Raw genomic sequence first — 141,870 nt, 5'->3', positions numbered from 1 at the left:
TGGAATTTTTTCTCTTTCTCTGTGTATTGTCAACATTGTCTTTGCCTTTTTCCACAAGCCTGGACCATGACCCCTGGCCCCTTGGAGCTCATATGTACCTAGTTGCTGGTACCACTAGAGTGGGTAAGGCCCCTCTTTTCTTCAGTTCCAATTTGAAAATTTCCAGGGAAGAACTCCTACTGGTCTGGCCAGGATGATGGGTCCATCCCTGGTCTAATGAATACTGCTGGGACGGGGAAGGGGAAACCATAATTACTGTACGTGTCCCTGGTTAGGGACCAAGAGCATGATGTACCATCAATATTGATGAAAATGGATGTCCTTAGATAATCTACCAAAGTTCTCTGATAATCTACCAAAGAAAACATGGTCCAAATAAGTTTCTTCCTGGCTGGCTAACCCCTAGCAGTATGGTACAGGAGTTAAGCCCTGATGCTCTGGAATAATATAGACGTAGGTTCAAATCCCAGCTCTCCCAGTTCCATTAGTTGTATGACCTTGGGCAATCCAGTGAATCTCAGTTTCCTTATCTGTAAAATGGGGAGGGACACATATATCAAGAGGCCCGTGTGAACATTTAAGGAGACAGGCATCGAGAGCACCTAGAACGGAACCTGGCTCACAGTGGGAACTAGGGGAGCTCTTCCTGCCCACAGGAGTGGACAGCCTTCGGAAGGCAGCAGGGCCTCAGGCCACTGCCTGCTGCCAGCAGAATGAGATCAGGGTTACTCAGAGGAACAGACTGACCTGATTCACAGCACTGCAGTGAAGGGACCCAGCTGACACCCCAGAGAAGACAGTGCCAGGAAGAGGAGTTGCTTGGCACACAATATTCTCAGAAGCAAGGATGAGGGGTCCTTTCAAAGCACCCCGTCTCCCTGCCAGAGGAGGACAACGTCTGAGGGGAGGCGCTTCTCCAGTGAGGTGCTTATGATGCCGCCAGCCTCGCGGGTTACAGCCTGGAATTATCTCTTTATTAAATAATAATTAAGAGGCCCCTGTAAAGGGAATCTGGGTATAATTACCTGACTCATTAAGCTGCTCGGTCGAAACTGGGAGGCCGTTTTACTTCAGTGGCCCCACTCTTAGGCAATTTTCGTGTTTCTGGAAGCTGCAAGTGGAGTCTCACTTTTGTGGGGGGCCTCAGGCTCAAGGTCGTGTGTCCTCATCCCTCAAGAAGGCTCCAGCCAAGCCTGATTCAAAGGGCGAGCCCTCCCCTTTCCTGTTCCGACAGATCTAAATTGGTCTTGGAACAGAACACAAGGAAGGGTGGAGGGACCAGCTGGGCAAGGAGTCAGCTCATTAGTAGCCACTATGGAGGTGCTGAAATGAAGCAAGTTAAAAGCATATTAGTTTAAGTGAGACTTTTCATCAATGAGGGGAGGCGTTTAGGTAGGAAGCAAATGTAATCATTTTGTGATGGGGCATAGTTTGGTAATTAATGGGGAGGTTGTCAGTATAATCTTGAGGGAGTCCCAGGAAATGAAGAAATCTATCTTATTAAGGAAAACCCAGGAGAAAAAGTTATTGGAATGCAGATAATTCACCAGCAAGGTGCTGGTAGCAGGTTTTTATTAGATGCATGAGTTGGGACAGTCTTTCTGCCCCAGCTGTGTTTTGTCTTTGCCCAGACCCACTACTTCTTCTTTTTTTTTTTTTTTTTAGTTGAAGTATAGTTGATTTACAATGTTGTGTTAGTTTCTGGTGTACAGCAAAGTGATTTAGTTTCTCATATATATAAGTTCTTTTTCATATTCTTTTCCATATTAATTTATTACAAGATATTGGCTATAGTTCCCTGGCTATAGTTCCTATACAGTAGGACCTTTGTTGTTGTTGTTTTCTATTTTATATATAGTAGTCTGTGTCTGTTAATCCCAAACTCCTAATTTATCCCTACCCACTTTTTCCCTATGGTAACGGTAAGTTTGTTTTCTATGTCTGTGAGTCTGTTTCTGTTTTGTAAATAAGTTCATTTGTATCATATTTTAGATTCCACATGTAAGTAATATCATATGATATTTGTCTTTCTCTGCCAGACGCACCACTTCTCCTAATGGAAATACAGAGAAGAATAGAGAAGGTTGCAGGGGTCGTGAAGCAAGCACAGGTTTCTTTCTGCTTCTCAGAAGGGCTGGCCAGTGCCTCGGCCATGCTCCTCAGGAACGGGTGGGAAAATGAGCCTACCTGGTGGGCCAGCCAGGTTCCTGCTACCTGAAGCCTTGCCAGGGCTGTGCAGACTCCCAGTGGCTGGAAAAGGAGTCTGAGGGAAAAGTCTTACAAAGGCACCCATAGCACAGTGGTTAAGGCAGGGCTCTGGGGCTTCCCTGGTGGCTCAGTGGCTAAGAATCCACCTGGCCAATGCAGGGGACACGGGTTCGAGCCCTGGTCCGGGAAGATCCCACATGCTGCGGAGCAACTAAGCCCGTGTGCCACAACTACTGAACCTGCGCTCTAGAGCCCGCGAGCCGCAACTACTGAGCACACGCTCCACAACTACTGAAGCCCACGTGCCTAGAACCCGTGCTCTGCAACAAGAGAAGCCACCGCATCGAAGAGTAGCCCCTGCTCGCCGCAACTAGAGAAAGCCCACACGCAGCAACAAAGACCCAACGCAGCCAAAAAAATAAAAATAAAGTCAGGGCTCTGGAACCAGAATGCCCGCGTTCAGCTTTCTACTCGGGGTCACAGTGGTGTGTGACCTCAGGCCAGTGACTCAAACTTTCTGAGCTTCAGTTTCCTCACGTGTAACGGGGACAATAATTGTGTCTGCCGCATAGGGCCGTTATGATGATTAAATGAGTCATTCCACAGGAAGCATTAACAGCAGTACCTGGCACTTAAGGTCTGCTCAACAAGTGTTAGCTATGATCTAGGACTTTGCCATCCAGTATGGTAACCACTAACCACATGTGGCTATCGAGTGCTAGAAATGTGGCTAGTCTGGCTTGATGGGTGCTGTCGGTACAAAGTACACACAGATTTCAAAGACTTTGTATGAGAAAAGGAATATAAAATATCTCATTGATAGTTGTTCTGTTGATTAATTGAAGTTGATATTTCAATTGTATGTTGAAATAATAGCATTTTGGAATATACTGGGTTAAATAAATACATCCTATAAAAATTAATTTTACTTTCTCCTTTTATTTTTTTAAAATTTTGGTAAAAAAACACATTAACACACGTTTATCATCTTAACTGTTTTTAAGTATACAGTTCAGTGTGTTAATTATATTCACAAATACAACTCTCAAGAACTTTTTCATCTGGCAAATCCGTAACTCCATGTCCATTAGATAGCAACTCCCCTTTTCCTTCTCTCCCCTAATCCTTGACAACCACCATTCTACTTTCTGTTTCTAAGACTCTGACTACTTTAGATACCTCATATAAGTGGAATCATATAGTATTTGTCTTTTTGTAACTGGCTTATTTCACTTAGCATAGTGTCCTCAAGGTTCACCCATGTTGTAGGATATGACGTGATTTCTTTCCTTTTGAAGGCTGCATAATATTCCATACTTTTAGTGTTTTTAAGATAGCTGCTAGAAAACTTAGAATTTAATTTGTGCCTTGTATTATATGTCTATAGGATGGTGCTAGTTTAGAACCAGTAGTTCTTAACTCCATTAGTCCCAACCCTGCCTTATAACAACTAATTTGTAACACCTCCTTCACTCTCCTGAAATGAAAGTTACAGATAAAATAACTCATCTATATGCATAATGTAAAAAAAAAGAAATCAATCTAATGACCTAACTATAATGTGAAGGATAAAAGAAAAGAATCTACAGGGAGAAAAATGTATTTCAACTTATGGCTAGACATGAGTACTTGAAGACAAAATAATCAGATGCTTGAATACCTATGCAGGATCGCCTTTAATGGGACCACTATTAATGCAGAGAACTAACTCAAATTCTAGCAACCATGTGGCCGTCAGAGATGTGATTTTCTGACATGGAACAACTCAGTCAAATGCCAGCAAAACAAAGTACAATTTTTTAATTTCCATTCTTGTGAAACTGAGTATACATTTAAATGGCACAAAAGGTATATGTATATATGGAAACCGTGGTTAGATTCTAAGCTCAGAGACCAAAAAATTACTCTGGATTCCTCTTGATTTCTAAATATTGCACTGGATATTCATTTAGGTGACAAATCTATGTACGAGTCCATATAAGTTGTGCAGAACTGTCTCGTGCAGGGTAGGACATCTTGTATCCCGGTATACCCTGTATGCCTATTGAAGACGGATGGCCTCGTCTGGTCACTGGAACAACCGAAAACATCCCTTCAGTTCGCCCATGCTCTGCCTCAGAGGCAGCAGAGGCCCCACCGCAGTGGTACTGTATCGTGAGAGACACAGGATGGTGGTCCCAAAGGTCCAGTGTCCAGCGGACTGGTCTGCTTCCTTGCCTGGAGGTCCCATCTATGATCTTCAGTACCTCAACGCAAGGCTAGTCCTCTGACCCAGCACCGACCACTCTTGAGCAAGGACCAGGAGCCTAGACTGCAGTCCTTCCAGAACCTCAGACACAACAGACTCAGCATCTTTCCCTTCTAAACCCGTGCCCCTACTTGACATCCAGGTTTCAGTGTCACCAAATGCTTTCTCAGGACCAGAAACTTCTTTTCCTCTCCCTCCAACATTACTCCTGACCCTCGCAGGTGGCAGAGTCACGAAAGCCTGTTCTTTCTTTGCCTGTGGTTCTCTCTCTTATGCCCCGTTTCCAGCTCACTGCCCCTCCCCTGTAGCCAGCTTTCTCGTGGTTCCTCATTGCTCTCCCTGACTCTAAGTTTCACTCCCCCGCAATCCATCCTAACCCTGTATTGCATCTCTATCCAAGCTCCACTCCTTATTAGCTGCCTATGGGCAAGTGTGTTAGCCTCTATGCAGCTCCTTCATCTATTAAATGGAATCACAACACCTGCCTTGCAGTGCTGTTACAGAGAATAGCTGAGTGTGCGCCTGTAAGACACCAAGCACTGGCCTGGAGCATAGGAGGAAATAGACAAATGCGGTGTCCCTAGACCCCATTTTCTCTTCTTTAGCCTGTTCGTTTTCTCTAGGCACCGAGCCAAGTACTTGCCTATTTCTCACATCATCCCAGCCAGGCAGTTGTCCCAGAAAAGACCGCAGGGGGCTAAAACCTCATTAGAAATGGAAGGAGATGAAGAAATTTATATTTACTAGAACACAGAAAGAGCACTTTGGATGGGTGGTAAGACTCCCAGGGCACATGAGAAGTTACGACTGAAGGTCACTGAGCGGGTGACCAGGTAACTGACTGCACGGCTTTGGGCTTGCTGGGTGGGGTGGGTGAATTTGGGTGGAGTGGAATTGAAGAGGCAATAGAGACCATGATCCCTGCCCCTCTTGGTCCTGGACACCCTCTGCAGTGAGTCCTCAGTCTCTCTTCCAGATACACATCAAGCAAATATTTTTAGCTCGTCAATTTGAAGGACCATCCAACTGATGCCAGCCCAGGGGGCCTTGTTTCTTCGTCTGGGTATGGCCACGTCCATACTCAGGCTCCTGTTCCTGGACTGAAGGGCCCACCTGCTCTGGGACGCTTTTCCTGCTCAGTCCGTCCATGAGCATCCTTCCTTTCTTGCAATACCCACCAAGCACACTTCTGATAAACTTCTCACTTGTGTTTTGTCTCCCAGTGAAATGATGACCGTCTCATAAGCAGAAGCAGTGCCTTCTCCTTCCTCCCAGTCTCAGGACACAGCTATGCTAAGAGATACACAATAAGTGTGATATGAATGAAAGATAAAGATAAATCTTGGCAAACTAAGGAAGAAATTTCGGCATGCAGGGCATGAGAGGGGTTATCAGGCTGTCCTGATGGATGGCTTAGGTGGTGGACAAGCCCAGTGATTCCATGACACCTCATTCATCAAGAGCTTTGTACTTTCTAACACACATGCTGGGGATCTCAGAAGGATACATCCTCCTCTGGGCAGATTTTGCCACATGCTATGAGGGAAGGATCAAAGTTAGGTGCAGCCTCTTCTAACTAAAAAGCCGAAGACCACTTCAGAGTACCTTAAGAAGATGGACTTCATCTATCTAATGGTGCTTATCAAGGGCTGAAGAGGAAGTCGTTTGGGCATGAAAATCCAAGCATCCATTTAGAGCCCCCCCCCACCCCGCCCCACACGCCTTAAAAAATTTAAAAGAGAAAGAGCTCATTCCTAAAGTTGTTTCTCCTGAATATAGAACCTGCTTGAAACGAAGTTGAACATTTCTGGGGTTCGAGTTCATTGATTCTTCGCATATACAAATTCAGCAGCCTTCTTTATTTCTAAGAACAAAGGCTTGTTGAAAAGAAAAAAATCTCTGAAGTGTTCTTGGACGTCAAATAATTCTTCAGAGGAAACACTTTGATGAGTTAAGTGTAAATGAGTAAGAAACATACGGATTAGATTTCTCATATAATACACATGGATTTCAGAATTAAGAGGAAAAATATTTTTGGAAAATGTGGTTTGGATTTTGATTCTGCCTACTCCACACTGATGAAGTTGCAGAATATGGATTTTCCCTGTGTCTAGCTCCTCACCTTCAGCCTCAGGCATTAGCCATCATTCTTTCTAAAGTTTGCAATCAGCTTTCATAAAGACCAGGAAGGATTTTTAAACAGGCAATTCACAGATTACTATATAAGAACCAAAGAGTTTTTGTAACAGATTCTCTTCCCATCAGATGGGTTCTAAAGCGTTTTTCAGAAATATCTCTCTGTTGGCCAGTGCAGCTCACTCACCAGGAGGGACTCTGAGCCCTGTGTTTTGGTGACCTGAAGACACCGCCCTCTGGAAACCAACATCTGTGGCCAGCAATCCCATTTCAAGGATGCCTCTTCCTAGCCTTGGGTAGATGATTTTACCAGTGGTGGCCTTGATTCAACATTGTGCATATACGACGAGTTGAGCCCGATGGAAAATGCTTCCTTTTAGTCAGCACAAACTTTCACACAGTGTAGATAAGAGATTAAGTGGCATTAGGGATGTGAAAGCAGTTGACACCGGATGTGGCACATCGAAGGTGTGCATTATATGCTCGTTCTGTCTGAGAAATCTGAAATATTCTCCTATGACCTCTGACGATGGGACCTGCTCATCCCACGCAGCCCCGCTAAGGGGTGGGCCTGGCTGTATGGACTAGGCAGCTCTGCTTCCCTGCCACTGACCCACCCTGGACAAATGAGTCTCCATCCAGGGGATCTGAAATGGGGTTACAGAGATTTCTATTGTCCGGGAGCTGGGCTGGATGGAATGGAGCGTAAGCCCTAGAACAGCCCCTTTTTTCCTTGTGCACGGAGAGGAAGGGAAATGAAACAAAGGCACAGAACGAATAGAGATGAGAGGCTTCTCCTCCTTTTCCAAACCAGAGTCAGGTCCTGTCGGCTTGCCTCCCAATATGGGTCTTTTTTTTCAAACAGCTTTATTGCGATATAATTCACATACCATATAATTCACACATTTAAAGTGTACAATCCAATGGCTTTTGGTATATTCCCAGATATGTGCAACCATCATCACAGTCAATTTTAGAATATTTTCATCATCCCCAAAAGAATACCCACAGTTGTTTCCTCTCTTCCTGTCATCCTCTCCCCCAGCCCTAGGCAACCCCTGATCCACTTTCTGTCTCTATAAATCTTCCTATTCTGGACTCTCATATGAATGGAGTCATATAATATGTGGCCTTTTGTGACTGGCTTCTTACGTTCAGCATAATGTTTTTTAACGTTTATCCACATCATATCAGGACTTCAATCCTTTTTATGGCTGACTAATATTCTACCATAGGGATATACCGTATTTGTTTATCCATCCATCAGTTGCTAGGCTTTTGGGCCATTTCCACCTTTTGGCTATTATGAAGAGTGCTCCTATGAACATTCCTGTGCCCCAAGTATGTCTTGACCCTGCCTTCTCTCCACCTCTCCTGTCTCCACCTTGGTCTAAACCATCATCTGCAGGAATCCCACCCAGTCTCACCACCACCACCCCCTTCTCCCTCTCCAATCCACTCTCCACCTGACCTCCGGAAGGATCTTCTAGAAATATAAATCAGCTGATGTCACTCCCTAGCCTAAAACTCCTCAATGGATTCCCATTGTGTTAGAAAAGAAATCCAAACCCCATTCCATGGTCAACAAGTTTCCATGTGGTCATGCCCACCATGACACACCTCTCTTTTCCAGCTGTTATTTCCACCTTGATCACCCTCCTCCAGGCTCATAGCCTTCTCTTCCTTCCTTAGCACACCCTTCCCTCTGCCTGGAATTTCATGTGGCTGATACTTCCTTATCCTTCAAGCTGTGGCTTCAGTGTCATTTCCTCAGAGAAGCGATCAATGATCAACAATGGCGAAGTTGGGCACCCCCCCACCACCCCCTCCATTATATTTTTTCCTACAGCACTTGCTTTTTCCTTCATACAATTTATAAACTTTGGAATTTCTTGTTTATTTGTTTATTACTCCTCTTCCCCAGTGTAAAGCCTATTTTATTTACAGTTGTATCATTAAGGCCTGGAACAGTGGTGCCTGCTGTTGAAAGAATAAATGTGGGTTCTGTAGAGATAAAGAGAAGAACTTTGATTAACTCCAGTTTCTGCATCCAGTATTTCCTGAGGCCCCATCTTGGGTACCATGAGACACCCCTGTGTTCTCAAAATAAGTTCCTCTTTTTTTGATCTAGTTTGAGTGACTTCTGTTCCTAACATCTCAACAATCCATGAGTAATGACTTTTTCTGTCATTGTTAGGCATGACTTGCTTCTTTGTTCCACACATTTATTTCCCCAAATCTCCCCAGCAAACTTTTCCAAACTCTTAACTTCTGCGTCCCTTTGAAAGCATTTCTGTATTTGTATACCCATGTTCAGAGCGGCATTATTCACAGTGGCCCAGAAGTGGAAGCAACCCAAGTGTCCATTGATAGATGAATAGATTAACAAAATGTGACTGTCTCACACACACACACACACAGAGGAATATTATTCATCCTTAAAAAGGAAGGGAATCCTGAGAATTCCCAGCAGGTCCAGTGGTTAGGACTCTGTGCTTTCACTGCCAAGGGCACAGGTTCGATCCCTGGTTGGGGAATTAAGATCCTGCATGGTATGTGGCACAGCCAAAAAAAAAAAAGAAGGAAATCCTGTCTCATGCTGCAACATGGATGAATCCTGAGCACATTATGCTAGTTGAATTAAGCCAGTCACATATGGTTCCATTTATATGAAGCATCTAAAGTAGTAAAATTCATAGAAACAGAAAGTAGAACGGTGGTTGCCAGGAGCTAGAGGGAGGGGGAAATGGGGACTTGTTCAATGAGAGTTTTAGTTTTGCAGGATGAAAAATATCTGTTGCACAAAACTGTGAGTATACTTAACATTACAAAACCGTACTCTTTAAAAAATTTTTAAAGAATTTATTTGACTGCGTCGGGTCTTAGCTGCAGCACGCGGGATCTTTCGTAGTGGTGCGCGGGCTCTTCATTGCGGCGTGCGGGCTCCAGAGTGCGCAGGCTCAGTAGTTGCAGCGCGTGGGCTTAGTTGCCCCGTGGCATGTGGGATATTAGTTCCCCGCCAGGGATTGAACCCGTGTCCCCGGCACAGGAAGGGGGATTCTTAACCACTGGACCACCAGGGAAGTCCTCAAAACTGCACTCTTAAAAATGGTTAAGATGGTAAATTTAATGCTATATATTTTTAACCACAATTTAAAAAAAAATTACAAAGTATCTTTACTTCATACTCCTTCCCTTCCTTCTTTTTCTCCCTCCCTTCGTGGTCGAGTATCTCCAAGTCTAGGCCACGGCCCATGATGGGCGAGACACTAACCAAAGTGCAAGCCCTGTCGGGGATGCTCTCGGGGGCTCAGGGCGTGTCTGACGGACACTTCCTGTTTGCAGAGCACAACAACAAGAGGCAGGGCCATTTCCCAAGTGGCCACAGCTGGAGGCTCATTGGGTCTCCAGTGTAGGCTGACTGCATGCCAGGGGTTCCCCATGAGGCTGTCTCAGACCAGCTCTGACTTTGTCATAGATTTTTTGGCCAAAGTTAATTTGCCTCCACTTCCGTGTCTTCACTTTTGCTTATTTCCAGTTGATTCCTCTTTCCCCCCATCATGAATATTGCAAAAACTAGGGTAATAGACTCAAGTAGGCTTTGGAGCATGATAACCAAGAACACTGTTTAGGAGAAAATATTTTTAAATAAGTATGTACAGGAAGAACCAATTCATCCCTAAGGCTCTTACTGTGTAGTCAGAAAACATCTATTTAAGTATTAAGTAGGTTTATGTTCACTCTGACAGCAACTACAAAAATAATATCTATTTATTATACACTTAACTGTTTTTCTAAAGAATTAGAATATTCTATTCATTCGCTCTCATAAAGCTATTATTACAAGAGAGTAACTTGCCCAAGGTCACATGGCCAAGAAGTAGAGCCAGGATTTGAACACATGCCTGTGTGAGTCCAAAGTGTGAGTGTGTGGTCATCAGACCATCATAGACCTCTCTTACTAGTTCATCAACATTTATTAAGTTCCCAATAAGGAAAAATCCCTGAGCTAGGCTGTAATGAGGCCACAAAATAAGAGAGAAAGAACCCATACATAGGGAATGGTCAAAGAAAATTTTTTTAATAGTACACATAGTATCTATTCAATATATACGAATGGGAGTTGAATATATATGAGTTGTCTACCTATGGAAGAGAACAATAAACAGACTAGCTGAGAATTTGAATCATGGAACCGCAGAGCTGGAAGGCATCTGGGAGTCATCCAATCTCATCTCACAAAGCAGACATCTCTTCTATAGAATCTATGGTAGTTCCATGGCCAACCTAAAGGTAGCCAAGCTAATATCTTTGTTTTCTAGCTTTTGATTATTATGAAGTTCCTACTTTTCTTCAGCCAATACCTCCCTTTGGGGAATTCTCCCATTGGTTCAGTTTTTCCGTTGGATCTATATCAAATGTCACCTTTCTAAATGCTATGATTGCCCTTCTTCACATGGAGAAAGAGAAGAGAAGCATGAATTGACCACCTACTCTGCTCCAGGACCACCACAAAAACCCCACTAAACGGAGAAGATGATTTCTTATCTAAGGGCTCTGAAGCTAAGGTGTTGAGAAACTTGTCCAAGGTCACACAGCCCAGAAGTACTAGAGCAGAGATTTGAGCACAGACTTATCTCTTTTATACTCTTATATACTTTTACTTATATACTTATATATACTTATATATATATATACTTATACTCTTTTATACTTTTATACTACACGGTCTCCTGAAGTCAGTTATCAACATGTCCCTTATGTTCTCTTCTACAGACCATCTAAATAGCCCTGGTTTCTGCAGAATTTCCTCCTCTGGGCACATGTTCTCCAGAATTCTCCTGATGTTCGTCATTCCTTGAACAATCTCCAATCTGTCAATGTACCTCTCAAAATGGAACATAAGACCAGAATACAATTTCCAGTGTGGCCAAACCACCTTGGCTGACTTGTTTGCCTTCCAGGCCATCGTACATGCCCAGGGTGACTTTGGAAGCATGGTAGCCCTATCACACATTTGGCTTGGGCTGGTCTTAATGTAGCTGCAACCCCAGGTCTTTATCATATGAGCCAGTTTCAAGTCAGAGTTCATCTATCCTTTATTTATACTAATGATTCTAACAAGTCTCAGTAAGATTCTGTTGGATTCCTTTCTTGGTTTTAAGACAATATTTCAGTGTGTTATATAGCATATTAACTGCCTCTCTCCCTTTAGGGTATCTGAAAAACTTAAAAGTAGGTCTTCCATGTTGTGATAAAATGTTGAACATTCCAGGAGACAGGGCAGAGCCTTGAGACATTACATTAGAGACCCCCCCCCCCATAGGTGACTATTAATCAGTTAATTAAATGCTCTTTAGGTACAGTTGTCTACCTAGCTCTGATTCCAACAACCTATTTTTTAAACCCACATTTCTCTACCTCCTTCACAGTTGATATGATAAAAAACTTAGCAAATTACCTTGCTGAAATTTGTCTAAAACCTTCTTTTCCAAGTGTGTTTTGTGGATCACTTGCTCATTGTGATAATGTTAAATATGTTCTTCAGTGCAGGACTTCTCAGAGCCTTTAATGAGTTAACGTTCACTGTAACTCTCAGAAAAGAACTATAATAGCATAACTGGGTTTCAAAAAGCTGAGGTGGGTATTTTTAAAATTTTTGATTCTTTTTTAGCTTAGGTGGGGTTTATGCTCTGAAATTTGCTCATTTGTGATATTCCCTGGATCTCCCACTCTGGTAATCCTGTGAAAAAAGGACACATTAGCCTTGCATGGCTTGTTTAGTGAACCTCTGCTAATACCCAGTGATCAATGCTTTCTTCTGTAAGTATGGACACAGACCACCTTTAATAACCTGTTCCGGAACTTTACCGTGCATTAATACCAAGCTTGTTGATCTGCAGTTTTCAAAAATCTACCTCTATCCTCCTGTTTTAATGATACTTTCTTGTTTCTCTGGGCTTAACACACCAGGCTGTGAAATTCAGCACCATGATATTTACATGACATTTACCTAGAGATGACATTTTTAACACAGGTGGCATCTTGGGCTTCAATTCCCTCCCACCAATACATATTCTGCCTTTTCCAAGTTGAATATCATTCTGTTGATGGAGACTATATAAATGAAATATAAATCACTCAGCCTCATGGTCAAGGCAGATTCTTAACTGACCCTACCTCAGACTTTCATGCTTCCCATTGACTTCCTGGATCTCAGCTAATTCATATCATTTCCTTCTAAACCTAGCTGGACCATCTATCACTTCATTCAAGCCTTTCCTGACTAACCACATCTCTCCCTCCCTTTATTTCTTTGTCATGCATGTATTGACTTGTCCTGTTTTCTCTATCATCTCTTCATTAAAGAATTCATGCATCCGGGGACTTCCCTGGCGGTCCAGTGGTTAAGACTTTGCCTTCCAATGCAGGGGGTGTGGGTTCGATCCCTGGTGGGGGAGCTAAGATCCCACATGCCTCAGGGCCAAAAGACCAAAACATAAAACAGAAGCAATATTGTAACAAATTCAATAACGACTTTAAAAAATGGTCCACATCAAAAAATCTTAAAAAAAAAATTCATTCATCCAAAAAACATTTGCCCAGTACCTGTTGTGCTAGGTGTTAGATATCTGAGAGTGGACAAACCAAAAACGGTCTGGAAGTTAATAACTTGGCGGGGAAGACAGCTGTTGAGCAGGAACTAACAGTTACAAACGGAGATGGATGGTGCTACGGAGGGGATAATCTAGGTTGGGTGTTAACGAAGGTCCTCGTATCGAAGTGATGTTCTAATTGAGAATGAAAGGACATGGATGAATTTACTAGAGGAATAGTCGGGGACGGGATGTGATGGGGAAAACCCTTGATGAATATGCAAGTAATGAAAATAGGTCAGAATGGCTGAAGTAAAGAGATTGGTGCCGGGGGTGGGGGGCCGGCAGTGCACAGGAGGGCCTGAACTTGACTTATGAGCCAAAATAAAGAGTAAAGAGAAATCACAGAAGGACCTGCAGCAGGAAGAATCATCAGATTGAACTTTTTCCAAACAGTGGACGCCATTCTTTTGCTTTCCCTTCTTGTCCTATGGGTGGCTTTCAAAAGCGCTCCCCGCCTTCATTTGAAAAATTGCTCTCAGAACATTCTAAACACCTCAGATCACCCCAGGCTTTGGCCACTCCGGATACTCTACTTTTACGGGGTGTTGTCACCCTTTTAGAAGCATCCTTGGCTACGAGCACTCTATTTTTGTATATGCCCTTTAAAATTCTGAACCTGTTAGTCAGTGATAGAAGGCATCAGAGAGTGAAGCTGGATTCTGAAGGTGAGAAACGTGCAGTGGCGGGGCAGGGAAAAAAAAGTTTGGTAGAAAGGACAAATCCCCTAAATGCATGAAGCCTGGGCAGCTGCACAAGCCACACTGGTTCGTCTTCTTCCTTGGTACTTGTGTACTGGGGCAGGAACGTCGCAGCAGGGATCTAGAGACAGCCTGATCCCTGGCTGTGGTACGGCCAGCTGTGTGACCCTAGCCAAGTTACTTCACTACTCTGGGCCTCGGTGTCTTTCTTTTTTCTCTATGTTTTTTTCTAAATTGTGGTAAAATACACATAAAATTTACCATCTGGATCATTATCTAAGCGTACAGTTCAGTGGTTTAAAATACATTCATTGGGATTTCCCTGGTGGTCCAGCGGTTAAGACTCCGTGCTTCCAGTGCAGGGGGCTTGGGTTCTACCTCTGGTCAGGGAACTAAGATCCCGCCTGCTGCGTGGTGCGGCCATAATGGATAAAGTACACTCAAAATGTTGTGTTACTTTCACCACCATTCGTTCACCTCCATAACTCTTTCCATCTTGTAAGACTGAATTTCTGCATTCATTAAACTCTCCATTTTCCCCTTTCCCTCAGCCCCTGGCAACCACTGTTCCACTCTCTGTCTCTGTGACTTCTTGTCTACTCTAAGTATCTCATGTAAGTGGAATCATACAGTATTTGTCCTTTTGTGACAGGCTTATTTCATTCAGCATAATGTCCTCAAGATTCATCCATGTTGAACATATGGACACCAAGGGGGGAAAGCGGCGGGCGGAGGTGGTGGTGGTGGGATGAACTGGGAGATTGGGACTGACATGCATACACTAATATGTATAAAATAGATAACTAATAAGAACCTGCTGTATAAAAAAATAAATAAAATTAAAAAAAAATTCATCCATGTTGTAGCATATTGCAGGACTCCTTTGTTTTAAGGCTGAATAATATTCCATTGTACGCATACCAAGATTTTGCTAATCCGTTCATCTGTCAGCGGACGCTTGTGTTGCTTCCGTGTTTTAGCTATTGTGAATAGTGCTGCTGTGAACATGGATGTGCAAATATCTCTTCGAGTCTGCTTTCCGTTCCTTTGGATGTATACCCAGAAGTGTAATTCCTGGATCGTGTGGTCATTCTATTTTCACTGTCTTGAGGATCCTCCGTACTGTTTTCCAGTAGCTGCACCATTTTACATTCCCACCAACAGTGCACGAGGGTTGCAATTTCTTCACTTCCCAGCAACACTTGTTAGTTTCTGTTCTGTTTTTATTTTGGGGATAGCAGCCATCCTGATGGGTGTGAGGGGGACCTTGGTACCTTGACCTGTGAACTGTAGGGGTACAACCATAGGCTGCCCCTGAGCCCCTTCTCCAAATGTCTGTTTCCTCTATCTGTGTGTGTGTGTTACAACATGAAAGTTATGTCATGCGGGCTCTGTGTCATCCAGCCCACAGCCTCCTTCTTGAACAGTTTGCGAGTCAGAAGCTGGACTGAAGAAACAACATCTGAGAGCAAATCTCTTTAGATTGGAGAGGAGGTGAAAATGTGCTATTCTGGGTCATTTCCTCAGCCATCTTTTAATACAGCCCAGTCTTTTGGTTTCCATTAGCAGAAGGGCTCTGCTGGCTGATCATGGGATTGTAGTTTTGCAGAATGAAGGTTGCCCTCTTCCTGCAGCTGGGTGAGTGATTCATTTTTGGCTCAGTTAACCCCAGAGAGAAGTCAGATTCACGTAGACACTTGCTCAGAGAAGGTGGATTCTCCACATGGGGGTGGCTTTCTTGAGGAAACATAGTTTCAAAAAACACATAAGTGCTTTATTCAGGGGATAAAACACTTTACTCAATGGTCTGTCATTGCCTGTTTGGAAAGCTTGTGGTGAGCAGATGCCAGAGGGAAGAACATTTGTGTTCAAAAGCAAAAATAATTCCCCAAACTAAACTGGTCCCAGCGGGATAAAGTTAGCTGGTTGAAAGATAATTATTTCAATTTGGGGAGAACCACCAATGGAAGTGCATGTTCTCTGGGGCTCTTTCTTCATTAAAGCAGTCACCAGGCCTTGCAAGATACAGAAGGAAGGACATCTTTCCTAGACCCACAGCAGATGCAGCTCCTGGCAGTCCAGACCCTGTGGCTCCGGAAAGAACCCCCGTGAACACCACTGTCACCATCTGAGAATCAGAGGGGCTGTCAGGAAGGAAGCAACATATATGGGAGCAGGAACTCCTCTGTATATTGGCAGATCTGACTAGGCAGATCCAGGCAGCTCCTTATGGGGAGAGAAGCACAGAGCTGGGATGGGGGCCTGCTTCTGCAACCTGGCAAGGCACCCACTTGCAATATGCTCTATTTGCAAGCTGTTCCCAGCAGGAGGGGACAGAGCTGCAGAGAGGGCAGGAGAAGGGCCGAGAGATCCACTCTTTCCTTTTGGGGCAATGCTCATGGGAATCTCCTGGATGGACTAAGTTGGCCCTGGCGGTGATAGATGCTGAGGTCCCAAAGGAAGACTCATCACGAGGGAAAGAGGAGCCTGGCTGGTGAACTGGGCTCCAGGGGGACAAGAGTTGGGTCTGGGGCAGGCTGTATTTGAGACCTAAATGTCTACTAGACTCCCTGTCCCTGGCATAGTCTCCTGCTCTGAGAGCGACTTTCAGGCATGGTGCCACCTGGCTGCCCAAGCAGGGACGCTGCTACTATGGGGTGGGGACTGACAAAGCGTCATGGCCGAGTGGACAATTGTTCACCACCGTGCGAGGCAGAGCACCTGAGTCAGAGTGCTCCAGGGTTGATAGGACTGCCCAGTTCTTGGACTCAGTTCATGGAACAAATCCGTAATGTTCTTGGAGAGTTTGGATGGGGTGGAAAAAAGCCTCGGGGGGAAAGGCTACGCTTCCTGCTGATAATGGCATCTTGCAGTTTGAGCAATGAATGGGAAGAATCCAAGATGTGGTTTTTTGAACCTGCAGCAGGTGAATGGCAATTCGTTCAGGTTCCAGTGGAGGCAGATTCACTGCAAAGTTAGTGACACTTAACGCTTTTGAGTCCCCTTTCACTTGGCCTCTTCCAAGCCTCTGGCAGGTAGCCTAGCACTGGGGCCATGTGGCATTTGCTTTTATAAAAATCAAATTTCAATAGTAAGAGCTTTTTATATTCTTTTTTCTCCAAAAGGACCTCTACAAGTTCGAACCCCAAATGGAGGGCCCCACAAAACTTGGATGAATCAAGAACCAAGGAAGAAAATCCGAGCATTTTTGAGAACCTTGCAATATCAAAATGGGTGCTGGGCGAGAGAGTGGATGCCTTTGGTACCTGTCCCAGCCCTTGTGCTGAGAATCAAGAAGTGGTCCCTAGTCATCGCCTTCAAAGGAAAGCTGTCCTAAGAAACTTGAAAACAAGGTATTTTCTGATTAACACTCCAAAGGGGCTCTGCCAATTTCCACTGCTGGTGGAAGTTTAAGAGCAAAAAAGAAGTAAGCAAGACAGCCCTCTGAAATGCCGGGGTGTGGGCCCAATGCACACAGGTAAAAAGCACAGGCTGAAGAAGTAGAGGCAGGTCTATCACACCTTCAGGGAAATGCAAATTTAAACAACAACGAGATACCACTAAACACCTATTAGAATGGCCAAAATCCAGAACACCGACACCACCAAATGCTGGCAAGGAGGTGGAGCAACAGGAACTCTCATCCTTTGTTGGTGGGAATGCAAAATGGTACAGCCACTTTGGGAGCCAGTTTGGTGGCTTCCTACAAAACTGAATACACTCTTACCATATGACCTAGCAACGCACTGCTTGGTATTTACCCAAAGGCGTTGAAAATGTATGCCTACACAAAAACCTGCACACAAATGTTTATAGCAGCTTTATTCATAACCACCAAAACTTGGAAGCAACCAAGATGTCCTCTGGTGAGTGCGTGGATAAACCAACTGGTCCATCGAGACAACGGAATATTATTCAGCACTAGAAATAAATAAGCATGAAGGGATCTTAAATGCATATTACCAAGTGAGAGGAGCCAATCTGAGAAGGATACATACTGAATGATTCCAACGATACGACATTCTGGAAAAGGCAAAACTATGGAGACGGTAGAAAGTTCAGTTGTTGCCTGAAATTCTGGGGTGGGGGGGGGCAGGGATGAATAGGCAGAACACAAAGGACCTTTAGGACAGTGAAAATACTCTGTATGATACTAAAATGGTAGATATTTGTCAATTATACATCTGTCTAAACCCATGCAGTGTACAATACCAAGCGTGAACTGTAAGGTAAACTGTGGACTCTGGGTGATAACGGTGCATCAGTGCAGGTCATCAACTGTAACAAACGTCCCACTCTGGTGGCGGATCTGATAACGGGGGAGGCTCTGCATGAGTAGGGGCAGGGGGTATGAGAGAACTCTCTGTATATTCTGCTCAATGTTTCAGTGAACCAAAAACTCCTCTTAAAAGAAAAAACTCTTTAAAGATAAAGAGGGGGAATTCCCTGGTGGTCCAGTGGTTAAGACTCCACGCTTCCACTGCAGGACTGCAGGGGACATGGGTTTGATCCCTGGTCGGGGAACTAAGATCCCACATGCTGCACAGCCTGGCTAAATAAATAAACAAGCAAATAGATAAATGTCATGAGATGGACAACGGTACCATTTAAAAAAATAAAAAAGAGTGGAGGCAGCAGGACTTAACTGCAGACCCAACTGCAGGCCAACATGCAGCTGGGCCGAAGGACTCCATGCAGGATTCCCGTGGAACCAGAGGGAAGTGGAACAGCCGCCCACACCTCGTGTCCATCCTGGAAGGGGTGGTCCTTGGCCTCTGTCCCACAGCCCCACTCATTCACGTGCTCATTCAGAGCATTTACTGAGCACCTGCTCTGGCCTGGGTGTTGGGGATGAACACTGCTAGGAACCTGGGCTGAGTCCAGGAGACCTGAGACAGAACTGCCGCTCAGAGGTGGACACAGCACACAGGGAAGGAGCACGTCCATGCACATCAGGGATCAGGGGACTTTCACAGAGCACAGTGTCCGAGCTGAGATTTTTCAGGACGATGAAACTTACCAGGCAGAATGCCAGGGGCAGACGTTCCAGGCGTGTCACAGATGCTGTGGAGCCTGAAAATGTGGTGTACTTGGTGGGCCATGGAGTTGGTGGGCGGGGGTCCCATAGTGCTATCAGTGCGGGGTGGAGGGCACGAGGGGGTGCAGGGGGTGAGCAGGAGCTGATGCTGGACACGTGGCTGAGTCGGACCTTGCTGATCCGTGAGATGCCAAGGAGTGTGGGTTCAAGCCCGCAACTCCTTGCTCATCAGGTACCAGCCCCGCTGCTTCTCTCTGTAAGGCCTCTCCAGTCTGTCCTCCAATAGGATCTCACGAGGGACGGATCAGATGATCCAGGGAGAGCACCACGCACGGTGTCCAGCACGTAGTTAGCGTTAGTTTTTACTATTGATTATTTTGCCACGTAGGGCAAAAACACTACCTGTGAGTCACATTAGAGTCTCAACAGAAGAGCAGTTGGGTGATGCCAACACACTAAATATCAAGAAATTTATTTGGAAAAACTAAACATTCTTTCCCCTTCTCTCAGTCTGAGCAGCTGCTCATTAAAGGATTTTTTTTTAAACAAGATACAACTGTTTGCAATGATTTTTTAGACGAGATCGGGTGCATTCAGGGTGGTATGGCTGTGGTGCAATGATTTTTTAAAAACCAAGGGTCAGAATAGGACAGGTGGGAAAGGTTGGGGCAATGAGTCCAGTGTATGATGTGGCCTTCTGTTTTTGTCCTTGGGCCACTCTATTATACCCATCTGGGGTAGATTTCATGGCACTGGCCATCTCTGCAGCAGCGTACCAGAAGGCATATGTATGCCCTTGTTCTAAACTAAAATGGCAATTCTGCTGTTCATGGCAATGTTATCTGAAAAACCAGTGGCAATACAAGTTGATTTACAGGCCAGCAATCACATTTCGGACCATTCATTACTCAAGGACTCCAATTCTCATTTCCCTTTATAATTTTAATTTACAAACCTTAGTCTAAATATAAGCCTGGCTGTATTAGTCAGGGTTCTCCAGAGAAACAGAACCAACAGGAGAGATACACACACACACACACACACACACACACACATCTATACATATGAGGAGAGCTATTATAGGAATTGTCTTTCACAGCTATGGAGGCCTAGAAGTCCCACAACCTGCTGTCTGCAAGCTAGAGAACCAAGAGAGCGGGCGCTGTGATTCAGTCCAAGTCCAAAGGCTTAACTGTGTGTGTGTAGTGGGGCAAAGGGGGAGTTTGAGTCCTAGTCTGAGTTTTGAAAGCTGAGAACCAGGGGCAACAACGTCCAAGAGGAGAAGAGGGATGTCTCAGATCAAGCAGAGAGAGAACAGATTCACCCTTCCTCTGCATTTTTGTTCTATTCAGGCCCTCAATAGATTGGATGAGGCCTGCCCACACTGGGGAGGGCAATCTGCTTTACTCTGTCTACTGACTCAAATGCCGATCTCCTTCGGAGACACCCTCACTGACACATCCGGAAATAATGCTTTACTAGCTGTTTGGACATCCCTTAGTCCAGTCAAGTTGACACATAAAATTACCCATCAGTTGTGTACATATTCTATGGCCATCACCGCCGGGCTTATCTTCACCTTCTCTTGAAATTCCTTAGATGTACATACACAGAACCTTCTGGCAGAGACACGATTTTGAGGAAGGGACCTGCAGCTGAGGTTATCCTGACAGTCAAAACGTACACAACATGCACTGAGAGATTTCTGAGAACCTTGGCCCTCTCCTCCACGCCCTCCGTGTGGTCTGGCTGGTCCCATGCTGAAGCCGAGCCTGGCATTTTGTGAATCAAATGTGGTCCAAAGAAAATGACAGGAAGACATGGAGGCGAGCGTGGGAGTGAATAGGTGCTTGTCAGCCTATATATTTCTATGGGTGGACACGCCTGTGATCTCAAGCATCATGTTCTCACGCACCCTCCTTTGCTGTCAGCACACTTCCTGACCACACGAAGAAAAACACAAACCCATCAATTTTAATAGATGCTCTGGCAGACTTGGGCCGTTCTCACAGTAGCTTGGGACCCTGGGTGTTTTTGCAGCTTTCAGCCATCATTCTGAACTGGGACGAGGTTGGGTTTAAGGGCAAAAATGCTGAAGACTGGCAGAATGATCTCAGGTACTGGATTCTGTGGTCAGAGAAGGGCAGCAGGAATTCACCTGGTGACCAGCGGCTCCTTCAAGCGTCAGAGGAGCAAGCAGCTGCTTCTGCCCTGCGTGTGAAGTCTAAGCCTGGCGCTGACCCACCCCACGAGTGAAAATTCAAACCCGGCCGCCGTTCGGTCTTCAGGACGAGTTTGCAGCTGTTTTCACGGTTTGCAGCAGCGGTGCAAGTAGAAGTAAGAAGTCTGTTCCCAGTGAGTGAGCAGACCTTGACTGCTAAGAGGGACAGGAAGAGAATTTCAAAACATCTTACAGAAAAAACCTCCGCCTGGAAAGTCAAAATTGGGGGTGGGGTTTGCTAAGTGACACCACCAGGGGTTGGTTTATAGCAGAGCGACCAGATCGGCAGGCTGATGACTGTGGAGGTGTCACTGTCATCTATCCCTCTCTGTGAAGAGAGGCATTTCAATCCTGGGCCAATGAGCCATCAGAAAATGCTATTTCTCATTTTGGAAAAAAACACTCTAACCCAGTGGGATATTTCACTGTTATCTGTTCTCCTTATAAATATGGTGATGGTGGCAGGGGGGAACGCAGGCCCCTTAGAAATTAGAGCCATATGGATACCATATTTAAAGAAAAAAACACAAAACACAACAACCCAGGCCGTTACATTATTGCTGACCATAGGAATTCAGTATTTATAATTTACATTCTTTCCCATACTTTGCTGTTTTTCAGAAGTGAAGAGCAGAGGTTTATGGCCTCGCCGGATCGTAAATCAGATTCCTGAGGGTAGAGGGAGCTGCTACGGGCAGGAGGAATTGCCCTCTGACAGTTTGCAGAACGCACGAAAACATCAGGAAAAGAACCCAAATGGAGAGAGATGGGACCCTGCTTCAAGGAGCGTGAGACACCGGTTATTCCTTCCACCGAGCGTGCAACCAGCTGAAATCACACCAAGGATCAACATCTGCGGTGGCCTGGAGGTTTGGCCATCGCTATAAAGCGAGCACCGGGGTAGGGGAGGCAAAGCCGTGGGCGCCCCCAGGGGCTCTTCATAAGCCATTTGTCGAGGCTGTCTGGGAGCAGGGCAGCGGGACAGATGGAGGCTCGGGTCCGGGAATGTGGCTGAAGACATGTGCCCAAGAATTAAGACAAGGAGCCTGGAGTCGGAGAAAGAGCGTAAGCCTCTGGGTTGATCTGACGCCCCCTAGTGGCTGTGTACTCTTGCGTCAAGTACTCAAGCCTCATGACCCAGGAGAACAGGGATTGACAGCAAACTCACAGGACTGAAGAACACACATACGTCACAGGGGTGGGTGTGTGGGGGGGTGTCACAGGGACCCCCTTCCCCTGGAATTAGAAGTGCTGCTCTGGCACACGGCTCTCCAGCAAAGCCAGCTGAGTGCTGCGGTGGCCACTAGGGAGACTCGAGGGAAGGAGGGGTTTCCAAGAGCCCCATCCAGAGGTCTCGCGAAGGATCCCAGTCCTTCAAATGCCTTTGGAAGATTTGTTAGCGGTGGCCCTAGTGAACGCATCCCCTTGCTCTTGGCCTGGATTTCACACAGTCTAAGAGAAGGTAGAGGATTCTCAACATTTTGAAACCTGGGGATCGTCATAAGCTTCTCCCAGGTTGCATCCATAAAATACCTAATCAGCCCGTGAATATGTAGTTGGATTTATGAGACCGAGTCAGGCAAGTGGGAACAAGAAGGTTAACAGTCCAGATTTTCCAGTATGGATTGGAACATAAATCCTGTCCGCAATTTGACACTGTAATCAAGGCTATAATATGTATACTTCAGACATGAGAATGCAATATTTTAGGTCTTTGGTCTCAGGTTTATCTGCTTTTCTTTTAAAGGCAAACAAACCTTATTTCCTGTGTTGTAGAGCCACACGAGTCCCCTTTACTCAGTGTCCAGAAAAGGGGTACACGGGAACACTGGTATCTGAGGCCCTGGGGAGACCGTGTGGAGGCCAGGCACATCGGAGCAAACCTTCCTGCCATTTGGGGCATATGGGCGCCCACAACTTGCAGGCCCTTGGAGAACGTTTTCAGAGCATTCCAGTAACAAAACAAGCAAACAAAATGAACACCTGGGGCACAGGAGGTTCAAGCATGAGCCCAGAATGGCTAAGTAGGTTGGGTAGTTGGTTGCCATCAGCTGGGAAAGCAAAACTCTCAGGCAAATTCTATTTTCTGAATGATGTTTCTGTCCTCACTGGGTTTACGCGAAGAGGATGGAAGAAAGGTAACGTCAAGGTAGACAAAATTGCAGATGAATTTCTCAAAGGGATTAAAGGCGATCTTTAGTAAACATAGGTGACAAGGAAAATTTTACATTTCAGCATTCCCACACACTAAAAAAACAAAAACCAAAAATATACACATCCAACTACTTTCCCCCTTCTTTGGTAGACATTAATAAATAATTCCTCTAAATTCACAGAAGACAGCAAAATAAAAAAGCTGTAGGTATTTATTGCATCAAAGGTAATACCAGAGTTAAATTAAAAAAATTTGTAACCTTCACCTGTGATAGTCCTAGCATCAGGTTTAGAATAAAATGTTATAAAGTGAAATGTTGTAAAAATCTATTATGGGCTAGCAACCAGACTCTGAAGCCCATCGGTCGTAGCCATTACTAATGCTGAAACTCACAAAGAACCAAATCTCAAATATAACCCTTGCAATGTACATGCACGATGAAGGCAAGAGATGCACCTGTAATGAAACACTGATGAACAGAAGTCTTGGTTCTCCTCACATCTTGATTTCAATCATAAAAGTGGGAAATACATTGAGGATTTGCAATTACCTACCTGGGGGATACCTGGTTTTCATAGCAATAAGAACACTGTAAGTGAAGCCCACCTGGTGAACACGCGGGTAACCCTACGCATAATTAAAAGAGCACAGAGCACACAAATTAATCCCCCCTGTTTAAAGTGCTCACCTCCTCTGGTTTCCAATGGTTAAATTTTTTCTTTTCCACCCTGCATTTAGCTCCCCCCGTAAGGGCCTGAGTAACTGCACTATTATCAACAAATAAGGCAACCCAAGGGTCCAATTCCACAAGGAGACCCCTGACAAAAAGAGGTATCACTTAGAGATGATGCAGAGCGGCTTCAGAGGGGAGACCAATAGGGCTGAACCTGATGTATTTGGTAAAGAATTTTATTTCTCCTAGGTGAGTACTTTACTCATGAGCTCACTACAGAAGCAGTCATGGTGAAAATAAGACTGGCATTTATAGGATGTCTTTTATCATCAAAATGCTTAAAACAGGTCAATGAAGTGTCCTAGCATTGCTATGGGAGCAGTTTGGCCAAGGCTTTTACAAATGGTGAAAACAGACACAAGCAAGGCAGGGAAAGGCCACGGAAAGACCAAGAATGACAAAAAAGAAAAAGTACTCAACACTCCATGCCATGCTACATACAGAGAAATATACGTAAAGAATTCTTCGCGTATTACGTCCTAAACAATGGTGCCTTTTAAGAGGGCAGTTTGTAAATGGCAAATGTGAGATCACTTGCATTCAAATCGTTTCTGATACTAAATGACAACTCTGATTAAAGGGATTAAAGGCGATCTTTAGTAAACATAGGTGACAAGGAAAATTTTACATTTCATCAACGTAAAGCCCATTTGCATAGAAATGAGTGGAAAAAGTAGACCAAACCCAGCAGCACAGTTTCCAGGAGGAAATGGCAGCCGTGAATCTGGCTGGTCAAGGAAAGCACTAGTTTTGGAAACGCTGTAGTCAAGAGCTCTTACTGAAAGGGAAAAAGAAAAGATTAAACTCAAAGAAAGAACACGGAAAGCAGCTGAGGACTTTCCCGGCCGTTCCGTACAAAGCCACTGAGGAGAGACTGTCTCACGTGCACTCTGCTCTCACGTGACCCAAGGAAATCCAAGTCATCGCAGGTGGGCGGGGGCCTCTCCTAGGCCGGCCTTGGAGAAGGAAACGTCTTCTTCAGCTGCACCCGGCTATTGATCAGAGGAGGGTTAAAGCGCCAGAAAACGAACTTGGAGACACTCAGGGAGGTGGCCCAGCACGAGGAAGTGGAGTTGAGGCCGACGACGTACACGATGTCCGTGATGCACAGACGTGCTCGGAGAAGCAAAACGAAACAAACTCACCTACTTTCAAAGTCAAACAAATTTTACATTGTACCCCTGTTTAAGAAAGGCCTCTCTGATGGGTGATAAAAGAGTGCGGGGGTCTATGGGACAAGCACCTCTGCCTCTCTTCAGGACTATCACGGGAAGCATGGGGCCGCTGTTGGGACCGCAGGGCCGGAACAACCCGGCGCACCAGCCCGGTGACTGGCGACACTTCTCTGCTGGCAATGAGCACAGCAGGTGATCCTCGCTTTGCGTGACTCACTTAACTCCTTCACCCTGGGATTCTTTTGCAGGAAAAGAAAAACATGACACTGCTATGGGTAAAGACTTCCTTAAAGGGGGGAAAAGACATCGAAACCTTTGTGCTCTGTGAAATGAGGGAACAAAAGGGTTGCTTGCAGCAAGTTTATATCTGTAGGAAAATCAACTGGGTACCGGCCACTTGCTAGAGAAAAAAAATCCAGCTTGGTTGATGTAACCATTACCCTAGTAAGAAAACAATGACTATCTTGTTCATTTCCTCTTGATCACTTGGGAAGGTTAGGAAAAGGGACATATGTGTCTGTAAGCCCTCTAAGTACACATTTTCTTCTCTTTTCTTCTCACTACGTGAAACACATACACATTCTTATTACCCTAAAGTCACTTGAAAAATACGGTGATTGCTTACAAATAGTGGAAAATACCAATAAGAGGCAAAGAAACGAGCACTTTACAGAGACAGAATTTGATGGGCTTTAACGTGAACCGTTTTATTTAAAACAGGGATCCATCAGAGGTGGTGAATATCAGGGTCAATGTTCTAGAGCATGGCACGGATGGATGAAAGGGAATACTCACCAGCACCTCACACGGGACTGAAAGACAATGTCAGCAACACACCACGGAAGGAAAACAAACAAAATGGAAAAGGCACCTGGGGGGGAGGGGCTGCGGTGAGCACTGCCTCTCGGCAGGTCCACGCCTGTGCACTGTGGATAAGTCTGGACAAGCGACATTGGAAAGGGAACAAAAAGGTTCCGATCTGAAGCCCAGGATCCTACGTGGGTAGCTAACCTTTCCTCAGCCTGGTTTCCACCCACCGCTGTGTAGTTTCAGGTCCTAAAAAGAGGAGAAGGCTGCTGAAGTGTAACACAAACTCTCCCCCCCTTTTTTTCTCTAGGAAAAAATAGAGAAACCTCCCCCAGTTCAACCTCAGAGGTGGCTTCTGAAGGCTTGTAAGCATCCTGACATAAAAAATAAGAAACAACAAAATAAAAGACAGGTAAGTGGCCTGGACTTAAACCAGTCAGTCAAACGGAAAGGCAGATTCAGAAAAATAAAACCTGGTGACCAGTCCATCAGCCGTCTGGTTGGCGCCCTGCCTGAGTGAAGATGTTTAAACTGCATCCACAACACACGCACGCAAGCACAGAACTGCTTCTGGCAACTGAGTAAATAGCTACCCTCTCCTTTGAGCACGGTCCTGCTACCGGTGACCACGTGCCAAGTGCTGAAGTTACAAGAGACACCCAAGTGGCGAAGGGCCCCCAGCAGTGGTCTGCCCCGTGTGGCCGGGTCTGTGGGCAACAAGACTTGTGCTCTCAAATAATGACCCCTCCCAGCCCCCACTCCTTCCCGTTCACGCTATGCGTTTTGACCTCCCCGCAGGGAGGTCCAGCCGATTCCGTCCCCTCCTGGTTTGAGGCACTCCCTGGAACATCTTTGATTAACCAGGGTCCTTCATTTCTTTCCAACTCCGTTGGTGACTTTTGACTTGGAATGTCGATTCCTTCTTCTGGAAGAATGGCTCTCGCTGTTGCCTGGATGCTTGGGTGGGCCATCTTCAGAACCTGGCCAAAGGAATCGGGACACACCGTCACCGTGCGCTGTGGGCTCCCGGCTCGGGGCTTCTGAAGCCTCTGATTCTGGTTCTCCCTGTCCGGGCCGCCCCACCGCTCCTCCACTGGTCCTTGTGCGCCATCTAGTGGCCTCGTTAATGAATCAAGGCACAGAAGCCCCGGCACTGAGCTAGCACAGCTGGGGCCAGGGTGTGCAAGCCATGGCTCCACAAAGACGGGAGCGTCCTGAGGACGTTTACGTTCACACCGTAGGGCGGATCGTGGTCATGGTGATGGGGACCAGAAGCGAGAGCACAAATAACATCGAAGCACAAAGGAGGGACAATGAAAACAAACCACATGGGTGTCGAGTCTACCTTAGCAATCAAAGGACGCATCAGCTAGGTGTCCACACCTTGACCTGCTACACACCATTGTTTCTAAATCCCTAAATGGGAATGGATTCTTGACTTGGCAAAGATCAAAGATATTACATGCCCTCAATGGTTGGATCTGGAAGCCACCTTTACAAATCTGCTGCTCATGACAGGCAGCCCCGGAGCCATAGACTGAAGATGCCACATGCCCTCAAGCAGCTCACGGTCTGCAGGGGCGGTGTCGTCTGTCACGCTCTATCATTTGTGTGGGAGCTTAGAGAAAGACGTCTACAGTGGCTGAGTGCTGGGCAATCATCAGGCATCAGCCAGGTGGAGGGTGGAGCCAGGGCAGTGGTGGGGTGAGGGTGGGCATTCCGGGTAGGGGTGTGTAAGGCCTGGAAGGTCATCGGAACTTTCTGGCATTAGGCTGGCTCTGCCCTCGGGCTGAGAACATGGCAAATCTCTGGCTTAGCAGCTAAGCCAAAAGGTTCTCTGCTCCAGGGCCCAGATTTTTTTTTTTTAAGCTGTCTGCCTTTCATTTAACTATATCTCTACCATTGCTTGTTTCTTTTAGTCTTTTCAGTGGAGAACCCGGAATTGCCATGGACTGATCTCTAGGATGGTTCTGGATAAGGGAGCCCAGGGGAACCCCTGTGCCTACCTCCATCAGCATTCCATAACAGGCTGCTGATTCAGGAGAAATCATCTCAGGGTGACCAGCACTCGGTAGTGCTGGGGACAGCTGTGATGAGCTTCACCCCAAAAGAACTCAGGAGAGCAACTGCCTCAGCAGTGTTTTCCCCTCCCTTGTCCCCGCTTCTCCGAGCAATTCTGTGGGTTAAAATTCACGGTCCCTGACATTCAGTTCTCTTCCTTCAGTCAAGCCCAAAATCAGCTCATAACTGACATGGAATTACTATCCAGTGGGTCATTGTTCTACGAGTCAAATTCTTTAAGATAACCAGGTGGCCCCAAATCTTTCCAAAATGCTCCTCGGAGAGAGGCCAGTGGGAGATCCCTGACTACACTGTTGAGATCCCCCTCGTGCTGGCCTATCTCTTGAATGAACACGATTAAGTCGATCCACCTCTTCGGAAAGCTTTCTCCTCCTGGCACACAGCTCTTCCTAACGCTTTTCACTCACGGTGAAAGCCAAGAGGAGGAACATCCCCATCAGGATGCTTGAGACAGTGGGATCTTGTTACGTTTTCCTGTCTCAGAAAAGGCAGAACCACGTGGCACCTCTTCCTATGAAGCAAGTTTCTTGGGCAGAACCTGTGAGCACTTTGCATGTTTCTTAATAAGTAACAGGAGACGCGCGATGAGTAGGTTTGAGACCCTTCAGGGCATATATTTATCAACATTCGGAAGATAAATACTGATGCTAAATCCCTTTACTGGGCTTTGGGAGGGAGAGGACCCAGGAGCGTTTTTAACAAAGAGCAAGAGAGAGATACCTTTTGTACCTTTCCCGTGAGGCCAGGAGATGTCAGGGCTGTAGGTACCATCTTCACACTCTGAGTAGGTCTAGGGAGAGAGGCAGGCTTAGTGGTGGAATTTCAAGTGCTCCCGGGAGGAGGGGGACCAGCAAACAAGCGAGGCTGCTCAACCCTGGCCTCTCCCAGGCTGGGGATCCCCGCCAGCAAGTGCAGGATCACCTCACGCTTATGCTCTCAGCTATAAGATCAAGGCTATATCCCAGGGGATGCAGATTACATCTTCTAGGAAGCGCCTTTAGCTCCTTAGACTAAAAGTATGAATAAAGGATGAAAGCGGTTATTTTTACTTAAAAATAATTACAGTTGACAAGACTGCTACAGCATTTTAAGCCCACTCACATCTATCCTCTACCTTAATCTTCATCTACTATGAAGTGGGCAGGGCAGGAGTTTCCGGATGGGAGCCCGAGGCTGGGATACAGGTAGAGGCCTGGACAGAGTGAAAGACCTAGCTTTTCAAAAACTGCTCTGGGGCTTGACATGCAATTTAAAAAAAAATATGTATATATAAACAAATAATTAAGCTTTAACCCCCTTAAGAAATGAGGATAAAAGTCCTGACCTATTGAACAGGGCAGTCACACGTAAGGATGGCAACTGACAGGAAGTGAATTCTGCACTGGCTACGTTTCTAAAGCAGGGAGGCTGACACCCGGCTCTCACTGTGCCGTACATGCTACATCCTCACGTGCATGTGCTCTGGGCTAAAGCGCTAAGCAGGACGTGGTTAGTTTAAATAAAAGGCCATCTCCACCTTCCATTCTATACCTTTTCTCGGTGACCATAGTGCTCTGCATACCAAACCATGCCGTACAGACACAGGAAGGTAGTGAACGCCTGGAAGAGAAAAACAAGCACAAAACCATTTTATAAGTGAGGGTGCACCAAAGAATTCCACTTCCCGGAACTTCAGGGTTTCAATGGGAATTCATACACGATGGCTCGACGCATTTCTGCCTTCTCTCCCGGGATGCCGGTTACAGAATGGCTGGATGCGACAGAGGTGAACCCCGGGGGGCAGCACCCCTAAAGCTTTCGGCAAGAAGAGTTCCGATGAGGCCACAGTTACCACTGTGACTCCACTGTCAGAGTGAAGATCATTTCTAGATGTGGGATCAGGTGGGATGCATTTTCTGAACAGCTTTGCAGGTTCTGCCTAAGAGGACGGATAGGACTCTACATTGTATTTCTTTTTTTTCTTTTTGGCCTGATTTTCACAGCCTATCCTCTGCACCCTGCCGCCCATCACTGGAAAGAGTTAAAAGGACTTAGCTTGGGCTTCCCTGGTGGCGCAGTGTTTTGAGAGTCCGCCTGCCGATGCAGGGGACACGGGTTCGTGTCCCGGTCCGGGAGGATCCCACATGTTGCGGAGCAGCTGGGCCCGTGAGCCATGGCCGCTGAGCCTGCGCGTCTGGAGCCTGTGCTCCGCAGCGGGAGAGGCCACAACAGTGAGAGGCCCGCGTACCACAAAAAAAAAAAAAAAAAAAAAAAAAGGACTTAGCTTGTCAGCTTCTGAGGGGAAGAGGATTTCTGAATGAAAACGCAGTTTCATTCAGTCTGGGGTCACAGTGGTGCCGGAGGGCATTGAGGACACACACCCACGTGTAGGTGGCAGACCCCAGCAGGACACCGCTGCCCTGGGCTTGGCGCTGCTTTTTAGTCTCAGTGGCCCGGCTCTGACCCCAGTTCTGGTTGCTTTTGTTTTTCTCAGTTAAGTAGATAGGAAAGTAAAGCGAAAATAAAAATGTCTTGTGAGCCCTGGTGTGAAAAGAGAAGGGCGTGGTCCACGGGTACCCAGAGGCCAGGATCACCTCCGCTTCCCCCCATGTGTGCCCCACTGGCCCCCTGCACCCTAAATTAAGGAAAAAAACAGCACCTAAGAATCCAAAGTTTAAAAATGTGTCAAAAAACTACAAGTTGGGGAAAACTTCCTGGCTGTCTGGACTAAGCAGTGTGTTGGGCCAGGTCCTCCAGCCAGGCCTCCCCTTCCCCTCGCGACTGTAAGTGGATCACCAAAACTCAACCAAACCAAACTGCCCGTCCTGCCATGACATTTCTTCAGAATTCCTTGATTTAGGAACCCATTGACAGTGAATCCTCTTCAAGGATTCCTAACCTCCATCTCTTCCACTGCATTTCCTCTTGGGGACCTGTCACCTTGACCCAGTCATGGGAACAGTTGTGAAATCATGATGGACTCTTCCCTTCTTGAATAATTTTAATTCTTTCTCAGAATCATAACTTTAGATCTAGAGGCATTGCCTCAGAGATCGTTATTTTCAATTCCCCTCATTTCACAGCAGGGGAATGAAGGCTCAGAGGCGACTGCCTTCTCAAAGACACACAGCTAGAGTGTGGCAAGACTGAAGCCAGAACACAGGTCTCTTTATATCCCTGGATCACATTTCAGGGATGGCCATCGAGATAAATACTGATTTTATGCCTACACATCTTTATATCTCTATTGATCTGTCCACTCATCCATTCCTGGAGGAAGCAAAGCATCATGGGAAAAGCCAGTCCCATCCCATCCCTCTGCACAGCCCACAGCCTGGAGGGTAGAGCCAGGACTGCAGGGAAGGCTGGGCTGTGCGTTCTCATCACCGCAGCTTGTGGTCCAGCCCTGGCCCAGTTCCTCAGGTCAGTGACGTTCACTGAGTGTCTGCTGGGCGCACAGAGTCACCTTAAGTCTCAAGAAAGAAAGGAGTCCAAGCGCTCCAGCTGGCCATTCTCCTTCTACATCAGTGAAGTGTGACTAGCGGCATGGTGGAGAGGTAACATGAAATATAAGAAGACCCACTAGTTCATTTTATATTAAATCCATATACAAACTGGTGTAAATTAGGAATTTTTTTTAAAAAGCTCATATCCCCCCCATCAAAAAATTAGGCAATGAATGAATATGTTCAAATTATAGAATGAAAACTACTTCTAATCTTTAACATATTCCAGTACTTGTTCAGATTTCTAATATACAACCACGATTAAATGTACGATTTTCACAGCATGGCAAGAGTGGGAAGACTAGAGCATCCGCAGTGTGTAAACCTATGTATATGTCAGCTCCTTGACAAAGAGCAGAACAGGTCGGCCTAGGTTTCACAGGGAGGGCAGGGAGGACAGGTTCCACCTCCGTGGACCAGTCGGTGGCTGTGCGGTGGCGGGGGTGGGGGGTGGGGGCAGCGCCGCGCCGCTAGACCATGGGAGCAGTCAGGGCTGGGCTGGCTGTCACTGTGCAACCCGCCCACCAGAGGGCAGGCGTGTGGGGCTCTTCCTCTTCGTCCCCCAGCTTCCTCCCTTCCCCTGGGAGGGCAGGCGGGCAGCTGGGGCTGCTCCAGCAGCAGACAGCTGAGCAGAGCTGGCTTTGCAGCGGGGCAGGCAAACACTGGCAGGTGCTGGGAGACAGATGCTTATCATCACGATCGCCAGGCAAAGGGCCTGCCGCAGCTGCCAAGTTTACCACTTCACCTGGGTACAAGAGGCCCCTTTTATACACTTGTCCCAGGAGACAAAAGCGTGTAATTTATGGGTTTGCAATCACACCTGTGGAAATCTAGGCAAGCACCCACTTAAAATGTCAAGGCCTGGATTTAAAATGACAGTTGTATGGATTCTGTTTAAATAAAAGGAAGAAAGAAAGAGAAACGTGAGGGCTGAGAGCCAAGGCAGCACACCCCCCCCCCCCACCCCCGGTGTGGCTTCCACGCTATGGTAAGGTGTGCTCAAATTCACCCCGACTGATCAGACAACTGGTGCGGGGGCAGCTTATTAACCAGCATCTGGGAGCTTTACTTCCACACTGATCTCAGATTCTGTGTACGTTCTCCTACCAGGCAAGGCAAATAATTGGGGGCTTTGTTTCTCTTAGTGTGGAGGCCTGGCGTAACTCAACGCTCTCTTACTCAATAATGTTTGCCTCACTCCTAAGATTGAGACCAATGTTGATCTCTAATAAAGGCCATGATTATAAAAATGTGCCAGGACCTTATTTCCACTCTTTTTCTCTAACTGGTAAATGTGCAAGGCAGTGGGGACCCCTAATCATCCCAGCCAAAGGCCTCTTTTCAGGCCAGGTCCCCCTCCATGGCGTTCATCACTGCTAACACCAACTGGGGGATTCTGCTTATCTTCAAAGTCCTCTTTCCTGTGGCCGTTTCTTGTCCTTGGCCTGGCCTCTAAAATGTGGCTGCTCCCCAGACGCCATTCTCAGCCAGCTTCTCCTTCCCACACTATGTCCCCCGACTCTTACCGACCCAACGGCTCCAACCGTACCCTACACACAGGTGCCTCCCACCTCTTTCACCTCCAGCGCCGACCGAGTCTTTCCAGTGCTACTGGACAGACCAGAATTTCCAATGACACAAGACACCTTCACCTGTAAAATCTAAGAGTCCCTCACACCTAACTCATCTCCTTTCGAGGGGCTTCTCTGATATCCTCCAACCTGTTACTAGCACCAAAAGCCACCAGTGGCACAAACAGGAAAGCCTGGAGTTGCCCTTCCCAGCTCTCAGAAGGGGACATCGTCTATCGAGTTGGGCTCTGTAGCTCTCAGATCCAGCCCTTTCTCTGCATCTTCAATGCCGCTGCCTTGGATAGGTTCTCACTGAGGTCCCTCCAACACCCTCAGGCTCAGCCCTTCTCCAATCCGCCCCCCCCCATACTCTCCCACCCTCCAGCTGCCCCGTGAGACAGTCTTTCCTCTGAAAAACCTTCGAATCTCCAACCAAGACACACAGAGCCCATCCTACGCAGACGACCCCCTCTGCCTCCAACTCGCTCTTCTTCTTGCTCCCCAAACAGGTCGCCGTCCTCTTGTGACGCTGGCACGGGCCTGGCTTTGAGTCTTGGGACGTGCTTGTCTCTCAACCTGCCTCTGTGTGTCCCGGTCTTTGTCCCTTGACCTCAGTCCTTTCTCCTCCCTGCGTGTGCCGAGTGTTTCCTGTGCTAGCGTCCGTGGGGACAAAAGGACAATGGAAACTTATTCTCTGTGAGCAGGAAGTACCATGTGGAGGAGACCGATATAAATACCCCAAGTTACATCACACTGGCGCTAGAACTAAAAGAAACACGTACCAAATGCGGCTGGTCCCCCGAGGAGGGGTCGTCTAGTCTGCCTCGCAGGTGAGAGCGTATTGCATGCAGGACACGGATTTAAGTTTGGTCTTGGCATTAAGATTCACCAGGTAGAGAACGCAGGGAAAAGCACGCAGATCGGGCAGAGGAAGCCTCCTGGGTGAAGGCAAGACGACTCTGGAAGGATGGTGGGTTGAGGTATCTAGGAATAGTTTGGCGGAGCCCGAGCACGGGGTACAGGCGGTGGGTGTGGTGAACGATCCAGAATGACGGCCCTAAACACACAAGCACGACTTCCTGTCTCAGCTGGTAGGTCTGTGGTGGGGATGCTGTTCCTTCTTGCTGTTTCTGTCTACACGGAGGGGGCTTCCCTGGTATAACACTCCTGCTTTCCCTCACCCCTCGCCCCTTCCCCAGGGAGGTGCGAGTATCTTAACGGACTAGGGAATAACAGACAAGGAAGCTGGGCGTCTCCCTTCTTTCCCTCTGGGTGCGAGGCCACCAGCGCAATGTGGGCGCCCTGCTTCCTGGGGCTGCAGAGGAAGCGTGTCTGCTTCTGGGGTTCACTAATCCGAAGCCCCTTGTTGGCACGCACCTGAAGCTAATACCGAAAAATGTGGACTCTCAGTAGTAAAGCTGCCGTTCTGCCTCCATAGCCTTCGTCCATCCTGACTATCTCTAATTGATCTGAACCTGGTGGGGGGAGATGCTGTACTGTTAGGCCCTCTAGGCCCCAACGATAGGGAAAATGATTCTACGCAGGGCAAAGGGGTTCCGATCGGAATTATGGAAGATCACTCCGGCAGCAGTGTAGGGAATGGAGGTGAAGGGCAGGATGGAGAAAATGGGTGTCTAGAGGGCAGAGGCAGTGGGAACAGAGAGGAGGGGCTGGAGCTGGGCCACCCGGGTGAATGAATAGAGCCGGAGGGCTGACATGGGGGCTGACAGAGGAGAGGAAGCAGCCGCCTGGGTCTTAGGCTGGGGCACCTGAGGGATGGGGGAGCCGTTCACGGTGATCCTTTGTGATCCTGAGCACACATCACCTCCAGGAGCTTCACTCCAGCTTGTCTGCTGCTCTCTCTAGGGCTCCTCTAGCTCCGTGCACACACATCTTTCTTTTTGTTTTTTGCACACCTTTATTGGTGTATAATTGCTTTACAATGGTGTGCTAGTTTCTGCTTTATAAAAATGTGAATATAACAAAGTGAATCAGCTATACATACACATATATCCACATATCTCGTCCCTCTTGCATCTCCCTCCCACCCTCCCTATCCCACCCCTCTAGGTGGTCACAAAGCACAGAGCTGATCTCCCTGTGCTATGTGGCTGCTTCCCACTAGCTATCCATTTCACATTTGGTAGCGTATATATGTCCATGCCACTCTCTCACTTCATCCCAGCTTACCCTTTCCCCTCCCCGTGTCCTCAAGTCTGTTCTCTACGTCTGCCTCTTTATTCCCTGTCACTAGGTTCATCAGTACCGCTTTTTTAAATTCCACATATACGTGTTAGCATATGGTGTTTGTTTTTCTCTTTCTGACTTACCTCACTCTATATGACAGATTCTAGGTCCATCTACCTCACTACAACCCAAACATCTTTTATGATGTTTGCAATATAAGTAGTTTGCTTGTGTAATTCCCACGTGGACTTGGAGATCCTCCGAAGGGGGACACCTGTGGAGGGGGAGCAGGAAATCTCCAGCCAGACTATCTGGGTTTGAGTCCTGGCTCTGCCACATGCTACCTGTGTGACCTTAGGTAAGTGAGTGAACCTCTCTGCGCCTTTATCTATAAAAGAGGGATAATAAAGTACCTCCCCTCAAAGTGTAAAGATCAAATATGCAATTCATGAAAAGTGCTTCAAACAGTGTCTGGCACCTAGTAAGCATGAATAAATCTTCACTATCACCTACCTGTGTGGCTCCGGCACCAGGGCAGCTCTAACAAGAACGTGGCAACATGACAGACTTATAAGGGACTATGCTAAGCGATACAGAGACTGAGAAACGCATCATGTCCTCAAAATAAGTTACTGTCACACAGACACCAAGGCAGATCAAAACTCACCAACGTAAGGAGGTATAATGCTAAGTGTTTAATCAGTAAAACAGAGCGAAAGTCTCTACAACTTAGAGAGAGACTGGAGGAGCCCCACCGGCTGGGTGACCAGAGATCGCTCCTTGGACACGCCCTTGGGGAGACCTTTCTGGCTGCTGATGCCCCAGGGGGAGGCCCACAGTGGGCCGTTGTGAGGAGGGCCTTTGGCCCACATCCCAGGAGTCCCGCCTGCCTCAACCTCCCTGTGGTCCCAGCGGCGCCAGGTGAGGGCTGCACCCACACCTGCCCACCGCCATGGGTCACGCTACAATTCACAGAGCTGGGGTGCCCACGCCAGACAGAAATGTGAGGAGCGCATGGTGAGATCTCCTGGCCCATCTGACACACTGCCCCAACCAATCCTTATATCTAGTCACACTGCAACAGAAAAAGTACTTCTGAGCGTTAATTCCGGAGCCTGAGTACAAAGGAGATCATTATTCCCTTTCATTGTTCAAGATAAAACAGGATAGAACAGGCTCAAGGTGCCCTGGCACAGTTAGGATTTCTAGCAAGTAACCCTAAAAATAGACACCACAAAAGGCAATAAGAAACACTTTTAAAAAAATACAGAGTTTAGGGGCTTCCCTGGTGGTACAGTGGTTGGGAGTCCACCTGCTGATGCAGGGGACGCGGGTTCGTGCCCCGGTCCGGGAAGATCCCACATGCCGCGGAGCGGCTGGGCCCGTGAGCCATGGCCGCTGGGCCTGCGCATCCGGAGCCTGTGCTCCGCAATGGGAGAGGCCACAACAGTGAGAGGCCCGCGTACCACACACACAAAAAAAGAAATACAGAGTTTAGTTTTGCTCCCCGCCCCCACCAATTAGACCTGAATCTGATTAAGCCTCTGCATCCAGCTACCGATTTACAGAAAGTACAGAGGACAAAGAAATCTGTTCAGTTACAGTAAGGATGGAGTCAGTAAAACCAGACTGAGGGAAAATCTAGAAGACAAAAGAGCTTGTTTCTTCAATGTAAAGGAGAGAGCTAGAGACAGAGGGAAAACTGTAGATTCAAAGAGACCTTTTTTTTTTTTTTGCGGTATGCGGGCCTCTCACTGTTGTGGCCTCTCCCGTTGCGGAGCACAGGCTCCAGACACGCAGGCTCAGCGGCCATGACTCACGGGCCCAGCCGCTCCGTGGCATGTGGGATCTTCCCGGACCGCGGCACGAACCCGTGTCCCCTGCATCAGCAGGCGGACTCTCAACCACTGCGCCACCAGGGAAGCCCCCAAAGAGACCTTTTATTAAAAGGCATGCCAACCAACTGCAATCAGTGGATGTTGATTCAAATAAACTGCTAAAAAATACAAAATGTAAGGAAACATTAGAAATGTGAACGTTGATTAGCTATTTGACAGTATGAAGGAATTAATTCTTTTTCAGGCGTGATAATGGTATGGTGGTTGCACCAACCAAAAAGCATTCTTATCTTCTTTAGAGATACGTCCTGAAATAGTAAAGTGGGTCTGCTTCAAAGTAACCCAGGGTTGGGGATAGTGAGTATGGAATATAAGGACATAAGACTGCCCATGGGTTGACAAGTGTTGAAACTGGATGATGGGTGCATGAGGGGTGAGCGACCCCTATCTACTTCCACATATGTTTGAAATTTTCTATGATCATTAAACAAAAAAAAAATCCGAGTTAATTTTCTGGACCAAGTAAGTAAAAGGGAAGAATCTTAAATGTAAAATAAGACTTTTCCCCAAAGTAACAAAACAAATTAAGAAGCGCAACGACAGAATTTTAAGCTAGGCAAGATCCTGCTTCATTTGAAAGAGGAGGGAAATGTCCCAGGACAACGGAGCTGGGGGCCCCCAGGGCTCTTCCCTTCTGAGAGGAAAACACATCCTTCACAGGCTTATAAAGTCGGCGGGCGGGGAAGAAACTGTATGGTCTGATTACCTCCAAAGACACCTCACCTGGCCTATAAACAACAGTCTGTCATTTTGTACATAAACCCTTGGACAGTAATACATATGTTACGGGGCACTGTAACTATCCTTGTCACCTCATGGCAGGCCTGACATTTTCAGCAAGTGTAGATGAATTCTCATAAGCGAAATAAATGAGAGTATGATGCACCTGCTGAGGGCATTTGACCAGAACCTGCAAAGGTGACCAATTGTAGGTGCCATGTGGTCCTATGTATTTATTCTTGAACTTCAGACTAGTGGCCAATCTTGCATTACTACAGTAGAATGTCCCGTCTATAAATTTCTAAGGAACCTTGGTACACAAGAGTGTTTTGTTTTGTTTTGTTTTAGAAGACACCATGAGGACTTTAACTAACACTTTTGGGTAAAAAAGTAATGACTTACCACACAAAGAAGCCAAAGCACAACATAGAGGATTTGGGTCTTAGAGAAGAGATCTTGTCCAAATTTTATGCAGACAATAGCTTCCAGGAAACCAATGACCCTGTTAGACAGAACAAGAGGTTAAATACGAGTTCATCTTATCAGAGCTTATGCATTACCAGAAATATGCATAATTCCATCAAAAAGTTCAAGTGGTCATAAGATTTCTGCCCCAAACACTGGAAGCAGGTCCCCTACAAAATGACACTGTGCTTTCTTCAGGAATAATATATATTATTATATATACATACATATTTAGATTTAATTAAAAGTTTATTGTACTGTTACTCCTCTCTTCTTTTCTGCAGACTGTTTTTTTCAGAGCAGTTTTAGGTTCATAGCAAACTTGAGAGGAAGGTACAGAGTCCCTATACCATCTGCCCCGACACATGCACAGCTGCCCCCACTGTCAACATGTGTCACAAGTGATGAACCTGCATTGACACATCACCCAAAGTTCATAGGTTATGTCAGAGTTCACGCTTGGTGATGTACCTTCTATGGGTTTGGACAGATGTATAATGACATGTGTCCACCATTAGAGGGTCATACCGAATGGTTTCACTGCCCTGAAAACCCTCTGTGCTCTGCCTCTTCATCCCTCTATCCCTCCCCAGAAATAGTCAAATATTCTTTACATCTTCCTTCCTCACAGACTACAATCTCAACTCGTACGTCTTCATAGCTGGAGGCTGCCTGGTATCATCTAAGACGGAGCTTATCACAATGGGTGGACAGTCACCCCCTTGGCTGGAGCCCTTGCAGGGCCAGGGAACCTACTACCTCTGTGGGCAGCTGCCTCTGCTGCTTAGTTTCTTTAGCTGTTGGGAAGTCGTTCTTTGTCTCAGGCTGGTACCTGCCTCCCTCCACCCCTGGTCCTAATTCTGCCCTCTGCAGTCATACAGGGGAGTGTGAGCCTTCCAGGAGAGTCTTTCAGTAACTTGAAGGCAGCAATCACATTCCCTCCCAGCCATCTTAGAATTTCCAGATTTAATATGCTCCAGTTCTGCTGATGATAAAAACCCTTTATCCTCTGCATCTGTAAGCAATTTTGCTAAATCCAAAAACGATGGAAAAAATAACTTCCATGTTTTCCTCTTTAATTAAAACATTAGAGAAAAAAGCTAACCTTGTATAATACAACTTCATCTATGAATATTAAAATCAGACCTTTATTAAGGTTCAGAGCTTGAAGGTAAGAACGGATGAGGTGAGGGTAACATAGCCGGTCACGTGATCCCAAAGACTGCCCAGGAACAGCGATTTCAGATAAGGCCACCTTAGGTGTGCCTCGATCACGACGGAATCTGGAGGGACTGGTCTTGCTGCACAGATAATCTCTAAAAAGGCAGGAAGAGGCCCAGAAGGCCCCCGGTCCCCTCCCTACTGGCAGACAGAGGTCACTGCCACGGTCAAATGGATGGACGGCTCTAAACAACGGAATGCCCAGAGTCAGAGGCACCTGTGCAAAGCAGAAAGTCTCCTGGACACGCCTCTAAAGAATCTGGAGCTGTCTTGGCCCACAGCCCCAGTGAAACAAGGTTAGGAGTGGTCGCCTGAAACTTTACAGAGCACCCCCTCTTCCTCTCCAGCTCCCCGCCACAACAAAGGCTGGCACGTTGGAGAGCAGGGCTGAGGTCGACTGTCACACTGAAGTCCAGGCTGTCAGGGAAGCAGCGAGGGCAAGGGCGCCTGCCGGCGGACACACAGAGCATGTGCGACCTCTTGCTGGGACGTCTTGCTGGGATGCAGGACTGCATCAGAAAATGTTAAGAAGAAGTGTGCCTACCTGCCCTTAACCAGACAGAACACCCAGAGCTTACTGTGAGAGGTTTCTGGGTATTCAAGCTGACTGAGGCAGCTTTCAAGAGCTTGGTGACCAGCAGACTAGACCTGTTTCTCCAACTTCTGTGATCTGAGACCCACGGCAGGAAGCCTATTTTTCACTGTGGCCCAGTACACAGACACACGCACACACACACAGACACACACACACACACACACACACACACACACACACACACACACACACGACTGAAACAAAAGTCACACAAAACTACCGGCCCCTTGCTCTGACATCTTCCGACTCTATTTGATTTTCAGAAAATGCTGTTCAGGACCCACTCAGTTGACTTCGTAACGAAGAAGAGAAGAGACTGGAGGCCGCGCCTCCTGTTTCACCGTCACGGGCTGACCGTGCTGACCGCCCAGAGGCAGCTCCTGCCCCAGTTCACGCGCCAGGCAGGTCTGCCCTGCTTGATTTATGAAGAGGGACTTGCTCGTTTTCAGCATGGCCCACTAGTTCTCAAGGTTCACTAACCTTGATGTCACCATTCTGGGAGGACTCGAGTCTCTATAATAAAGCATCCTAAATTAGCCAACTGACCTCTGCATCTCAGATCATTTGCGTTTTACTTTCTTTTACCACTTTTCAGCAAGGCGCAGTTTTCTGGAGTGGCGTTTGCCACCATTCTCTGCCCTTGCTCCTCTCGGCCATTTCTCCCTCCACGGTGATTATAGTTTCAGACCGCCTGATCAAAAAAAAAACTCTGTTGTAACACTGCCTCTCCCTCTGATCTGACGTCTCCTTTTCCTCAACAGGTAAGTAGAGAGTTCTGTGGAAAATATACCCACGCTCCGTAGAGTAAGACGCTGGCAAGGACTTGTAAACGTGAAGAGAAAAATGCCCGTGGAAAGAAGAGGCATGTGGTGAAAGAAGGAAGTGCAGGAAAGAGCCCCAGTCCTCGGACAAGACAGTAGGAAGGCAGCCCACCTTCCTCCTTCCTGTGACAGAAGTATATTAGAAACCTGGTAGATGTGTGAATTCTCTCTCCCGCCAGATCAGTAATCAGTGGAAATCCATCCTATCCATAGGATGGAAATTGAGTCCATCCTATCACCCTTTAAGCTACTTTGGGTAGGAAAATCAGCTTACATCACAGAATTTATGAGAAACAGTGACAACGGCCCTTTGTCTTTTGGAAAGAAGGCGGTGGGAAACTTGCCTAGATCAAACTTCACTAACTCCCCAGAATCTGGAGTGAGAGCTCCAGACACACACACACACACACACACACACACACACACACACACACACACACACACACACACACACACACTTGGAACGAATGACAATGCAACGTAAGCAGCAAGTATCTCTAAATAGTTGATGTCTTTGGATGATGTTTCAATACGCATGTAATACAGGGAAAAAAGTGACTCTGTTTAAAAATCTGTTAGGGTTTTCATCAGATTTTCTTTATGCTGTCACACTCCATTTAGAACCTAGGTTAGGTCCTGAATGTAAGCTCCCTGAGGGACTGAACTTCACCTACAGGTGTGCTGGATGTCTCTGGAACTTCAGTTGCTAAATGGCATGGTGAGATGTTGATGGTATTGAAGCAGAAGAAGCACTTATTTGAGACACTGAAGAGTGTCTCCCATTTAATATTGGGGGTTAAACTGGGTAACCCTTGCTTTCTTTCAAATCATTTAAATAGTTGTAAATTCAGATACAGCATTTGTATCTGTAATGAGACAATAAATTGTCACCATGTGTTAGTTTTCTTTGGGATAATAAAATTAGACCCTGGTAGACAGCAAGCAGTCAGTCGCTTTGTGGGCTCTTTCTGGTGTGAAAGTAACGTAAAATGTGGTTAAGCCCATCACGATATGTTGTCCCAAACTCACCATCAATTTCACAGGGAATTCATATAACTCATTTTCTGATTTATTTCAAGAAACAAGGTCTTCAAGTTCTACATGGGAATTATCTTTTGATTTCCTAATATTTTTTTAAAAAACAGTTTCTACACCCTCTTTGTGTAACTTGCCAATTAACTCCTCTAAATTTAAATCAGAAAAGGAATGTTAAAAATGAAAGACACACAAAAACAAAACTGCACTGAAAGGCACTTAATGTAGGGTTAAGAAATAACCCAAGAAATTCAGAGGCTAAAGTGGTTTTATATGTCCACGATAAAAGATTACTCACCCAAACACCCAGCACTGTGTTCCCACACGCTTGCACTGTGTGTCGGTGAGGTAAGCATAGTACTGTCTGAAAGAACAAAGGTGGAATTCACTGAGAGCTTCTGGAAGACCAGCAAGTCAGTACAGAATTAAATCACTTTGACAGCGTGAGTATAAAAAATGTCTGCCTTGTTCCACATACTTGGGCTGCCTGGTCTAGTTCTATTTAAGGGAATAGGAAGCCAGTGCCTGTTGAAACCTTCCTGTAAGAGGCTAAGAATTTGGATCGGGTTGGAGGGGGATGGTTATTGGAGCCAGATTATTGGCAAATGCAGTCTTGATTCAGACACAGACTCCCACAGCCCTGAGCCAAAGCCACCCCAGGTGGTGGATGCCTCAGTCTCCCTCCACGGAGGTGATGCCAGAAGGTCTCCTGCATGGTCACTGTCTCCTCTGGCTCTTTCCAGGATAAAGGTTGCTGATCGTAACCAGGCAATAAATATATACATTTGTGGCTCTCAGAAACTGGAATGGGACTGTAGCTGCACCTCACTGTCACTGAGGCCAATAACTGAATGTTACTGACATGATCAGAAAAGAGGTGATGACATGGAGGTGAGAGGCTCAGTGCAGCAACCATGCAACAGAAATACAGTATGAGCCTCAAATGCAATTTAAAGTTTTCTAATAACCGTGTTAGAAAAGTAAAAAGGAACAGATGAAATTCATTTTAGTAATTAATTTATATATAATCCAATGTATTGAAAACATTATAAAGAAGCATTTTATATTGTGTTTGCACTAAGCCTTCAAGGTCCAGTGTGTACTCTATACGTACAGCACATTTCAGGGTGACTGGCCGCACTCCCAGTGCCCAGTAGCCACACGTGGGAGAGGCTGCCTGTGGGACAGTGGAGGCTTAGAGTCTCATTACTGCCCCTGAAACTTAACTCATCATCTTCTGGTGGACGTGGGTCACAGACTCCTTTGAGGGTTTGATGAAAGCTATGATAAAGGCACATAAAACATGCACACAGAATTTTGCATTAAACTTTGGGGGGTTCACGGATGCCTAAAGCTCATCCACAAACTATCGCCTCTGTACCCCAAAGTGAAGGATTGTAACTATAAAGAATTCAGGTTTTCCTCTGACTTCACATTTTCATTACCTAATTTGCTTTTGCTAGTTCAGCTACTTTACTCATGGTGTCCATGTCCTACACTGCACATTATATTATTAGATTAAAAGAATGTTCACTCAAATATCTTCTCAAAGCAGAGTCATGTGAAAGTCTAAAAAGGAGATCTGAAAACGGAGATCTGGTATGTATGTATGATTTATACTGACGCCTATGAGCTTTCTCTCCCTTTTAGGGCCTGGCATATGCTAATTGGGACCTAAAACCCATCAGAGTACTTCCGTCTTTCCAAGAAGCTTGTCAAACCATCTCCTTACATATGAATAGCCTCAAGTGGTGTAGGAACACAGAAAGTGGCTAAGTTTTAAACAAAAAAGAATTGTGTGGAAACCCATAGGGTTTGGCAAAAATTTTAAGGAGCTCTCGAAAAGTCTGAACACTGGATTTTTAGTCTCTGGTCTAAATCTCTAGTTTTTGTTGTGAAATGTTTAACAATATTGAAATTTTCATGATGAATCGCATGTGATTTGCTGTTCTGTTTTATAAGACATTTCTTTCCCCACTTATTGACTTTGTTGATTGCTCGTAATTTTATGAAGAAACTGCTGCTAATCTTTCCTGAAAATAACTGGCAGTCTCAAATTAAATCAAATTTTAAATACAGTAGGGAGGCTCCAACCCACCAAAGGAAAATTGCATGCATGAGATAACTACTTCGACGGACCACTGGTCTATAAAGTGGCAAAAGGCTGCGGTTTACCAGCTGTTACTTTCCTGTTTTTATTTATATATATATATATATATATATATATATATAAAATAAATATATTTGTAATAACGAATGAGGACAAGAAAAGGTGCTAGCTGGGGGTGAGGGCTATGTCTGACCAAGGAAAACACCCACTCTCCCTGGCAAGTGAGACCTTCTACTTGTGTAGTTCACAAGTACATTACAAATAATGAATTAAGTTATCCTACAGCTTCTGAAGAGCAAACTCTTTTATCTGCTTGGTTTGTATTTATATCAGCTGTGCAGAGATCTTGGGTGTTTCTACTGATCAATGCCGGTCCTCCACACTAGATATAAAACCCCAATGCCGGGCTTCCCTGGTGGCGCAGTGGTTGAGAGTCCGCCTGCCGATGCAGGGGACATGGGTTCGTGTCCCGGTCTGGGAAGATCCCACGTGCCGTGGAGAGCCTGGGCACGAGAGCCATGGCCGCTGAGCCTGCGCATCCGGAGCCTGTGCTCCGCAGCGGGAGAGGCCACAACGGTGAGAGGCCCGCGTACCATAAAAAAACAAAAAAAAAAACCCCAAAAACCCAACAAAACAAAACAAAACCCCAATGCCATTTCCAAACAGGAACAATGAAACAAATGAAAGTGTTTTGCTTTGAAGTCCACTGGAATCGGTCCACGTCGGGGACAGTCCCTGAACACCGCCTCATCTCTAAGGCCCTACATGAGTCATGAATCCAGGGGAAGGAGGGCATGGACACCCATCCTTGTCCCTGTTGTCCTGGAGGACCACAGGAAGGACTTTTTTTTTTTTTTTTTTTTTTGCGGTACGCGGGCCTCTCACTGCTGGGGCCTCTCCCGTTGCGGAGCACAGGCTCCGGACGCGCAGGCCCAGCGGCCATGGCTCACGGGCCCAGCCGCTCCGTGGCATGTGGGATCTTCCCGGACCGGGGCACAAACCCCTGTCCCCTGCATCGGCAGGCAGACTCTCAACCACTGCGCCACCAGGGAAGCCCAGGAAGGACATTTTTAAAAGGAAATTAACTTAATTGGCTCTAAAAGAACTAATAAAGTCTCATTCTAAAAATAATATAATTTATTACTTCAATCCACCATAAAAACGTTTGTTAGTTTTCAATAATCTCAGGAAGAAAACCTTAGCATTTCTGCTACTCGTTTTGTTTTAAGTAGGATGCTACGGGGGAGAAAAGGACAGCAGTGAAGATCGTTAAAGGGGTTTGAAAATAATGGTGCAGTGCTGGTCTTCATGTTACTGAGGTCTGAGAAGCAAAACGTTTTCTTCATATTCTGGATGTATAAGTCTTTTTTTTCCCCCGGATGTATAATTCTTCAGAATGACATTTTCACGGAAAATCTGCTAGCTTATGTGACTTCCTTTATGCTACATAGGAGAATACAAAGCAGGTAATCATGCTCAATTGACGGTCATGCTAACACAGAATTACCTCACTGTGGGAGCAGTGATGCCGCCAATAAAGAGAATTCTACACCAACTTAACGGATGACTGGCTTGGAACACAAAGATATGTTTCAGGAAGAAGGTATTCAACTCAGTCAGCTGCAAAAGAAGGAGGCGAGAGTCAACCTGGTGCTTCATGCTAAGTCATGAACATCTATTCCTTCAATGGACGTTCTACAGCTAAAAATAACTGGTATGTTCAAAGCATTTCCAGAAGACATACCGGGTCTCTAAGGGTTGCTGCTTAAGCCCAGTAACAACCAGTACAACACAGGCACCAACCAAGCAGGGGTCCAGGGGAGGTGCTGGGTGTTGAGAGGGGCACAGGGGGCATCAGCCATCTGTTGTGTTTCCAGATTCACGTGACTGTCACCTGGCTCACGTGTGTGAGCTGCTGGGACAGTCGGGAGAGAGATGCTTTAAGAGCGAAAGGATGACAACGAATCTGTACCGTGGAACACCTCCGCAGCCCGGCAGAAATTAGGCCAGGTTGAGAAGTCTGACAGCAGGAAAGTAGGCTCTTCAATAACCAAAAGAAGCTTGAGGCGCGTGTGCGTGACTGAGAGATGACTGTGGACTCGGTCAGCTCGTGCCAGGGACCGAGCAGATCCTCAACCGAAGGCAGCTCTTAAAAGTGGGTGTGGGGTTGGTCCAGGCTTCACCTGGCAGTGGGACTGCTCCCTGAGGGTAGCGCCCAGTACCGCTCATCCCATGACCAGTCCTGGCAGCACAAAAGAGATGCCCACCGGGAAATCTGTGCTCAACGCCCAGAGGCCACTGCATTTCCCCTCCAGATTAAGCAAGGGGCAGAGATTAGGAAAGGTCACTGCTTTAAGAGCACATCACGTGGACCAGCAGGTTCATTTCAGTGACATAAAATGTGCGCCTTTCCCCACAGTGCTGAGTTTAAGGATATAAAATAAAAACGGTTCACTCATCACCACATAAGGAAAGCTGATCACTGCACCGCGCTCATCATCAGGGGGAAAGTGGGCCCAGTGGAATTCTGCCGTTCTAGGAGCACATCCCGCTCTCTCTCCTGGGCAAATCCAAATTCCTCCTAGGTCCTCGTAATAAAAGAAAACCTCTGCCTTCCCTGGCATTGCCCCATAAGGTAAAACTTAATCACACCCCATTTACCTACACACTGGCTTCCCCAAACCATGGTGACTATACAACTATTCACGAACACTTCTGTAGCCATAAACTCCATTTCTTGACATGGGCATTATTCTTCTCCCTCCCTCTGTGGACAAGGACAGTCTATCTTTAAAGTGACACATGCCCATTTTCTCCTTATGTTGGGAGTATTTTGTGCATATGTGTTCAAAACATGTCTGATGATTCTGAAAGACCCTTCCGGTGAAAGCTGGTTTCCCTCAGCTAGTCTCCCAAAGTTGTGAAACAATTAACCTGGGACAGGAGGGACAATAAAAAAAGGCTGCCTCTGGAAAACAGCGTCGTTGGGTAATCCCTTAACAAGACCCCTGGCTGTCTGAATCGCTTCAGTCCGCTTGGAGTGAGAGCCTCTCTCCACCGCCGACACCACTCTGGAGGGCCCAGGTCCCCAAAGGGCTCCAGTCCCCACAGGTAGCAGAGGGCTTCTGTATTTAGCGTTCTACAAATTACCCAAAGTGGTTAACAGCTGAGGCACAATTTTAAAACTCAAATACTGAATTTGGACTGTAAGAAAAAGCCTTACGTTTGTTGCTGTGGTCCTGAAAACGATCATTCGAGCAGGTCATCCAACGCCTAACTCACTGGGTGATAGATGCTGAGCACAAGGTTTTTACAGGGAATTTTAATCTGTTTCCAATTTGTAATTCAAAGAGCCATATTTTAAAACGTCTTCACGATGAAGCAAGACCTTAGGCGTGACAGCATCACTTTAATTCTATATGTCAGCTGCAGAATATTACATCTTCTAAAGCAACGAGCTGATAAGTAATGTCAACTAGCATGAACCCTAAATTCCTGGATGGTTTTTATTTTGTTTTCCCCTACTTTTGAGCGTTTGAAGAGATACCTGCCAGATGATCATGAAAAGGTATATTCCAGCCACTCTCTGAAATGAAGATTTGGGGTCAAACCACCGAACATAGGTCCAGCTAGCAGGAGTGAACTGGAGCACGGCTCTTTTGATTTTCCCGGTGGTGGTGTGGATGTCCCTGTGAGAAGAAAACAGCTCCGGTGAAAATCCAGAGAGATAGGAGGGGGAAGAAACAAAAAACCAAAAAACTGTGAAAAATGCATTGACTATTTTACAACCAAAGATTCCTTTCTATTTGAACATCTCTCCAACAGCGGCCTCTATTCACAGGTGATGCGCTGAGAGCAGCACGCCAGGTGGGGAGCACCAGTGGACTGGCCACGCCAGCACAGGCCACAGTTTGTGAACTGGTGACAAAAGAAGCTGAGGTACATTACAGACAGCCACCTGGAACTAGGCCAGGAAGGACACCACTCCCACCCATGCCCCCGCCCCCAGGGCGCCCTGATAAAACAGAGAACAAGCTCCACGTGTGAGGGGACCCACAGCATTTCCTCACCCTATAGCTTCCTCAATTAAGTGAACAGTTTGGAGTGACAGTGATTTTTAACCTTTCTTGGTTTCAATCCTAGAAACCACTCAATTTCATATTCCTGTGATAGAAACAAATAGTCCCACGTTTCACAAATGACAACATTGGGGCTCCGAGAAAGGGAATGGCTGACTCCGGCTCTCTGTAAACCTCAGAGTTGGGGGTAGATTCTGGTCCTCTTGTGCTAGACCAGGAGAGCCGAAATCCAAGGTCATATGATTTAATAAATGGTAAAGATTTTTTAAATTCAACAGAGATGTATAGCGAGGACCTTTAGGTCGTAGACACCGTTTTAAAGTGCTGACGGCATAAGGATAAACAGGCCAGGCCTTTTGTTCTTGGGGAGGGAGGAGGGGGTTGGGAAGGGGGAGTAGAAGGAAACCAGGTTTGTTCCTTCACTCACTCACCCACCCATCAACAAGCATGCAGTGAGAAAATCTCCCAGCAAGAAGATTTGAGGCAAAAGGGCAACAAAGAAACAGAGACTATCCAAAAATAAACAAGAATGATGAAGAACCTGTATATAAAAAATGGTGAGGGCTTCTCTGGTAGCGCAGTGGTTGAGAGTCTGCCTGCCGATGCAGGGGACGCGGGTTCGTGCCCCGGTCCGGGAGGATCCCACATGCCGCGGAGCGGCTGGGCCCGTGAGCCATGGCTGCTGAGCTTGCGCGTCCGGAGCCTGTGCTCCGCAACGGGAGACGCCACAGCAGTGGGAGGCCCGCGTACCACAAAAAAAAAAAAAAAAAAAAAAATGGTGAAACTTCACGGAAAGAGGTAGAGGAAGATGGGAATAAACAGAGATACAGCGTGATGGAGAACTGGAATACTTAATGTAGTGAAAAGGTTAATCCAACCTGATCTATATACATTCATATGTTTAATGTAACTTAAGACCAACAGGACTTTTTTGTTCATTAGTTGCGCTTACATCTTGGAACTTGACAGGATGATTCTCAAGTTGAATTTGAAGCATAAATGTATGAAAATAGGGAAGCATTATGGAGTGTTTAAGGACCCAGACGGCCTGATGTAATTTCAGACTCTACTGCTTGCTTGCTGGGTATCCTCAGGCAAATTACTACACTGAAGCCTCAGTACCTTCAACCCTAAAGTGAAGAGAATGGCAGCGTCTATCCCTAGCATTGATGTAAGGCTCAAATGAGATACTGCGTATGAAGCTTGCTTGGAGCAACACCCAGCACTGCGACAGATTTTGTTACAGTATATACTGTATGAAATATATTAAAAAGTGTCCTTTCAAGTCAGTGGCCAAAGAAAGGATTATTCATGAAAGGGACGGGGAAAACCGGTTCATCAAACACAATAACGCTGTGAAATCTCCCCCTTACACCACATAACAAAATAAATTTGAGACAGAATAAATAAGTGACTTATAATTGCCAAGCCTATGGACTTTGTCCTAAGGCCCATGAGAAGCCACCACAGGGAAATGACATGATGGATGTGATGTTCCTAAGATCATTCAAGCAATGGTGGCAGAAGGTTTAGAGGGGTTAACCTGGGGACAAGGGACTAATCAATCCAGCCATGGGAGTGTGAATTCAGGCTGAGGCATATGGATAAAAAGGAGGGGATGGATTTGAGAAACTCGAAAATGATTTAGCATTTTCTGGATCAATGCCTGAAACTGGGCTTATAATCATTTTTGAGTTCCAGTTACTAATGCATAATTTAGTCCTTATCATCAGAGAACGTACTCATGTTGCGTGCTACTGAGGCAGTTATATCTACATTGTGAGAAACCGTGACTCAGGGCCCGGAGGAAGATGACTCACTTGAAGCTTGCCCAGTGGTAAGTCCTCATCTCTAAAAACCTGCAGACGACCATGCCCAGCCAGATTCCACCACCGTTGCACAGCAGGATGTCCAGGATGACTTGGTCCCACCAGCACTCGGCAAAATTGGGCAGAAGATGCATGAAGAAAAGCTGAGAAACACAAGCGATGATGAAAAAACAAACGTGAAAAAAACAAACCTGGGGTACCACGCAGAAAGGTAACTTTCCTTTTAATAGTACATTCTCTTAGCAAAACTTGTTGACGTTTTAGGTTTTCCTGATGTATTAAAAAAAAAAAACAACCAAGGTCTGTAATCAGATTCTTGTTTATTTTGTGGATGGTTCGCAAATACTGCTAATCCAAACAGCTCCTCTTTTTTTGGACACAGGGCTTTAAAGAAATGATAACCCATCTTGAACAATACTACCAGTAAATTACCTTGGCTAATGACAACATGACACGGACCCAGAAGAGGGAAGAGAGCAAAGTGTTCCTAACTGTCTACAGAGCACTGGCAGAATCCTCAAAATTAGCAGCTTGAGAATTTAAGCTGTGTATTTTAGAAACGGTCTATAGATATCTCGGAAAAACAGTAAGTGGTAAATTAGCTTAATAGGAAATCCCACACTAATTGATTTGCAGCGATAATCTTTTATTAAGTGCCTACGATGTACAAGGTGGTGAGATAAAATGGATCAAGGTTCTTGATCTTAAGGGCAGAGGCCAGACGCTTATTCAGAACACAAAATCAGGTATGCTGTGGCAAGTGTTACCATGGTGACATAAATTGGGACACTGAGAGATTCATTTGGATAGACGGCAATGGCGGTAGACTTCTGGAAGGAAGACAGGGTGGAGTGGGATCATTAAGGACAGGAATGAGTGATTTCAAGAGATGGAGATGAAGGTGAGGACATTCCAGAAAAAGGGCGCAGTGAGATCAAGGGTGGAACAGAAGTCTTTTACGGAAATAGTTTTGTCCAAAACAAAGGACCCGTCGGCTGTATCAAGCAGCATGGGGTGCTGTGGGAAGGCCCGCTTTAAGGAGGTCTGAAATTACAAAGACAACGCCTGACAGTTCTCTGGAAAGGGGCAACCCCATGATTATAAACCTCTGAAGTAATATAATAAATGCTACAAGTTAAAACTATTCATGAAAGCGCCACATAGATTGTAAAAGAATACAAATATTGTACGAGGAGTTTGCCTTCCTGATGTGCCTGCTTCCGAGGAGATACTGAACAGCTGCCGCATGTGACAGCGAGGGGCTGTGTGCTGGCCCCCAGCGGTCCACGTACCACCTGGGACTGCATTCCCAGGTCCAAGCCGTGACATGGAGCATTAACTCACACGGGGCAGAGAGAAACTTCTGCAGAAGCCAACGACAGACGTGCTGAAATAATACTGGTTAGGGGATGTGGAGGACGTACGTCCGCCCGAGGAGCCTTTCTGGAAAGTACCGGATTCGGGGGTGAGACAGCCCAGGCAGAGCGGAGTCGGAGACCTGGAAGGAGCCACATTTGTTCACTCCCTGGGGATTCGGGAGCGTGTGCCTGTATGTGTGAGGCAGAGTGCTGGGGTCTGGGACTGGGCAGACACGGGCCCTGTCCTCTTGAGGCATAACGTTTAGCAGAAAAGAAAACATTTATCAAGTATTTAACCTATGCTGAGTGTTTCAGAGGAGAAGAGCCAGGTGCTCTATTTCCAGGTGTACAAACATGAGCCCAGCCAGTGCAGGGAGCAGGGCAGAGAGGGAGGAACTCAGAGGCAGGCTCCGTGGGAGGAAAGGACACAGCATCTTTGAAGTGAAGAATGCAAAGCTGGCTGGAGCAGAGGGCAGGTGAGAGGGTTCAAGGAGGCTGGGGAGGTGGGCTGGGCCAGCGAACACCAGGCCTCAGAGGCTGGTTCAGAAGCCACCTGGATTTTGTCTTAAGAGCAACGGACCAACAGGGAAGAGTTTTCAATAGAAGGAGGTGATCGGGCTGAGGGGTGAAAGGTTCACTTTGGCAAAAGATAGTGTGCAGGGAGGAGATGGGAAATTCAGATGAGAGGGGAGAGCGCAGCAGAGGGATGAACTGGAGAGGTGTTGAGAAAAGAGCCACCAGGAAAAGGGAGGCGCAAGAGGCCCAGTGGGCGGGGGTGGGGGGGCAGGGGAGGAAGAAAGGGAGGCTGAGGAAGGCCAAGTGCCCTGCACAGGTCTCATGGCGGTGAGGTCCTGAAGATGCCTGCAAGTTAGAGGGAGCCCCTGGTACGAGGGCAGGAGCACGGGCCGCGTTCCCCGTCAAGCTACCCTGGATCCACTCCTGGCTCTGAGCTCTGGTTCCCATCGGTACACTGGGAATACATACTGCCCTTCTGGGTTATGGTGAAGATTCAGGATGATGTACGGGCAGTGCTGGGCACTGTTATGGGTTGAATCGTTCCCCCTCAAAAATCCATACGTTGGAAGTCCTAAGCTCTAGGACCTTATAATGTGAGCTTATTTGCAAATGCAGTCACTGCAGATGTAATAGTTGAGAAGGGGTCGTACTGGAGGAGGTTGGCCCCTAATCCAACATGACTGGTGTCCTTATGAAAAGAATGCCATGTGAACGCATGCAGGGAGAAGGCCACGTGAAGATGGAGGCGGAGACTGTGGTGATCTACAAGCCAAGGAACACCAAAGATGACCAGCAAACCATGAGCAGAGGCCTAAGAGAGGCTTGGGACAGGTTCTCAAGGAACCAACCCTGCCCACACCCTGAACTCGGGCTTCTAGCCTCGGGGCCATGAGAGGAACACTAATAGAAGCGAATATCTAACTGGTATGCTTTGCTAAAGGTTAGGGTGAGGACAACGACAGGCATGAAGAAATAACTGTGCACACGGCCAAATTCTGTCCCCGGGAATGCTTAAGAATAACATAATAACTGAACAATAAATGAACTAGTTCCCAAAATATCATTTCGGTAATAGTTTTTCAAGAATATATCTCTTTCATTCATTGAATGAGACAAACTTTTGATGACCGTGATATTTGAGCTACACTGGGAATCCATTTTTAAGTGACACAATGTCCTGGATGGCCTCATAATTCCCAAACACCACAATTCTATTTAACTGGAAACTAGTTAGTGGGTAAACTACCTATTAGCTTCTTAGCAGATGTCCTCATTGCCACTCAATTATCTTGCTTAGGATTTTAACTTCATTCTCTAGCTTGATTCCATTTGTTTCTCTTTAAGACTTGTGAGACAGAGCAGACCTTAAGTTGACAAGGAGTTTCTCTGTTTGTTTGACAAAGGTATAAAATATCCCTTGGGGATTTAAACAGTTTTGTACCACAGGAGCTGCAGAATGGATTACTTGACTCTTAACTGATGGACTATCTTCTTCCTGCATATAAACTGTCCACACTGTAGCATCTAGATAGCAGCCCACACCCCCTTCTTACCTCAGTCAGCTCCCAGGTAATACTGATTGTCCAGCAGAGGCCATAACTACGGATCAGCAAGGCCTTCATAGCCCAGCCCCAGAAATGTCCAAAGGCAAATATATCAAAATGGCTGATAATCCTCTCCCAGGTGATAACATGGCAGTTCACAGCATACTCCTGTTTAAAATAATAAGGAAAGAATTAGTAATACTCTAGAAATCAACTTGCTTCCAGGATTTGGACAATAAAATGAAAAGAACTGATATGATCTTGATAATTAATATATGTCCTACCCAATAAAAAGTTTTGGTAACTGAAGATGCTTGAGGAAAAATGGACAAGTATTAGAGTTTATACACCAGAATTGCTTTGCTCTGAATTGCAAAAGCTTGGTTAAAGTGGGAAGCAAAACCATTTTACAAAGGCTTAACCCATCTTAAAGAAGTGGTATCGGGACTTCCCTGGTGGCTTAGTGGTTAAGAATCCACCTGCCAATGCACAGGACACGGGTTCGAGCCCTGGTCTGGGAAGATCCTACATGCCGCGGAGCAACTAAGCCTATGCACCATAACTACTGAGTCTGCGAGCCACAACTACTGAGCCTGCATGCCACAACTACTGAGCCCGTGTGCCTCGAGCCCGTGCTCCGCAACAAGAGAAGCCACTGCAACGAAGAGTAGCCCCCACTTGCCGCAACTAGAGAAAGCCCGTATGCAGCAACGAAGACCCAACGCAGCCAAAAATTTAAAAAAAAAAGATAAATAAATAAATAAATTTATTTTTAAAAAAGTAGTGGTATCATATAGCCCATGTCACTTGCTCATAGGGCAACTGTGTTAAAGCCATGAACAAAAACATAAATAGAGTCCCAAAAAATAAAGAATAACTAGAAACCCAATAGGTTCAGAAATTTTAAAACGCATCTCTAAATATGGAGTAAAAAAGAAATCATAATAGGAATTTAAAATATATTCAGTATTAAATGACAATGAAAACATTACACATCAAAATGATGAGATGCAGTTAAGCAGAAGTTAGAGGAAAATACAAAGCCGTAAATGTTTTTATTAGGAAAGAAGGAAAGCTGAAACATCCAACTTTAGAAATTAGAAGAAAACAGAATTACTCTTCCACCCAAAACTGTAGCAAATATTACATAATTTAAATATTAAAACATTATAAAGCTTTGAAGAATTTAGGTTCCACTTCTAACCTTTTCATTTTTAATATATTTTAAAGTAATTTTAAGTCAACGTCCTTATACTCCTGTGTTTATTATGAAGTAATTATCACATGACATTTCTCAGGAAGCTCTACATTTCACATTCTTTTTTCCCCAAATTAATCTGATAGGAAAGAGTTAAGATTTCAGCCAGCTGACGGAATACCTATAAAGTATAATATTTTCAAATTTTAGAAGCAATACTTTCTGAGGGAGCCAAAAGAGCACCATGGTGCTCCTCTGTCTCTTCTGAAACCTGCCGCATCAGACTTCTGAAGCCTTTCTCAGACCTAATCCATTTTAATTTGCAGAGCTCAAAGGACATTTTTAAAAATTGTATTTTTTTGAGAAACATTCTGATGTGGTATTATGATGTGTAAGTGGGAAATCTAGAGAAAAGAGGAAAAAAATCAATAGGGGTGAGTCAAGATAAGCCTTAAAAAGACCAAACTGCACTGCAATGAGATGGAAGTTCTCCTTCCAGGCTCTGGAGCACGTGCCTGTCCCACGAATCACAGACGGACAGAGAGAAACACCCTTGCGCTAAAGCAGTAACATGTTAGGTTAAGGACAGCTTAAAGGTTAAGGAGAGCTTAAGGCTCAGTCAACCCCAAATTCCTCACCCACCCTATCCTCTTATTTACTCCAGAGTGGGCTGCTTAGGGTTAGATAAGAAAGGGCTAAGTTCTGTCTTCAGAAATCTGTTCTTAAGGGAATCATGGGTTGAAGACCACTTTGGAGGCCTTTCTACTGCCCTCTAAGAGAACACTTATGTGTTCAACAAATGTAAAGGCACTTTGAAACCCATAAAGAGCCAGGTGTGTCTACTGGCATATAATTATTATGAACAAATCTGCCAATAATCACATCTGGAAGATCCCGAGATCCTGGTGCTGGGAGGGACGCAGGACACCGTGGTCTAATGCAGACGGGGAGCAGCACACGCAGGCACGAACCCCTGGAAGCGGGAGGACAAGGCATGAAATGAGGACACAGAGGTGGGGAAGCCAAGTCTGGGGAGGTGGAAGTAAGCAGTAGGTAAGGACAGATTCTGCCCACCTCCCAACTGGTGGATCGCTCACCTGGGTGGCTCCACCCTCTCCCTTGCTTGCCCGACACTTAACCAAACACCAAGTCCTATTCATTTTACCTCCCCAAGTGTTTTTTCCTCCGTCTATCTCACCACCACTGTTATTTCTTGCTTAGATGCCTGCAGTAGCTTCCTAAAACTATGAAACGTACACATGATGCTCTGATAAGCACCTGACTGCCCAGCTCCAGCTGAAGACTGCAGATTTTAACTCGACTTTCTACATACAAAATGATTTTGCAGATCACAAATCAGACCATTTTGGGTGTGTGTGTGTTTGGGTGGGGGGGTTGTGTCTGGGAAGACAGCCTTCCCAGTGTGGAAGGATCTCTGGGCCTCCTGCCCTGCTCTCTCGCTCCTTCCTCCCTGGGGAAGGTGGTGACCTTGAGAACACATGTACTCCACCCTCTTTAGGGTCCTCTCTTTGGAAATTATTTGCCCACAGACAGCACAGGTTCCCATCTGCTCTTTCAACCTTGGAGGAATTTTTGAGTCAGGCTCTGTCTGAAGCCCGTGGTTGTCCAATGGGACAGGGGAGCAGAGGCCTAATTCGGGGCGGGGGATTAGCACAACCTCGTGGCCCAGGTCTAAAGCCATCTGCTTCACTGAGCTTCAACCAGGAAGAAATCAGCTGATCCTGTGCACCTTTCTTCCCCAGTTTCAACACTGGACTGGAGATGGGCGTAATGTTTACTGACCCGTTAAAGCACCAATGGAGATCGTGTACCTCCTCTGCTTATAAACCTTCAGGGTCTTTTATCACATTCACAGTGTAATCCTAACTCCTCATCAATGTCTCCCCAGCCTCAGGAACTGCCCTCCTCTGCCTCTAATTCTTACTCTCCTTCACTCTTGACTGATCCCAGCTCCCAAGTTGGGGCTTCCATGCAGGCTGTTTCTTCTCCCTGAATAATGGCCTCGGCCCCCTACTCGCACTTTGCTTGGCTAATTCCCACTCATGTTTTAGTTGTCAATTTAGACATCAGCTCTTACAGAGGCATTCCCTGACCTCCCAGACTAGATTGGGGTTCTTTTATAAGTTCTAATAGCACCCATATCTTTTCCTTTATCGCACTGCACTGTATACTGAAATCATTATGCTTTCATTCTTATTTTTTTTAGCTGTTTTATTTTTTTTACTGGAGAATAGTTGCTTTACGATGTTGTTAGTTTCTGCTGTACAGTGAAGTACATCAGCCATATGTATACATATATCCCCTCTTTCTTTTTTTTTTTTTTTTTTTGCGGTACGCGGGCCTCTCACTGTTGTGGCCTCTCCCGTTGCGGAGCACAGGCTCCGGACGCGCAGGCCCAGCTGCCATGGCTCACGGGCCCAGCCGCTCCGTGGCATGTGGGATCTTCCCGGACCGGGGCACGAACCCATGTCCCCTGCATCAGCAGGCGGACTCTCAACCACTGTGCCACCAGGGAAGCCCTCCCCTCCTTCTTTTTTTTTTTTTTTTTAACATCTTTATTGGGGTATAATTGCTTTACAATGGTGTGTTAGTTTCTGCTTTATAACAAAGTGAATCAGTCATACATAAACATATGTTCCCATATGTCTTCCCTGTTGCGTCTCCCTCCCTCCCCCTCCCCTCCTTCTTGACCTCACTCTCCCAACCCGATCCCACCCATCCAGGTGGTCACAGAGCACCGAGCTGAGCTCCCTGTGCTACACAGCAGGTTCCCACTAGCTATCAATTTTCCAAATGGTAGTGTGTATGTGTCAATCCTAATCTCCCAATTCGTCCCACCACCTACTGCCTCAGGCCCCCTGTGTCCACACATCTATTTTCTACATCTGCATCTCTATTCCTGCCCTGCAAATAGGGTCATCTGTACCATTTTTCTAGATTCCACATATATGCGTTAATATATGATATTTATTTTTTTCCTTCTGACTTTCTTCACTCTGTATGACAGACTCTAAAAATCACATCTCTAAAAATGACCCAATTTCATTCCTTTCTATGGCTGAGTAATATTCCATATATAGGTACCACATCTTCTTTATCCATTCCCCTGCCATTGGACATTTAGGTTGCTTCCATGTCCTGGCTATTGTAGATAGTGCTGCAATAAACACTGGGGTGCATGTGTCCTTTTGAATTGTGGTTTTCTCAGGGTATATGCCCAGTAGTGGGATCGCAGGACCATATGGTAGATCTATTTGTAGTTTTTTAAGGAGCCTCCATACTGTTCTCCACAGTGGCTGCATCACTTGCATCCCTGGGATAAACCCCACTTGATCCTGGTGTATGATCCTTTTAATGTGTTGTTGGATTCTGTTTGCTAGTATTTTGTTGAGGATTTTTGCATCGATGTTCATCAGTGATATTGGCCTGTAGTTTTCTTTTTTTGTGATATCTTTGTCTGGTTTTGGTATCAGGGTGATGGTGGCCTCGTAGAATGAGTTTGGGAGTGTTTCTCCCTCTGCAAATTTTTGGAAGAGTTTGAGAAGGATGGGTGTTAGCTCTTCTCTAAATGTTTGACAGAATTTGCCTGTGAAGCCATCTGGTCCTGGACTTTTGTTTGTTGGAAGATTTTTAAATATAGTTTCAATTTCATTCCTTGGGATTGGTCTGTTTGTATTTTCTATTTTTTCCTGGTTCAGTTTTGGAAGGTTGTACCTTTCTAAGAATTTGTCCATTTCTTCCAGGTTGTCCATTTGATTGGCATATAGTTGCTGGTAGTAGTCTCTTATGATCTTTTGCATTTCTGTGGTGTCAGTTGTAATTTCTTCTTTTTCATTTCTAATTTTACTGATTTAAGTCCTGTCTCTTCTTTTCTTGATGAGTTTGGCTAAAGTTTTATCAATTTTGTTTATCTTCTCAAAGAACCAACTTTTAGTTTTATTGATCTTTGCTATTGTTTTCTACTTCATTTATTTCTGATCTGATATTTATGATTTCTTTCCTTCTACTAACTTTGGGTGTTTTTTGTTGTTGTTCTTTTTCTCTAGTTGCTTCAGGTGTAAGGTTAGATTGTTTGAGGTTTTTCTTGTTTCTTGAGGTGAGACTAAATTGCTATAAACTTCCCTCTTAGAACTGCTTTTGCTGCGTCCCATAGGTTTTGAGTCATCATGTTTTCACTGCCATTTGTTTCTAGGTGTTTTTTTTAATTTCCTCTTTGATTTCTTCAGTGATCTCTTGGTTATTTAGTAGCATATTGTTTAGCCTCCATGTGTTTGCGTTTTTTACAGTTTTTTTGCTGTAATTGATATCTAGTCTCACAGCATCATGGTTGGAAAAGATGCTTGATACAATTTCAATTTTCTTAAACTTACCAAGGCTTGATTTGTAATCCAAGATGTGATATATCCTGGAGAATGTTCCATGTGCACTTGAGAAGAAAGTGTATTCTGCTGCTTTCAGGTGGAATGCCCTGTAAATATCAACTAAGTCTATCTGGTCTATTACATAATTTAAAGCTTGTATTCCCTTGTTTATTTTCTGTCTGGATAATCTGTCCATTGGTGTAAGTGAGGTGTTAAAGTCCCCCACTATTATTGTGTTACTGTCGATTTCCTCTTTTATAGCTGTTAGCAGTTGCCTTATGTATTGAGGTGTTCCTATGTTGGGTGCATACATATTTATAATTGTTATATCTTCTTCTTGGATTGATCCTTTGATCATTATGTAGTGTCCTTCCTTGTCTCTTGTAACATTCTTTATTTTAAAGTCTATTTTATCTGAGTATTGCTGTTCCAACTTTCTTTTGATTTCCATTTGCATGGAATATCTTTTTCCATCCCCTCACTTTCAGTCTGTTTGTGTCCCTAGGTCTGAAGTGGGTCTCTTGTATACAGCATATATATGGGTCTTGTTTTTGTATCCATTCAGCAAGGCTGTGTCTTTTGGTTGCAGCATTTAATCCATTCATGTTTAAGGTAATTATCGATATGTACGTTCCTATGACCATCTTCTTAATTGTTTTGGGTTTGTTTTTGTAGGTCCTTTTCTTCTCTTGTGTTTCCCACTTAGAGAAGTTCCTTTAGCATTTGCTGTAGAGCTGGTTTGGTGGTGCTGAATTCTCTTAGCTTTTGCTTGTCTGTAAAGCTTTTGATTTCTCTGTTGAATCTGAATGAGATCCTTGCTGGGTAGAGTAATCTTGGTTGTAGGTTTTCCCCTTTCATCACTTTAAGTATATCCTGCCACTCCCTCTGGCCTGCAGAATTTCTGCTGAAAAGTCAGCTGATAACCTTCTGGGGATTTCCTTGTATGTTATGTGTTGATTTCCCTTGCTGTTTTTAATATTTTTTCTTTGAATTTAAATTTTGTTAGTTTGATTAATATGTGTCTCAGCTATGTTTCTCCTTGGGTTTATCCTATATGGGACTCTCTGTGCTTCCTGGACTTGGGTGGCTATTTCCTTCCCCATGTCAGGGAAGTTTTCGACTATAATCTCTTCAAATATTTTCTCAAACCCTTTCTCTTTCTTTTCTTCTTCTGGGGTCCCTGTAATTCAAATGTTGGTGCGTTTAACATTGTTCCAGATGTCTCTGAGATTGTCCTCATTTCTTTTCATTCTTTTTTCTTTCTTCTGCTCCTCCACAGTTATTTCCACCATTCTATCTTCAGGCTTACTTATTTGCTCCAGATTTGCTATATTTTCTGCCTTAGTTATTCTGCTATTGATTCCTTCTAGTGTATTTTTCATTTCAGTTATAGTGTTGTTCATCACCTTTTGTTTGTTCTTTAGTTCTTCTAGGTCCTTGTTAAACATTTCTTGTATTTTCTTGATCTGTGCCTCCATTCTATTTCCGAGATTTGGGATCATCTTTACTATCATTACTCTGAATTCTTTTTCAGGTAGACTGCCTATTTCCTCTTCATTTATTTGGTCTTGTAGGTTTTTACCTTGCTCCTTCTTCTGTAACATATATTTTTGTTGTCTCATTTTTTTTGATGGGTGGGGCTGCATCCTGTCTTGCTGGTTGTTTGGCCTGAGGCATCCAGCACTGGAGTTTGCAGGCAGTTGGGTGGAGTCGGGTTTTGGTGCCGCGATGAGGACCTCCAGGAGGGCTCACACCGAGTAATATTCTCTGGGCCTGAAGTTCTCTGTTAGTCCAGGGGTTTGGACTCAGTGCTCCTCTCACAGGAGCTCAGGCCCGACTCCCCGCAGGCCACACAGTGCCACAACAAAAACAAGAAATGGGCAACAAACAAAAAGGAACAGAACAATAACAAAGAATAAAAAATAAAATAAAGTTACAAAAATAAAACATATATTAGAAAAAATAAAAATAAGAATGAAACAAGAACAAAACAGGACCACAACAGAAAAAAAAAAAAAGGCCAGAAGAGGCTCTGGGGGGCAGGGCTTAGGCTCAGGACCTCTGTGGCCAGAGGCGACCCTGGAGGGCAGAGTTTCAGGCCCGGGGCCAAGCAGGCGGGGGAGCCGCTGGCTGCGTTCCCCTCTGATCCCCCAACCCCCCGAAGGTCTCTCCCTGTCCGCGCTGATTCCCTCGCCGTGAGTGGGCCCTTCCGAGCGTGGGAACCCCTCCCCTCCCCCACATTGTGCTTTCTTGATTCTAGGACACATCTTTTTCACATTTAGCATTTTGAGAATTGGGTGGATATTTCAACATATTACAATGTTTGGTGCACATATAATATAAGGTTTCCCTTTTCCCTTCCCAAAGTCATACTTGTAATTGATGGTGCATCTTACAATTGATGCTGACCTCCTGACCCTACGATCAAGCTTAACGTTATAAAAGAGAGACACCTAGACACCGTGTGGCTCTTAGTGTGATACACAGCACCATATATGAGCAGCCCTGCCACGGAAACTGGACTGGAATCTGGACCCCATCCAGCCTCTACATCTAACTTCCGTTTATAGAAAATACAGGGGGACAGAGAGATACGTTAATGACACCCTGGAAATGCAAGCTACAAAATCCAGACTCGAGATAAACAATAAAGTAAACAATGTGGCTTCTTTGACAATGTGGCTTCTTTGACAAACAAACCTCGACGTTGAAAAACGGTATGGAGGGACTGCAGATTAAGAGCTGCAACAAAGGCAATATGGGGACCTTGTCTGGATCCTAATTTGTACAAATCAACTGTAAAAAAACTTTACGAGGTGACTGGGGAAATGTGAACGCTGCATACTGTTACCTTGAAGCGACTGAAAACAGCATTGTGGTTATGTTTAAAAAAATCCATAGATATGGATATAATGTCTGATAACAATGCAAGATATGTGTGTGTTGGCGGCAGGGGGAGGGTGGAATGAAAGAAGATTGGGCCTGTGTTGATAAAATTTTAAAAAATTATTGGAGTTGTCTTAGACAACTCTCTTAGAAAAACAGCCAATGATAATTTGTTTAATTTGCCTTCTTGTAGAGGCTAAGCTCCAAGGGGAGAGGGAGCGATTGGGCCTACCCTGTTCCCCACTACCACCAGCACAGTGTCTAGCATGTAGAAAAAGTTCAGTCATTATTTACTAAACGGAAGACTGCTGCTCCAGACCACCCAATCTCCAATTCAGATGTGCTCACAAAGCTTGTCTGAAGCTTAGAACACACTTTTTTTTTTTTTTTTTGCGGTACGTGGGCCTCTCACCGTCGTGGCCTCTCCTGCTGCGGAGCACAGGCTCCAGACGCGCAGGCTCAGCGGCCATGGCTCACAGGCCCAGCCGCTCCGCAGCATGTGGGATCTTCCCGGACCGGGGCATGAACCCGCGTCCCCTGCATCGGCAGGTGGACTCTCAACCACTGTGCCACCAGGGAAGCCCATATTTTTGAATAGAATAAATATTTAGGAACATAGCAAAGTTTCCAATTATAGAAAAGACTGCCTCTAACAGGATTTCAATGACTGCCCTCCCCAACTCCAAGTTATAATGTTAATTTTAAGGGAAAAGGGAGTCTGAATTTCAATGTGCGATACCAGGCACGGACTAGAGCCTGGTATCAGGATTAGAAATAGGTGGCAGCTGAAGGAATGGGGAAGGCAGAGGGCTCCTGCAGCCAGGCAACTAAAGGCTTCTGTCTTGCATAAAGGCGCTCTCCTTACCACAGGTTCTAACAAGGGAATGCGTTTCTCTAGAGCCATCAATGAACAGATCCTTAGAACTGTAAAAGATTCCTTTAAGGAAGTAAAAAGTGATAAGGGATTGGAGATGAAGACTGAGGCTGGTCTACCACCACCTGGAACTGCAGAAGTTGAAAACAGCTTCGGGTTTTGTTTGGCAAGAAAGAATTAGCCAATCCCTGAAAACTAGTTTTAAATGCCGGTTTCAGCTCTTTGGGGGCTGTGATTGTGACAATCGGATGTCCCTGTGATGTCAAATTCCTAAGGAAGGTAGATGTCAAAGTATTATTAGATTCAACCTCCCCCCACTGACTGTGAGAACAAGACTGAGAGACACAACAGCAAATCCACCTGAAGTTAGTTTACTTCATAATATGTCCAATTTTGCTTAAAAACCCAGGAAACTTGCGGGGAGAAATATAATCTGGGATATCCTTCTCCCAATCGCCATATTGTAAGATGCCTGTGAGTGTCAAACACTTGTTATTGTAATAACTATATGCTTGAGGCACCGGCCTGAGGGGAAATGTAGGTTTGGGACCCAGAGGGATCTTATATTAAGCTTCTATTTCCTCCTTGGTAAAATGGAGGCATTAACATATAGACTGTAATATAAAGCACCCAGCACACTACCTGGCAGAGCAGACAGTCCACAATCAGCAACTGCTGTCAGCCTCACTGTAACTGTCATCATCAGCATCATTAGAAGCTGTACATCACCCTGTACCGTTCTCTTTCTCAGAGGAAGAAACTCCAAGACAGACTTTTCTCCTTGACACTTTTAAATAATTTTTGGCATTCCTATTTTTGTCTTTAGCTTGTCCTTTATAAAAGATAAAGATAAAATCTGGAAACACCATTCCAAGAAGGGTCTGACCAACCTCAACTATGCTGGAATGATCACTTCTTGGACTGTTTATTAAGTCCCTCTGTATTGCTTTTTTGTTTGTTAAACAAGGACCCATCTACGGTCCAAATGCCTGTTCTCCTTTTCTGATCATCACTAGGTGTTTCTTCAATCTGTACTAAATGTTAGGCACTTTAAAAAGTAAAAAAGGAAAGGAACTTTATAAAGTTTCCTATAAAAAAGTTTATAACTTTAAACTATAAACTTTTATAGTTTCCTATAAAAAAGGAAAGGAACTTTATAAAATAGTCTCTTCACTAGAAGTCAAAGTACAGAGTAGTTTTAGCCAAGAAAAAAAGTATTTATTGTCATTTAATAAAAATAAAGAATGAAATGGCCTCCATCATTACGAATGGCACCTTCATGGCAAGCAGGTGGGAAGAATCACAGCATCAGGGCCGGGGTCAGGGAGCAGAGGGGTCAAGGGTGACACTGACACAGCAGGTGCAGCTGCCATCAGAGGACCTGGTGTGTGCGAGGCATCGCGTTAGGCCTTTGTTTAGCTCACAATAAACTTCCAAGATAAGTATTATTTCATTTTACAAAAGAGGGAATAGGCTATAAGTTCGTAGCCCAAGGTCCTACAGCTTACAAGTGTCAGAGGCTCAATTCCCACCCACGGCTGCCGGATGATAATATTCACATCTTCCTACCACCCCCTTTGGGCCAAGAAAGGATTCATTTCCCTGGACTGTACCATTCATGGAACCACGCACGGCACCAACCTGCCCAGAGACCTGGTGTTTAGATACCTACGTAGGAAATATGGAGAAGGACCAATTTAAAATGTGAAGTCAATTACCTGCTACACCCAAGAGTCAACCAGTTTCTCTAAGACACAGCAGACAAGTACGTACCATGATATCTGCTTCCCTTGTGGCGTATCGAAGGTTCGGATCTAGCCAGTACATCAGGGATTTAACCTGCTCAAAGTTCAGGAAGAGCAGGAACACCAGGAACAGGAAGTAGAGCACGCTGAGCCCTGAGGGAAACAGAAACATCCTCAAGTCGGGGAGAGAGCCGGTGTCAGACGCACAACACACACCGCGCTCAAACTGCTCATGGCCCAAAGCGCACACTGGTGCTGTAACATGGGCTGTGGAGACCCCTGTGACAAGCTGCTGGTCTTTCCTTTTTTTTTTTTTTTTTTTGCGGTACGCGGGCCTCTCACCGCTGTGGCCTCTCCCGTTGCAGAGCACAGGCTCCCGACGCGCAGGCTCAGCGGCCATGGCTCATGGACCCAGCCGCTACGTGGCATGTGGGATCTTCCCGGACCGGGGCACGAACCCGCGTCCCCTGCAGGTGGACTCTCAACCACTGCGCCACCAGGGAAGCCCTGGTCTTTCCTTTGATGAGAGTCTGACGTATGGTCCTAGTTCAGACCGAGAGGAGTGAGTAACCCTCTCTGAGAAGAGGATGCTGACGCTCTCATCAGCATCAGGAGTGGCAGACCATGGGCGAGAGCGTGGAGGAGTAGGCGTGGCCTTCAGGCAGGCAGAGGCGAGCAGGCAGGTCCCTGCAATGAGGTCTAGGAGCCAGCACGTGGCTGGGTGCTGGCAAAGAGGGGCCCACGGAGCAAGGCGGCTATGAAGCGACGGTCAGGGCTCGGGGCCACGGCGAAGACTGCAGGCTTGATCTTAAGTCAAAGAAGGAGCACCTGGGCTTCCCTGGTGGCGCAGGGGGTGAGAGTCTGCCTGCCGATGCAAGGGACACGGGTTCGTGCCCCAGTCCGGGAAGATCCCACATGCTGCGGAGCGGCTGGGCCCGTGAGCCATGGCTGCTGAGCCTGTGCGTCCGGAGCCTGTGTTCCTCAATGGGAGAGGCCACAACAGTGAGAGGCCCGCGTACCGCCAAAAAAAAAGGAAAGAAGGAGCACCTGACGGGTTTCAAATGGGGAAATAAGATGATGTAGGTAACATTTCAGGAAGTGGACTCTGGTCACTGGGTGGCGAGTAGACCGGAGATGGGCGAAGCCAGGCAGACAGGCCAGTTTGGGGTAGGGACAGACAGGTGTGGAGGCAAGAGGTGGCCCAGGGTCACTCATCCCCATCTTACACCCCAGCTCAGTCCCTGGGGGCATCACATCACTGTCACATCATGTCGTAATTGGTATCCTAATAATCACCCCATATCATTTAGAAAAGACAGTTAATAATCTACTTTAAGAAGGCAAAAGCCAAAAAAAAAAAAAAAAGAAGGCAAAAGCCTGTAAAGACATTTTAGAAAGACTTGAGAACCAGCCACCAGTGGTTTTGTCACTTCTTTTCCTGCTAGAATGAAAATGCGTATGTAGGACATCTAGACGCTGTGATACAAATGACCTTGGACCACAGTACCCCATCCAAAGTGGGCTGGCACCATTCCCAGGGAGCTGCTCCAGAGGAGAGAATGTCCGTGGCTGAAACTCCCCATAGCGGCTATAGCACAGGCCTTCAGAACGGGCCTCTCCCGGTCCTCGGGGAGTTCGGGGGGCCTGAGAGTAGCACGGCTGACTCAGTCATGCATCCCGGGGCCCAGGGGTCACGTGTTTTTAGGCAAGCTTATATGATTACCTTCTTATATATTAGGTACCAGCTACTTTTACAGATTTTCACTTCAAACACCCCCCACTACACCCTTTTGAAATAATTATTTTAAGACAGAAAGAAGGTGTTTGTGGAGCAGAAGGCTCTTAACCTAGAGTTCACAGTTGGTCTTCAACATCGCTGAAGCCCTGGATATAATACACAGAACTCTGTGTGTGTGTGTCTGTGTGTGTGTGTGTGTGTGTGTGTGTGTGAGAGAGAGAGAGAGAGAGCATGTGTGTACTGCGAAAGGGTCTATAGTTCTCATCAGGTTATCCAAGTGTTCCATGATCCCAGGGAAGAAATAAAACTGCTCATTACTCATGATGGACCATTTGAAATCTGAAAAACTCAGGTGTAGCCAACTAGCTAAAAAGGACATAACTTCAAGCAGCAATATTAAGTTCATGAGCTATAAGTATAACGCACCCAGGACTATCTTTTAAGAAATGTAAATGAATCATGCACTTCTCTGCAAAAAAAAAAAAAAAAAGAAATCCTCCCATGACTTCCTCCTGCCCTTCCCAAGCTGTGTGGGGTCCCATCTGTGCCCAACTCTGCCTCTCTAACTACTCCCAGGCCTGCTACCCTCCGGCCACACTGACTGGGGACACACACTTCTAGCTGGGGACCACTTTGACAGTCTTGCCTTAGCCTGGCCTTCCTCTCCGCATCTTTGCCTGGATCCTTCTTTACAGGCGGGTTTCTGCTTAAGCACACTTCCTTCAAGCCACCCCTCACCTGAAAGTGAAAGCGGCTACTTAGTCACTATTGCCTCTTGTGGTTTTAATAAACTTCCTAGCGCTCCGTGACATCAGCTATTTTCTGATTATTGATTTGTTTCACAGTGTGTTTGCTATAGCTGCCCTCCCTGCTGGGGGCCCCTCCACCCGCAGCCTCCGGGCCAGAGCAGCCGCCCACGCAGAAGGACTTGGTGAACACCTGCTGAGCGAACGACCAAGATTCATTACTAAATTCAAAGAGATTTGCCTATAATCTCTGAAGGGTGAAAAATAAACAAACTTGAGCCAAATGTACATTTTTCGGTCCTTTTGCATAAGATTAAATTTTCTGAACCTTGTATAACTTATTTGACGATTATTTAGGTAAGATGAAGCCAATATCTGAAGTTCTGAAGATATGCTTTAAATCCACTCAGGTGGTTTTACTTTTTGGACTAGAAATCAAGTAACCATAAGAGATCCAACATTTATATGAGATGCTTATCACTAAACCTTAGTTCAAATCAGGGCTCTTTGCTAAGACTTCTCTTTTTCTAAGCTCTTTCCCATTCACAACACTGGGGAGTTTGCTGGGGTTTCAGTCCCTCCTGGATGCTGATGAGACAAACGTGCTCATACGATGCACGTGAGCTTGCACCAGCGAATAGCAACGTCAGGAAGAACAAGCCACATTCCCTCGTGTCAAATCCTGTGCATTAACAGACAACAGCATGGGGGCGGGGTGGTGACAGGGGTAGGGGTGGGGGCTTGAAACAGTTCACGTGTATGAGAATTTCAGCTGTCACCAGCACTTTTTTGTGGCAGAGCATTTTAATACAAAATTGATATCAGGAACACCAAAAAGTAAAAAGTTATTAAGCTTTACAGTAGAGTGGTGAGGAAAACTGCTATAATATACAGAAAAATATTTGCTTCAAGTAGAATGGATTTTTAAACCGACTAATGGGTAACTCACCGAAAACCATTCGCCACAAGGCCGGATGAGGTCGAGTAAACGGACCTGCAGAGATAACATTACAAGGTCAGACAGACTGCTTTCAAACCAAGACTAAAACAAAGACAGTGATGCTGATCTCCACAGAGATAAAGGGTTAAAAAAAGCTCTCCACTGTTAAATTTTTTTTTCTACATAAATACTCTGGGGTCAAAGTCTAAGTTGAAATGTTTTATCCACATTGTAACAGCCATTCCCCACAATTGTAACAGGCATCAATCTCAACAGAGGCTTTTTTTAAAGCTTAACTCAGATCATAATTTCCCGTGGACACAATGTTATAACAGCGAGTAGGTCACCAGGCCAGCCTTTAACTGTATGTAATACTTACTGGACATTAACAAGAAACCTCACAGTCCCCCAGGAGCTACTGGATCGTGTGTGTGTGTGTGTGTGTGGGGGGGGGGGGGGGGGGGGCGGAGAGAGAGAGAGAGAGAAAGAGAGAGAGAGAGAGAGAGAGAGAGAAAGAGAGCGGACACTGAGGGGCTGTGACAGTAAAAGAGAGAAATACCGTGCCTGGAAAACAAGTGCAATGGGAAGTGACACTGAAAGCAAACTCTTGGAGCAGTGGAACACGCTGATGCAGGAGCTTTTGATCATGTCCTGTGGTAACAAAATACCTTTGACTAGCTCAGATACACAGATGCAGATTCCACGGGAGGGAAACCAAAGTTTCACGGGATGAAATTTACTCTTACTACAAGTGATACAACAATACTCTGTCTTCTATCTTATTTCATTAAAAAAAAATAATAGAAGACGAACGCAAGTAAGCTGGGCCTTGATCTGTTAAACTGATTTACCACCAACTGAAGGGTTACAGCTCGCAAATATTGACCATTGTCCTAGAGGGCACCTGACCTATTTGGGGCTGCCCACGCCTTCCTGCACTTGGAGGATTTCTAGCATTGTGATCCCATATCTCCAGAAGAGATGTCAGAGCTGGCTGCCCAGCTTCCTTATAAGCGGGTCCTGGTCCTTTCGTCGCACCCACGCCAGGCAGCATCAGGAGCGGGTGACAGTGGAGGTAAGTGTGCAGAGCTCTCCCCCCCCTTTGGCCCAGGCCAGCAGGGACACTAGTGGGAGGTGGCACTCCTCACACTGATGAAGGTGGCACTGGCGACTGGGGCAGAGGCAGTTCAATTTAGAGTTCTCTGTACACGTGATGGTGGGACAGACTGTAGCCAAGGCTCACTCATTAGACCAGGCCTGGGTGATGTGCCGCCAGCTCCTAGAAGCTTAGCCTGGGGCCTGGTTTCCTAGTCCTCCTAGGATTCCTCCAGCCAGTCCGTCCATCACAGCTTCTGTTGCTTATGACCAGGAATCCTCTCTGCAGCAAACGTTACATTGTAAATTTTATTCTGGGACTCATTCTAAAGGGCCCATCTCTTCTTAAAAAGACCACACTGAGGGCTTCCCTGGTGGCGCAGTGGTTGAGAGTCCGCCTGCCGATGCAGGGGACACGGGTTCGTGCCCCGGTCCGGGAAGATCCCACATGCCGTGGAGCGGCTGGGTCTGTGAGCCATGGCCGCTGAGCCTGCGCGTCCGGAGCCTGTGCTCCGCGACGGGAGAGGCCACAACAGTGAGAGGCCCGCGTACAAAAAAAAAAAAAAAAAGACCACACTGAAACGTTCTAACTGCTTTCTTTGGATTGAATCAAGTTCATTTTAGTAATATCAGTTACAAGTACCTCCACCCTCCAAATCGATTCAGTTTCTGAGTTTAAATGAGGAGAGATCAGAAGATGAGTTAAGTTTGAGGGACTCTACATTATCCAAAATAATATGGTGTCTGAGTTTTGGATGGCAAGTTGAGAGAGCTCAGATAAGTGAGGGATTTGTCTGAAAGTTTATCTGTGTCTGTTCGATTTCTGAGTTCTGACAGCAAAGGCTCAGACAGCACGGGACACCTGTATTCTTTTTAATCAGCTGTTTTCTCAAAAAAGGCACAGTAAAGCATAGAAACCAGAATCCCCTCCCAGGTAACATAACCTGGTTAAATTTCTTCACAAGTTATTGGAAAACTGATGGCTACATTTGTCTTCTTTTAAGTAATTTTAATAGCTTGACTTGTCACCAGGAATGACTTGTCTTATGGTAGCAGTTTGGTTTGCAAGCATTACTTCATCCAAACTACTTTTTTTAAACATCTTTATTGGAGTATAATTGCTTTGCAATGGTGTGATAGTTTCTGCTTTATAACAAAGTGAATCAGCTATACATATACATACATCCCCATATCTCCTCCCTCTTGCATCTCCCTCCCACCCTCCCTATCCCACCCCTCTAGGTGGTCACAAAGCACTAAGCCGATCTCCCTGTGCTATGCTGCTTCCCACTAGCTATCTATTTTACGTTTGGTAGTGTATATATGTCCATGTCACTCTCTCACTTCGTCCCAGCTCACCCTTCCCCCTCCCCGTGTCCTCAAGTCCATTCTCTACATCTGCATCTTTATTCCCGTCCTGCCCCTAGGTTCTTCAGAACCTTTTTTTTTTTTAGATTCCATATATATGTGTTAGCATACGGTATTTGTTTTTCTCTTTCTGACTTACTCCACTCTGTATGACCATCCAAACTATTGAATTAACCCCTCAGACATAACATGGGACACCAGCTTTCTCTATGACTTCTTCTTACAAGGTAAAACTCTGAAATTTTATGATTATTTGGCTTGCAACAGAATTCCATGCCCAATCGGTACTTGGCAGTGGGGTGGTGAGAGGACCATCATTCCCATTCTATAGCTAAAGACACTGGGGCATAAGGAACTCACCCAGGGCCACACGGCTCACAGGACTCCAGGTCTGAGAGCCCGTGTGCACTTTGTCTCCGGGCCTTTGGAAAACAGAACTTGGCCCTTTTTTTTTTTTTTTTTTTTTTTGCGGTACACGGGTCTCTCACTGCTGTGGCCTCTCCCGTTGTGGACGCGCAGGCTCAGCGGCCATGGCTCACGGGCCCAGCCGCTCCGCGGCATGCGGCATCTTCCCGGACCGGGGCACGAACCCGTGTCCCCTGCATCGGCAGGCGGACTCTCAACCACTGCGCCACCAGGGAAGCCCTCGGCCCTTTCTTATGTCTAACCCTAAGCAGTGTGCTCCAGAGTAAATAAGAGGATAGAGTGGTTCGGGAATTTGGGGTTTATGGGGCCTTAAGCTCTCCTTAACCTAACAGGTAACTACTTCAGCCCAAGGTATTCCTCTTTGTCCGGCTGTGATTCCAGAGACAGACACACGTTCCAGGGCCTGGAAAGAGAATTTTCATCTTACTGCACTGCAGGTTGGTTTTTTAAAGGCTCATCTTGACTTGCTGCTACTGAATTGTTTCCTCTCTTCTCTAATATCCCATTTATACATCATCAGTGTTTACTTCATAAATGTTTCGCATAAAATACAATTTAAAAAAAAGTCCTTTCTGTCTTGCATTTGATCTGAGGAAGGCTTCAGAAATCTGATGCGGTGGGTTTCAGGACAGACAGCAGAGCACCAAGGAGCTCTGTCCTGAACCAGGGGGTGAGAACAGATCACTGGGCCCTTTTGCCTACAAAAGGCAAGATAAGGCCCTGGAATGTTAGGTGACCTTTCAGTTGCTAACTTTAAAACCCAATCCAGGCCTTACTTCAGTCATCCAATCTGTCCTCTTCTTTCTGAGAAGAAATTCTGAATGCTTTCATGTAGTATTTCCAGAAGTACATGCCTGTAGCTTTACTCACAAAGAGTAGCCTCTTCACCATCAAAGACAACAATATTGCTGAAAATACTATCTTGCTTTTTAAAATATCAAGGATGAGGCTGGCGTTTTCCTGTATGAGAAGCCTTGATACTTATGCTCACCAGGTCACCCACACTTGATTACTCTGGTCAAGTCACCCTGATAGCCTCCTACAGCAACCACCTGCCCAGGTGAGTATAGCCTTCCCGGAACATTTACCTCATCCCAGTACCTTCCCACAGGTCTTATTCCCCAGCAAACTATTTTCTCGGCGGTCTTCCTCTGGCCAGTGTTATGGCCAGGACATCAGTAGGAGTGACCCATCTGACGGTGGGCTTCTTGGCTATACTTTATTTCTTATTTGGTAAAAGCTGCCTGGAAGAGTCTGGGTCTTCAGTTCAGTTATGCAGGAGAGATGGGGAAGGTGTCTCAGGGTGGTGATGGAGAAGCAAGTGCTGGTTTTATTTACAAAGGTGGTTTTCTTACAAGGCACATTGAAAAATTACATGTTTTACTTTCTCATCAGTCCCTATGTCTAGAATACATCATTTTCAATCAGATATTAAGAGCAAGTTTTATTTCAAAAGAAAATAGAAACCAAACGACTTTGCCTTGAGAAAGCAAGCATTTAAAACACTTCCTCTGAAGTCAAAACATAAGATCACAGCTTGACTAGCCAGCAACCTATTGTCATATCCACGAATAAGGAGTTCCAGGGATCAACCCTAGGGAGGCAGGATCCTTTTAACCAAAGTCAAAAGCTGCATCTTCGCAGTTGCACGTCTGTGCCTTTGGGTCCTCTCAGTCTGCCTCTTCTCTTTATTATCTCTTTTTCAGCTTTATGTGGTATAATTGACAAATAAAATCAGGAGATATTTGATTTGTATGATTTGAAAGTTTAAATTCCTCTAGGAAAAACCTAGAAAAGGTGAATAAAATTATCTCTAAGCAAATTTCAAACCTAAGAAAGAATTTTTCTACAAGAAAAAGTAATGGAGTGGGAGACAGAGAATGGGGGGACATAGTACCTTTTTTTTCCCTCATTTTTATCACCTTCATGTGTCAAGGAGATGTGATTTGTGCTATCTCAGCTCAGAGAAATCAGAAGAGGCCGAAGGAGAAAGGGAAGGATAAAGGCAGGAAAATCAAGAAATATTAGTTATCTCACTCTCTTCAAAATACCTTGAAGAAGTGCTGAATGGTGCTACTCTTGCAGATGAGGAAAGGAAAAGAGAGGGCTAATCTGTGAACTTTCTTCCTGGCAGATTCATTCTTAATTCAACATATATTGATTGAGGGGCCACTCTGGGCCGGGCACTGGGGGTACAGGGTAAGGCTGTGGTGGTGTGGGTCGGGGTGTGTGTGTGGGGAAGGGCAGGAAGAGTCCATGGAGGCCCTCAGGAGCTGGAAGAGCACACAGAAGTCACCTGTTGAAAGAAATCTCACAGCCAGCTGGAGATGCAACAGGTTTCTAAATTTCACTCCAGTGACAGAGTGATGCAATTGTAATTACACTCCAATGACACAGTGGCATAGTTAAAATTACACTTACACTTGAGTGTCAGTTGCTATAAGGAGGTGGACGTGGCACTTAAAATATTTTTTTCAAGGGAACCAAAAGAGAGAGAATGGGAGAGAAGACAGCAGGAAAGAAGTGGGCGTAGGTAACTGACCCTCTCCCTCCAAGGTCTCCCCTCAGGGTCTCTCTCCATGTCTGTTTGTAGGACTGAAGGAAGGAACTCTAGACCTCACCCCGCCACTCACTCTGTTGACTGTCAAATGGAATTCTGAGTCTCCACTCCTCCCCCATGTAACTCAGGGGTAAATTCTAAGCCAATGGAGGTTATCCTGTTTCTCTTTTATTCTTTCAGTCAGTGAAGATCTACTAGAGATCTATAATGTGCCTCTGATGTCCTCCAGCCACTGTAAACGCCTGTCCTCAGGTCTGCTTGGAGCAGAGGCATGTGGCCTAAGCCTAATCAAAGAGGAGTGAGGGCAAGTGTGCTGGGGGGTTTCTAGAAAAGGCCTCTTCACTCTTAAAAAGATGCATGGGAAGACGTGACCTCCTCTTCTGTTGGACACTGTCTGTGACTACATTTCAGCAGTGCAGCAGCTGTCCCAAGACCACGAGGGCAGCAAAGCACAGGCATCTTGCTGAAGATGGTGGAGCAGAAACAGGTAAAGAACCTGGGTCTTCACGTGTCACTGAGCTGCTGAAGTAGTCAACCCTGAACCACTCTATCTCAGAACTTCTTGTAATGTAAGAAAGCAAACATTTTATTTATACTTTAAGCCATTTTGAAAGGGGTTTCCTATTACTTGTGGCCAAAAGCATCCTGTTATAAACCTCATAGAGAAAGTCAAGGGCCTTCTTTGCTATCTAGACTCTGTACAAAAAGAACCAGAGGGCCCCTCCTGTAGGAATTGATCAATTCTAGTACACAGAGAGCATACGTAAACTCACAGACATACGAGACATATGGACACAGCCAAACTTAGGCCTATACTTAAACATTCAGGGCAGCCTTTACTAGGTCAAGGATAAATGCGTTTGAAGTTGCCAAAACAGAGCCATTCTGGGAATGCCATCCACTGCGGGCACTTCCCCAAAACTGCCTTTCAAGGACAAGGCAAATGCTGGGCTCCATTGCTCCCATTCATTCCATTACTTAATTTGAGAATCTGTGCCAAGGGTGGGGAGAGAGGAAGAGAAGGTGATGAGACTGGAACAAGAAGAGTCGTGTCCGTTCCACTCGGTGAAGCATCATGGCTCCTGAAAAGGCTGTAGTCTGAATGCCAGTTGCGGGGGGCAGCCACATGCCCAGGAGTACCCTTTCCCAGTGCCTGCCAGCTCCCCCATCAAATCTATGGCGCCCTCCAAGGCCACCCCTAATTTAAAAAATATTCAATAACAGCATTCTTTAATGTGGAAAACTTACAGTTTTACTAATCTGATGTAAAGTGTGAGCAAATGGCTCTTTGGAGAACAAGGCTGACACTGTTTGCTTTGTACACGTGGCTGCAAGACAGTCCCTCCAAGCGCTGCTTCCCTAACGTCCTTATCCTTCCTGCACAGAATGCTGAATGGACTTTGTCCTTTTCTAAATCTGAGCCCTTGGTTTTGGTGGCGGAAGGTTCAGCTCAATCCGCGGGCTGACATTTGGGCTCCAGAGGAGCAAAGGCACAACCACCGCCGCTGGGCGTGAGGTCCGAAGCACACTAGGCACGGGCCAACTCAGGCCCTAAGACTGCGCTCCTGGGAAAAAGAGAAGCCAGAGACTGACAGAGAGAAGAAGCAGCACAGGGAGATAGAAACATGTAGAAGACAGAGGCGAAACACCTCACGATGGGCCTCACATGAGAAAAGGCCAGGACTTCGCCGAGTACAGGAATGTGTGGGAGCCGGAGCCGTAACATCAGGCTGGCATCAGAGGCCGGGTGGCAGCTCAGCGGTGACTGACGGCCTTGGGTTCAGCTTCCCGAGCCGTAAACGGAGCAGACTGAACTACATGAGCCCTGTGGGTCCTCCCCGCTTTGTGTGTATCACAAAGTCCGGGCAGCCAGGATAAGAGAAGCATGAAACAAACAACTTTTATCTTTCCACGAGGAAAACAAAAGCCCAGTCCCATCATGAGAGACTCAGCCAGGTAAGTGGATATTGAAGATTAGATGTCTTCACGAAGGAAGAAGAGGACAAATCAGCAGAAATCACGCAAAATGCCACGTCCAACAGATTTAATCCCCCAACCTCCAGGGCTTTTGGAACCTTAAGGAAAACAGCTGCGAATGAAGCCCCAAAGCCCAGCTCCTGCCAAAGCTCCGCAGAAGGGATCATCTGTAAAAAATCACGGCTATGGAGACACTGATCTCTGAGAATCCTCAAACTTCCAAAACGGCTCTCAGAAATAGCAAGTTTAAATTTTTCAAAAAGCAGAAAAGAAACCTTTGAAGCTGTGAAGAACTGGGAAGCAGTTAACACACAGTCAAGGAAAGCTGGAGGCTTGAAGAACACACATACCTTTGCATTGTTCAGCTTCCTGCACACGTACTATGTTGTGATTGACTGATTTAAAACTAAAAATTTATAAAAGGATGGTAGGGCACAGACAAGATGAGAAGTAGGAATAGAGGGCACAGAACAATAATGTTCATGGCATCAAGGGATGGCCGGGAAGTAAGCAGCAGAACTTCACAGGATACGGAAGGTAGAAGGCTGAGGGGGGTGATGGTGACCACTACCTGAACTGTCACCTACTCACCTTCCCTGGGGACTCTGGGGGCCATAGACCTTGTGTCGGTATCAAATCTGAGATGCAGCTCACCATCTCCTTTTTCTGGGCTGTATTCTTACTCCATCTTTGTAAGGCCAGGTTCTAGAGCTCAGGGGGACCACCCACAGCCTCTGGTATTTTCAGTGTGTGTAAGAGGCTTGATGCCCCAAGTGGCCACTTCAGTTGCACTATAGCACAGCACCCTTGAAAGAAAGGATGGGCTTCATAAGGTCTAAGCTCTCCCTAAACCTAAAATCCTGAGAGTTTATGTGAAGGAAGTGGTAGGAAAAAGAAAGTTGGCAAATAGCTAGAAAAGCTTTTCAACACTGGGGACTTTTCCTAGAAAGAGAATGCCATAGCGACCAATCCCCCTTCATTCCATGACCTGTCTATATTTTGAATATTTTATCTTCATACTCCAATCACTCTGCATTATCAGAACTTTCATCATTGCGGAAAGGCCAAACTGTGTTGGTCATACCTGCATAAGGTATGCAGGTGCTGGGCACTGAAGGTCTGCATCCCACCCCAAAGTCATATGTTGAAATTCTAACCCTGAAGCTGAAGACTGTTGGACCTCCTGGACCCTACAGGGCCAAACCATAGAGCTACCTGTGAACATTTGCTATCCTTTAAGACATAGGAAGAAGGACTCCAAGGTGGCTCCGAGGTCATCTGGGCTGTCATTTCCACCACAGCTGTCATTCCACATGGGGGGAGGGGAGGAGGACTGCCTCCACCTTGGTTTCAAAGGGCAGGACCAACAGCCGGCTCTGTTGGGCCAGGGGACCGGAGCGCTGGGGATTCGACCCCCACTGGGAAAGCTGTGGAGGCAGACTACTGCTCCAGTGGGTCTGGAAGGCAGAGCATCAAGCCGAAGAGGATTATTCTCCAGCCTTGAGAGATATCCTAGGGTTTGCCTTCCTACGTTTTGGACTTGCCTGGGGCTTGTCACCCCTTCCTCCTTTCCTGTGTCTTCCTTTGGGAATGGGAATGACTACTCTGTGCCTGGCCCACTACTGTATTCTGTAAGCACAGAACTTGCTTGATTTCACAGGTTCACAGCTGGGGAAGAATTCTGCCACAGGATGAATCTTCTGCTGTTTTAAGCCGCTCCGTCTACGGTATTCTATTATAGAGGCCTATGCTAAGACAGAGGTTTTCATATCTTGAAACGTTTTCACTAAAAAAAAAAAAAAATAACAATAACAAAAATAAAGGTAAAATTGAATCTAAAAGCTTGGGTGGTTAGAGAGCTAAATTCAGCGGCCAAATAACCTGGCTATCTAGAACAATCCATTCCCTGAAGGGTTCAGAATCATGGTTTTACTGGTTGGATTATTATGCTACCAGCAGAACCCACAAAAATACAGAACGAAATTCCACTGCCAACATTTTGGAAGGCCTAAAGGACTTGCCGTGTGTGATACTGTGATTTATAAGAAGTAAGTATTTGGTCTTTGTTCCCTTTCTGGAACAGAATCCTAAACTCCTTGGAAGTTCCTAAGGGATGACAGTGAGAAGCGTCTCTTGTTATGTTAATGAGGTGACTTTTGGGAAGCCGCTCAGGATGGGGGTCAATGAAGCCAACAATGGGATTAGAGGGTAGGAAGCCTCAGTCCCACACCCCCTGATCTCTGGGGAGCGGGGTGGGGGGGGGGCTGGCGGTTGAATCAATGGCCAAAGATTTAATCAATCATACCAACGTAATGAAACTTCCATAGGAAACTAAAAGGATAGGGTTTAGAAAGCTTCTGGGTTGGTGAGGGCGTGGAGATTTGGGGAGAGTGACGCGCCCGGAGAGGGCATGGACGCTGCTCGCCCCTTCCCACAGACTTTACCCTACGCATCTCTTCATCTGGCTTTTGATTAATATTCTCAGTCATCTAGTGAGCAAACTGGTTTCCTGAGTCCTGTGAGCTGTTCTAACAAATTAATCAAACCCAAGGAGGATTTATAGCCGGTCGGTCAGAAGCACAGGTGACACCCTGCACTTGTGATTGGCATCTGCAGCGGGGGCAGCAGCAGCCTTGTGGGACTTAACCTGTGGAATCTGATGCTATCTCCAGGTAGACAGTGTCAGAATAGAGTAGCACTGTAGGACACCAAATTGGTGTTCAACTTGCTTGTTGGTGCAGGGACACCAACCCACCGCCACACACACCGGAATTGTTATTAGAATCCTATCACCACAGTACAGCTTCAGACAACAATCAGTAACGTTCACAATGAGCTCCTAATATTACACATTATATTCTATGATGGGAGGATGGAGAAGAAGCACATCTTAAATCATCATATTTAAAACCTGAGCAGGGCCCAAGGAGCATAACTCATAAAAAAAGACTGAAACAGTTACAAAATATCCTAAGTGTAAAAGAAACAGGAGGGACTTCCCTGGTGGTCCAGTGGTTAAGACTTCGCCTTCCAATGCAGGGAGTGTGGGTTCGATCCCTGGTTGGGGAGCATGCCTCACAGCCAAAAAACCAAAACATAAGACAGAAAGAAGCGATATTGTAAAAAATTCAATAAAGACTTTATAAAATGGTCTACATCAAAAAAACAAACAACAACAACAAAAAAAACTTAAAAAAATAAAAGAAACAGGATATAAAAAGTGAGCGTTTAGAAATCACTCACAGAGAATAAATAGAGAATATTCCAGGGAGAAAGTACTAAAGGGGAATAAGAAAAAATAAAGCAACTCGTAAGGGACAATTCAGAGGAAAGGTATGAATCTCAAGTATGGCAAGATACCAAATTAGTTTTTAAACCAAGGCTTTTGCCTCACTCTATAATCATGATGGGGGAAAATTTCACAGTAATAATTGTTTTTAACCTGATAATGAAAATTCTTATCCCAACGAAGTTTACAGTTAAGACAACAATTATTTAAGTAATACTCTTTAGAGCACTGACTCTGTCCTTAGCAAAAAAGGAGTAACTGAACAGTAATTAAGTATTTTATGACTCAGCTGATAATAACAAACACAGCAACAAGAACAATAGTTGACATTCATTGAGAGCTTACAATTTGTCAGTCACTGTTCAGAGTATTTTACTTGTTTTAATTCAGTTAACCCTTACAACTGTACTTCTCTCCATTTCAGAGAGAAATGGCTTAAAGAGGGACAGAGCTAGGAAGTGGCAGAAAGGGCAGTCTGTCTCCAGAGCCTGTGCCCTTCACCACCATACAACACTCAAGAGTCTTTTTTTATTCTACCCTCCAGTTTCATCTTCCAGATGACATGCATCTCAAAAATACCAACAAGGGCACAATGCACAGGAGAAATGCGATAAAGCGTTACATCACTTACCATTGGGGAAAGCTAGTACACTGATGATAAGAAAGAAGAAAATTACGGAGAGGATACCCCTCCAGATGTTGTCTTCTGGGACAGAGTCATCCCTGAAAATAGAAAAGGAACATTGAGTATTCATTTTTGGATCTAAATAGCCAGCCTAGAAGGAGTAAGAGTTCCATGTTCTAAAAACTGGGGGATTGCTAACTTTATTTTGCTGAGCTAAGTCATTACACACACTATCTACTATTCACTATCATTTCCTAAAATAACACAGTGTCATAGTCAAGTCCAGTTCTGGTGAGGAAGGCAATTGGCAACCTCACACCCCAACACACATTCTGCTCAGACAAGCATTTGAGAATCACAGTTCTTTAAAAAAAAAATTAAAAATACCCAGGATGTCAAAAGGTAAGGTTTATTTTGGAGAAATACCTTTTGGTTTTAAGACTAACTAAAGATGACCTTTACTACAGAGACTGTGGCAGAAAAATTGTTCAGGAATCAGAAAGGAAGCATAAGATTATAAGGAATAAGGGTATAATGCAATGAGATTATGCAGTCACTTGTCAAATATGGGCAGTTGGCTATCTAAGGGATGAATAAAAATGGGGCAGCGTAACATAATCAGAAAGCACCAGTAAAAAATGTTAAAAGAAAAATTAAGAGAGTATGAATATGACTGGTTCACTTTGCTGTACGGCAAGAAACTAACACAACATTGTAAAGCAACTATACTCCAATAAAAATTAATTAAAAAAAGAAAGAAAAATTAAGAGAAAACAAAATACAAGATTTAAACTCAGAGCAGAAGCAAAAGAACTGTAAATAGGAGATAAGCTTCCCCGCTCTCCTGCCTGGTCATTTCTAATGTATTACTGTGTTTAACTCCTGTATAACCCCAGCAACTGAAATGATTACATTTGTTGGTTTATATGTTGTCTATCTCCTCTGTAGAAAGTAAACTCCTAATGGCAGGGAATTATTCATTAATAGGCCCTCAATATATTTCTGGACTGATTATTGATTATGGAAGAAAATTTACTGTTTTAAAATGAAGTAAAATTTCCCAAATGGAAATTTTCTTAACATTGATGGTGAAGAATTTAGGTTTTGACAGTTTGCAACAAAAAAGAAGATTCTAGTAACATATCTGGGGCTCAGAGAAGCAAACAAAAGTGGGAAAACAGAAATACATGACAGTAAAATTTTCTGAAGTACTGATAACTATTGAGAAGCTTGGGAGAGGGAAGTTCAGTGTTTCAGTTTCGAAAGACGCAGGATGAGTAGACAGAAGATATGAGATGAAACAGACTGGAAGGAGATAGTTTAGAGATGATGAGACTGGTAGCAATAAATCTTAAAATTATAAAAGAAGCTGGGTTTATCTAGAGAAGGACTGTAGTGAAAGAGTTTTCAAAAGACAAATATTAAATTAAGATTAAATATTACTAAAGGAAAAGAGACAGGTCAAAAAAAAATCTTAGAAGAAAACCGATTTCACGTAGAAAGAAGTTCTAGAGCGTCAGAATACATACATGAAAAGGTATGGAATGAAACAATAATGAATTACCTAGTTAAGGACTGGGTCCTGGGGTGTTGGTTTAAAAGCAGAAGTTAACTTAGATGCCAACTTCTGTTTAGGCTGCTCAGTTTCTGCACCCAATGAAATGATTTCCAGACTTATGACAGGATTGAACGTAAGGTTCTGAAATAAGAGATCATACAGATCTTAAACGTTTCCTAGATCATCCTATGGCCAAGTAACCCTAAACTGGACAATGCTGGACAAAGAATGCTTGGCTGTTAACTTCAGAGATCTGATTACAAAACCAAACTACAGAATCAGACAGACTTCCTTCTGCAGGGAGGAAGTGCCTTAAAAAGTACAATCTTATTTTAATGGACATACTAATAATTAAACACCTGCCCAGAGGTCATGAGCACAACCTAAAAATGCCAGCCCGACCATTACCAGGGCACTTGCCATGCTCTCTGGCTTATGCAGAGAAGCCCCATATCCAACTTCCAGGAACACCAACTTTTACTGAAGGATGGCTGCACACAGTGAGGGTAGGGACACAATGTCCTCATTCAGACCAAATCACACTCCTGATATTGCTAATAATGACAGCAACGATAATAGCTCCTGTTTATCAAGTGTCTACTGTGTGCCAGGCACTGAACAGGCAGTTTCTAGACATTATCTCTAATTGTCACAACCCACTGGGCTATTATCAACCATCTGAGGTAACAAAGGCTCAGATAGGTTTAGTAACTTGCCCAAGATTGTGGAGGTAAGAAGTTACAGAGCCAGCGTTCAAAACCAGGCCTGCTAGACTCTGAAGATGATGATCTTTCCTCTTTGCCAAACTGCCTCATGAAAACTTATCTGTCATCCTAAATCAACCTGACTCATGGTAGATGCCCAGGGATGGCGTAAGAGAGTTTCACAGGGCGTGCAATTTGTAAGTTACAAAATAAAAGCAAGGCTAAAATGAATAAACGTGGCCTAGGAAAAGAAGATGGAGTCCATAACTCACAACTTATACCAAAATATGTTCTGGATGATTCAAGAAACTAAAAGTAAAACCAAAACAAAATTCTAGAAGAAATGATGGGAGGATTAAAAAAAAAAACCCCAAACCCCCAAACGAAACACAACAATCTCAGAGTGGGGAAGGCCTTTCGAAAGTACGATACAAACCTCCGAAGTCATAAAGGAGAAGGCTGACAAATCTGCAAGGCAAAGAAATCCGTAACAAAATCATAAACTTGGAAAAAATATCTGCAACTCATATGAAGGCAAAGGGTTAATTCCCCTAATTACAAAGCTCTCCCCCCAAATCAATTAACAGAAAGAACAAATGGACAAAGAAAAGCAAATAGAAAAATGGACAAAAGATATGAAGGGACAGTTCACAGAGCAGAAAAATCCACTGGCTCTCAGGCAAGTGAAAAAAAAAAGATGCTCAACCTTGTTCATGGTAAGAGATGGGGAAATGGAAACAACACAAAGAGACCATTTTTATCTACCTTATGGACAAAGGTAAAAATTTAATGACTGAGCTGGTGAGGCTATGCAGAAATAGATAAACAGGCATTCTCACATACCACCTTTATGGAGCGCCATTTGGCAACATTATTAATTTACAAATGCATACACCCTGTGACCCAGCAATTCCATGTATGACAATGTATCTCACAGATATACCTTCATTTATGCAAAAACGACATATGTACAAGGTTGTTCACTGTGGCATTATATGTATTAGCAAAACTTGGAAACAACTAAATGTCTACTGAAAAGGGACTGATTAAGTAAATTATGGTTCCGTCTCAAAATGGAATACTAGGCAGCTGTAAAAAGGATGAAGCTTTTAATTAATTAACTGATACAGAATAAATTAAGAGATCATGAAGTAAACAAAGCAATTTGCAGAACAGTGACTATAGTAAGCAACTTTCTATGCAAAAAAGAGAGCGTGTATATGTATATATAACTTGTAACTTCTGCTCATGGCTGCATAGCATGTCTCTGGAAATCCATCCAAGGTATGGTGACACTGGTTTTCTCCAAAGAGGATAAAAGAAGAGTGGGGCGAGACTTTTCACTACATACCCTTTGGGGTACCTTGGATTTTAAGCAATGTAGGTATGTTACATTTCAAATAAGTCAATTATACATCAACATTAAATTTGTAAGAACTTGAGATCAGTGATAAAACAATGAAACTGCAATTTTGTAAATTTTGAGCCATTTTATTAGAAAGACAGGATCAAAAGAATGGCCTAGTTTCAGAAGTAAAAAAAAAAGGCCAATTAAACCTGAATAAAACAGCAGCGAGTCTGAAAAGTTGGCCGTTTTATATTTGCCTAATTAGAAAAACAAAAAGTATCAAAGATGGATGGCAAGATCTTTGGCAAAACTGAAAATATACAGTATAGGAAGATCAAACTCCTGTGATCAAAGATTGAAGGCTAGGCAGGTGAGCTAAAGAAGAAATCTTGAGTCCTATCAGACTAGCAGCCCCACATACACCCTCTGGCTTTCCTGAGAGTAGAGAGGCTGTACCCTCGGCATCCAGCACAGTCCCTGCAAGAGGTGGGCGCGCAGAAAGAACGGAATGCATGACTGAGGAGGCTGCCCACGCCACCGGCCTCCTGACAAGCTGACCACACAGGGCCGTTCCGTAAGCTCTGGTGTGGCCTCTTCTCTCTCAGCTCCCAGTAATCCGGAGACTTAACCATATGCCGAGGGACACAGACATTTTCCGTAGTTAACCATGAAAAGCAACTTGGCTGCAAAGGCCCCAAAGACCACACTACTGACTCCAGAGACCCTCAATTAGAGGACAAGAAGGGTTTATCTCTGGACATCCACTAGATCTGTGCTGCACTCAGAAAGCTAGTTAGCTGCTTTGCATGTTAGCTCTCTTAATCTTCCTAACATCCTCAAAGGGGGGAAATGATCATAATCTGCATTTTACTGACTCCAAAGTCTAAGTTTTTCCCCCTTTAGGAGGCTGTTTGGTGCAGTGACAAGGAAGACAGGCTTGTGGCCAGACGGCGTGGACCAGAATTCTGACTTCACACAGCCTGTGTGACCTTGGGCAGATTACTCAACCTCTCTGTGCCTTGGTTTCCTCCTCAGTATATCAAAGGGTAATAACAGTTCTACCTCACAGGGTTGTTGTGAGGATAAAATAATTCAACACGTGCGATGGACTTAGAACAGTGCCTGGCACAGAGGGCCTGTCAGTTATTAGTTTACAATGTCTGTCCACCCATTCCCTCAGCTAGCTGACACCTATCGTTGGGGACAAAGATGAACAAACTTGGTCCTGATTCTTGAGAGAATCATGATGAAAAGCACAATAAGACATAAAAATCAAATTATTATCTTAGTATAGCTTTGGCCTGAGAGAAAAGTTTTCAGTTCGCTGGCACTGTCTCTGATCAACCTGATAAGACACCCCCAAACCCAGAAAACCACCTCGATCGTTCACACAAGACTGGCCCCTGTTCGTGGGGCTGTTACCATCTCCTCAGGCTCTGAGGGGACAATGTAGTTCTCACTTCCCAGGGGAGCTCAGAACCTGCAGTCAGGGCTGCCAGTCCCCCATCTTGACTTTTCCTGGCCTCAGGATTCTTGCTCAAATAAGACATTTTACTTTACAGCAACAAAAAAGAAAAGGACTTCAACTGTGATGCCGTGGCAGTGCCCTGACCTCTTTCCTAGGTCCTCTGAGGCTCTAATAACAAGCGCCTCGGTCTCTGGGGCTCTGAACTTTCCAAAGGCCTTTCCCAGCTGGTATTTGATTGAACTGCTCCACAGTTCTGTGGGGGAGTATTATCTCCACTTGAAGGATGAAGAAAATAAAGCTCTTGCTTTGTCTTGCCCACAGTTACAACAAATAGAGGCAGAGTGAAGCAGGTGCCAGGGCTTCTGGAATGCTGGCTCTAGGTCAAGACTGCTACCCTTACCGGTATGATAACGACAAGCTTAGGGAGGCAGAGTCCTTTTCCCCGAAGTTCTGCTAAATTTACGAGGAGCTCCAGAAGCACGCTGGGGTAGCCCTGACCATACTCAGTGAAAATACTGAATGGATTAGAATAAAATTGTAATTTCAGGCCCCATCTCATTCACCCACTGTACCTCCAGTGCCCAGCACAACGCTTGGCACGGAGCAGGCCTTCTCAACGTGGTGGGTGCCAGAAAGAGCAAAAGGCCGGGGCTGAGCGGGCCCGAGACCCAGGTAACGTGGGGGGAGTCACGGCCTGGGTCCACAGGCTCCACTGCACCTTCCTGCCCCAGTGCTGACCAATCAGGTACTCAAACATCTCAACTCCTTCTGTCACCCCTGTTTGAGTATAGGTAACTACCCAGGAGAGAACCCTAACAGCAGGACAAGTATAAGGAAAGCCCTGAGTTTTTTTAACCAAGGTTTGAACTCAAAGAGTTTGGGACTCAGATTCTTAAACTTGAACAACAGGCTACAGGCAGTGGGCAAGGAGACCGGGAAAACAAACTCCATTCACTCACAGACAATTTTTAGACAAGGCTGTCTCCCTGGGGCCAGGAAGGTAAGAACGCTATCCTGACTCCTAAGGCTGCAAAGGTGATTGTCCCCTCTCCCCCTCCTATCTTCTCCTTTCCATCTCTTTAATAGCAATCCTTGAAACTGAGACACAACCGGTAGGCTCGTGTTTATGAGGCTAGTCACTGTGAAGGATCCTCTCTCCCAATGGAAAACTCAGTCCTGGGTTACAAGGCGGATGGATGTTAACTAGCTTTGGTATTATCTTTGAAGACTACATTCGTTTCATTTTATAAAAAGTTAGGATTCTTTTTAAGAATTATAGCTGACATATCAACTAAAAGAGAAGAGTGATAGTTTTTGAAAGTTCATATTGTATAAATGATTTTTTAATATTTGATTCATTTAGCATTTACTGGGTGTGTATTCTGTGATGATTGAGATATCTGGCCTCAAGAAATTGATACAGAAACAAATACTAAAACAGGAGAGATACAATAATAAAAAAAAATGTTTAGAAGTATATAAACATTTCTGCCTCTGAGCTTCCTGGAACAATCCAGAAAGGTGTCTGGAGGGGGACCATCCAGGTGCGTTGCCAGGAATGCCATGGGCTCACGGGTAGGCAGGAGGTGCTCTCCAGTCAGAGAGAGGTACCATCCTGGCATTAGGGTCCAGCAACGTGCTATAGGTGATGGGGATCCAGGGAAAGAGTGTAAGCAAGGGACGGATGAGATCACAATCTCGATTTCAGAAGGTCATGAGGAAAGCGGTGTGGAGGATGGACTGGAGGCAAATGGAGTCAAGGCCTGGGAGTGTCCATCCCAGAGAGCAGAGGGTTTGCTGAGCCAAAGCCTGGGCATGGGCAGAGGAGGACAGCTCTGAAAGCTACTAAGGCCCAACTGGACCTGGTGAAGATAAACTAGATGAACTCCAGAATGGCGGAGACCTGGGCTGGGTGGAGTGCGGACTGTTGAACTAAATTAAATGTGATGCCAGGACCTAGGCCTCAGGAAAGCAGTCCTAGCTGCCTGGACGAGTCCCTGGCTTCCAGATTTATTGAGACTAAAACGCTGATAACTCCCCTATAGAAATCTGGGGCTAGAGGGATTATATCACAAGATAAACTATATTACACTTGGTAATAGAATTATACCTAAAATGCTAAACACTGGGCAGCAATACTAGGCATGTAAATTCTCTGAGGTAAGCATCATCTAAACCAAATAAATGTTTGAGTCACTCAGATGCTTATTTACTACAGAAGACCCCAAAGAAATATGACACATTTTCTCCTTCAATAAACGTATAATCTTATTAAGGACATAAAACACCAGAAATAAGGATAAGAGAGGATAATTAAAAGGGGCTTATTTATTTATGGCCACACCACGGGGCATGCGGGATCTTAATTCTCCGGCCAGGGATCGAACCCGCGCCCCCTGCGGTGGAAGCGTGGAGTCTTAACCACTGGACTGCCTGGGAAGTCCCTAAAAGGCGCTTATTTAAATCCAATAAAAAATATGATTCAAATAGGAAGTGAGGAAGACAAATGTTATGATGGCTGCTAACTGGAACCTCTTTAGATGGCAACACCTAACACAGCGCTGCTTCACCTCCAAGGCTGGTGTAGCCCCAGTACACAGCCGAAGTGGAGAATCACTTAACATTGCTGGTGTCCTGGAACAAGGACAGCCAGGCCTTCTGTTATTGGGAGAGAAAGAACATGATGTACATAAAGGAAACAGGCTCAAGACAGCTGAATCAGCAGGGTCAGGAGTTATTTTCTAATGGGAATTGATATGGTCTAGAGGGAAAGAACAGGAAGGCTGGCAGCCATCCAGGAGGGAAGACACACAGAAGGTGGAACTATGGCTCCGTGATAAGATGAAGAGCTGGAGCTCCAAAGCCACTGAAGGAAATGAAGTAAAAAAGCAGTAGCACAAACAAATAAAAATCAATCAATCCAAAGTCTGTCCATTTCCCTGCCCTCATCCGCTTCCTCAGTCCCATATCAAGGAGAAACCATAGGTAAGCAGATGATCCCTTAGGTGCCGGAAGCTGCAGGAAGGCAATCTCTTCTGGGTAGGTGATGACTTTTGCTGGACAAGTGTCACTGGAGAGACTGACGCCACTGTTTTACTGCCAGGTGCCTCTGAAGGAGACAGTGAGCTGCAACGAATGTGATCTCGTAAATTTTGGTGTTTTCAAATCTAAAGCCTGAGTGTTTGAAAGTAAGGCCATTCAACATTTCCAAGCTTACCAACCTACGAAAGCAGCGTAAATAGGAGGCACTCTGAGCGTAAGAGAAAGGCTCTCCTTGCCCTACTTCGGCTGAGCAAACTTATAAGGCATAGGCCGAAGCATTTAACTTCTAAAAATACTTACCTGAAAATGTGGCAAAGTGAGCTTTTCCAATCTTAGGGGGAATGATTCGATAACATCTGGCTTTATTGTTAGTGATGGGGACTGTCGGTTTAAACGCTATGATTTAACAGTGAGTTGGCCTAGTTGTTATTTAACAAAAGAACTGCTTGATAAGTCCAAACTTGTCTCAGACTTCTGTGAGAGGCAACTAATCCTTGCCAATCCTAAATGCTTGCTGTGTCTCTGCAGCATGTGACATGACCCAGGTACTGTTTCACACATACGGGCAACCTGACACCCCAAAAGTACTCTATCGCTGACTCTCTTCAACTACTAGTCTTTGAAAAACAAACTTTAAGAAGTAATTACTTTCAGTCTTTATGGAAGAAGACAGAGCTATCACTGTAATGTCTCAGTTTAAAGGGTCACAAATCATTACAAAAAATGAGTAAGACATAGTAAGTGCTAATTGTACTAATGGTGCTTATGATTTTCTATAACATGAAACTTGTTATTAAGTAGTTCTTTAATATGTGACTTCTGTCTCTGAAATTAGTGGAAGAAGTAAAATTATTATCATTTTTGGAAAAGGCCATAGCCTGAGGTTCAGATTATGCTTTTTCTATTATGTTTGACAAGCTGTTAAAATTCATATTCATTTCTTATAGTTTCACTGCTGTAATTTATTGAATGCTTTGGCAGAATATGCTGTAAAAGGGAAATTCCAGAAGAATGTGACTTTCTGTATTAGAAAAGAGGAAGAGAGATCTGTTCTGAAAGGGCCTAGAATAATATTAAAGATAAAAGTTTGAAACAAACTGCTCATTCTTGCTTCTCGTTATTTAAAATAAAATACCATAGTTACTTTTCTAAGTTCCAAAGAAACTCCTGCACTAATTCCATCTCTTGCCAACCCACACGAGATGAAGTGAAACTGAAGTTAATATGAAACAGGGATGCATGTTATCCACGCAAAGCACTGTCCATTTTCCCAAAGTCTTTATCCTTTTTCTTAATTATAGAGCACACCACACTCTCACTCAATGACAAACATAATTTAGAAGGCATTAGCATACAATGAAATGATGTAATAATAACAATAGCTAAGGTTTACTGAGCACCTACTATTTGTCATGCATTGAGCTAAATACAGATTATCTAAAAAAATGAATTGAGCCCTTATAACAAAATCCTATCGGGTATTACTAGATATTTTCACTTTACACACAGATAAGGAAACTGAGGCTTAGCAAAACTAAGCGGCCACACAGCCACTAGCTGGTAAAATCAGATGACATGATAAGTATTTGAGGGCAACCATAAATAGGGACAAGACTGATTTCTCTCCAAAGCTAGAAATATGTTCTTGGTTGGATACTGTGGAAAGATCTGGTCTTACCCCGCTACAGAGCGTTAGCAGAATATTTTACAATAATAGTAGCTGTTTCCCTCAATTATTAAGAGTAATTGTTTATATGCTTTATGGCTTTAGATAGAGTCATGCAAATAGATCAACACTGACAAAATAAGAATTAAGAGTCAAATGCGTTGTGGAGATAAGGAACAAGTGTGATGTAGGAGGACATTATTAGTTTTATGAAAATCTGAAAAAGTGCATTGATTCTCAAGGGAGACACCATTGGCACTTGTGTGTATGTGCCTATGTGTGCCTGTAAGGGACAACTCTTTGTCGTACGATGCTGTCCCTTGCGTTATAAACATTTATAACCCCCACCCACTAAATACCAGAAGTTCCCTCAATGCTTGTGGCCACTGAATATAACCCTGAGCAGTTTCTGCGGATCTGGGCTGAGAAGCATTGATTGTTGGATAAATATACTAGGAGAGAAGTAACTGACATTAATTATTCAACATGTGCCAAGTACTCCGCTAAGTGCATTCACACATATTCATTTAATCCTTATAACTCCATATGCAGTAAGTACATATTTTATCCCCATTTTAGAAGTGGATCCTGAGTCTCAGAGAAAGGTTAAATAACTTAACCAAGGTCACGCGAATAGTCTTGAGACCAACAGTGTGGCTCCCAAACTCCAGTTCTCTGGGTTGGTCTTTTAAGCGTGGTAGAGGCACACCTTTTCTCTCTTTAAAGAGGTTCATTCAGAAAACATAAATCCTTATAAGTAGGACCCAAGGTGTGCCTGTCATTTAGGCATGAATCAGTTCCCTGGCTTGGGGTTGAAGGGCCACATGTTCAGTGAGGTAGAGTTATAAGCTCTGGGCTGACAAAAGTTGGGCAGGGTTAACTCCTATGCACAGGTATATATTAGAAGTGCTTTGAGTGTGTGTGTGTGTGTGTGTGTGTGTGTGTGTGTTTTCAGGGGGATATGAGAGTTCTGCTACAGTGTGTGAGGTTTGTGCGTTTTATTTAATACTTTCCATAGCATTTATGATGCACCAGGCACTGCTACAATGGCCTGACAATGTCTCATTTCAGCATGTATGTTAGATGATGAACAGAACAGAGCGTGCGCTGTGTGATGTGTGGTGGGTTCGTGTCTGTGTGGCAGTGCTGGAATGTCCGCTGTGATGTGTGTGTCCACGCCGCAGTTTCTGTTGTGGTATAGACAGTGGTGTTTGAGGCTGGGGGAAGGGTTACGCGAGATGATTTGCGTGCCATGCATACAGACTGGAGTGCATCGCACGTGTGCATTTTGTGCACGCGGGTAGTGCCGAACACTGGAGGAGTTCCGCGGGAAGGGGTCTGAGTTGTGTCCTGGGCCTGTGTATGGTGCGTGGAAGGCAGGGGTGTTTTCAGTGTGAAGAGGTATGGGCTGAAAGTGGTGCATACCAGATGATTCATGCGGTGTGCTAGGCAGGGACGGAGGCCGGAGAGGAGGGGGCCCGTGTCGTGATGTGTGTGGGGAGCGACGCTGAGAGCCGCGGGAGAAGGGCGGGGGAGGAGATCGCGCTAGGTGACCCACGAGTGTTCCTGATGTGGCCCGAGGCGCTGTATGGGGAAAGGTGGTATGGAGAGGGGTGGCGGTGGCGATGGGAGTGGGGATGGGGCTGGGTTGGAGGGTAGGGACGAACGCCAGTCCAGAGGAGCTGTCGGGAAGGAAGCTGGGTGCGCTAGGTGACATACCCGCCGGTGGAAAAGCGTGTGCGTGGAGCAATCAGCCCACTTCCTCACCCGGCCATGCTCCCCGCCACGGCCTCCATCCGCCCCTTCCCTTCGCCCAAAGGCGCGCCCCAGCGCAGCCCGGCCCGCCTCACCTGGTGAAGGCAAAGTACATGAGGCTGACGATGGTGAAGCTGAGCAGAGTGATGGTGTGCGGCCGGTAGAAGAAGTCGATGGTGATGTCCTCCACTTGCTGCTCGTTGATCATCCGGAAATGCATCTTGTAGTTCACATCATCTTTGCTCAGGGTCCGGCTCCCCACGCAGGACGCCATGGCCCGCCTCCCCGTCCTGCGGCGGCGGCGGCGGCCCCGGCCTGTGGAGGCTGGGACCCCGGAGGTGACGAGCCGCAGCGAGAAGGCTGCTGGACGCCGGGGCCGGGTCTGGCGAGAAGCAAAGGAACTGAGCAGAGGGAAGGACAGGCGCGGGAGGGCGGGGTCGCGGCGCCGCCAACGCAGCCTCGGGCGGGGGACGCCGCTCGCCCGGCCCCGGCTGGCGTTGGGGGACGGGCATCTCTAGGGACTCGCGGTGGCTTTAGATTCTAAGTGGAAGAGTCTGGAGGGAGGCAACGCGCAGGAGAAGGGAAACTGTGGCCCTTGGCCGGCTCTGTCCCCTGCACGCCGCCCGCTCTTCCCCCGCGCAGCCTCGCAGATGGTCTGGCCCACTCCGGCCTCAGCCCACGTGGGCTAGGGAGCTAGGAGCAACCGGCGAGCGGGCAGACAAGTGGGGTATCTGTGCTGCGGGGCAGTTCGCGCGGCCCGGCCAGTCTGGTGGTCCCTGCGAGAAAGACCACGAGGCATAGGCCTCGCCACAGGTAAAGCGGAAGCCGCCGGAGCGCGAGGGGCGTGCGCCCTGCTGGGGTTCGGGTCCGGCCCTATACTGCTGTAGGCCGCGCCCGGGGACCTCTTGGCCTTTAGGTCTTCAATTAAGGGTGAATAATTTCGTTTTGTTTTCTTGGCAGATGAAATGAAAACGCAATCATGTTGTTTATTCGCGCGTTTTGCGGAGGATGCGGAAGGAGGGCCAGCATGTCAACGGCCTTCCTCCGGAAGTTCGGTTGGGGAACTAAAATGGCCTAGGGAGGGCGTCAATCAGTAGATGAGAGGCCCCTTATTACGCAGCCATCCTCCCACCCACCTTTCATCTCCTGATTTCATTTATTAGCCTTACACAGGTCGAAATCTTGAACCCTCGCCAAAGAATATTTAAGTGCCAATTCCTAACGAAATACTAAGGCACGCAGTTGAGAACTAGTATATGACATATTTTAATGGACTTCAGAGTTATTACAGGTTTTTTTTCTTTAACTTTAACCTTCCTGATGAAAAGGGTCGTGTTAGAGAGCTGATCACGGGGTAGGGCTTTTATACACATGCGCAGATGCTTTACCGGGTTTAAATACTGTGTAAGCAGATGAGCTAACCGTAGTTGCAACTGATTCATTTCCATCCATAAAACATTGGAGCAGTGCAAGGCTCTGGGCTAGAGGGAATAGTCACTGGGAGGGTGGATCCAGAGATGAGACCCAGCCCTGCTCTCGTGAACGAACAATTAATCAACTGTTAAGAGGTATACACAACAATGAAATGATGATGTAGTGAAGATAGTGCACTTGTAAATAAAAGCAGAAGGATAAACATTAGTTGTTTGCATAAAGATCTTTTAATGAATATGGATAGAATTCAAAAGCAAATCGTTCTAATGTGAGAGGAGTTTTAATTTGAGCCTTACTCTAGAGGCTTCAGAGTGGGTTTGGGATTTCAGGAGTTTGCTTTAAAGTAGGACATTGCTTAGACAAACTGAGAAGTCAGAACACTTTAGAGCTTAAGAATCACCTTATTGTACCCGTAACCTTTTTAAAAGTTGTCATTTAAAGAATGGTTATTGAACCCCCCATCATGGGCCAGTCATTGTGCTGGATCACGGTGAGAAACTTAGTCTTGATGCAGCATAACAGGTCTTCTGGCTTCCAGCTCAATGCCCTTATGACATTGCTGTGCAGAGAATGAATATTGTAGGATTGAAGGGAAACACGGCAGATTTGGAGACTCATTTCCCACCAAAGTTTAACACAAGTCACCTAGCCCACAAGGCTATTTATTGTAAATACTTTTTTCCTTTATAAGATCATTTCAGAATGACAGTGAGACATTTCACTTTTATAAATTCCTTTCAGGAGACTTCCCTAAACCACAAATCTCTAAGAGGAGGTTAGACCCTCAAGCATTTATCTGGTCTAATTCAGAGCATAAAACAAGCTGAATTTCAGTATAGAGAGAAATCAAAAAGTTGTATGCAACAGTTAATTCAGAATTCATTTATGTTTGGTTGTGTAATCAATAATAATATTGATGATGGCTAACATTTGTTGGGCATTTTGCATATGCTGGACTCTATGCTGTATTTTATATGGATTGTCTTACTTAATATAAAATAATATGCACCAAATTTACCCTTTAATTAAGCTGGCTAAATATAAAAGTCCTTTCCTGATAAAAGTCTCTTTTAAAAACAACTGCTTTTTCGGTCAAAATATACGTATATTCACTGCTGGTTGCTTATTATTTCTGTCTGTTCATTTTGCTTATTAGTTTTGACCCCTTTTTTTAAAAGGCTTTTTCTTTTTTCCTACAAACAGATTTTGGCAAAACTGGTTTTGTTCAACTGTCTTTTGAGGAACAGCTTTATCTGTGTAATAATAGGGCTCAACCCTGAGAATGAAGCAAGAAACAACCTTCTAGATAGCAATGATAATATTTTATGATTCATTTAAGACTAAGTAGAATTCTTCCTGTTTTTATTTTGTGATTAATGTACATACATAAAATGCATCTGAATAATTCAGTGTTATTTTGTTTTATTTTTATTTTTTTGCGGTACTTGGGCCTCTCACTGTTGGGGCCTCTCCCGTTGCGGAGCACAGGCTCCGGACGCTCAGGCTCAGCGGCCATGGCTCACGGGCCCAGCCACTCCGCGGCACGTGGGATCTTCCCAGACCGGTACAAGAACCCGTGTCCCCTGCATCAGCAGGCGGACTCTCAACCACTGCGCCACCAGGGAAGCCCTCAGTGTTATTTTGATCAGCAATCTTCTTAAATGTCCTTCAAACCAAATTTCAAGAGCACTTAATTGCATCACCTGTTTTCTTTAAATATTAACAGGTTCAGCTGTAATTTGAACATTTACAGATTTTTGTTTTAATTGTTTTTCTTACGCCACTGATTTTGCTTTTTGTTTTTAAATTGCAAAGTATATCTTTATTTTTCCAGTTCAGAAGTTCCTGTCTTTTGGTTTGTAACTGAAACTGCCTTGTTTTGGGCTTTTCCTGAGCTTAAAAACATCTGACTGCTTTAGGGATCTAAATTTATTAAACTCCTTTTAATTAGAAAAAAATAATTTGCAGTTTATCTTTTTGTTGTTTGAAAACTGTTTTAAACATTTAAGTAAAATACGTTTCTCTTTTTTGATAGTTATATATTTCTTTTGTAGGCTACTTTAAGAAAAATGGCCCTGCTAGCCCAACAGATACCCAGATGGCTCAACTCAATTAAGTTGAGTAGCTTCCTTACCGCTATGCAACTCAGAAAATGTTTTCCCAGAGCAGGAAAAACATTGTTGCCTGGCTTTTTTGCTCAGCCTCAGCTGTCCTCTGACGATTGCTTTCTCCGGTCGGGGTTTAAGACTTATCGGACTTCCTCTGTGTGGAATAGTTCCCAGTCTACCAACTCAAGTAGTCAAGAGATTAAGTGCGCCCCAAACACTCTGCTTCCTTCTGTGAATGAGCTGTCACAAAAGATACCCAGCTTTGATTCTGAACTGTCTCTAGAAGGTAATTTTCAAGTTTCAGAAAATTCCCCTTTGCCCCACTTCGGTAGATTGAACGACTACCTGTTTACATTTTGTTTGCCCGTTTCAAGTCATACTTTGTGCCAGGAGAGAAAAAGAACAATGCCGCTTCTATTCATTTGCTTCTATTATGCCTCTATTTTACTAACTAAGAAAAAGTTTAGAGATTAATATGTATAAGAATGTTTTATAGCTACATGAATAACACTTTCTAAGTTCGTTATTTAGATTCTTTAAAAAAAAATTTTTCTGGTGGTAATTAGGTTTATTAGGATTTAATTTACCCTTTTCTATATACCTAGTTAGGGTATAATTTTACCCAAGTAACAGTCCTCCTTTTTGGGTATACGGTCTTATGAATTTTGACATAATGCTTTTAGTTGTGTAACAGCCACTACAAACAACATATAGAACAAAAAGAACAACAAATAGCACATCCCAAAAAGCGCCCTCATGTAGTTTTTTTTAGTCAGTCTTCTCCCTCCTGTGCTTCTCGTTCTAGGCACATTCCTATGCAAGGAATATTTCACCGTAAATGAGATAATATTAGGTTAAGTAGAAGACGACAGCAAGCAAGCTGGGGGGTAAGGGCAGGGAGGGGTGGCTGGCTATGAGAAATGAGAAAGGGTAGTGATTAGAGACCAAAAATAGAATAAAAAGTCACGGCCCTGATTCCTTAGCCTAAGGTAGGTTACAGTTACCAGCATCTTCTATACTTAAGGGTTTGACTTAAGACAAACCAAACCTCAGACTCAAGGCTATACTAGAGAGGTCATGTCCTTGGCAAAGGATTGTAGGTGATAGAAACAGAATCATAGAAGTCCTCTTATAGACATATTTGAGAATAACTTGGAGGAGAAGGGGTTGGATCAAAGTGAAGACACTTCAGGATGTGATGACTTGAACCCATACAATTCAGGCTGGTATGTTGTACTTTTGGCCAACTTAACAAGCTGTGGTAAACTCGATCTCTTTCTCAAAATGTACTTGAAGGTCAGTTGGTCTTTAGCATTCATACCTGTTGATTACAAGTGAAGGAAAGGAATTTTGTACAGGATTTCACCAACAGATTTCTTATCTTGGAGGAATAGTAGTTGATATCTCTAAAGAGTCTTAACCTTACCTCTTAGAAGGTAGAAAATATATGGAATTTTGAGATGTCTAATTCAGAAATGATGCCAAGATTCAAAAAGAAGAAAACTAGGCAAGAGGCTGTCTTTACAGAAAGAGCTTCAAGTGTACAGATTGGAGAGCTAACTCACTTCTCCTTTTCCATATCCTGGCTGCAAAGGACTGGACGATTTGCCTCCATTGTCTCCATTGCAGCCAATTTCCGAGGAGGAGGCCGTTCAGATTATTGCGGACCCTACACTGCCCCCTTCTTCATTCACACTTCGAGACTATGTGGATCATTCTGAGACTCTGAAGAAGTTAGTGCTTCTAGGTAAGTCTGAGTAACCTACACTTATTTTATTGCCTTACTTTTTTTTTTTTTTTTTTTTTTTGCAGTACGCGGGCTTCTCACTGTTGTGGCCTCTCCCGTTGCGGAGCACAGGCTCTGGACGTGCAGGCTCAGCGGCCATGGCTCACGGGCCCAGCTGCTCCGCGGCATGTGGGATCTTCCCTGACCGGGGCACGAACCTGTGTCCCCTGCATCGGCAGGCAGACTCTCAACCACTGCGCTACCAGGGAAGCCCTATTGCCTTACTTTTAAAATTAGCATTTTTAATCTTTATCAAAGTACATACACATGCATAGAAGTCAAATAGTGTGAAAAGGCTTCTAGTGATAAACCGCACTCCCAGCTTCATCCTTCCTGACTTCGCACCCCGTTCCCTAGAGTATCTACTTTCCTAGCTCTTTCTGTTTGTATTTAACCTCTAAATGTACATGTAATTGCTTATGGTGCTGTTGCTTGGTTCATCAGTTTTAGACATCAGTTAATCTCTTACATGTACACATACTTTTCCCTTTCATTCTCTTCAATTCTCCCAATAGGCTATATTAACAATGTTGAGGTTAATCATTAGTCACTGATTTCATTATAATTCTAAATATTGCTCGACTGCTGTCTAGGAAGTGTGCTATGATTGTTTTCCTTCCTTTTCAACCTTTCATTTTCTTGGAGTTAACAATTGCTTTGTTTTTCATTTGATTCGTTTTCTTTCAATTTTCCTACAACTTCCAATGGCCTCTCAGGACAGTTTTTCCTACAGTCAACCCTATCAGATGATATATTACTTCCATTTCCCTACTACCCTGACCTTCCTTCTGGAGCCCGCTATCCTCCTGATGTGGATGGTTTCTCTCTAGGCTTGCTCCATAACTATCTTAGCTTGTTGACTGGGAGGATGCTCCGAGATCTGGATGGTTGAAGGCAGCCAAGAGATCTGCCTGCAAACTTAGGTTCGTCCTCTTATCAATATTTTCAGTCTAGCACCTTATTGCTACTTTCTGCTTTTCCCATTATCTCTGGACCTGGAACTTCTCTTATTTGATTTTCCCAGATAAGAAACCTCCTTTGGGGGATTGAGAGGAACAGGATGGGCAAGGGATTATCTCAGATCCACTGCTTCTCTCATTGCTTAGTCACTGCCTTAGTTTTCAGTGAAAAGTTAGGAGCTTCCTGGCTTGATAGTCTTCCTTTCAGCAGTGCTGCCCTGGTAATCTCTCTAACATTAGTGCTCTTTCTAAAATGCGAATCTGCCTATGTCAGTGACCTCCGTGAAATCCTTCTAAGCTCTTCCTGGTCTGGCCCTTGCTTAGCCTTTCAGCTTCACTTGCTTGCCACTTCCCTCCTTTTTGTTGGCCAGGTCTGACAACTGGAGAACTTAACTCAGGTTCAAGTAACTTCCCAAATGTCTTCTCTGACCCTCCAGATAGAGTTACCCTCCTCTGGGCTCTTTGCATCACCCCCTGCTTACCTCAGTCCTAGCAATAATAACACTATTATAATTGTTTACTCATCTGTCCCTGTGCAAGTTACTCAAATGTATAGGGAATGGCCTTTGTTCTCAAGAAGCTTCAGGTCTTCAGGAGCATCTAAATACACATACATAAGAATAACAGGGGCTTCCCTGGTGGCGCAGTGGTTGAGAGTCCGCCTGCCGATGCAGGGGACACGGGTTCGTGCCCTGGTCCGGGAAGATCCCACATGCCGCGGAGCCTCTGGGCCCGTGAGCCATGGCCTCTGAGCCTGCGCGTCCGGAGCCTGTGCTCCGCAACGGGAGAGGCCATGGCAGTGAGAGGCCCGCGTACCACAAAAAAAAAAAGAATAACAAATCCAAAAATGCAAGGTGAAGTGATAAATTCCACACAGAGATACACATAAAGTGTTCTGTGGGTTCAAAGGAGAGAGAAAGATGACATCTGCTGCAGGCATGAAAGCTCAGGGCTTTCCCAGCCCTGTGAGAGGTGCCACAGGTAATGCCAGATAAACGTGAGACCCCTGTGGTCCCTACATTTAAATAAGTCACAGTATACCTAGAGCTTTGAAATATGTTTCAGCCACTCCTTCATCTGTATGCTGATACTTCAACAGCACGTCTTGGCAGTAACTTAAATAACAGTACCCTAGAGGAACCATGATTGCATTGTTAAGCAGTATTTTTGAGGACTCAAGTGTCCTGGTTCTTCTCTGCTTCTCAGATCTGTTTTCTCCCTTTCTCTGCTTGTTCTTTATCCCAGGAGGCTAACCTCTGCACTCGGCCTCCTTTGCCAGCTGGCTTCTGGGCAGCTTCAGCAGTGGGGGGCACTTGTAGGAGAAGAGGGAGGGCAGGTGGGAGTTGTTTTCCCTTTTCCCTCCCAGCCTTGGGTCATGGAACTGCCTTGTTCCATGGCAACAGCTCCTACTGAGCAGCCCTTTCTTTATAGCTTCCGGCTCCCTCTGGGTTCTCATAACACTCTTTCCTCCCTGTCCCTTTAGCGCTAGGGATGCCCTTGTTTGTTCCCTTGACTCTGCTCACACCACTGTACAGAGTCCCTTCATTAAAGTGTTTTTCATTTGAACTTTCTAGGACAACTACTGTTGCCTGCCAGACCCTGATTGATGCACTAAGTATGTGTAACCATAACTGAATACAGTGGTAATTATAGTTACTGAACTGATGGGGTAAAGCCAACTTAGGCTGTGGTCACCTAGAAGTTAGAATCATGTATTATTCATTTTTTATATCCGCATAAGTGCCTGGTCCCATGAGAGGCATTCAGTGACTATTTTTTCAAGTTAATGAAATCGTGAGTAAGCCCAAGTATTTGTGCTGACAGCAGTGTGCTCTCCTGGTGAGATTCTGCTCTCCTGTTGCTGTTAAGAAGCAGCTTTTCAGGAATTCGATTTCAGCACAGTCAGGGTGTGACGGCTCATGCTGAGTGAGGCACTTCAGCACATGTCATCTGTAATATTGAGTTAAGTTTGGAGTCCGAACCCTGTATGTTATTTTCAAAGCATCCCTTCCCACGTTTATCACAGATTTTTGGAACTAGTTTCTATCTTATTTATCCATCCATCGAATAATTTAATTTATTTTTCTATTAGTATTATTTTTAAATTATAAAATAATTACATCTAGTTGTTAAAAGTGCAGACTGTGACAGGAGAAAGAACTCTTACCATCTCTACATTTCTAGTTCCACTTTCCAAAGGTAACCACTGTCACCAATTTGTTGAGTACAAATTTTCTACCCAAATACATACATTACCCCACCTTTTTCTATGCAAATACATGTATTACAGAAAGCCATACAATGGCTTGTGTAGTCATACTTAATATTATTTTTAAAATTCTGTGTTTTCTTCTAGTAGCTTTAGAGTGGTAGTAATTTCTATCTGAAATTAATTTTTGTATCAGACATAGAAGGAATTATTATTTTTCAAATATATAGCTAGAGATCCCATTATATTTTAATGAATAGTCCATCTTTTCCCTCATTGATTTGAAATATCCTTATTGTATACTAGATTTGTAGTTCATCCTGGGTCTGTTTTTGGTCTTCGTTCTGTGTCTTCATTCTGTGTGTATGTGTGTGTGTGTGTAATCTGTTTTTCTGTTCATGATCATCTTATATCAATACCTGTTTTAATATCAAGAAATTTGGGTTTGGAATTATATTTGGATCTAATAATACATGGAATTATAATTTATTTTTCTGGTTGTAGACACCATTAAAAAACAGTGCTTTTATTTCATTGTTTTTATATTTAAGGCTGTAAAGTTGCATCTAGAAATCGGTTTGAAAGTTACATTTTAACCTGAAGAAATATTTTTAGCAATATAAAATTTAAGTCTAAACTAAAGTTTTACATTATTTTCAAATGTTTATTTTAAAGATAAGGAATAGGCCTTTCCTATTCATGTTTAATTTTTAAAAATCAGGTAAAAGGAAAAAAGCGAGAGAATAAAATGCTTAGTTTTAATGAGAATTTTGAATCAAGGGTTACTTTGATTCCCTGCCTAATTAACGTGAACATCGAATTATATCCATAACCAAAGTAAAATAACAACTTGCTTTCTCCCCCTTCTTAATCTCTCCTGTCCCTTGTCTCATTTACTTAGATTACCTAAGATTCTAAGGATATGTGAAGGTTGAAGGTGGTATACTTTCTGCTTCGTTTTGTGCTTGAGGGCTGTATATGTTCACCTGCTTCATGCAGACATTTCTTGAGCTCCTTCAAGGTACTTGTCTTTATGCTAATAAAGCATAAAGAAAATACAATGAGTAAGACACAGGGTAACTTTTATTCCTTCTGTGGAGGGGATCAGAAACAATTTTTTAAAATAATGCTTATAATTAAAGAAATGATAAACTTCAAAGAAAGTAACAATTCATAGGGTTTGTTACCCTGCAGAAATTACCAGTTAATCAGTTACTGTGGAGATCATTAGGGGCACATAAGCATCCTGCAAACAATATTCAAGAAACCATCGGTAAAAATGATGATCCTAGGTCAATATGACGTAGTGAATTTGTTTTGGGTGGAAATTTAGCCCCAAATGCACTGTTTTCCTTTATACATGGCTTTGAAATAAGTACTACATTTTTTAAAATTTTATTTTTATTTCTGCAACCAAATTAGTTTAAAAATATTTAGAAGTTTCTATTGGCCTGTCTCAGGTCTCCTTGGGATGGGTTGTTGATCTCCATCAGTGAGTTCTTGTGTTTCTGTACATAAAGTTTAATGGCTCAGCCAAGCAGTTCTCTTCAAATGGTGTTCGTAATTTATTACAGGAGTGGATTTATCCAAGATAGAAAAACATCCAGATGCAGCCAACCTCCTTCTGCGACTGGATTTTGAAAAAGACATTAAGCAAATACTCCTGTTTCTTAAAGATTTGGGCATAGAGGATAACCAACTGGGAACATTCCTGACGAAAAACTATGCTATTTTCTCTGAAGACCTTGAAAATCTTAAGACCAGGTAGGGCTTTTAGAATGATTTTCACATAATCCTAGAAGTGGCTACGAAGAAATATATGTGTAAGTTATTTTTTTAAGTCTCAGCAGCACAAGGATCTACTGAGGTAATTAATGAATGTGAATGTTATTTTTTTGTTATGGACCTTCTTTGATCAAAATTAAGTATCTAAATCATTTCTTTTGTTCAACTACCCATCATTACTTTTATGATTTCAACTTAATGCTAAGCCAATCCTTTGGAAACTGGGATAAGTTTTTTTAAAAATCCATTAACCATGGCTAAATTATCTGATAGTACACTTAAAATTATGAAAGGCTGATCTTTTCTGTTGTTCTTTCTGGACAATTTTTGATGGTAGACATTTGACCTTGTTTTGGCAAATATTGTATAATTTGCTTAATCATCTCTGTCTATTTTGGTTTTTCCTTTTTTTCTTCTTTAAATAGCACTTTTATAAACATCTTTGTACTTCATTCAACATTCAAAGAATTTATTGCATCTGTGAGAATTGATACAGTGCGATAGTATTGATCTGTGAGGTAAGAATCCTGCTGGGCATTGGGCACACCAGAGAGTGAGACAGAGTCTGTGTCTCATAAGTTCACATCTTGGATTTATCATCACCCCCACCTCTCACGTAAATTAGGTCTTCCCAGATTGCCTGAATGAGAACACTGTTCACCCCGCTGCCCAGATCAGAAATACTGGTGTTAACTTTGGCTTCTCTTCTTTTATCATCCACATCTAATAAACTACCAAGGCCTGTTGGTTCTATTTTTATTGCTCTCAAATCAGTCAATGCATTTCTCTTAATCTTCACTTTGAATACTTTACCTCAGGTCCCCATCATTTCACGTGAAGAATACCGCAACTGTCTCCTAACTAATCTGCCTCTAATCTTCTCCCCCTAGACTGTTCTCACACCGGTTTCAGAGAGCTTTGCAGTTCCTTGAACTATCAGAGTCTAGTCTCTGAACTAGGAAAAAACAGAACAAAAAAAACTACATTTCTTATATTGAATAGTTTGAACCCTTATTATATATGCAAGGCACTTAGATAGACACACTCTCTCCCTTCATGTGACTTACAGTCTGGTGTAATATAGACAGGCTATTACAATACAGGGGAGGGAAAGAATGATTCTAGGAGACTCAGTCTGACATGTCTAGCTCTGCTCCTCCCGACTGTCTGGAACGCTCATTCTCTCCCCATTTAAAAACTAACTTGCCCTTTTGCTCAAGATTTAGTTCAAGAAAGAATACATACCAGGAGGTGGAGATCATTGGGAACTGTTTCAGAGGCTGCCTACTGCACCATTATTATTAATATCCCCATTTTACAGGAGAGGCACAGAGAGGTTAAATAATTTGCCCAAGATTACCCAGCTAGTGTAAGTGGCAGTGGGATTCAAATCCACTTAGTCTAACTCCAGAGTCCTGGCTACTACACTGTACTGTCTCCCTACGTTTAAATCTACGAAGGAAACATAAGCTTAAAAGCAGCTTAAGTTAATTTGCTCAAGATCACACATGCTCCTAACAATTAAAGAATACTCTCATGTAATAGTATAGTCTAATGTTTCCGAAACCTGGCTGACTGCCAAAGTAAACTGGAGCATTTTAAAAAGTTACTTGGAAGTTTTTAATAGGTAATTTACCACATGTACTCAAAAGGGTATACAGTGAAAAGTAAGCTTCTCCTGGAAGAGGCAAAGGTATGATAATCTTTTTTGAACTTACCTTCTGGCTCTGGTATGTACAGCAGTCTTATTTTCTAGAATTTCTATAATAGCACTGATCGCATATACTTGTTTTCTTTTCAATGAAGAGAATTTGAAATGTATTAAAAAGTTGGTTGATTCTTTTTAAGAATTTTCAAATGAATAATCTGCATTTAAGTTATTAGAAATTTTCTTTCGGCTGGGCCTTATATCTTAATTTTTTATTGGAAAAGTTATCACAGTAGATAACAGTTTCAATAATATTTTTATCAGATATTGATCTTTCCTGTATCCAAAACAAAGGAAAAAAATGGTAATTCTCCTTCCCAACCTACATATTCCTGTCCCTCATCAGCCTTGCAAGACCCATCTGTGGCGGCAGCTACTATTATCAAGTTTTTTGTTCAACTAGCTAAGAATGTTCTATCATATACAAGCATGCATGTGTATCTATGTATACACATACACAAGAACACATGTACATACAGTATGTAGCATTTATGCATACCATTCTGCACCTCACATTCTTACCTTAACTCTATGTTGGGGATAGTTTTTATTGGCTCTGCCTATTTTAACCCTTTTATAGTTTATACTGTGGATGTGTCTAGTCCCCTTTTGGTAAACATGGTGGTGGTTTCTGGCTTTACTATCACAAAGAAGCTGCAGTGACTCCTCTTATGTATACATCATGTCACATATTGGTGTATATCTGTAGGATACATTTCTAGACGTAGAAGTTCTAGGTCAAAGGATATATGCGTTTATAATTTTAATAGATATTGACAAATTGTCCTTCATACAGGTTTTCCAGCTTACACTCCCACCCACAGTGTACAGAAGTGCCAGTTTCCCTGTTTTCCACACTAATACAGTGTCATCAAACTTTAGGATTTCAGTTCATTTCATAGATGAAAACATTGCCTCATTGTTTTGGAAATGATGTTTGGAGCATCAGATGTTTGGAGATCTTTTCTTTTTTTTGAGGATCTTTTCCTATGTTGAACTTCTGTTTTCTATAAATTAGAAATTTGGAACTTTAGAAAATTAGAACTTCTGTTTTCTATAAATTATAAATTTCTAAAAATTATAAATTTACTATGTTTATAGATTAAAAAAATCAATAATGTTATTTTATAGTCAAACTTCCTGTATTTTGCTACCTTACTTTGTTTCCCAGAAATTTAGCAGGAACTTCTGTTTTCTATAAATTAGAAGTGTCCTTTGCTATTCTTAATTGGGCCTTTTTCTTTTTTTGGTAAGCGTTTTTTTATATATTAACAAAATTAGTTCCTTCTCTGTGACATGTTGTAAATATTTTCCCAGACTGTCACTTGTCTGACTTGGTTGATGATTTCTTTTTTGCCTTGCATTTAAATTTTGTATGTAGTTAAATTTATCAGTTTTTTTCTCTCATTGCCTCTAAGGGACTGGTTTAAAGGGGTAATAGTCACTGAGTATAAAATATAATAAGTTCCAATATATGGTATAAAAGTATCGTAGTCATTAGAAGTAGGCATACCTGAGTTCAAGTTTCAGCTCTGTTATTAATTAGCTGGTGGTCTAAGACAAGTTATTTAACTCCTCTGAGTGTGTTTTTTCAAATGCAATGTGGGAAATTTACCTGGCCCACAGGGGGTTGTTTTGTTTTTGTTTTTCTGATGAGAATTAAACAAGATAATGTCCAAGGATATTTCAGGCACTTAATTAAACTGCCTTTTACTATGTTTATAGATTTTAAAAAATCAATAATGTTATTTTATAGTCAAACTTCCTGTATTTTGCTACCTTACTTTGTTTCCCAGAAATTTAGCAGGAAACTTCTCAGTTGTTAACAAAATACATATTGAAGGACTGCAGTAAAAATTATTTATGAAAATACATTCTCGGGGCTTCCCTGGTGGCGTAGTGGTTGAGAGTCCGCCTGCCGATGCAGGGGACGCGGGTTTGTGCCCCGGTCCCAGAGGATCCCACATGCCGCGGAGCGGCTGGGCCCGTGAGCCATGGCCGCTGAGCCTGCGCATCCGGAGCCTGTGCTCCGCAACGGGAGAGGCCACAGAAGTGAGAGGCCCGCGTACCGCAAAAAAAAAAGGGGGAAAAAAAAGAAAATACATTCTCAGTAAATGTACTAAAATAAAAAATTCCAGGAATTCCCTGGCAGTCCAGTGGTTAGGACTCCACACTTCCACTGTTGGGGGCCTGGGTTTGATCCCTGCTCTGGGAACTAAGATCATGCAAGCTGCACAGTGCAGCCAAAAAAAAAATTTCCTCTTTTCAGTCTTAGCCCTGCTTGATGGTCTTTCTTTGTAAAAAGAGTTCTGAATCCCATCTTTTCTTAATTTGTGTGTTTTCTATTCGTAGCAAAAAAACCAAAAAACTTAAATAGAAGCTATTTCATTTTTTTCTACCAACTAGTAAGTCAGATTAACTGAAAAGGGAATCTGTCTGTTAGCGGGTTTCAGAACTATTTTCTGTTTCCAGTTATAAATGGAAACCATTCTAGAGTTGGATGGATGCTCGTTTTGTTTTAACCGTATTTGGGGCCATTATTATAGAATGTTTTTACTTAAACTTTTTTTTGGTGTGGGAATATGACACTAGTAAATACTTATCGTATGTGCATGTGTTTTGTTTGTCTCTCTAGGGTGGCTTATCTACTGTCAAAAAATTTCAGTAAAGTGGATATTGCACAGATGGTCAGAAATGCACCATTTTTGCTGAGTTTTTCAGTGGAAAGACTGGATAACAGATTGGGATTTTTTCAGAAAGAACTTGAACTTGGTGTGAAGAAGGTAAAGAGAAGGAGAGAATTTGTATGTTTCCATGTCAGCTACATTTAGTAACTGTTAAATCTCATGTTTCTAACAGATACTTGGCCTGTATGAATTCTATAAATGCCTGATATTTTCTGTACAAGAATGAATTACCTCGCTAGGTTAATCATATAGCTATATCATTTTGTAATAATTCCATCAAGTTGGTTTCTCAAGTTTTATTCTGAGCACTGGTTTTTTCCCTCAAACAATATTAAGTTTATGTATTTTTGGGTTCCTTAGCATTTTTTTACTGGGTCATATTTTAAATTTTAGTTTTGTATTCCTAGTAATGCCTTGTTTTTTCCAACCTAGTTGAATATGCATACATATTAATAATAGATTGTTTTATAACTGTAGACTAGAGATCTGGTAATTCGTCTCCCAAGGCTACTAACTGGAAGTCTGGAGCCTGTGAAGGAAAACATGAAGGTAGGATGACTGTTAGTTTTTGAGAAATCAGCTTCTTTAAGTGGTTAAGTCCTCTGAAGAGGATAGATTTGCTCCCATCATCTTAAAGAAAACTAGATTGTAAAAGAAGTTATTTCTAAAAAGATAGACAGAGGAAATGATATAATAAATATCTAGCAAGCAGTTTATCTTAGTTTATAATTTTTTCACATGTCAACCAGGTGTTACATGAGTTAGTCTCCTTGCAGACATTGATACCCGTAATCCTAGCGGAGCAGGTTAGGTATCTGGATGGGACCTGGAAGCTGCTTCCTTTGCCCAGGGTGAGGGTCTGTGTCTTCGTCACCTAGGCGGGAGACGAGCTGTGGAGGCTGGAGCCAGAAGGCTTCTTTGAAGAGAGCAGTAGCCAGCATATTGCTCTCCTAGAACCTGTGCCAACTGCCAGCTCTAGATCTATCAGAGAACATACCAGACACTCCTTACTGTCCTCCCTCCAAGGGAATATGATAGAACCAGGGGCAGCTGACTTGTTAGTATACAAAGCTGTCGGAGTATTTGAAATTATTATATTAAGCCTATTTTCTGAGTTGCCTAAAGTGTTTCATACTCGGCCGTTGAAGACATTTTTATTGAGCGCCTGCCCATGCGCTGTGCTGGGGAGATAGTCCCTGCCGTTGTGGAGCTTACGGTCCAGTGGGGGGAATCTCCCGCGGAGCGATGAGAGGAACGGATTGGTCAGGGAGCATGGGATACTGTGAATGCACACAGAGGACCTAACCTACATTGGAGTTTTTTTTTTTTTTTAATCATCTCTGTTTAGAATTTTGACATGTAGTTTTTCCAGATGACATGCATAGGAGTGTGCTTGGGAGCAGAGGCTCAGAAAGCACTTTGAGAGTCTTACTGTTGGTCTGTGTGGTGTGGGGCCCATACAGATAACCTGCGCAGGCCTCCTGTGAGCACCGTTACTCTTATTTCGTAATTATGCTAGCTCCTTTTGGTGATCTTCATTGTGGTCATCAGGCTGTGATTAGCTCATCCTCAGGAGAGGGGTTTAAAATTCAGGTTACCCCAGAAGCAGGAAACTATGAACCCGTAAGGTCATTGGAATAGCCATCTCCAGATTTTTTTTTTTTTTTTTGCGGTACGCGGACCTCTCACTGTTGCGGCCTCTCCCGCTGCGGAGCACAGGCTCCGGACGCGCAGGCTCAGCAGCCATGGCTTATGGGCCCAGCCGCTCTGCGGCATGTGGGATCTTCCTGGACCGGGGCACGAACCCCTGTCCCCTGCATTGGCAGGCGGACTCTCAACCACTGCGCCACCAGGGAAGCCCCATCTCCAGATTTTAATGTCCTTATTTTAAATTTTGAAAGAATCAATGTGTCCCCTGGCATATTACCAAAATAACTATTTCTATCTTTCTCTTAGGTTTACCGGCTTGAACTAGGTTTTAAACATAAAGAAATTCAACATATGATCACCAAAATCCCAAAGATGTTAACTGCAAGTAAAAGGAAAATTACCGAGACTTTCGACTACGTGCACAATGTGATGTGCATTCCGCACCACATCATTGTCAAGTTCCCGCAGGTGAGGAGCGCATAGCTCGCTGCTCTGTAAGAGCTGTCATCGCCCTTCATCTGGAGCTGCTCTCCATGTGCACAGTCCGCTTGTGAAAACCCCTTGCTGTTTGTGAAGGAATCAGACCAAATGCAGTAGAGTTCTGAGAGTGGTATTAAGGTCACGTTTCTTTTTGCGCATCTTTTTAGCAAGACCACATCTAGCAAATGCAGTAGATGGATCACTTGTGAAAAGTTTACATCTTCTAGGGCATTCATGTACATCTCCAGAGGAGAAATGAGTGATGAATCTATTTCCCTGTACTTTGTAACCTAGTCCTCGTTCTGCCTTTGGAATCTAACGTACTCTCTTGTGTTTTTCTCCCTTTAAATTTGAAATAGATCACTTCCCTTAAAGGTCCTTTCAATTCTAAATGTACTTTTCCACTTAGTCTATCTAAATCCATTAGTTAACAAGCCATGTTATAATGATCTCCTACAAAGTATAAAACACTTCCAGTTAGCTATCATGCCAAAGCCATAATTATATTTTCTAAGCTAATTAGACTTTTTCCTGTTCTTTACTTGGTGAATGACATTATCTGCTTGTTCACAAGAATGTTAACTTTTTGAAAGCAGATCTTGTCTGATTTATACACTGCTGAATTCCCAGAGCCTGGAACTATAATGGGCCAATTAGTAGGCACTGGATAGATATTTGTTGAACACATGATTGATTGAATCTCATAAAAGTCATCCTTCTTTCCTATTTGGCATGTGAATAGACACTCAGTGAGTATTCATTGGATAAATGAAAGATTGAATTTCATTAAAGTGATTCCTCTACTCCACTTGCCAAATGTGTTCTTGATGTAAAGGTGGGCAAAGAACTATGACTTTAATATAACTGTCAGAACTAGACTGCATTTGGTGCAGTTCCCTCACAAATAGTAGTGTTTATGTACGTATCATACTTCACTCTGAATGGGCCCTTAATAGAGCATTTTTCTATTTCATCAAATGCATGTGTATTCATTATAAAAAGTTAGAAGCCTGCAGTTGTGAAAATTTGGCTTATAGAAACATTGTAAAGTAAGTAGTCTTCAACTTCCTGGTTCAGTCTTGGAAGGTTGTGGTTTTCTAAGAATTTGTCCATTTCTTCCAGGTTGTCCATGTTATTGGCATATTGTTGTTTGTAGTAATCCCTCATGATCTTTTGTATTTCTGCAGTGTCAGTTGTTACTTCTCCTTTTTCATTTCTAATTCTATTGACTTTAGTCTTCTTCTGTTTTTTATGGTTGAGTCTGGCTAAGGGTTTATCAATTTCGTTTATCTTCTCAAAGAACCAGCTTTTAGTTTTATTGATCTTTGCTGTCGTTTCCTTCATTTCTTTTGCATTTATTTCTGATCTGATCTTTATGATTTCTTTCCTTCTGCTAACTTTGGGGGTTTTTAGGCTCTTCTTTGTCTCTTTGCTTTAGGTGTAAGGTTAGGTTGTTTATTTGAGATTTTTCTTGTTTCTTGAGGGAGGATTGTATTGCTATAAACTGCCCTCTTAGAACTGCTTTTGCTGCATCCCATAGGTTTTGGGTCATCGTGTTTTCATTGTCATTTGTTTCTAGGTATTTTTTGATTTCCTCTTTGATTTCTTCAGTGATCTCTTGGTTTTTTAGTAGTGTATTGTTTAGCCTCCATGTGTTTGTATTTTTTACAGATTTTTTTCCTGTAATTGATAGCTAGTCTCATAGCGTTGTGGTAGGAAAAGATACTTGATACAATTTCAATTTTCTTAAATTTACCAAGGCTTGATTTGTGACCCAAGATATGATCTATCCTGGAGAATGTTCCATGAGCACTTGAGAAGAAAGTGTATTCTGTCATTTTTGGATGGAATGTCCTATAAATATCAATTAAGTCCATCTTGTTTAATGTGTCATTAAAACTTGTGTTTCCTTATTTATTTTCATTTTGGATGATCTGTCCATTGGTGAAAGTGGCGTGTTAAAAGTCCCCTACTATTTTTGTGTTACTGTCAATTTCCCCTTTTATGGCTGTTAGCATTTGCCTTATGTATTGAGGTGCTCCTGTGTTGGTGCATAAATATTTACAATTGTTATATCTTCTTCTTGGATTGATCCCTTGATCGTTATGTAGTGTCCTTCTTTGTCTCTTGTAATAGTGTTTATTTTAAAGTCTATTTTGTGTGATATGAGAATTGCTCCTCCAGCTTTCTTTTGATTTCCATTTGCATGGAGTATCTTTTTCCATCCCCCCACTTTCAGTCTGTATGTGTCCCTAGGTCTGACGTGGGTCTCTTCTAGACAGCAGATGTACGGGTCTTGTTTTTGTATCCATTTAGCCAGTCTGTGTCTTTTGGTTGGAGCATTTAATCCATTTACATTTAAGGTAGTTATCAGTATGTATGTTCCTATTACCATTTTCTTAATTGTCTTGGGTTTGTTTTTGTAGGTCTTTTCCTTCTCTTGTGTTTCCTGCCTAGAGAAGTTCCTTTAGCATTTGTTGTAAAATTGGTTTGGTGGTGCTGAATTCTCTTAACTTTTGCTTATCTGTAAAGGTTTTAATTTCTCTGTCAAATATGCATGAGATCCTTGCTGGTTAGAGTAATCTTGATTGTAGGTTTTTCCCTTTCATCACTTTAAATATGTCCTGTCACTCCCTTCTGGCCTGCAGAGTTTCTGCTGAAAAATCAGCTGTTACCTTTATGGTGATTCCCTTGTATGAAATTTGTTGTTTTTCCCTTGCTGCTTTTAATACTTTTTCTTTTATTTAATTTTTGATAGTTTGATTATTATGTGTCTCAGCATGTTTCTCTTTGGGTTTATCTGGTATGGTACTCTCTGGGCTTCCTGGACTTGACTATTTCCTTTCCCACGTTAGAGAAGTTTTTGACTATAATGTGTTCACATATTTTCTCAGACCGTTTTTTTTTCTCTTCTTCTTCTGGGACCCCTATAATTCCAATGTTGGTGCGTTTAATGTTGTCCCAGAGTCTCTGAGACTTTCCTCAATTCTTTTCATTCTTTTTTCTTTATTCTGCTCCCTGGCAGTTATTTCCACCGTTTTATCTTTCTGCTCATTTATCCGTTCTTCTGCCTTTGTTTGATCTGTAGTTCTTCTAGATCCTTGTTAAATGTTTCTTGTATTTTCTCCTTTCTGTTTCCAAGGTTTGGGATCATCTTTACTATCATTACTCTGAATTCTTTTTCAGGTAGGTTGCCTATTTCTTCTTCATCTATTTGGTCTTGTAGGTTTTTACCTTGCTCCTTCGTCTGTAACATATTTTTTTTGTTCTTTTATTTTTTTGATGGGTGGTGCTGTATTCCTTTCTTACTGGTTGTTTGGCTTGAGATGTCCAGCACTGTCGTTTGCAGGCAGTTGGATAGAGCTGGGTCTTGGTGCTGAGATGAGGACCTCTGGGACACCTCACTCCAATGGATATTCCCTGGGGTCTGAGGTTCTCTGGTAGTCCAGCGGTTTGGACTTGGAGCTCCCACCACAGGCGCTCCGGCCCTACCTCCAGCCTGGAAACCAAGATCCCGCAAGCTTCGTGGTGCAGAAAAAAAAAAGGAAGAACGAAAGAAAAAAAGGAGCAGTACAATATCAAAGAATAAAAAACAAAATAAAGGGCTTCCCTGGTGGCACAGTGGTTGAGAGTCCACCTGCCAATGCATGGGACACGGGTTTGTGCCCGGGTCTGGGAAGATCCCACATGCTGTGGAGCGGCTGGGCCCGTGAGCCATGGCCACTGAGCCTGCGCGTCCGGAGCCTGTGCTCCGCAACGGGAGAGGGCACAGCAGTGAGAGGCCCTCGTACCGCAAAAAAACAAAAAAACAAACTAAAATTAGAAAGATAAAAAATATATTAGGAAAAGTAAAACTATAATTGAAACTACTGCAACAAGGTAAAATAAAACCACAGCAGGAAAAAGAAAAAAAAGGCGGGGGGGAGGGCAGCAAGCCAAAAGGAGAGATCACTAACAAACCATAAAGAATAAAATGAAATTAGAAAAATAAAAGATTTATTAGGAAAATAAAAATATAAAAGAATCAACAACAATGAATCAACAAGTTAAAATAGAATCCCAGTCTAAAAGAGGAAAAAATAAAAGAAAAAAGGAAAAAAAAAAAAAGAAAACCTTGGTTATGGGGGTGGAGTTTGGGGGGCAGGACCCAGGCGCGTGGGAGTGTGACATTTGAGTGTGGGACGGGGCCTCTGCTTAGGACCTGCGCAGAAGGGGGAGGCAGCACGTGGGAAGGAGGGCTGTGGAGTGTGGGCTTCTGGAGTTAGGAGGAAGGGCCCTGGGTGAGGGTGTGTGGGTTTGGTTTAGGCCCAAGTCGTTGGAGGGGGTCTCCCAGTGTAGAGGTGGGGCCCTGTGTGGGGTGTAGGGGCAGGCCTTGGACTCTGCGCTTTAAGAGGGAGGCTCTGAGGGCAGAGGATTAGTCCTGGGAGCCCAACAGGCTTCCCGGTGCCTAAGTGGACAAGGAAGGCACTGGCCTCTTCCCTTACGTTCCTTCACGCCCCTCCCCCATCATCTACCCCAGGGTCTCCCCCGTCGCCGCTGGACCCCTAACCGTGGGTGGGTCCCGCTGGGTATAGGAACTCCTCCCCTCCCCCAGCCACCCCTCAGGGGTGCCGGTCCCGGAGGTCCAGCCTTTACTTTTGCTCCCCCTTCCCTCCCTCCCACTCCCTCAGGACCCGCGCGGCTGGACCTCCTTGGTGGGCAGAGGATCAGGCCCGGGATCTCAGCAGGTTCCTGGGGGCCCAAGTGGGCGCGGGAAACCTGGCCACGCTCCCTTTTGATCCTCTACCCTCCCAGTGGTTCCCCAATTTCCCCCTTCCGTCGTGGGATCCCTTCCCCTCCCCCAGCCGCCCCTCAGGGGCACCAGTCCCGTCCTGCCTCCACTTCTCCTCCCCCTTCACACGCCCCACGTCCTACCTGGTCGCTGGGTTTTCCTCCCGTCCCCTTAGGTGTCCGTGGTCCCCCACCGGTGCCTGCTAGGTGACCTCGTTGTGAGGAGATGCGAATTCCACATCCTCCTCGTGCGCCATCTTGACTCCGCCCCCTCAATTCTTTATATTTGTTAGCCTATTAAAATTCTTAGATAAACATTTTTATAGTTCATCTTTCAGTGCACAGTGTTTTTTAAAACTTTTTTTTTCTTTTCTAGGTATTTAATTCAAGGTTGTTTAAAGTCAAAGAAAGACATTTGTTTCTTGCCTATTTAGGAAGAGCACAGTATGATCCAGGAAAACCTAACTACATCTCTTTGGACAAATTGGTATCTGTGCCTGATGAAATATTTTGTGAAGAGATGGCCAAGGCCTCAGTACAGGACTTTGAAAAATTCTTAAAAACTCTTTAGTTTTTGATAGATGTTAAAATGTAATAATGTAAAGTGAATGTACATATGAATAAATATATTTTAAAATAAATACCTCAAACCTCAACTGATATCGGAAACAATTTCTTAATATTATAAATTTGGGAACACTTCTGGTAGATGTTTCTTACAAGTTCCTGGTAAGTTAATTCGTCTTTGACTCAATCAATTCCTTCTTGGGAAGGAGAGAATTAAAATATAGCAAGCTTAGAGAAAGAGAGTCAGTTTACTAGGCTGGTGTGTTGTCCTTCTGGTGAAGATGAGAACAGTAGAAGATTTTCCTTTTTATTTTCAAAGTCTTTTATAGTGGTTTCATCACAAGACAGCTCTATTTTCTTTGAAGTGTTAGGAGTTTCGGGGGCAGGCTATATTATCCATCTAATATCTACTACTCACTTAGATTACGCTACAGAACACATTCGATTTGGGATTATCTACACTGTTGTGTTTCTGAGCAAAGATAGTCAAAGTTGCCCACAGCTGGCTACTGAGAATCAGGAAAGGAAAAGGGATAGGGAGGAAAGTTGTTTGAAGGTGAGCAATGAGACATAGTAAAAGGCCATAACAAACCTTTGACTTTTTGCCAGTGTGTAAAGATTTGAAGCATGAATACTTTTTTTGTATTTTCCATTTACCATTTAGACATGTAATCCTGGCAAATGATTTAACCCGTGCGTCTGATTCTTTATTTGTAAGGTGAGGCATCCTGGCTTCACTTACCTGAGGATCACGAGATTGAGTAGACTGTTAACACTGGGGGCCCCCAAGGAGCCACACCTGGTATCTGCGCTCGCACTGTAGCCCCCTCCCACGCTGACTCAGCCCGTGCGCTCTGCTTCATGGGACACTTGTGCGTCTGTGCTTGTCCTCTTGGAACCCTGAGCCAGGATGGAAAGAGGTCTGGTGACTCTTGGAGAAATGAGGTGGAACAAGACTCCTGACCAAACCTCAGCTATTCCGGCTCTGCCACCTGGGCACCAGGTAAGGGAGTGAAGAGGCCGTCTTGGATATTCCAGCCTCAGCAGATACCACACGGAGATGAGCTACCCGGCCGAATTCACAACTTGGAGAAACAAAGTGTTTTAAACACTAACTTTGGGGGAAGTTTGTGTGCATTGGGGTTTTGTGTGCTGGATATCCTGAAACCTTGTGAGAAACTAGATTCATAATTTGTCAGGGCCTTCCTGTTGGCGTATTTTATTCATGCGCCCAACAGACATTTGAGTTCCTAGAATACAGTGCTGAGTGTGGCATGGATATGTGCCTTCACGGAGTTCTCTAATGGATGAGATCAATACACAGGGAACAAGGAAGAAGGTTCAATCAGGAGGCGAAGCATGGAACCATCCTGCCTAGTCTTCCTATGGCTCAGAACCTCAGAACAGGCTAGCTGTGCTGCTGTAATGAACAGCCCTAAAACCCCAGAAGTTTTTATTTCATACATGTCCAACTTGGGGCCAAAAAATTTCTGCTCCACGTCATCCGAGTGGCAGAGGTTGATGGAGCTTCCACCATGTCCGAAATGTAGCCAGTCTATGGAAGGGGAAAGGAATGTGAAAAACTGCTCTTAAAAACGTCTCACAGGGGCTTCCCTGGTGGTGCAGTGGTTGAGAGTCTGCCTGTCAATGCAGGGGACGCGGGTTCGTGCCCCGGTCCGGGAAGATCCCACATGCCGCGGAGCGGCTGGGCCCGTGAGCCATGGCCGCTGAGCCTGCGCATCCGGAGCCTGTGCTCCGCAACGGGAGAGGCCCGCATACCGCAAAAAAAAAAAAAAGGTCTCACATTTTTCTTGGCCAAAGCATCACATGGCCATGCCTAGCTTTAAGGGGGCAGAGAAGTGCAATCCTGCCATATGCCAGAAGGAAAACCAAAAATAATTTTTGAATCAACACTAATGGCTACCAGCAAACATCCAGGCTCTCTAGGCTTAATGCCTGTAGGAGCTGGATTTTGACAGTCCTGGGTATAATCCCTTGACAAGGTCTTCCTTTTCTTGCCACCTTTACCCTGTAACCAGAAAACTGAAACTTGAAGGGTAAGGAGGGAGGGAGAAGAGTTTACCGAGTACTTCTTTTTTATTTAATTTAATAATTTCTTTAAAATTTATTTTGGCTGCGTTGGGTCTTCGTTGCTGCGCGTGGGCTTTCTCTAGTTGCGGTGAGCGGGGGCTACTCTTTGTTGCACTGCACAGGCTTCTCATTGTGGTGGCTTGTTGTAGAGCACGGGCTCTAGACGCGTGAGCTTCAGTAGTTGTGGCACTCGAGCTCAGAAGTTGTGGCTCACAGGCTTTAGAGTGCAGGCTCAGTAGTTGTGGTGCACGGGCTTAGCTGCTCTGCGGCATGTGGGATGTCCCCGGACCAGGGCTCGAACCCATGTCCCTTGCACTGGCAGGCGGATTCTTCACCACTGTGCCACCAGGGAAGTCCCTACTGAGTACTTCTTGTAAGGTGATGTGCCAACTTACAAATGTACTGCATTTCTTCATATCTTCCAACTTCACTTTGGCTAGTGTAGTTCTGGGAGCAGCCATTCACCACTTTATAGTACTGCATATAGCGCTGAGTAATATTGAGAATTTGTGGTGGCACAGAGAAAAAGAAAAAGGCAGAAGGCAACAGAATTTTAGAATTGGAATGTGACTAAGACCATTAAACCTTTGGATTTACAATTAGATTTACAATTAGCCATTCTATACTGTCCCAGGTCTCAGCTTAGGATGGAAGAAAACAGAAGTAGATATTGGTGGGTAGTTGCTCTGGACTGAATTGTGACCCCCCCCCACCCCCAAATTCATGTAATGAAGCTCTAACCCTCAATGTAATGGCATTTGGATGGGGCCTTTGAGAGATAATACAGGTTTAGATAAAGTCATAAAGGTGGGGCTTTCATGACGGTATTAGTGTCCTTGTAAGGGACACAAAAGAGCTTGCTCTCTCTCTACCATGGGAGGACACAGTAAGAAGGCAGACCTCTACAAGCCACAGGGAAAGAGTTCTCAACTAAAACTGACCATGCTGGCATCTTGATCTTATGCTTCTAACCTCCAGAACTGTGAGAAAATAAATTTTTTAAGCTATTCAGTCTACAGTATTTTGTTACCATAGACTGAGCTGACCCAGACAGTAGTGGTTGCAGAAGTTCATCAGTAACTGCATAAGCATCAGTCATCCTAACTTGGATTGTTTTCTGTCCCTAGAGTGTTTTTTTCCCCAACTTTTAAATCTCTTTAATACACCTGGAGTTTATTTTGATGAAAGGTGTAAACAGGGAGTCTGACTTGTCCCCTCTCCCTGCCTCACACACTAACCAATAATTTTGTTCTGCATCCTTTAGTAAAATTCTCCTCCCTCAACCATTTGTGATATTGCTGTCCCTAGGTTTTTATAGCTTAGACTTAACATGTTGGGACTGAGACCTTAAAAATGTACTTTTACCTTAAAATTGCATTTGAATTCTGCTATACATCTCAGATTTAATATTAAAAATTTTTTTCAACTGACCTTCCACTATAATGGCTTGAGGTAGAACTTCACCTGGAGAAACAAGGTGAGAGAGGGTTAGTGTTTCCTGGATTAGTGGTGTAGCATGTAGCCCTAGAATTAAGGAGTGCCGAAGTTTTATCTGTATTCTCAGATTCTAGAAGATGAATCCGGATTCTTCCTAGCTTGTGTGCCCTTGGACAATTTATGCAACCTTTCTAAGCCTCAGTTTCCTCTTCTCTACAATGGGTACAATCATAGTATTTATCATATAGGTTTAGAATTAAATGAAAATATGGCCATAAAACGCTTAGCGTGTTGCTTGTCACAAAGGGCTCAATTTATGCTTCCCAAGCTCTTAGAGCTCGTCAGCAACAGAACCAGGCTGAAGACCGGGTGTCCTAATTCCTCGCCTAGTGCTTTTTCCATCCTGTCATATGGAATGCCTCTTGGAACCAGGGGCGGGTCCAAGCCTATGGGATTGCTGTAATTCTTGCGGAGAGGGGCGCGGGGCAGGTGCCAACGCCGGCCGCCAGGCCGCCAGAACTGCGCCTGCGCCTGCACCCACTCGCTCTCCCACCCCCGCCCCTCCTCGCGACGTTGACGTAACACGCCTGCGCACTGGACCTTGCGCGACCTCTAGGACTTACCCAGCAGGCAACGCTTCTGTCTCGGGTTAAAATGGCGAGTAGGCCTGCCGGTAAGTGAGCGGTGTCCTGCTTGGCGGGCATCGCCGTGCTCAAACTTTTATTCTCGCAGCAACTTGCTCTTCTTCCTCTGCTCTCTCTAAATGGCCAGGTTTGCGGCAAAAGGGAAGGCGGCCTCCCGGCCGCCTGAAGGAGGCCTTGGCCTCACCCCCCTGCTGTCTCCAGGCCCGGCTCGTTTGGTGATGGGACCCGCTGTTGGTGAAGGTGCCCGCGGTGTCTCCCACAGCCCTGGCGTTCCGGCCTGCTAGAGCTCAGCAGCCCTTCCCCTCGGCCTTAGAAGAGTTCAGGGGAGATAATTAGTGGCTGACTTTCAACCCAAGTGAACTGAGTGCTTACTGTGAGCCAGGCGCTGTCATGTGCGTTATTAGCTTGATAAACTCTCCTGCTAGTGCGAGGAAGATGGTGCTAGTTTCCCTTTTCGGCTGGTAAGATAACTGAGGCGAAGTGACCGGAGGAAGTAGGATTGGAAATCTCAATCTCGTTCCACTTCTCGCGCTTCTCAAACTGGGAATTAGAGGCAGCTGAGCAAGGGTTACAGCGAAACTTCAGTTTAACCTTGGCTTATCTGGAACGTCAACTTGATCTGTGGATTTGGAGAAATTTGTATTTATTCCAGGCACTGGAACAAATGTATTTATTATGGAATAGGATGCAAAAATTACCGGAATACTTAAAACAGAACGTGAAAAAAGTGCAGTTTTCCCTGTGTGTGTGGTTTTTTTTTGCCAATCCCTGCCCTCTGGCGGTATAAATTGGAATAGCTCTAAAAAAATGTTGGTTCCTTCTTCCCTGCCCCCAGCAATTGTGAAGCTATTAGGAAACATCAGATTGCCAGAAAAATTCGTTAACCTAAATGACATTGAGCTTTTGGGGAGTCGGGGAGAAATTTAAGAATGCATTATTTCATTAACTTGACAAATACTGTAGGCGTTCTGCTTCTGCCCTGTGTTTGGAAACTAGATAGACCTGCCCTCAGCCCTATTATTAGCTGCCTTTGATCTTGGATGGGATAATTTATGTAAGCCTTATTCCTCTTCTGCAAGGATAGGCGTGTTGTAAATAGCTCTAGCTAATGGTGGTAAAGCAAATAGAATAGTGCCTAGCACACAGTGAGTGTTCAATGAATAGTAATCATTATTACCATCACTGGTAAATATGTTTACAGATAATTTTATGTTTACAAATAATTTATCTCCTATAAGTATGTTTGTATATTGTTGACTCTTTGGTAGTTGTCTTTCCAGAAGTAACGTTATACATGGTGCTTCATTTCCAAGGAGATTTACCAAAGCTGTGATGTACTAAGGAGGGGTTGAAGTAAAAGGAGGGTTTGGTTTCCTTCTTTGGTAAGGGGCTAACCCTAAGACAAAACTTTAAAAGAAAATTTAAACTTGCCATACCTCCCCTTCTGTACCACATGTCTCCTGTAAACATCAGGCACTATCATGTTGCCCTTAGGTCCTACCGGGTAACCCATCCTGCTCAGTCCTGTTCCCCAGAGAGTTTTAACGTTACCTATTTTTCCTCATCCATTTTCAAATATCCATTCCCTCAGTGGAAAGTTAGCTGCTTGAGAGTAGGAGAATGTGCTTCTTTTACTAGTCCATATTAATATTAAATGACTGACTAATGGTATCGAAACCCTCCCAGAAATACATATATTTTTAAAGAGAGTAGCCAAGTGAAATAAAGGTAATGTAGAATAAAAATTTTGGAGGATGGGGGTCATTTAGATTTGCCGGTGTATGCTGAAATCTCATCTTTTCATACAACTCCAACTCCCTTGAAAAGTTTACAGTTATTTCCTATAACCTATTTCTGAAACTACAAATGATGGAGAAGTTCCCAGTTTCTTTTTCATCCCCCACCCCTCAATTCTGATGGTAGCAGGGGGACAAAAAGGAATGGGATGCTTGACTTTGAGAAGCTGGAGTGGCCCTCCGTATCCACAGGTTCCACATTCGAGGATCCAGCCAACCTCCTGATGGAAGATATTTGGGGGAAAAGTTCCACAAAGTTTAAAAAAGCAAAACTTGAACTTGTTGCTCTCAGGCAACTATTTACATAGCATTTATTTCGGATTTACAACTATTCACATAGCATTTACATTGTATTAAGTATTATAAGTAATCCAGAGATTATTTAAAGTATACAGGAAGATGTGCTTAGGTTATATGCAAACACTACACCATTTTATATAGGGAACTTGAGCCTCTCGGATTTTGATATCTGAGGGGGGTCCTGGAATCAATCCCCTGAGGATATCAGGGGACTTATTGTACCTACAGATCTTTAGTACGTTAAGTGTTTTGAGTTTATCCTTTTTTCCCCATGACTTAATTGCCCAATTTTTTTACCTGCAATACTTTTGCTCATAGATAAAATACGCTATTTTTATCTACAATACATAGGGTATATGCTTTGAAAAGAAATTCCTTCTTGTGTTGGCATTTTTTACCTGGTTGCTTATGTACTATATAAGTGAACTGTTAGCAGTTAACAGTGTGACAATATCAGTTGCAGCATCAAGCAAATGGCTGGAGGGTATTCGAAAATGGTATTACAATGCTGCCGGGTTCAATAAACTGGGTGAGTATTTGTGCTTTCTTCTGTTTTTTGTTTTTCTTTTTCTGAGAGTAGTGCTTTTTTTTTTTTTTTGAGAGTTGTGCTTTTGCAAGAGTTATGGATCCCAAAAATACGTTAACTAATTGCACCTGTGTGCACTAGAAATCTTAAAATTAGGTCACATTTTATTGTTAAATCCATTTCCTTTTTATTATTATGAGAAGAGAGGGATGGAATTGTCTCAAATGTATGAGCTGGAAATGATTTATGTTCTTGAAATATGGTAGCAGAACATTTTCCTTATTATATGTTCCCTCTCTCAACTCCTCCGCTTATCATTTTAAAATTTAAGTTGTATGAACTTTGAAAGTAGAGATTTTTCAAATGTTAAAATTGTCTGACATCTTTACAATTATTTGATGGCTGAACTATTTTTTAGAACTTCATACTTTGCCATGAACTTCATCTTTTGTAATTGAAGCGTGAGGGAAGCATCATTAAATGTTACTGGTTCCTTAGTACACTATCATTTTTAGCTTCTTTAATACCTTGATCTCAGAATTAAAGTATAAGAAAGTAGAGATATAGTCTATTGATATGTGTTTAAAAACAAAGTAGACATTTTAAATGATTTTAAAATTGCTATAGATAAAACGTGAATTTTGTGGCAGTAGATTTTAAAAGACTCATATTGTTTCCATAGTACCATTTAAGAAATAATCCATTAAATAACCCATTATTGTGTGTGAAATGAATTGAGTTTCCATGATACCTAACTCTTCATATTACCACCCAAGTTAAGTTAATGACTTAGGTTATAAGTCATAATTTTACTCATTTTTTAGAAATTCCTTATTTTTGAGATGCATATTCAATCTTACTCTCTTGTTTTTTATCATAGGCTTAATGCGAGATGATACAATATATGAGAATGACGATGTAAAAGAAGCCATAAAAAGGCTTCCTGAGAACGTTTATAATGAGAGGGTGTTTCGCATTAAGAGAGCACTGGACCTGACCATGACCCAGCAGATCTTGCCTAAAGAGCAGTGGACAAAATATGAGGAGGTAGAACAGCTCTTTTGTATCTGATAATGTTGGCCATGAAGGATTGAGTATTAGAAACAGAGAACACATTCCTTTGTATAGTGCTTTAGAGTTCTTAAAGTTGTGTCAAATCAAAATCCTTATGACAGTCTGGTGAGGTTAGTAGAGCAAGTGTTAGTTCCATTTTAGAGGTAAACACATTGAGACTTAGAGATGAAGTGACTTCCAGAATCATTAAGCAGGCCGCTGACATAGAGATCCAGGACTAGAATCCAGGTCTTTTGCCTCCCAGGCCATTGTTCTCCCTCTACACTCTGCTTTCTGCTCGGATGAAAAAATGGTGGTGTTCATGTGATCGGCCCATTGAGTGGCCTTCTGGCTCCTGGGAAGGACGCTGTGAAGCAAACCCTCACCCCTGAACTGCATTGTAGACTCATTCCTTTTTCTTTTCTGACAGTCTTCTCTCTAATAACCTATCAGAGTAGCTTATTACAGTATCTTTATGGGTTTTTACATTTTAGAAAAGCAGGCAATTTTTGGTCTGCTTGAGAATATATTTTCTTAAGTTGGAAATTAATTTTGATAGATTTCTTTTGTTGTTTAAGACCTATTGAGTATTGGGGGTATATCAGTATGTAATGGTAGCATATAATATTTTTCTTTTATTCATTCTTTAGGATAAATTCTACCTTGAACCATATCTGAAAGAGGTTATTCGGGAAAGAAAAGAGAGAGAAGAATGGGCAAAGAAATAATCATGTAGTCTAAATCTGGATGCAGCTATCCTGAAGTATTTTTATGAAGTTGGTTAAACCTGAAATGTCCAATGTAGAACTATCTGGGCTGTAAATGTATTACTTTAAATAAATCTCTATTATAATTGTTGGAGTTTTGGAATTCTAAACCTTATTCTGAATAACTACTGTATTTACTTATCTGTTACAGTTTTTTCCAAACTTGTGAGATATTTTTTCAGTTAGTGGTTAACTGCCTCCTGGGGCCCAGAGAAGCCACTTGAATCAGTTTAAGTAGAATGGTCACATCTGGATTGTTAGCAAGATACTTAGAAGCCCCAACAGGGCCTCCCTTGCAAGGATGGAATAGAGCAAGAAACAAGCACCAGTGAGTTTATTTTACCTGAAGCAAACAGCACAAGCAGATTGGCTCTCAGACTTCAAAAGTTACTGAATGAAAGGAGAGAGGATTCACCCCTTAGTTTGCTATGATTGGGAAACAGCCTTTTTTCAACCACTGTTGTCCAAATATAATTGCTTTTGCATCCTATCTTTTAAAAAAAAATTATGTATACAGCCCCAATATGAGTCTGTATAAGTTATATATATGTGCTCCTGTGCTAATATGTGTATTAGAAAATAAAAAACAGACATTAGAAAAATAGTCAAAAATATAAAGACATATCATACTTTCTTCCCAGATCCCAGTGACTTTCCACTTTGGAAATGATTATTAAAGTCTATAATAAGCGTTGGATAGTAATAATATTTAAAAGCTTTAAGGCTATAGTCTAATTTTTTAATATAAATTAGAACCATTCAATAACGTCATCATTCCCACCCCTAAATTCTGAAAAGGTTTTTTTGGTGGAAGCGAGAACATGGAACCACAGCGAGTGGGGGAGGAGCTGTGTGGAACCTGCAGTCCATACGGTGTCCCACAAGCCACTGCTGTGTGTGGTGCGGACGTCTGATTGGGGTCTTACCTCGAAGAACAAAGCAACAGAATGTGAAAAACAAGTTTTGTGTTATAGAGAGATACTGCAGGTTCAGTTCTAGACCACCACAATAAAGGAAATACCAAAATAAAGTGAGCCACTTGAAGTTTTTTGTTTCCCATTGCATATAAAAGTTACGTTTATAACTGTGCGATTAAGTGTACAGTAGCATTGTGTCTAAAAAACCAATGTATACCTTCAGCAAGTTGTAATAACATCAAAAATCACTGATCACCATAACAAGCACAATAATAATAATAAAGTTTGAAATATTTCGAGAACTGCCAAAATGTGAGAGAGACATGAAGTTCCAAATGCTGTTGGGAAAATGGCGCCAATAGACTTGCTGGATACAGGGCTGCCGTAAACCTTCAATTTGTAAAAAACACGATATCTGTGAAGCCCAATAAAAGGAGGTATGCCTGTAGTTAAAATTCCTAAAACAGAATCAAAAGCGGGTGTGTACATTTGGCATGTATTTTTTCCACGGAGTGTGATAAGATTTTGACAAACACGTGTGACTTTCAACGTGTACATAGTGTCTTTAAAAGTTTGCTAAAATATTAGGAAGCCTCATTAAATTCCCTAAGACCTATCTTCTCTTTGATACTCGAAACATCTGTCCTGAGGTCATTCTTGTCAGTTTTTCGGGGTCTGTCCAAGTTGCCTAGATCCTCATTTGATCATGGTTTTGATCATGATAAGAGCAGTTCGTTAACATGTTCAGTATTTTTGTAAGATTTGTGATTTTACTTTGTAATCTGAATTACACTTTTGGAGCAGTGTTGCAAATCACAGAGAAACAAGAAGATGTAGGTAGATGCTCATGTTAAGGGCCTGTTCGCTTAAGGGTCTGTTGATTGACTTCTGTCGTGATGCTTCCCTATTAGACCTAACTAGGTAACTAAGATAGATTCTCAGACAACCAAGGACCTCCCAGTGTTTCAGTGCTCCAATTTCTTTTCTCAGATCTTTTCAAATAAATTCAAATGAATTCCATACATTGCTGGTGGCTCATCATCCTGTAGACAGAATAGTAGAATTAGTCAGAGCCAACTCTGGGTTAGACGGCCCAGATCTGAATCCATTCACTTACCGGGTAATTTTAGGAATATGGTTTAACCTCTCTGTGGCTCAGTTTCCTCAGCCCTAAAATAGGGCTAATGATAACCTACTTTAAGGGTTGTTGTGAAAATTAACTGACTTCATTGTATGTCAAGCTCTTAGAACAGTTCTTGGCACACGGTAAGCACTATTCTGACTTACTAAAAGATTCAGTAATAAGAATAAAAACTGGGCCAAAGCCCCAAATTCCTATAGCCATAATAATTCTCTATTCACAAATGATGGTATCTTGTTAATATAGGCATCCCCACTGCGTGACTTTGAAAATAACCAAAATAGAATTCAAAGGTTAGGTAAGGATAAAACCTTAACCAAATCCTTGACAGCCTGGTGGGTGAAATGCAAATGGGTTTACCCATTTGAGCGACGTGAATATTAGGAACCACAGTCACAGAGATGAATACAGTTAAAGGGTGAATGAGACGATACAGCAGGAAAAGGTCCCTTTATTAGAATGAGGTACTAAATTCAGCCACTAGGTGGTGATACACTACAACTTTCCTACTTAGAGGTGCACTGCACCAGCACTTCCGTAGATTTGTCCATTCTCTGCCCCCACCAACTCCTTCCCTTTCATTTTGCAAGTTGACAACACCTTAGAGGTTTATGGCCATCAGGAGGATTTACTACTAAGCTATATACTGATGTAATGAAATCTAATATATGCTGTGCAATGAATTATGAGATGTTATTTAGTTTCAGGATTTTATTACTTCAATCGGTTTTGACCGTATTTCCTTTTATATGATTGCTCACTCTTTAAACATACCAGATGACTGTATAAGGAACACCTAATAAAGCCTATAGATGTTAAAATATATATGTGTTAACTTATTTGCCATAATTTGTTTAAATTCTGGTTATACTGGTATTCATATTAAAAGCCATAACATGTTAGAATCTGAGATCTCAGGTCGGATGGTGCCTCTGAATTATATTTTGCTAAGAAATTTCATTGTATGTATTAACAATTGAGCAGGGAAGAAGAACTGAATCATTACAAGGTGGTTAATTTTTAGCATAGATTCCAGAAAGCTTGTTAATATTTGAGTGGCTTATGTATTATGGCAAACTATTTTAAATGTTATTCTGGGTTCTGACTATAGCTCTCCTACAGTTGAAAGAATGTATTATTTGTTTAACTTTGTATTTTAATACATTTGCCTATTTTTGCATAAAATGCCAAAAATGTAATTTCAAAATAAATCCCTGTGAAACTTCTGGTAACATTATTCAATTGAATCATCGTTGTATTAGTATTCTAACTATTTTAAAGAAAATTTTATACATATATATGAAATTGTATTTATAAGTCAAACCAAAAAAAAGATAATTATTTGTTTTACAAGAGTCAGCTTTTAATTCCTTTCTTATGCATGCATTTAAAGTATGGTTTGCCACTAAACTAGAAACTCAGATCTGATGCCAACACTTTAGGTAAGTCATCCTTTAAAGGCTTGGGCTCCTCAGCTATAAAATGAAGTGGTTTATGAAATGAGTCGTTATTTCAGGACCAAAACATCCTGGGTCTGTATTTTTAATTTATGCAGTTATTGTTAGGATGGAGTATCAACTTTGTAACAGGCACTGTTCATATGTGGTCCCTTTTTTTTTTTTTTTGAGGTACGCGGGCCTCTCACTGTTGTGGCCTCTCCCATTGCGGAGCACAGGCTCCGCGGTCATGGCTCACGGGCCCAGCCGCTCCGCGGCATGTGGGATCTTCCCGGACCGGGGCACGAACCCGTGTCCCCTGCATCGGCAGGTGGACTCTCAACAACTGTGCCACCAGGGGAGCCCCATATGTGGTCCCTTTTAATCCTCCCTGCAACCTTCTGGAATAGATATAATTACACGCATTGTACGGAATAAGAAACTGGGCTTGTTCATTATATGTATATTTTTTGGTGTGTGCTTTTTATGTTTCATGCTAGGCAGAAGCTAGGTGAAGGATAGGGTTTCTGAACATTGGCGCTATTGACATTTGGGCTGGATAGTTCTTTGTTTTGGCGGCTTTCCTATACATTGTAGGGTGTTTAGCAGCATCCTGGTTTTCCCCCAGTTACGACTGTCAAAAATGTCTCCAGACATTTTTGGCTAAATGTCCCCCCTGGGGGACAGAATTGCCTCCAGTTGAAAACCACCAGTACAGGGGATACAGAGTGAGAAACCAAGATGGTGGAGAGTGATATGTAAATAGGTATATAAACATGTAAATATATGTAAACAAATGTGTAAATTATCTGTAAGCCTATATACACCGGGTGTTATGGAAACATGGAGAAGGGAAAACTAACTCAACTTGGCAGGTGATCAGAGAAGACCCTCTGACTACTTAGCTAATTCCAAAAGTAAGCAAAGCCTGCCAAGCCAAGCCGAGGGAAATCAACAGGAAGTGCTCAGAGGCAGGGAAGCGCAGGCATATGCCTGGGGAAGAATGGGTCGTTTCACATTGATGGAGTGGCAGATGTCAGCTGGGAGGTGGGGAAGTGAAACTTGGAAGGTATATGCCACATTGAGATGCTGTGAGCAGGAAAGTGTTTGAATAGATTCTAGCAAGTAAAAATTCCCAGAATTTTCAAGTTGGGTTAAGGGAGATTCATTTTAAAGTTTCTCAATACTGAGCTGCCAATTTGCTTTTCAAGACTAATAATTTATACTCCTCTAGGCAATTCACGAGGGCTCTTTTCAATGCACCCCTGCCTGCACTGAGTATTCTCATTAAGAATCTTTGTGAGTTTGGTTGGAGAAAGGGTTTCTTGTTTAAATTTGCATTTCTTGGACTGAGTAGTTAAACATTTTTCCATATGCTGTTATCAGGTTGTTTTTCCTCCTTAATCAATCTTGTTCATGTCCTTTGCCTATGTGTCTATTTTTATTTTCACAGCATTTTCCTTATTTGTTTAGTTTTCTTCTTAGTTCCTCCCTCTCCCCCCAATTTGGGTCAGTTCTTATCTATTTGTATAAGACCTTTATATATTTAGACAGTACTCCTTTTACTTAAACTTGCTGAAATGATATTTTCTTATTTCGTTGTTTGAATTTTGTTTTGGTTGTTTTTTGACGCCTTTTCAACTTTGTTCATGGTGGTTTTTGTCAAATGGAAGTTTCCAATTTTTATGTATTACAATCAGTCTTCTCCTCTGTGATTTTGCCTTTGAGGTCATGTTTGAGAAGTCCTCCCTTTACTCCGTGGTTATATAAATATCCAGCGAGGTTTTCATCCAGTACTTTTAGCTCTAAGAAGTAAAACCATAAATCTTTAATCCTTGTGGAATTAGGTATATGGCGTGAGCAAAGTCTATTTTTGAGAGATACTAGGAGGTCCAGTTGGCAAGGCTGGTTGAGGGCGTGTAGGGCGTGGAGGTGGGAAGTAGAGAGGAAGGTGAGGAGGGGACCCACTAAGGGGGTTCCCTTGAGGATGCAGGCTGGTGATCAGCCCCTTCTGTGGGCTTGTCGTTCTGTCAGATTGTTCGCTGTGCTGGGCATTCCAGATCCACTCTCTGCACACCTCCATCCCACTCTGAGCCCCAGGGGCTGACCTGTATGGATTGCATCAACGGACACCCTTGCCCTCTGGCTTCCGGCTTGGGCTTGGCCAATGGGAATTCACCTGCAGAAGAGGGCAGGCAAGCAGAGAGACTAGGGTATGTATTCCCCCAGCCCACCCCAGCTACAGGTTGGCAGTCCCTCTCAGGACTCCTGCAGCGTTCTCCCTCCCACACCCATAACCCTGCCTGCCCTTTGTTAGTAGTTCTTTCGTTGAATGTTCCTTGGTTGCAGGAACCTGAAGGCAACCCAGGACCTTGACTCACACACACAGAGCTGGGCTCCACCCCTCAACCCTAGGTAGTTGGGGGTTTCCCATGGGAGCACCAAGGGCTGCGGAACTGGTTTGTGGTTTGTCCCTGGGAAACCTTACAAGCTTGCTTCTTCGAGGCTGGCTAATTCATGGCCCAGAGTCAGCCTCCAACTGTCGGAGGCAGTGTCTCCCACCACCCCCACTTCTCTGCCTCTACGCCTGATGGATCTGCTTCCAATCAGAGACTTGCTCTCCGACACAATTTAATTCAGGGAAATGCCAGTGCTGAAAAGATGCTGTATGACAGAAAACAGAAGGTTCGCCCATCCTGACATACTGCTGCACTGTCATTCTGGGCAAGCTCTTTCCTCTTGTTTAACTCCCTCTTCTCCAAACGCACTCTGCAAAAGTCTACGTCTGATCTTTGTCTCTCCTGTTCCCTGTCTCCTGGGATGCCACTCGCAACCCTCACCATTCTCTCCTCTTGCCCGTATTCTAGCTTTACTTTAAGGCAAAAATTAAATTCTACTTACTTGGAGAAGCCCTCTCTGATCCCCAGACACTTGCCATTTTCTATTTTCTTGGAATTCTGAAGCATTACTGCTTCAAAAAATCATTCTGTTACTTAACAATAGCTAATACTATTTACCTAGTGTTCATTATGTGCCATGTGTCGTCTTGTTATTCCTTAAAAAACTCTTCAGGGCTTCCCTGGTGGTGCAGTGGTTGAGAGTCCGCCTGCCGATGCAGGGGACACGGGTTCGTGCCCCGGTCCGGGAGGATCCCACATGCCACGGAGCGGCTGGGCCCGTGAGCCATGGCCGCTGAGCCTGCACGTCCGGAGCCTGTGCTCCGCAATGGGAGAGGCCCCAATGGTGAGAGGCCCAAGTACCACAAAAAAAAAAAAAAAAAGAAAACCTCTTCAAGGTGGGTATGATTATCCGCTTTTCATATAGGCTCAGAGAGAGTGGGTAACTGCTACAAGATCACAGTTAGCAAGTGAGCAAACTGAAATTTAAATTCCATCTGCCTTTATATTGCTCTGTTGTCTTTTCAGCATATGCCATCTCATACTTACCATCTTTATGTTTACAAATTCAATTTCATTTTGTACTCATCTTTTGCTTATATTTTTCTTTTTCAACTCTACCAGTTATCTATCTTTGGTTTGAAAAGTAGTGTAATCATCCTTTCTCTGAGGAGGTGACATTTGAACTATACCCTGAATGTTGGAGAGGAGCCACCAGGTGAAGCCACCCTGGTTCTCAAGCTGGGCTGTTCAGGGAATCACCTGGGAAGCTTAAAAACAAACAACCCAAACCGAAACCACTTTGGTGCCTGGGTACCACTCTGGAGATTCTGAATTGATGCCTGGGTACCACTCTGGAGATTCTGAATTGATTGGCTTGGGATGCGGCCTGGAATGCAGATGGTTTTACTGTGTGACTAAGGCTGAAAAACATTGGTCAAGGGAAGAACATTCCCAGCTGAGAAAACATCAAGTGCAAAGGATTTGTGGTGGCAGTGAGCGTGAGTGGGGAGCAGCGAGGGGACACTGATGGAGAAGGCCATCCTGCTGAATCCGAATGGAGGAGGGAGAATGCAAACTCCAAGATCAGAAAGGCAGGCACAGCCCCCCATGGAGGGCATTTTATCCTGGGGAATAAGTTTGAATTTTATGTAAATGAAACTGGAAGGCCTGAAGGGTTTTGAGCAGAGCAGTGAACTATGATTTTGAAGCAAGTACTATGTATAAAACTACCTCATTCTTTTTAAGGAAAGCATAGCCCTCCAGATTATGTATATCCCATAATTTATTCAACCACTTTCCAGTTGATTGACATTTGGGTTGCTTCCAATGGAATGCTATTACAAATAGAGCTGCAGTGAAAATCCTCGTGCACTTGTGCTCTTGCATTTTTGTAGGATAGAGTCCAAAGGCTTAAAAAATTTAGACAGGGAACACTGTGGTGGGGAGGGGAAAAAATCCTTTAAAACTCCATATCATGCAAGGGAGAGAGATCTCTTAAGCCCGAGTGTCTCCAATGTGTGTTCCACACCAGCCTGGATAAAGCCAGGTTTAGCAGACCATCAAGATTTTGCAAGCAGCCGCTGAAGTGTCCTACAATGATACTGAAGTGTAAGAAACATGGACACGCCCAGCGTTACTGAAACGGACATTTCATTTCCCCTTAGGTTTTAATAATATCATAAATTGATTACATTCGCTCTGCTTTCAGTCCTATCCAAGTGATTTAGCTAAAATATTGTATGTTTAGTATTTCATGTTCACATGAAAGTCAGTTTTTAAAACTCCTGTCATAAATCAGAACAGAATTTCCCTTTCAGATAAGTATACCATTTTTTATAATTTCCATTGTCTATACAAAAGGAGCATAATACAAAATGTTTCTCCATCAATTCAAATCTTTTCTTTTTTTTTTTTTTAACTTCTCAAGGCGTTTTCACCTTTCTGACACATTTGTGTACAAAAAAGTTCTGATCTGTTCATTTCACTAACGTTTATTCATAGGTTGTGCTCGCTGCTGGGCTCCAAAGATAGAGCACACTCAACCCTCGTGCTTGTTGAGTTTGCAGTCTAGAGGGGGAGGTAGCCCAGCAGGTAGAGAGTCACAACTCAGGGTGAGCCGGGCTTCTTCAGGGAAAGCAGGGGATGATGTGGGAGCACAGAAGGTGGACCAAACACCATGCTGAGGGCTGGAGGGGGGTGATAAGCAACTGGAAAGGATTGTGGCTAAATTAAGCAGACATTTGTATTGGGAGACTATCATGAAATCAATGGAAGGTGTATGAGTTTCCTATTGCTGCTGTAACAAATCATGGCAAACCTAGCTTAAAACAGCCCAAATTTATCATCTTATCATTCTAGAGGTCAGAAGCCCATAAGTCTCAGAGAGCTAAAATCAAGGTGTCATCAGGGCTGGTTCCTTCTGGAGGTTCTGGGGGAGAATCTGTTCCTTTAATCTTGCAGCTTTTCAAGGCTGCCAGCATTGCCTGGTTCATGGCCACATCAGTCCAATCTCTGCTGCTACCAGCTCACAGCCTTCTCCTATCATTGACCCCCGCCTCCTCTTGTAAGAACCCCAGTGATTACATTGGGCCCACAGATAATCCAGGATAATCTGCCCATCTCAAGATTCCTTTTTTTTTTTTAGTTATTTCTGAGATATACATTTTAAAGTAATAACTAGAATTATGACTTATAACATTATACCAGAACATATAAGATTTTTAGAAATTTCATGTAATGTCTGAAACACTGCTGGGGGCGTCATCCTGGAGGAAGAGAGGCCTGGGCTGGAGGCCTGAGGAAGTTGTAAGCGTAACTCAGGTGAGTTCTTCTGTCCTTCTTCTTCAGGTAGCTCACTTAAGGACACTTGGGCCCTTTATCAGGCTGCCATTTTTTAAATTTTTATTTATTTATTTTTTGCTGCATTTTTGGTCTTCGGGGCTGCACGCAGGCTTTCTCTAGTTGCTACGAGCAGGGGCTACTCTTCCTTGAGGTGTGCGGGCTTCTCACTGTGGTGGCTTCTCTCATTGCGGAGCACGGGCTCTAGGCGCGTGGGCTTCAGTAGTTGTGGCATGCAGGCTCAGTAGTTGTAGTGCAGGGACTTAGCTGCTCTGTGACATAGGGGATCCTCCCAGACCAGGGATTGAAACCATGTCCCCTGCATTGGCAGGCGGATTCTTCACCACTGCGCCACCCGGCAAGCCCCAGGCTGCCATTTTCCAAAAGAACTTTACTAATAAAAGACTTGAAAAGAAATCAAAGACACACAGTCTGTTCTAAAAGCATACCAGTAAAAAAAACTAGAGTCACTTACACTTTAATACACTCCTGGTATTAACAAATACCAGGAGATTGACAAAATCTTTCCCAAAATTGACAAAATCTTTCCCAAAATGAAGAGATGCCAAGAGTCTTTCGAAGGACATACCATTTGGCCCAGTGATTCTGGGTCATCTCAGATACATCTCAGATTGAGGGGAAAAGGAAATAGACAAAAATGTAGAGATTTATGTATATGACTGTTAATTCCAGCATTGTTTATAGTAGCAAGTATGGGTAATATCACTGTCCAACAATGTGGGGGATGGCTGTTGGAATTTTATTCTTTCTTTACAAGTGATAGTCTCAAAGGATTCTTAAGGCTATGGCGTATTAAGAATATGTCTTGTTAACTAAAAGAAGGCAATTTCAAAACAAAATATATAATATGCTACCAACATTTTAAAAGCCATGTATATGCTTAGGGGGAAAAGAGGCACAGTAATTGTCCATAAATTTTCAGAGATTTAGGCCATGGACCCTCTGAAATCCATCCTAGGGTTCTAGATTTAGATACCCTGGACTAAAAGGGATATCGCTGGCTAATGGGTTTAGAGAAAATTTTAGTCTTTTTATGTGCACTTTTTCAAGTGTTTCAAATTTTCAGTGAATTGTTTTTATAATCTGAACATTTTCTTTTTAACTTAATGGCATTGGAAAAATTAAGCTGTGGTTTAGGAGAAAATAAGGAAGAAAAATGTGTATGCAGCACAAATTTTCTTAACCAGGGATGTGTGTGTTAGAACCACCTGGGGTGCTTTTTCCACAATATACACCTACCCCCCACCCCAGAGATTCTGATTCAGTATGAAAAAAAAAATCCTCAGAATCATCGGGGCACCCCTGCTTAAGGGTCATCAATTTTAAATATGTATGTATTTCCTATATGAAAAAGCAAACTTCAAACCTCCCTCAGCAGTAATGCCTCTCTGTCTTCATTTCTTCATAATTAAGATATTTGATGATTCTCAGGTACTTAGCTTCATTTCTTCACCTCTCTTTTACTTCTTAATAGCATGCATCTCACCAGAAAGCACTATTCTAACTTAACTCTTGGAACTCTCTTACCCTTTAATATGTCTTGTGTCACTGTTATCATCTATAAAGTATTTTGGATCGTACTTGCTGGCAGAGCTCTCAGTATATAAGCCATTGCTCCTTTGCCACCATTTCAGTGATGTTCAGTACCCAACTAGGAAAAAGTTGTTTTGTAGTCCTTCCTTGGAAATTTGCCGACAGCGGAAAGACTAAGTCCTAATTGCCCTCCAAAGCAAGGGTCAAATTTTAATACCCTTAACTGGAAAATTGCAAGACTCAGTTACTTAACTTGGTGAGCAGAACTTGGCATAAAAGCGACACAATCAGATGCCTTTTCTCAGAGGGAGAGCTTTCTACTGGAAATTGATTGAGAAGATGAAGAACATGCTGACCCATTGGCTGGAACTTTTCTCCGGGGTTAGAGAGAGTCCCTTTATGTCTTTATTTTACTCATATATTTACAGCACAAATGGGTGAGCCAAAAGAAGGAACAGACATTTTTGGGCAATGGTTCATCTTTCTTGTCCCCCAGTTGCTTTTCGTTCCAACCTGCATTGAAATTTTGATATAAGATTTTGTTGGTTAACTAACTCGAGTATCAAGACCTTAAAACATAGCTTAGCTCACTGACCCACATTTTAATCTTTTAATTGTTGAGACTGTTATCTGAAGATCAGGAAAAAGTAAGAAAATCGATTTGCCGATGAACAACTGTTTCAAATTATGACTTGGTTGACTTTAAAAACAAAATATCAACATTAGACCTTAACACTTCAACTTGGAACTTGGTCCTGGGGCTTGACTGAATTTATAACCTTAATTCCATAGCTTCATCATTCCTAGGAGAAAAGGGTCTATGGACTTGGGTCCAGAGATTTCAGATAGGGGTTTGAGAGTAGGGAGATCGATGAAGGCAACCGTTTAAATATTTGAAGAGAGTCTTTCACTAGACAAACAAATTTGTTTTTTAAATGTCGGGGTTGTGACTGAGTTAAACAAAAATAGAGATATAGTATTTTTAGGTTTCTCTCTGATAGTTTGGAAAATCTTTAAATTCATCTTGACACAGTATTATCTTTACTCTGGAAGCTTTACTTCCTTTCAGTAATGAAAATACTGGCGATAACTACAAATTGTAGCCACCTCTGCTGTGAGTCAGAATCTAGAGACACCGTGTGAGGTTTGGACACACTGGAAGTTTCGGGAAGAAGGTACAGGTGGACCTTGATTACATGGAGCAATCTGGGAAAATCTGAGTAACTGAATTCAACAATTCTAGCTGATTACTTCTAGATTCTAGGTAGTGGAATATTGGGGAGACAGTATAGTGGCACAGTGACTACAATGGGTCAATTAATTAAACTTTCTGGCTGCATGAGGGTTGGGTACATGTGCTCATCTGTGAGGCCGAGCTCTCTCTGAGCTCGGTTCAGGCCTGTGCATTTTCTGTGTGTGTGTGTGTGTGTGTGTGTGTGTGTGTGTGTGTGTGTGTAATTTTTAATGGTGCTGATGAAGACTTATAGGATGGCATCTGCTATGGACCAAATGTTTGTGTCCCCCCAAAATCCATACGTTGAAACACTAATTCCCCCACTAATTCCATATGTGATGGTATATGGAGATGAGTATATGGATGGTATCTGGAGATGAAGCCTTTGGAAGGTAATTAAGTCATGAGGGTGGAGCCATCTTGATGGGATTAGTTCCTTGATACGAAAAGATACTAGAGAGCTTACTTCCTCTTTTTCAGCTCTCTGCCATGTGATGATACAAGAAAATAGCCATGTACAAACCAGGAAGTGATTTCTCACCAGACGCTGTCCTTCTGGTACCTTGGTCTTGGACATCCTGTCTGTGAGAAATAAGTGTTTATGGTCCAAGCCTCTCTATGTCTGTGTATACTATTATAGCAGCCCGAGCTGACTAAGACCACAGCCAAGAGACCTTTAGGTTGTATTATGAGCAGCAGGCTGTTTATTTTCTAGTTCACATATCTTTGGTGGGTCGCTGGTTGACATACAAACTTTGCTGGCTTTGCCTTCTCTCCCACCAGGGTGAGCATCCGTCAGCAACAGTGCAGTGGCGAGGCACCTCTCAGCCCTCTCTGAGTGCTTGGTTGACGTCCTGGCATGCAGGGGCCCTGCACCTGGCTCACCACGGTGATGCCTGTGTTCTTGTCCGGTCCGAGGAATCAGGGCTGCCGCTGTCCTCTCCTTGTGTGCTTCTCTTTGCCCTTCCAGGCAACCCTGATTTGCTGCCCTTTATTCATGGGAATAAGTGAGTGTGTATGGGAGTGCTTGGGGGAGTGTTGTCCAGGACACTTGGCAACCTGATTTGCTGCCCTTTATTCATGGGAATAAGTGAGTGTGTGTGGGAGTGCTTGGGGGAGTGTTGTCCAGGACACTTGGCCACTGGTCACGTACCTTTACTCAGGAGACAGGCCAGGCCTGTGTGGGGTGCTGAAAGAGCATGGGCTCTGAAGTTAGACTGCCTGCGTTCAAGTTCCAGCTTTGTGACCTGAGAGCAGTTGCTAAGGCTCTCTGTGCCTCTGTCTCCCCATCTATAAAAAGTGGGATGATGATAATATTACTCATCTCATAAGATTGTATGAGAAGTAGGTAAACGTGAAGGACAGTGCTTGGCACTTAGTAAGCACTTAATACATGCTGCCTATTATGATTTCACAGGTGTTGACACAAAACTACTTACCTTGGCCTTTCCATTTCCAGCGCGGAAACAGATTCTTCTCCACGTTTAGACTCTTTTGTTTTTATGTGAGGGGAGGTGACAATAGTGGGAAGAGAAAAAGGGCTTATTTTACTGACCTGGAGTAAAGCAGCTGCAGGGGCCCATGACCGGGGAGCAATGCCAGGAAAGGAGATCTGGGTCCCAAGAAGTTGATACCAAGTCTCCCAGATTGGCCAGCTGGTCTGTGGATATCTAGGCCCCTGCCCGCTCCCATGTACCCTTACGTTCTTGCCCTTCTATGGGTGTGACTGCCTGTGAGTAGCTGAGGATGAAAAAAACAGGGAGAAGAGGCAGGGGTCAGTTTGGGTGTTTATTAACTAAAGAACAGATCTTGACCTATCTATGGGTTCTACGTATTCCTTCTACCTGCACATCCATCCTGCCTTCCCCTCCCCCGCCTAGCCGCTGGTACCAAACTATCAACAAAGGATTGCTTGTATGTTGGGTTTTTAAGGAAAGAAAAGTCCTAGATTCGCACATTTGTAAAGAAAAAATTATCTGGCCCATATCTTTGCCTGCCGTTGTCAACAGCAGATCAGTGGCTTCCAAAGTTTCCCCAACCACAAAAAGCTGACCTTCCCAGCTCCAGCTTTCCGAGTAAGGTGAGACTGACCTCAGAGTTTTGTATTTATCATTGGATTTTGCCAAACAAGCCAGCTTAACGAAAAACATGGAATTGAGACCATCTTCACAGGCCAAAACCTGAACAGTAACGAGAACAGAAACTTGGCGATTGGGGCTCCATTTGTTCCTGAAATCCTTCTCTTGTCCTCTCCCTCCCTTCCCCCCGGAGTGTTTAAACCGTTGAATAAAGATTTCATTCAAAGGGAACTGATTGGCTCTCCCACAAAGCGGGTGGGAGATGCGTCATCTGGCGTCAGCAGCCTCACCGAGGGGAGGAAGGTGGTATTACTGGCACCTTTTATGTCAGGAGATCAGCTTTCCCTTTTGGCTGACAGTGTTTTGTTATTAGAGTTTGTTTAAAGCTGGAGTCCTTAGGGTCCCTTTCTGAATAACACTATCAGCATCTTTCTAAGCAGCAAAAGATGTTTCTTTCCCTACTTCAGATCTGGCCTTAAAAAAACCAGAGCCTATCTGTTGGCTTGTTTTGGTCTTTTAGACAACAGAGTTTTCAGACTTTCTGAAGTTTTAGAAATTTCACCTTAAAAATAATGAGAACCTTGATTAAAAGACATTTCAAAGATATAAGGCAAATATTCATGGAGCACAAAGTACAGCTCTCTGTAGACAATAATCTACGTTAAAAAGGGACCCTAAGAGTGATAACTTAATAAAATATTAGGGTGGTAAGTTTGGAGATGGAGGTTAAGGGGCTGTAATAAAATTCTTTATTTTGTTTATTGCGATTTTATTGCTATGCTGTTGCCCCCCAGGGAACTGTGAGGAATATGGAGAGAGATGGAAAACAGGTATGACTTTGGAGTTGTAAGTTTTAGCAGGTGGTGGGATGGCGGTGTCTTTAGCTGGAAAAGAAGGAATCGATTTGGGGATAGAGGATGGTAATAATATATTGGACGCGTTGAGTTTATGTGCCTGGATGACATCCTCCACCCAAACATAGACTCCGTGGAGACAGCAAGATGTCTCGTGTATGTTTGTATCTAGAACACTTATTACCCAATAAATGTCTGATAAATAGTTGAATTAATGAATTAATGATGTCACGTGGAAATGTTTACCACACAAGTGGGAAAGTAAATCTGATGCTCCAGGGAAGACAGGGATCTAATGATCCTGAGAAAATCCACAGAGACATTACAATTGGAGCCCTGGGAGCAGATACATTGGTGAGTGAGTGAGTGAGGTGAGAATGGTGCCGAGAACAGATCTGGGGGATTTCTTATGTTTCCCTAGGGTCAGCCCCCTGGGCATTTCTAAACCTTCCAGACCACTAGGGCTGTGGTTGGCCTTTCACAATTGCTAGACTAATCTGGATAGAAGTCTGAGGACTAGAGGGACATGAGAAGTGTATGGTCTCTCCTACAAAATAGCTGCATCAGGAGGTATGTTACAATGGAAAAAGCAAGTCTCAGAGGATGCCACACACGTTCGTTAGCAGGTGCAGAAAACGTCACATATTCAACATTTTCTTTTAAGTTTGGTGGCGTCCTAGATGTCCAGCAATACTTGGCATGTAATGTTCTCTTGAGGCAGATGTGACAAGGGTGGGGAATCAGCTTCTAGTCTAATAGGATGACTCCTCCTTGCAGAAGGAACACGCAGGACCGAGTGGAGCCCAAGGCCTAGGGAGCCACGTGGTCTAAAATCAAGGGCCCATATTCTGTGCTGCCTTGGCCTCTTGTAAAATCAAGAGGGCCTTGAATGGCCTAACTGCAAGTTGCCCTTCCTGCTCTGCTCCAGTGGATAAGATCCCCCAGCCAAACAAACCTCCTTGTCGCAGGGCCCAGCACGGTGGTGCTTATCCCTGAGTAGTGGGCTTCAGCTCCCTGCCGGCCCACGCAATTATTCCAAGAGGCCAACCACCTCCTCCCGAGAGAGCCAGGGGCCACTTCCCCGACTTGGTCCTACAAAGCCTGCCTCCCACTGTCCCTGGCTGTTCACTCTGTTCCTGAGTGCGAGGCCCGCGTGGCCCCGTGTGGCATTCGGGGTCCTCCTCCCACGCTGTGAGCATATGTGACTAATACACTGCTGTCCGTCTTACCTGTCCAGTGTGGAGTGTCACCTGTTTGGTCATCTCCATAACCAATGGGGTGAATGGGGGTGATTGAGACAGGCCCCCCCAAAGGCATTCAGCTGCCGGATCCACCAGATTTGACATCCCCCTCACGCAAGGTGTGTGTACAGCATTTCAAGCCGATTCCCATATCTTCAGCACCACTCGTGTCCGTAGTAAGATACTCTATAACATTCGTAATGCTTGTTTACAAACCTGATTGTAGCATTGAAACTCCTGGTGCAGCTGTTTCTACTAATGTGCATGTAAAACTGTTTCTAGAGTGTAGATACCTAATAGGGTCTTCTAAAGGCTAACTATATTTCTGACAGGGTATTCCCAGAGTGCTAGGTTACGTCTGTATCGCTGCCTTTGCTGAAATAGTCTAAATTATGTTACAGATGATGAGTGATTGTTTCCTTTCATACTGAAATCAATTGGCTTGAACTTCTTTTCATAAGGTCGGTACATTGGTTCGTCTTCTTCCAGATCTGTGGGAATTGGCTGGGTGGACTTACCTCTCTTCTAGTCAACTGCCCTCTCTGAATTTACAGTCTCTCTCTTTTTTTTTTTTTTTTGTGGTACGCGGGCCTCTCACTGTTGTGGCCTCTCCCGCTGCGGAGCACAGGCTCCGGACCCGCAGGCCCAGCGGCCGTGGCTCACGGGCCCAGCTGCTCCGCGGCATGTGGGATCTTCCCCGGACCGGGGCACGAACCCGTGTCCCCTGCATCGGCAGGCGGACTCTCAACCACTACGCCACCAGGGAAGCCCTACAGTCTCTTGTGTGTGTTCTCCCTTCCTCAAACCCTTGGCCACTTAGGGCACCACCCGTGTTCCCTCACTCCCCAGATCACCGCTGACGGTGAGTAACAGACATCGCTGAAGACGTAAAGTAAGGACAGGCCATTCACCTAAACTGAATACTAACGGGGTTGCCAGATTTAGCAAATAAAACTATAAGACTCAATTAAATTTGTTTCAGATAAACAATGAGAAATTGTTTAGTATAAACGTGTCCCCAGTATTGTGTGGTAACCTGTATTTTATCTGTCAGTCCTAAATGCTAACCCTAAACACTAAATCCTAAAAAAAAAACCCATCACTTCTTACTCCAACAAACAGAAATTACCCCCTGAGTAGCTTTTCCCTTTTGCCAGCCGAGGAGCATCATCTTGTCAGAGATGAACACATGGCGTGAGGTGAGAGCAGGCGGCGGGCTGGGCACTGGGCGATGGTGGGTGAAGGGGTGAGGAAGGTGAAAGAAGCCACCAGCCTGGGCTTTGTGACTTTTGCAAAAGCAATTCCAGCAGGTGTCGGGAGGAGAATGATTTGAAGTGATGAAAAAAAGACCAGGAGAGACTTTTTTAAAGTTTGGCAGTGAAGTGGCGAGTGGATACGAACTTGAAGGGGATGGAAAACCTCAGAATTAAAAAAAAAAAATTGAATGGGTTTATATGTTTTTGTGGGCAGAAGAGAAGGAGCCACTAAAGATAGGCAGATTAAAGATGTCAGAGAGGGCTTCTCTGGTGGCGCAGTGGTTGAGAGTCCGCCTGCCGATGCAGGGGACACGGGTTCGTGCCCGGGTCCGGGAAGATCCCACATGCCGCGGAGCGGCTGGGCTCGTGAGCCATGGCCACTGAGCCTGCGTGTCTGGAGCCTGTGCTGTGCAACGGGAGAGGCCCCAACAGTGAGAGGCCCGTGTACCACAAAAAAAAAAAAAAAAAAGATGTCAGAGAGGAGTGAAGTACGGATCAAGCATTTAAGAAGAGGGGAACCCTTTCTTTTGTCAGCTGTCTGATGGAGAAGTAGTGTTATGGGCTGAATTGTGTGCCCCCAAATTCACACGTTGCAGTCCTCCACCCCAGTGCCTCAGAATGTGACTGTATTTGGAGATAGGGCCTCTAATTAAGATAAAATGAGGTCCTATGGGAGGACCCTAATCCAATATGACTGAGTGTCCTTATAAGAAAAGGAAGTTAGGACACAGACACACGCGGCAGGAAGGTCATGTGAAGACACAGCGAGGGGACAGCCATCTACAAGCCAAGGAGAGCGGCCTCAGAAGAAACCAACACTGACCATATCTTGGTTTCAGACTTCCAGTCTCCAGAACTGTGAGAGCATAAACTGCTGATGTTTAAGCCACACAGTCTGTGGTGCTTTGTTATGGCAGCCCTAGCAAACTAATACAGCGGTATTTGTAGTCACTGTGCACACAGGCCTTGGGGTCAGACAGGGTAGGTTTGAACCTAGGCAGGGCTTCTTTCTGGCTGTGTGATCTTAAGTGACCTTCTAAACTTGGAAGCCTCAGTTTCCCCCTCTGCAAAATGGGAATAACAGTTTGCATCTTGTATTGTGAGAATTAAAATGAGGTAATGAATATAAGACCCTTAGCAAGTAGTTAAGTGCTTGATATTTCTTTCTTTTTTTTTTTTTTTTGCGGTACGCGGGCCTCTCACTGTTGTGGCCTCTCCCGTTGTGGAGCACAGGCTCCGGACACGCAGGCTCAGCGGCCATGGCTCACGGGCCCAGCTGCTCTGCAGCATGTGGGATCTTCCCGGACCGGGGCACGAACCCGTGTCCCCTGCATCGGCAGGCAGACTTTCAACCACTGCACCACCAGGGAAGCCCAGTGCTTGATATCTTATCCCTTCAACAAATATTTACTGAAAGACAATGTGCCAGACACTGTTCTAAGTGCTGGGAACATAGTGAATTAGAAGAAAACCCGTGTCCTCAGGTAGTTTTCATTCTGGTGAGGGAAGACAGACAATAAACAATTATGTAAAATTGATAATAAGTTAGATAAAATGGCAAAGTCTACAATATAAGTGCTGAGGAGAAAAAGTAAAGCAGGGAAGGGTTAAATGAAATGCTAGGGGGTATTTAAATTTTAGATAGGGTGACCAGGGAAGACCTCACTAAGAAGGTAACTTTTGAGTTAAAACTGAAGTGGAGGAAACAGCATTCTAGCAGAGGAAACGGCAAATGCAAAGGCACTGTGGCAGAAATTACCTTGGTCTACATAAAGCACAGCAAGGAGGCCAGTGAGTATAGAGAGGATCAAACAAGAGAAAGAGAACAAGAGATGAGTCCAGAGAGGAGACAAGGCCAGTCACGCAGGGCCCTATGGTGATTGAACGATGGCCCCCCCCAAATATATGTCTATGTCTTAATCCCTGGAACCTGTGACTATTCCCTGTTACTTTATATGACAAAAATATGATTAAGCATCTCGAGAGGTGAAGTTTATCTTGGATTATCCAGGTGGACTCTGAATGCAATCACACGTATCCTTATAAGACAGACACACAGAGAAGGTGATGGAAAGACATAGCAACGAGGGCATGAGTCACAGGCCAAGCCAAGGAATGCTGACAGGCACTGGAAGCTGGACGAGGCAAGGAATGCATTATCCCCTAGAGCTTCCAGAGGGAGTGCAGCCCTGACGATGCCTTGACTTTGACATCTGGCCTTCAGAACTGCGAGAGAATAAATTTCTGTCGTTTTTAAGCCACCAATTCATGGTAATTTGCTATGGAAGATCTAGGAAAGTAATACAGGCCTTAGAGGTCATATTAAGGAAGTTGACTTACCTTCTGAGTGATATGGGGGACCACTGGAGAGTTCTGAGTAGTAGAACAACATGATCGGACTTTTGTTTAAAAAATCACTTTGGGGACTATGTTGGAGTGTGAGGCACAAGGGACAGAAACAAGGGCATCAGTTAGGAGACAAGTGTTGGAGTTCAAGTGAGCTAGGATGGTAGGTAGGGCCAGGGTAGCAGAGTGAAGGTGGGGAGAAGGGGCCAGATTCTGGATATATTTCAAAGGTAAAGCCAACAGGATCTCTGGTAGACCAGATGTATGGTGGGAGAGAAGGGAGGAGTCAAGGATGACTCCAAGATTTCTGTTTTGAGCCATTGGAAGAGTAGCG

At 44.1% G+C, this 141,870-nt stretch overlaps 3 protein-coding genes and 1 long non-coding RNA gene across 13 annotated transcripts in view; 3 read left to right on the top strand and 1 right to left on the bottom strand.

Moving 5' to 3' along the window:
* LOC141276916 (uncharacterized) overlaps positions 1 to 3,125 on the top strand; it is a 14,896-nt gene extending 11,771 nt beyond the window's left edge. The window contains exon 3 of the long non-coding RNA XR_012327276.1: positions 1 to 3,125. This exon is cut by the window's left edge and continues 2,508 nt beyond it. This is a non-coding gene — a long non-coding RNA (uncharacterized lncRNA).
* Positions 3,126 to 23,387: 20,262 nt separating this feature from the next.
* Positions 23,388 to 91,378, bottom strand: PTDSS1 (phosphatidylserine synthase 1). Of its 5 annotated transcripts, XM_073794604.1 has the most exons (14): positions 91,080 to 91,213; positions 81,008 to 81,142; positions 79,450 to 79,541; positions 68,113 to 68,157; positions 64,708 to 64,832; positions 53,604 to 53,762; positions 50,168 to 50,319; positions 47,816 to 47,957; positions 45,776 to 45,888; positions 42,457 to 42,522; positions 38,424 to 38,523; positions 29,691 to 29,759; positions 28,881 to 28,950; positions 23,388 to 25,212 (listed from the first exon to the last, which is right to left on the bottom strand). In XM_073794604.1, the coding sequence occupies exons 4-14, from the start codon at positions 68,120 to 68,122 to the stop codon at positions 25,043 to 25,045; spliced, it is 1,176 nt and encodes a 391-aa protein (XP_073650705.1). In that variant the 5' UTR covers positions 68,123 to 68,157; positions 79,450 to 79,541; positions 81,008 to 81,142; positions 91,080 to 91,213; the 3' UTR covers positions 23,388 to 25,042. The 5 variants fall into 5 exon arrangements, with proteins under 5 accessions (XP_073650705.1, XP_073650703.1, XP_073650706.1 ...); XM_073794602.1 differs by lacking the exon at positions 81,008 to 81,142 and having other exon boundaries at positions 91,080 to 91,378; XM_073794603.1 differs by lacking the exons at positions 23,388 to 25,212; positions 81,008 to 81,142 and adding an exon at positions 25,953 to 27,058 and having other exon boundaries at positions 28,890 to 28,950; positions 91,080 to 91,377.
* A 225-nt stretch (positions 91,379 to 91,603) lies between these two features.
* MTERF3 (mitochondrial transcription termination factor 3) lies at positions 91,604 to 113,216 on the top strand. 6 transcript variants are annotated; one of them, XM_019925103.2, is made up of 9 exons: positions 91,620 to 91,797; positions 91,945 to 92,552; positions 94,473 to 94,812; positions 96,121 to 96,273; positions 101,055 to 101,244; positions 105,609 to 105,756; positions 106,138 to 106,209; positions 107,617 to 107,778; positions 112,937 to 113,216. In XM_019925103.2, exons 3-9 carry the CDS (start codon positions 94,488 to 94,490, stop codon positions 113,129 to 113,131), a joined length of 1,245 nt encoding a protein of 414 aa, XP_019780662.2. In that variant the 5' UTR covers positions 91,620 to 91,797; positions 91,945 to 92,552; positions 94,473 to 94,487; the 3' UTR covers positions 113,132 to 113,216. The 6 variants fall into 6 exon arrangements, with proteins under 6 accessions (XP_019780663.2, XP_019780662.2, XP_004320768.2 ...); XM_019925104.3 differs by lacking the exon at positions 106,138 to 106,209 and having other exon boundaries at positions 91,604 to 91,797; XM_004320720.4 differs by lacking the exon at positions 91,945 to 92,552.
* Positions 113,217 to 117,245: 4,029 nt separating this feature from the next.
* UQCRB (ubiquinol-cytochrome c reductase binding protein) lies at positions 117,246 to 121,835 on the top strand. Its single transcript, XM_019925107.3, has 4 exons — positions 117,246 to 117,328; positions 119,853 to 119,924; positions 120,802 to 120,968; positions 121,625 to 121,835. Exons 1-4 carry the CDS (start codon positions 117,310 to 117,312, stop codon positions 121,700 to 121,702), a joined length of 336 nt encoding a protein of 111 aa, XP_019780666.1. The 5' UTR covers positions 117,246 to 117,309; the 3' UTR covers positions 121,703 to 121,835.
* The last annotated feature ends 20,035 nt before the right edge of the window (positions 121,836 to 141,870 follow it).

Source organism: Tursiops truncatus, chromosome 17, assembly GCF_011762595.2.
Source record: "Tursiops truncatus isolate mTurTru1 chromosome 17, mTurTru1.mat.Y, whole genome shotgun sequence".
Classification (NCBI taxonomy): domain Eukaryota; kingdom Metazoa; phylum Chordata; class Mammalia; order Artiodactyla; family Delphinidae; genus Tursiops; species Tursiops truncatus.
This window is presented reverse-complemented; position numbering and strand designations above follow the sequence as displayed.

Coding starts and splice junctions, on each gene's coding strand:
- PTDSS1 (XM_073794602.1), bottom strand. CDS start 91,258: ATGGCGTCCTGCGTGGGGAGCCGGACCCTGAGCAAAGATGATGTGAAC. Junction 50,320..53,603: donor TTACCTGGGAGCTGACTGAG/GTAAGAAGGGGG, acceptor TGTGTTTCTCAG/CTTTTCTTCATGCATCTTCT. Junction 42,523..45,775: donor ATCACTGCTCCCACAGTGAG/GTAATTCTGTGT, acceptor TTGTTCTTTCAG/ACAGTACTATGCTTACCTCA.
- MTERF3 (XM_004320720.4), top strand. CDS start 94,488: ATGGCCCTGCTAGCCCAACAGATACCCAGATGGCTCAACTCAATTAAG. Junction 101,245..105,608: donor CTTGAAAATCTTAAGACCAG/GTAGGGCTTTTA, acceptor TTGTCTCTCTAG/GGTGGCTTATCTACTGTCAA. Junction 107,779..112,936: donor TCATTGTCAAGTTCCCGCAG/GTGAGGAGCGCA, acceptor TTTCTTTTCTAG/GTATTTAATTCAAGGTTGTT.
- UQCRB (XM_019925107.3), top strand. Junction 119,925..120,801: donor TGCCGGGTTCAATAAACTGG/GTGAGTATTTGT, acceptor TTTTTATCATAG/GCTTAATGCGAGATGATACA. Junction 120,969..121,624: donor AGTGGACAAAATATGAGGAG/GTAGAACAGCTC, acceptor TTCATTCTTTAG/GATAAATTCTACCTTGAACC.